This window comes from Wyeomyia smithii, chromosome 3 (genome assembly GCF_029784165.1).
Source record: "Wyeomyia smithii strain HCP4-BCI-WySm-NY-G18 chromosome 3, ASM2978416v1, whole genome shotgun sequence".
Classification (NCBI taxonomy): Eukaryota; Metazoa; Arthropoda; class Insecta; order Diptera; family Culicidae; genus Wyeomyia; species Wyeomyia smithii.
This window is the reverse complement of record NC_073696.1, coordinates 94595583-94717478: the sequence shown is the minus strand read 5'-3', so window position 1 is coordinate 94717478 and position 121896 is coordinate 94595583. Positions and strand designations below refer to the sequence as shown.

General features: G+C 38.2%; 3 protein-coding genes and 1 long non-coding RNA gene across 15 annotated transcripts; 2 read left to right on the top strand and 2 right to left on the bottom strand.

Annotated features, from left to right (window-relative positions):
- The first annotated feature begins 11279 nt into the window (after nucleotides 1-11279).
- Nucleotides 11280-92371, top strand: LOC129730381 (facilitated trehalose transporter Tret1-like). Of its 5 annotated transcripts, none has more exons than XM_055689672.1 (7): nucleotides 11280-11551; nucleotides 18977-19401; nucleotides 78464-78696; nucleotides 78766-78896; nucleotides 78964-79156; nucleotides 91275-91422; nucleotides 91498-92371. In XM_055689672.1, the coding sequence occupies exons 2-7, from the start codon at nucleotides 19356-19358 to the stop codon at nucleotides 92169-92171; spliced, it is 1425 nt and encodes a 474-aa protein (XP_055545647.1). In that variant the 5' UTR covers nucleotides 11280-11551; nucleotides 18977-19355; the 3' UTR covers nucleotides 92172-92371. The 5 variants fall into 5 exon arrangements, with proteins under 5 accessions (XP_055545647.1, XP_055545646.1, XP_055545645.1 ...); XM_055689671.1 differs by having other exon boundaries at nucleotides 18848-19401; XM_055689670.1 differs by having other exon boundaries at nucleotides 18450-19401.
- Nucleotides 29164-32753, bottom strand: LOC129730388 (uncharacterized). The gene is made up of 3 exons (XR_008728848.1): nucleotides 32681-32753; nucleotides 30313-30328; nucleotides 29164-30161 (listed from the first exon to the last, which is right to left on the bottom strand). It is a non-coding gene; the product is annotated as an uncharacterized LOC129730388 (long non-coding RNA).
- Nucleotides 92372-92389: 18 nt separating the features above from the next.
- On the top strand, nucleotides 92390-113804 carry LOC129730382 (facilitated trehalose transporter Tret1-like). 8 transcript variants are annotated; one of them, XR_008728845.1, is made up of 9 exons: nucleotides 92782-93396; nucleotides 93482-93714; nucleotides 93823-93953; nucleotides 102647-102981; nucleotides 103054-103268; nucleotides 103328-103531; nucleotides 103593-103835; nucleotides 103904-104031; nucleotides 113683-113804. XR_008728845.1 is itself a non-coding variant. In XM_055689674.1 (8 exons), the coding sequence occupies exons 1-7, from the start codon at nucleotides 93330-93332 to the stop codon at nucleotides 103830-103832; spliced, it is 1425 nt and encodes a 474-aa protein (XP_055545649.1). In that variant the 5' UTR covers nucleotides 92782-93329; the 3' UTR covers nucleotides 103833-103835; nucleotides 108227-108247. The 8 variants fall into 8 exon arrangements, 5 of the variants coding, with proteins under 5 accessions (XP_055545650.1, XP_055545649.1, XP_055545648.1 ...); XM_055689674.1 differs by lacking the exons at nucleotides 103904-104031; nucleotides 113683-113804 and adding an exon at nucleotides 108227-108247; XR_008728847.1 differs by lacking the exons at nucleotides 103904-104031; nucleotides 113683-113804 and adding an exon at nucleotides 108227-108247 and having other exon boundaries at nucleotides 92784-93396; nucleotides 103601-103835.
- LOC129730385 (facilitated trehalose transporter Tret1-like) lies at nucleotides 113224-118190 on the bottom strand. Its single transcript, XM_055689682.1, has 8 exons — nucleotides 115388-118190; nucleotides 115040-115272; nucleotides 114845-114975; nucleotides 114449-114786; nucleotides 113970-114385; nucleotides 113840-113905; nucleotides 113621-113782; nucleotides 113224-113356 (listed from the first exon to the last, which is right to left on the bottom strand). Exons 1-7 carry the CDS (start codon nucleotides 115446-115448, stop codon nucleotides 113639-113641), a joined length of 1389 nt encoding a protein of 462 aa, XP_055545657.1. The 5' UTR covers nucleotides 115449-118190; the 3' UTR covers nucleotides 113224-113356; nucleotides 113621-113638.
- Nucleotides 118191-121896: the final 3706 nt, after the last annotated feature.

The window sequence follows — 121896 nt, the reverse complement described above, 5'->3', positions numbered from 1 at the left end:
CCTGACGAAGAGGTACAAGGCCGTGACCGAAATTTCCAAGGTCCGACCTAACAAGCTCCGTGTCGTGGTCAGTGATCTGGCACAGGCCAATGCTATCGCTTGCTCTGAGCTCTTCACACGCGAGTATCGCGTTTACATACCCGCACGAGACGTGGAGATCGACGGTGTCATAACCGATTCGAGTCTGTCTGTCGAGTGTATCCTAAAAAGCGCAACCGGTTGCTTCAAAAATACCGAAACACAGGCGAAGATTTTGGATTGTAAGCAATTGCGGTCCATGTCTCTCGTCGGCGGTAAAAAAGTTTACACTCCGTCAGACTCGTTTCGCGTTACGTTTGCCGGATCTGCACTCCCTAGCCACGTCTCGATCGACCGGGTTCGTCTGCCTGTGCGATTGTATGTACCCCGTGTTATGAATTGCACCAATTGCAAACAGTTAGGCCACACAGCCGCCTACTGCTGCAATAAGGCACGATGTTGCAAGTGTGGGGAGACTCATGCGGAAGATTCTTGCAGTGTTAATGCTGAAAAATGTATTCACTGTGGGGAAAACCAGCATGAGCTCTCCACATGCCCGGTGTACATGCAGCGCAGAGATAAAATCAAGCGGTCACTTAAGGAGCGTTCAAAGCGCTCTTACGCTGAGATGCTGAAGAAGACCGTGACCACTTCTACCATAACATCGAACCCCTTTGATCTGTTGCCCTCTGATGAAACTGATTCTGACGATTCATTACCGGGAACATCTTATGCCAATCCTGGGGAGTCTGAGAAGAGGAAAAATGTTTCTTCTCCTAAACTTCCCCGTAAAGGTCCTAAGATTTCCCAAAGTGTAATGAAAAGTACGAACAAACCAAACAGTGCTGCGGAAAAATCGAAGCAAACTCCTCCTGGGCTTGCAAATTTAAAGTCCCAGAAGGAGTTCCCAGCACTGCCAGGAACATCTAAAACCCCAGTTGTTCCTTTTGCACTCCCAGTTGATGAAACAACCTCTGGATTAGTGAAGTTTTCTGACATTGTGGACTGGATTTTTGAAAATTTCAATGTACCCGATCCAATTAAAATTTTTCTTACAGCATTCCTCCCAACAGTTAGATCATTTTTGAAGCAGTTGACTGCCCAATGGCCCCTCCTTGCAGCGATTGTATCCTTCGATGCCTAATTCAACTGCGTATATGAAGGATTCTATCTCTGCCTTACAGTGGAATTGTAGAAGTATTTTACCAAAAATTGATTCGTTTAAAGTTTTGATAAATAAAAACAAATGCGATGCATTTTCCCTTTGTGAAACTTGGCTTACTTCAAATGTTGATCTCAACTTCCATGATTTTAATATTATTCGCCTTGATCGAGACACCCCATATAGAGGAGTACTTTTAGGGATTAAAAAGTGCTATTCTTTCTATCGTATTAACCTCCCCTCGATTCCAGGCATCGAAGTTGTCGCATGTCAAATGACAATACAAGGTAAAGAGCTTTGTATTGCCTCAATATATATTCCTCCCAGAGCACAGGTTGGGCAACGGTTGCTCTTTGATTTAATAGAACTTCTTGCCTCGCCACGTTTGATTTTGGGAGACTTCAACTCTCATGGCGTGGCTTGGGGTTCCCCATACAATGATAACCGCTCCTCTTTAATCTATAAACTTTGCGATGACTTCGACATGACTATTTTAAACAACGGTGAAATGACACGTATCCCGAAACCTCCAGCGCGCCCAAGCGCTTTGGATCTATCCTTATGTTCGACGTCGCTACGGTTGAATTGCACATGGAAGGTAATCCTCGATCCTCACGGTAGCGACCATTTGCCTATTCTTATTTCAATTAATAACGGGTCAAATCGCATGCGACCAGTTGACATTCCGTATGACCTCACACGGAATGTCGATTGGAAGTTATACGAGGAAATGATTTCAAAAGCGGTCGAGTCGATTCAACATCATCCACCACTTGAAGAATACAACCTCCTCGCGGGTTTGATTCTCGACGCCGCATTGCAAGCCCAAACGAAGAAATATCCCGGCGTAACGATCAAAGAACGGCCTCCCACTCCGTGGTGGGACCAAGAGTGCTCCGATGTCTACACGCAAAGATCCGACGCGTTTAAGGCCTACCAGAAGGGAGGTATACCCGACGACCATATACGGTATTCGGAGCTTGATACCAAGCTTAAAAGCCTGACTAAAGCAAAGAAACGCGGATATTGGCGTCGGTTCGTGAACGAGACGTTGAGGGAGACATCGATGAGCACTCTTTGGAACACAGCCCGAAGAATGCGGAATCGCGTAACGGTCAACGAAAGCGAGGAGTCTTCAAGTCGGTGGATATTTGATTTTGCCAGGAAAGTATGTCCGGACTCTGTTCCTGCGCAAAACATTGTTCGCGATGCGTCTCCGGGCCACGACGCGATAGAATCACCTTTTACGATGGCAGAATTTTCAGTTGCCCTCCTGTCCTGTAACAATAACGCGCCTGGGTTAGATAGAATCAAATTCAACTTGTTGAAGAACCTACCCGGCAATGCCAAGAGGCGCTTGTTGAACTTGTTCAATAAGTTCCTGGAGCAAAACATTGTACCGCAGGATTGGAGGCAAGTGAAGGTGATCGCCATCCAAAAACCAGGGAAACCAGCTTCTGATCACAACTCTTATAGGCCGATTGCAATGCTATCCTGTATCCGGAAATTGATAGAAAAAATGATACTCCGTCGTTTAGACCATTGGGTCGAATCAAATGGTCTACTATCAGATACTCAATTTGGCTTCCGCCGTGCCAAAGGGACGAATGATTGTCTTGCGTTGCTTTCAACAGATATTCAGCTGGCGTATGCTCGCAAAGAACAAATGGCGTCTGCGTTCTTGGACATTAAGGGGGCTTTTGATTCCGTTTCTATTGACATTCTTTCGGGTAAACTTCACCGACAAGGATTTTCTCCAATTTTGAACAATTTTTTGCACAATTTGTTGTCCGAAAAGCACATGCATTTTACGCACGGCGATTTGGCAACTTTTCGCATTAGCTACATGGGTCTTCCCCAGGGCTCATGTTTAAGCCCCCTTCTTTACAACTTTTATGTAAATGACATCGACGAATGTCTGGCAAATTCATGCACGATAAGACAACTTGCAGACGACAGTGTAATCTCTGTTACAGGAGCCAAAGCTGCCGATTTGCAAGGACCATTGCAAGATACCTTGGGCAATTTGTCTGCTTGGGCTTTACAGCTAGGTATCGAATTCTCTCCGGAGAAGACTGAGATAGTAGTTTTTTCTAGGAAGCATGAACCTGCTCAGCTTCAAACACAATTAATGGGTAAAACGATTTCTCAGGTTTTGGTACACAAATATCTTGGTGTCTGGTTCAACTCTAAAAGCACCTGGGGTTGTCACGTGAGGTATCTGATGAAAAAATGTCAACAAAGAGTGAATTTTCTTCGTACAATAACCGGACAATGGTGGGGAGCCCACCCAGGAGACCTTATAAGGCTTTACCAAACAACGATACTGTCTGTTATTGAGTACGGGTGTTTCTGCTTCCGCTCCGCAGCAAACACACATTTGATCAAACTGGAGCGAATACAATATCGTTGTTTGCGTATCGCCTTGGGTTGCATGCAATCGACCCATACGATGAGTTTGGAGATCTTAGCTGGAGTACTACCATTGAAAAACCGCTTCTGGAGCCTGTCTTCTCGTATTCTAATCAAATCTGAGGTCTTGAACCGTCCCGTGATTGAAAATTTTGAAAGGTTAATCGAACTTAATTCTCAAACCCGTTTTATGACATTGTATTTCAATCACATGTCCCAAAATATTAAACCCTTCTTCTAATATTCCAAATCGTGTCGACTTATCAAATACTTCTGATTCTACTGTGTTTTTTGATACATCCATGATAGAAGAAACTCGTGGAATCCCGGATCATTTACGCGTGCAGCAGATCCCCAAAATTTTTTCCAATAAATATCGAAACATCAACTGCGACAATATGTTCTACACTGACGGATCACTTATCGATGGGTCCACTGGCTTCGGTATCTTCAATAACAATTTAACCGTCTCCCACAAGCTCGATAATCCTGCTTCTGTTTACGTCGCAGAGTTAGCTGCAATTCAGTACACCCTAGGGATTATCGAAAAAATGCCCACGGACCATTATTTCATCTTTACGGACAGTCTCAGTTCCATAGAGGCTCTCCGATCGATGAAAGATGTAAAGCACTCTCCGTATTTCCTGGGGAAAATACGGGAACATCTGAGTGCTTTATCCGAAAAATCTACTCAGATTACCTTAGCGTGGGTCCCTTCTCACTGCTCGATACCGGGTAATGAGAAAGCGGACTCTTTGGCTAAGGTGGGCGCAACAAATGGTGATATTTATGAAAGACCAATTGCCATTAATGAATTTTTCGCATTTGTACGTCAGAATACGATCATCAGTTGGCAAAATTCTTGGACCAAGGGGGAACTGGGAAGGTGGTTACATTCCATAATCCCCAAGGTATCGACGAACCCGTGGTTCAAGGGGTTGGATGTAGGTCGGGATTTCATTTGCGTGATGTCCCGGCTTATGTCCAATCACTATAGATTTGACGCGCATCTCCGTCGTGTTGGGCTCGGGGAGAGTGGTATCTGTGCCTGTGGTGAAGGTTATCACGACATAGAGCACGTTGTTTGGTCATGCCCTGTACACCGTGACGCCAGGACTAGATTAATAGCTTCCCTGCAGGCCGAAGGTAGGCAGCCGGCTGTTCCTGTTCGTGATGTCTTGGCGAGCCGTGACCTATCCTACATGTCCCTTATATACGTTTTCCTGAAATCCATCCACGCCCCAGTTTAGTCCTATTCCCTTCCGCCTACATCCAACCAAACGACAAGAACACGTTAAGACCCTGGATCCGGAAACAGCAACTAGACCCGCACGATACTCTCAAGGCCCGATGGAAACAACCCAATATGCCAGTCCGTAATATCTTGGCCCAGCAGCGGAACAAATTTAATATGCTGCTTACCTATGGCAATGAAAACCATCAAACAGCAAACCTGTGCTTTTAATGCAAAATATTCTAGCTTTAAGTTAGATTTAGTTTCAGCTCGTAGTCGGCAGCGAGGATAAAAAATTTGCTTTTAGTTATTAAGATACTTTAGAAAGTAAGCTACCAGATATAATTGGCGCCGTTAAACATTGAATTGTATTTGTGCCGTGTCAAATAAACTATAGATGAAGAAAAAAAAAAAATTGTGTCCTTCGAAAAAAAAATATGCCCCACGAAAAAAAAAATGAAAAATTTTTTTTTTTGTTCAAAATATCATAACTTTTTTTTTCTTGATTTCTCCATTGTTTATGTAGTTTTTTGTAGTTTTCATAAAAAAAAATTAAGTTTTAAAATATGAGCTTCTTTAGATAAATAATTTTTAGTTTTTATTTTATCTCCCGGGGCATTTTCCCCCTCTTGCCCCCCCCCCTCCCTCCATTCGGGCCTAATGATCACAATCCGTAAGAGGCGAATGTTGGTTTTTTATACTTGGTTTTCATCGCATTAATTTCTAGTCTAGCTCTCCTAGCTTCCACTTTTAGTTTGGACTAGTACTGGGACTATCCGGATTAAAATATACGGATATCCGACCTCGGATTTCCGACAAATATCCAAAATCCGGATCAACCGGATATCCGGATATTATCCGACAGGATATCCGGATTTTCGGATAGTGGGATATGCGGATATCCGTATATTGTATCCGAACACAGTTTAATGAGAATTATGTAAATAATTACTTACGAGGGGAACTGTGAAAAAAGCCATTTTCCGCGTTACATTTCATTCGAACGGGCCTAGAAGACAGAAAAAAAAAATCGGATATCCGGATAGTATATCCGGATATCCGACAATTCGATTATCCGTATCCGGATATCCGGACATCTGAATAGTATTCGTTTACACATCCGTGATCCGAGCTTCGGATAACCGGATCACGAATATATCCGGTAAAAAGTTCCAGCACTAGCTTGGACTAGATTTCCTCCGCCGTCCCGAAGTTTTCGTAACATGGTACTCGGATTACACCCTCAAGAGCAACGTTAAACAAGGTGCAAGATAGTCAATCTTCTTGTCTCAACCCTCTGTGCGCTTCGAATGGATTCCAGAGTGGCCCCGATATACACATGTAAAACATCACTCGATCCAAGGTAGCTTCGACAAGTCATGTCAGTTCATCCGGAAAACCGTTGTCGTGCATAAATTGCCAAAGCGGGTCTCGATCGACTGTATCATACGCTGCATCGAAGTCCACGAAGGCGTGTTGGGCAGGCACGTTTTGTTCCCGGCATTTCTGAAGGTTCTGCTGGGGAGTGATAATTTGATTCGTAGAAGCGCGTGCAAACCCTTTTGCTAGAGGAGTAAGATGGCGGAGCAGAATCTGGGAGAGGACTTTGTAGTCGGCGTTGATCAACGTTATGCTACTGTAGTTGCTGCATTGTAGCCGATCGCTCTTTTATAGATGGGGTATACTACTTCTTCCATCCAAACCTCCGGTAATCTCTCTTCCTTCCAAACCCTGAAAATTAGACGCTGGAGTGCCGTTGCCGTGTTTGTATAGCTCTTCCGGTAAACTGTCCTTACGTGTGACTCGTTTGTTTTTTTTTTTTTTTCTTGTGGCCTAAATTCCCATTTGATCTTAGAGATATAGAGAACTGAGACACTGTTATCGTTTGGTTAACTTCCCTTTTGCCTCCTTTCGTTGATCCGTTAGTGAGGTGTTCATCGAAAAACAGCTTTCATCTGTTGACCACCTCACGCTCGCTTGTGTTTAGGTCTCCCCCCTCGACCCCACACATATCTGGAATCGATGTTTTGGCCTTACCGTCTCGTAAAACTTGCGAGCGTCATTAGCCCCGAAACGGTTGCTCCAGCTCTCCAGGATCTCAGTCGTCTTGCTGGTGTTTCTTTCTTCTTAAAATCGTGGTCAACTCATTCTGAGCTTGTCGATATTTGGCGACATTCTCTCTTGTGGAGATGGTTAGATAGCTTTTCAAAGCTATTTGTTTCCTCTCCATCACTTGCTAGCGTTTCCTATCAATCCAGTCATTTTGTCGACTCGACGTTACCTCACCTAGTGCCGCGGTTGCGGTCCCTCCGAAAGACAAGCGTAACTTGCTCCATCCATCGTCGAGAATTGAAGGATACAGCTCCTCCGTGGAAGGTAGTGCCTGCAGGTTGGTCGAGAAAGACGGATTTGTTGTGAATGAGATAAACCTCAGATAGTTTTGAGCGCACATGTACTGCTATTAAGTAGTGGTCTAGGTCTAGGAAAACCAGCCATCAAAAAGAGCGTGGTCAGGTGATCTCCAGGCGGATATCTTTGCTTGTAAAAAAAGGAGCTTTCAATCACCAGACCTCGGAAAGCTTTGAAGTTATGCATCGTTAACCGTTGTCGTTCGTGTCAGTGTGTAGGCTGTGAGGCCCTATCACCGGTCAAAATAGCACTTCCCGACCAACCTGGGTGTTCATATCCTCGATAACGATCTTGATGTCCCGTGGCGAGCAGCTGTCGCATGTTACCTTCAACTGCGCGTAGAACAATTCCTTCTCGTCGTCAGGTCTACCTACGTGCGAGCAGTGCACGATGATGATGCTGTAATTGAAGAAACGACCTTTAATTCTCAACAAACACATCCTCTCGTTCCAGTTGATCACGCGATCCTGCATTCTGTTCAACATATAAAAAACCTGTCCCAGCCACCATGGACTCTCCACACCTTTTCACTTTTGCGACAGATCTTCTGCAGAGCTACGATGCCGAACTTGGGGGGTTCTAACTGCTCATGCGACTTATCGTTCCAAGTACCAAGTTTCCAAATTATATTTTATTGATTGTTCGTAATTACGCTACGTTTAGCTAGGTAACTTTACTAGGATCAAACTGTCGAGTCTCGTGATGCGGCTGCCATCTTGGCTATTGCGTTTGCGACAACATGTTTCTTAATTTAGCCACCAGATCAGACGCTGTTGAGAACCGCCCTTAACCTGGAAAACAGTCCAGAAAGGTTGTCTCAGAAGGTTGGGCCTTCCTTCGAGGAGGTCAGTCCCCTCCTTCTTTCCTATCAGCATTCGGCCGAGATCCCACCACGGCTCAATGGTCGGAAAATTGAAATTTCCGGCCAAAATTCATTTTTTGTGCCAAATTGTTGGTTTTCCACTGCAGATGATTATGACATACAAGAAAAGTTTTGTACTGACAAGGGGCTGTCTAAAAACCACGTAAACTGAGGCAAATGTCTTGTATTTTCCAACAAACGTAAATAACTCGTTAGTGGAACGAGATAAACGATTACTGTTCTCAGCAAAGATGCACATAATAGTAAAACGCTTCTTATGACTTTGAGAGTTAGTTCACGATTTATCCGCAGAGATGGCGCACGAATTTAACTTTTGCTAGAAACATCCAAGAGATATGGTTTTTTCAGCAAAGCTATTCAATTCAAACAAAACTACTGAAGACGAAACGATTTAGCAAATCTCGAGTGTAGAGCCACCAAATGTTGATACAGTTTCCTATGGTCTTGTTTGTAAAAAACTGTTTTTAAACGATGCTTGATCAATTCAATGCAATCATTTATAACATTTTCTGGTCTAGGTTGTATGAACAAACTCATTAAATCGATCTCATTACCTTCCTCGTAAGACATTGCTCGCTTCTTCGTAAACACTTGAACAAAACTTCAGAACTGTAAAGCACACATAAAACTTTGATTCTTCCACATACACAAGCAATCAGACAAACTCAAAGGTATGAACCAGAATCAGTAAGCCATAAAAGACATATGAGCCGCATGATTCAAGAGCATAACAATATGTGTGAGATTGCGGGTTTACGCGTGGGAGTAGTTGTGAGATTGACGGTTAATTCAATGGAATTTTGTGTATGAAAAACCTGACTGCAACGTTGGAAAGTTCGACCATGAGAACCTCCATTTGTTTATGCTGTATGCCGACATATCCGGTACACAGCTTCTACTTCGGCTGTAACTGACGAGTAAATGCTCAAATGCAAGCTCGAACCAATTTTTTAACTCTGGCAGTGTTTGGTGAGAGAAGTTTGCGTGTAGTGTTCCATGGCCGTGTTTTCATAAAACAAACAACCAAACACATTCGGTTTAGTATGATTTCATATGCGATGTTGTAATGGGTTAACAAAATAAATTTCAGAACAAAACTTTGGGTTGATAAAAAAAACATCGTTTGAAAATAATAAAGATACACGCGAAAATCAATTTATTGCTAATATTACCCATTTTTTCCAAACAAAATGAAAAAATTATGTACAACTGAATAATCATACTAATTTTAAGTTTTTCCAGTATATTTTTGAACCTGATTGCTATGACATACGTTGATAAGTCTCCATAAACTCCAAAAAATTACATATAAAATTAAAAATTTTAAATTATCTTTTTTTACAAAAACGCAAATTTTACTCAAACTTTTAACATATGTTTTAAGCAACGTATATTATAATAAACAAATTAATCTAATAATTTTACGTTTTTTTAGTGTGTTTTGAACCAAATTGCTATAATATACGAAAAACTTTGTTGATAAATCACCCAAAAATTCAAAAATTGCAAAAAAATGGAATATTTTTAATCATCTTTTTCTACCAAAACGCAAATTTTCCGCAAACTTTTAACACATATTCTTGAAGGGCACAAGTAGGGCTCTCAGACACATTATCAGGTGCTGTGCTTACACGTGCTTACATTTAATGTTTTTGATGGTCAAAATTAGGAAAATTACGCATATTTTCAATGTGGCCTGCGACTGACTCTGTAGGGTTGAAATCCATTACCCTTCCTGTTTTAGGTAACTAATTTAATAAGCTTTCAACCATATGTGAACATACCATGATAGCTTTAGTAGGTTTTTATATATTCCAAAACATTCAGAAAAATTATTTTTCTCCGTTTCTGAAATAGGTGAATAGTTTGAAGGCATTTTTCAACATGAACCGTTTTTTGTATCAAGATTTCATTCAAAAGTTATGAAAATATAAATAAAATACTACAAAATCATGTGCTCAAAACATCCTGAATACGAACTTCGCATTTTGGTAATTTTGGCCACTCTTTTATATAGGGACCGTCTTATGTGCACGGGTTGATTACCATGCTTGCTTTGTAACTCTTATTCCGGTTGGTACCACGAGGAGGTAGATATTTAAGTTGCTAGGTAGAAAACACAAAATGCTACGGACCACAATGAGGTCTATATTATGAAAATGAAGCTGACGAAACGTACAGTTGGAAAATGACAATCAGAATCAAAAAAAGGTCGGATCAGATTAAATGGAAATCATGATAGTTGAACTAAATAAAAAAACAGAAATATTTTCCAATTAGTCCTGAAATCTTTAAAACGCAAATGGTGACACAAAGAAGAGAAAAAAAACTGGAACTATTTTTTGCATGACTTAAAATTGCGAGAAACAAATCTAAAACTTTCCGAAATGATGAAAACAGAATTCTATATTAAAAATCTCTCCAAAAAACAAATTCGAGGGAAGATTGCAGATTAAACTTTAAATCCCTGAAACTGCTTCTCAAAGCCAGGGATGCGCAAATATATCGGATGGGCTCCAAATTTCCGAAAAATGTTTTAAGGAGTCAAAAGAAAACAGATGAAAAAAAAGATTTAGTTCATGACAATATTATATTATTTGTTTACTCCCCACAAACACTGTTGATACCATAAGCGCTTCAAGTGAGAAGCAATGTATTTTCAGTTCCACAGCATCGAGGCTCATCCCCTGTGAATGTATCCCAAATGTTCGCTGACGAATTTAACATCAATGTCACGTTGGCAAGCGAATAACCTTGAACCCTGACACCTTGAACAGATGTAAATAAGCGGGAACGAACGACAAAGTGAATCAATCAAACTTCCTTTCAGGGCTAACACCCTGGGTGGCGGTTACTTTTTGAGCTGCCACTTTTCGCCGCTTCGCCCACACGGTTCGGGTGTGTGTGTACCCGATACTCACAGTATCGACTCCGCGCATGCTCCGTTCAAATTAATATCTGTCATTGAAGGCAACCATCGCACGGGCAGGACGGAACTCGCTATCGCATTCACGCCCGTACTATACTGCCGGGCGTGAAATAGCATGCTGCTAGAGAGGCGTTAGCACTTACGATACAAAGACAGAACAAAAGTATAGTCGCCTCTTTTTCCATAGTATTGATTCTATGATTTGGTGTGCTACTAAAAACTCACAGCACACGGAAGACTGTCAACCACGAGTCATCTGTCAAAATCGGTTTTCGTTGTGCAAAATCCTGCATAAAAAGAAAGAAATTAGAGTAAATAAAGAGACCGCTGGGTGCTTTAATGTCAAAACCAAGTGCAATAGTATACTAGGATGATTTTTAACATATATTTAGGCAATGATTATTGTTACTTAGGCTAGTGAAGTGATTTTGTTGTTGAAATCAGTGAAGTGCCGATTCGTGTTCTTGTTTGCGTATGATGTGAGCCGCCGTCGTGGTACTGAATGTGAGTGCTTAAGTTACAAGGACCAGAGCACGTAAACAACCGTGGAAAAAATGTACAAGGGACGGTTGGGTTAAAAGTTAAAACCTCAAACCAGGTCGAGAAAAAAAAAACACTGTCTATTGCGGGTAATTAGTAGCACGGAAAACCGACCTACCCGAGCTGATATCACACTGCGAAGCTTATCAATGTATATAGGTGTTGTTCTGTGATTGTGTACCGAGTGTTACTTGCTGTCACTTGTTCTGATAAGAGCTTTTTTGGGGTCAGATGGAGAGCGTAGTACACTGTAAATTATTATTTGTGGTTACTGGCTGTAATGGGGTTTGATAGTTTGATAGAAGGTGTTAGTTTGGAGTTACAATTTTTGAACGTAAGTGCTAGAATTTACTATGAAATGCAGGTTGCTAAGCTTCCTGTATAAAATTGGGTGCAATGCAGTATTATGGCTTAAAGTAGACATAATTGTCGATTTTTAAACACTAGAAGCTACTCTTACTAGTAATACTGAAAAAACAGAGTGCAGAAAACTCGTCTGTGACTTAGTGTGATGCTCATTAAATTGACTGAGAGGTGAAAATCAGTTTTTCTATAATGAGATTAAAGTTTGGTAAATTTCCAACACTGAATTAACCGTGCATTTATCCCGAATAAACATGATTTTAATTTTTATTTAAGAGTAAGCCATGTCAACAATATTGCTAAAGCAGATTTGTTTTATTCACTACCCTTGCTTTGCCAATCCACTTTGAGATCCATAGTTTAATACAGAACAATCGTAACAAAATTGCTGTAGATTAATTTTTTGTAAACGAAAGTAAAACATGGATCGAAAAATTGCCACTATATGTGGCAATTTTTCATGTTTTCTACTGGAAACTACGATTCAAAGGTGCACTTTATTACTGATTGAACAGTAATACAATACGTTGGCTTTTATATTTGTTAAAGGAAAAGAATTCGTTGAATTCAGACCGCAAAAAACAGGTTGTAAATTAATGCTCGTATTGAATACACTGGGGTCTTTTCTTACGCGGTGGATTTTACCACGTTTAAAAGATTAGATTAGATTTACCTATACTAAACTTATTTGATACCGCGTCCAAATAATCTTTTAAATCGCTTAAAAATAATCCGCGATATTGTAAAAAATCGCGTTTAAAAACGCATAAATATAACTCGCGTAAAAAAAGACCCCAGTGTACCTCTACTGGGAGGGCCAGACGAATCACATTAAACAAAAAGATGGCTCGTGTGGCTGAAGAAAAATGAAATTGAAAATTGTTGTTACTACTATATAGGTGATAGGATTGGTGCATAAATTTTGTGGTTTTTCAATCCGGAAGTCAAAATTACATCCTGAGTGCTTATCACCAGTGCTCTTGAGAAGGACGCACACGTGTTCGGCAGTGTATTTGGTGATGTGCGTTCACCATTTAGTGTCAACACATATCAGAGAGATGCTTTCAATTCAATAGAGCGCACGAATAAATTATACAAATTAGTTGTTTGACGGGTTTCGCCGGAGAATCGCTAACTTTTTATCATCAATTACGAATGTGACAATCCCAAAACTTGTCGGTGTGTTGGCATCGGAGCTAGAGGCACTGCGTGTTAGCCGTCAGTAGAGTTGACAGCAAACTGCAGACTGGCAGAGAGACTATGTTTAGCACATAAATATTTAAGCACGTACGTTGTTACTGCTATACACTAAGCCAACGACACTGTCACTGCCTGTGATGAACGACCATTGCGTGTCGCATACGTAAAACTTAGTGGTTTCTAATTTCATTTCTAGTTTGTCTGACCGCGCGCTAGTGCAATGCTTTGCATGTACTGTGCCTTTTATTAGAAACGAAGAAATCAATAATTTTGTTTGAACTACTTAAGGGCTTACATACCTTTGTGCTCGATAGAAATGAGAAAAGTTTTAAATTTTTTAGTTTGTACCATTTTTTTTACAACATTGAAGTTATTATTTTTCTAATAGTACAATTTTTCAATAACAAAAAAGCGTTTGCTTTTAAAAAATACCAATTATTAGTGGAGTTATGGCCATTTCCCTAACGCATTTTTTGAAAAGGATTGCGATTTTTACGATAGAGGCTTAGCAGGTCAACTAATACAATCGAACCCATAAAAAGAAATGATTGGAACAATTTTTATATGCGAAATTACTCTACTAACAAAATAAAAAACATAAATCAAACATACAGCAAAAACATCAAGTTCTATTGATGCTATTCAGAACGCTTCATTAAAATTGTTCAAGTATTACTATCAGAAGAAAAGAATTTAAGAAATTATCCATTTTCTAGCTCAATTTTCCCTAACCAATGTCTTGTTTGCAAGCAGTGATAATGGAATCAGGTTTTGAAGGATTGAAGTATTTTTTTGTAAAATGCCGCTATAATATTTAAATTACATGTAGAAACACTTTTGTATAATGATTAGAACAGCATTGAATCATAACAGGAACACCTTACTTCTGAGACTTCAGTGCTTCATTTTGCAATCCCATGGACGTAAATAAAAGAAATTTTTTTGTTTACATGTCATTTCCGATATTGCTGAAACTTTATGCAGTTGCTTTTTTTGGTAGGGAGGTCATTCTATAATACCAATTTTCATAAAATAATAAAAATCTCAGGTACTTTACCTTTCTGAAAAACTCATTTTTTGCGCATTAAAAACAGCAATGTTCACTTCAATCTGTCAGTATTTTGTGATGGTAAAATGAGAAACAAAAATTTTAAGAATTTAAAATAAAAAATATTTTAAATTAAAAAAATTTGCCTTCAGCAAAGTTGAAGATAGCATTTTTGTCGTTCCGTAAGAAATATACAATATGAGAAAAAAATCTTCTCAAGAAAAAGTTAAAGAAATCATTATAAATTGAATACCTAAAATATCTATTTTTTATTGATCCGACATTTTTTTCACAAAAACTACACATTACTGTCTATACTATAAAAATTAAAAAGTGATTACCTATTTTGAAAAAGGTTTTTTTTGCCATGTATACTTTTTTGGAAGGATAAAATTATTATCTACATCTTTGCTGAAAACACTATACCGATCTAACAAACCGCTGAAAACACTATACCGATGCTAAAAATATTTTTTATCAATAATAGACTCTCTGCGCAGGAGATTATCCACAAGTTCGATTTATGTCATCACAAAACCCGGGACATCAAGTTACGCTCATGTTTACCCTGTTCCGATCATGATCAGCTTTTTGCATTTTTATTTCGAATTTATACTCTGTATAATTTTTCAAAATCGCTGGTTGCGAACTTGCGAAACACGTTTTTCTGATCCAAGATGGCGGCGAGATCCAAGATAGCGGCCAATTTTAACTACTTCATATGAAAGCTCCATCATCCCTTTTTAAAACAACGTGCTGTTTGTAGGGGGTTCAGTGACAAATTCGAGAGAAATAAATCAATATAACGATCATGAATTGCTCAAAATTCCTAAAAACCAAGTGGTTAACTTCGTGCCCGAGGGATCCATCAATATGAACTAACCAAAGTGAAATTTGGAAAATCTTCTGTGGTTTTCTCATTTTCACTACTTTCAATCATTAAGATACAAAAATTTTAAAGACCGACGGTTCCAGCGAGAATTGCTCTGTTGAAAAAATTGTAAGTTTTAACTTTTTCAATTCACTGCTAACTAAACTTTTTTTCTGTCACACGTTTTAGCTTAAGTAATTTTTCGCCTTTTTTAATTTTTTATCAGTTCAACTTTCCCCTTTTTTATTGTTTTACCTTTTTGTCATTTAACCTTTCTATTTTTATTTGTCCTTTTCAACCTCATGTTTTTCCAACTTTTTGGCTGGCACCACATTTCTCCTTAAAGCATCACTAGCGTGCAGGAGAATATCTTTCACTGCGAAAACAACTGCTTTCTCACTGGTGAGTAAAGTGACGCACTTGCATGAAGAGAACAGCGAATCGTATGTATCTGAGTATCATGCAAGAAAACACCGCAGTGGAATCTGAAATATCTTTCAAGATAGATATCAAATTGGTGTGAGCTTTTAAAACATTACGCTCAATAAATATACAACAGAGCTCACTGCAGTGTTTTCACAGTGTGTCTTTTAAGCATATGTCAAATGAGAGGAGCATCTAGGTAAGACAGTAGATTGCGTTGTTTGCCTGCATCTCGAAACTAAAAAAATAAAACAAATAAAACCCGTCACGCATGTTTGCTCTTCGAGTGCTATCGAATTAATCTCAGCAGTAGAGATGGATAATCAACTCGCGAAATGATCTAAAGAGCTGGTTCTTCAAAATGAGCGAATGATCTACCGCTCTTTGTCATAGAGTAAAAACTCATTCCTTACTTCTGACAAAAAGCTGGTGGCTGATTTCGCTAATCAGACACCGTATGCTAAAGCTACGTGAAAGCTTTGCACTTTTCTTAACGAGCGCAAAGCTACGCGTGCAATTACCACCCATCCATCGGCGGCTGCGAAAGCAAGCAAAGATTAACCTGCCACAGTTCACCCCCAATCACAAAGGATCTCGAATGGAAAGCAAAAATGGAACGTAAAGAGTATTTTTTGGAAATATAGTCCAATTCCCATATCCTGAACAAATGAAAATATCACCAATCGATTTATTGACCAATTTTACATAAGAAATGCCAAATTGCAGGTTGCCAACCCAGCGACTTCTAATTAGTGGGTATTTGGGTTCATTTTTCCAGTGTGCACCAGTTGGCAAAGTGACTCACTTTCTTGAAGAGAATAGCGAATCGTGTTTATCTGAGGAGCATGCAGTACCGCGGTAGAATCTGAAATCTCTCTCTGGAGATGAACTGGTCTGACACGAAAGGGCATCACGCCCAATAACTACAAAACATAGCACACTGCATTGTTTTTACTGAATGACCTTCAAGTATATATCTATTGAGAGGAACATTTAGGTAGGAAAGTAGATTGCGTTGTTTACTTTGAATCTCGAAACTTAAAAAAATCGCTCGTCACGCACGTTTGCTTTTTGAATGCTGTCGAATTCATTTCAGTAGTAGAAGTGGGCAACCTACTCGCGAATCAATATAATGAGCAGGTTCTACAAAGTGATTGACTGATCTATCGCTCTTTTTAAAAGAGCGGTAACTCACCTCTTACTTCAGTCAATAAGCTGATAGCTAATTTCGTTGATCAGACACCGCAAGAGAGAAGTTTGTGAAAGCTTTACACTTTTCCTCCCGAGCGCAAAGCTATGCATGCAATTGCCATAGAACTCCCAGCAACCAGCTGCCACTGACTGTTTGCTATGCATAACCAGCGAGAGCAAGCAAAAATTAACTTGCCATAGTTCACCCACAAACACAAAGGCCCACGAATTATACATGCAAAAGTGAAACGAAAAGAGCGAAAGAACTAGTCCACAGTTCTTCTGAATTTATGTAGATGCAAGACAATCCGCTCGTCAGCTGATCAGAAAAGTTAGATTTAAAGAACGAAATCTTTTGATCGCTCTCAAAAAAACTAATTCTTCCGGTGAACAAGTTCTTTCGATCAGCTCGCAGGCAATCTGCTTGATGAAAAACGGAAAGAGCGAGTGAGCGGTTAAAAAGAACTAGTTCACCTCAGTGTGCGAAATCGCTCTGATTCGTCACTGCATGGAAGCCGCCACCTCTACTCAGCAGTGCACGCCGCGATGTACCTCTGTGTATTCTAACTAGAGTGATTCACCACTCTTGATTCGCTCAGCTGTGGCGTAAGCAGCAATTGTATTAATTTTTCTGCGAGCAGCAGAGACACAGCTCAAAGCAGAAGGAAAAAGTGTGGTGAAAAAATTGCCACACGCAACACTCATGCTGGACGAGAAGTGAACGGTGAATATTTACTCTGGCATATGGAGGAGAATAACAAGTCTGTGCTTAACTACCGTGAGGCGCCCTAATTCAGTGCAGCTCCTTATTCCGTGCACTTCGTATCAAGATGTGAAAAAATGTGTACAAATTTCAAAAAGAGCGTTTTAAGGTGTTTTTATATACACCGCAAATCATCTTCAAATCTATTTTTTGAAAATCTTCTTAAATTTGATATTTTTTCACATTTTCTGATTTAATCGTTAGGTTCTTCGTCATTTTTTCTTGTTTTTTATTGTTAATAAGTGAATAAATGTGAATCCAGACAAAAATCCACATCCTAGCGAGAAACTGTTTTTGAAAACATCAAAAAATCAACATCAAATTACTACATTATACCTTTTCAATATTTTACTTCGACAAAATTGTTATTCCAAATTTTACTTTTTTATTACTCGACACCAACTCAACCTTTCAACATTCGCATTTCAGCTTACTTTTTCCGTTTTCTTGACGTGGGACACGTGTTAATTTAGTAGCATGCTGTGGAAAGTGTTACAAAAATGTGACATCTTGGAATGCATTACATGCTACCACCCATGAACGGGGTTTTAATGCCAATGTCTTGGAATTATCGAATTCATTATGTCTTGGAAAAACAAGCCGTTTGACAGATAACCATGAAGTAGTAATACTAACACCTGTCCACTAGTTTTCATTGAACTGATTGATTGCAATTATCGCCTTCAATCGGAGACTTCAATGTGCATAAGGTGCAAACCTTCAGAAAGGACTTTGTATGTTATTTTTGTTGTTGTTTGTTTTTGCAAAACAACTTCCCAAACAGTTCCCAGTGATGATTCAAGCATCATATTATTTATACCCGTTTCTTTCTGTTGGCACTGCAACTGCGACTGCATCTGTAAGCATTGATAAGCCGCTAGATCCAAGGATGCTGAACGAAGGCACGTCCACCCCGGTGAACTCGTGAAACGAACAATAAATAAAGTGTGGTGCATCTCTGTCGCCGGGCGTCCTTCTCATTTAGTTTCGTTCGTTCGCACAGATGAACTGGTGCGTGAATCGCAGTCATGCTGTAAATTTACGACCTCGAACAATGGGAGCTTTGCCGTCGTCGCGCCGGGATATTATTTGCCGGTCCTGGTGAATAGAATTTGTTTATGTACGTGCAATATACAGCGCTGCAACTGCATCTGCACCAGTGTATATGCATAGGGTACCTGCTGTGTGTGCATCGGTTGGTGTCCGTTTATTGTTATTATCAGTTGCACACTGCACCAGAGACAAGAATCTGCATTCCCAACACAACACAAATGCGTTGAAGATGATGATGGTGATGACGACAACGACAACGACCACGACGACTACGCCGCGAGATGTTTGGTGGTCTTGATCGCCTCGTGTTCGTTATCGAAAAAATAAACAAAAATAAATCCAAACTAGGAACAACCGCGCCGAGGAACGTACGTAGTGACTGTCGTTTTGTTTAGCAAGTCTGTTGGTGGGAAGTAAGGGAAGAAGGTAGGAAAAAAGGCACTTGGAGTTGATACTATACACTCTTCTACACACAAGGCTCCGGCGAAGAGAAATAGCAGCGCCGCAGCAGTCGTAAGAGCAGAAGGAGGAGAAGGAGGAGTAGGTTTTACGAATCCATCCATAAACTGTCGATGGTCATGCTCCGAGCGCTCTTCACAGTTGTTCAGCGGCTTTGGACGAATACGGACGCGAGTGAAAGTGAAATCGCGAGTTTTGCTCAAATTTTGAAGGGTGGTTTTTTCGTGAGACATTATTACTAAACTGGTTTTGGGGAAAAACCAATTTCGTGTGCCAATCAATCCGAGCTTTAGCCGCTCCGTTTTGCCAGTGTCGTCTCCGGCTGCCGGTTTTTCAGCGTCGAGCACTGCCAAGTGCGTGAATCAATAGTTAAGGAAGCGACGTGCTCAAATTTCAAATGTTATCCAAAGGCATTAGGAATCAGTATTTTGCAACAATCTGTGGTAAGTTTTAAATTTTGCTTACACTTGGGTTTTTGTGTTTAGCTTCGGCATTCTAAGGGGGCCCGTATCTGTTGCGCTCGAGTGATGGTTTTTTTTTTGGGAGCGCACCAAGATCGAATGCTCCACAGGCGGCGAACTGCGAACCGCCGCGTGAAGAGACAGAGAGTGCATGTGGGTTTATTGAGCATATATTCATATATACTTACAATATACAACATTGGACCAAAACACACGCGGTATACCGTGCTATGTTGTGATGTTTTTTTCCTTCTTTTTCTTCTTCTTCTCTCTCTCGCCTATTTTGCGGTGTTGGTTCGCCGCGAACGGCGGCGTGTGACATGATGACCTAAAACAACTACCATTTAAGGCGCATGCTTGTGTTGTTACGCAATCCGCGGCCGACACGCACATATGAAGCACGCGAGAGACTGGGAGGGAAAAAACAGCATCAGGTTGATCATAGTTTTACTCCCGTGAAACATATTCCGACACCATATCGAAACTTGTTACCTGATCTTCACCTCGCGCTCAGCAGCTCGCTTCGGTTGCTCTTGTCCGCGCTGGGATTGCATCCTGCCCTATGGTTCCACGCGAAACCTGGGATTGGAGACTACGCATACACCTGCGCACGGCCCAACCACGGAAAGTGAAACTGATCGTTCGTTCGTTCTTTCCCAGCGCGGTCGGAGATCGGGTCTTTTTTTCGTCGATCGATTTTTTTTTCGTTGGGACCTGAGTAGCTGAACATGCAAATAGTTACTTGTTGTCACCCACTTAGGAAAGCTCGTTGACACCTGATAAGACAAATCTATTTACTTTAGTTATGGAATTCTGTGTCATGAACAACTACGGCTGTTGGGTTGTTGGGAGATAAAAAGCTTGGTGATATAAGTCCGCTGTCGTTGCGCATCGTACATCGTGGTGGCTAATTATTTTTATAGTCAGGGTCTGCCTGTTCCGAATGATTTATCGCGGTCGGAAATTATTAGTTTCGAGTCACAAAGAATTTTTGAAATATATGTTCAGCACGGAAAATGAAATTATTTTTGTCACAAGTCCAATGGACGCAGAAGAAGTTGTTTGATGATACCGGTAAATATTTGAAATAGATTTACATTATACAGTATATTTCCGATCATGGTACATTTTTGGACTGTTCCGATCATGATACAACACCTTAAAATAACAGTTAACATAAAGTATTTGAAAAATTTCAGCAATCACATTTTTTTTAAATAAAGGTCTCAATTTTCTCTATTTCCTGCGCCCAGTTTTGAACAGGCTGTAATTGACATTTAAACTGGGACAAGAAGGTGCGTTCAACCTTTCTAGTAATTCCGTGTGTATAATGTTGATAGGCAGATGATCAAAAAATTACCTTAGAAACCGGTTCCTTATTCAATTGCTGACAAAAGTCACATAACTAGTGCATATTATGAACAAACTAGATTATGATGAACCAATGTTGGATAATATTATTAATGGGCTATATAGTTGATAGTAAGTCAAACCTATTGTCAATGTGGTGGAACATTTTAAATAAATCGTTCAACAAGTGCCAATCCGTCTTTGGTCAAAAAGGTTCCCCAAGAGTACGTGAATTTGCTAAGGAAATGAATCGCTACGTTAGAAACACAGAACATTTTTTTGAAGATAACTTTTCTACATTTCAAGAAAGTTTTTACAACCAAACGAGTGACGCACCCATGGGAAAGCCACCTTCACCTTTTCCATGTGAGCTTCTATGACACATTTGGCAAATGAACTATGAGAAAAAATATGTTTTATCAGATCACTTGATGTGATATGTGGATGATATCTTTGTATGTTAATACAGATTAAGATTACAATTGACGGAAAAAGTTTTTATCACTTTTAATTTCGAATATTCTGGGAAACCTACGAACACCAACACTAGTACTTCTAAACATTCCTTTAAACGTATAATCGCTTCTTTTTAGAATATGATCCATCTTATGAAATTTTTGTTCACAGTGATTCAGCAAAGGACAATGAAATGGAATATATTTATGATATTGTTGTACAGAAAGATTATGATACTGATACTTATCTAGGTTTGAAAACAGAAGACATGAATACTTGAATTGATATGATTATGGGAGCAAGAATCGATTCGATTATGGGAACAAGAGGCTTGTCGGCTTGAAAAAAGAGTTGAGGGAAAAGCGATGGAATAATAGGAAAAATTTTGAGAAGGCTTCCGAAAAACGTTTGAATATTTAAGGATTTGCCAGTAGAATCAGCTTAACCCTCAAGTGCCCAGTGCCGTTTTTAAACGGTCTTCAGTTGAACCGCTAAAAAGCTTCAATAAAAAAATGTTATAAAGCTTCATAGTGATTTTTTTCGAAGTCCGTCTAAAAATTAGTTTGGGAACTAGAGGGTTGAGATTGAATTTAAATTTTTTTACAGTACGATTTGTTGCAAATATATATCTAATCAAAAAAATAGTTTGCGTGTATGATAAACTGTGCAGAATCATTTCAAATCGCCTGGAAATACGCGAAAATTTATTCGATGATTTTTTATTTGAATGAAACTTTCAACACGTATTTGGCTTAGCAAACTGAGCATTTTTCACAGGTGCAGAGATTTTTTACACCCATGAGTTACATGCTAAAAGGGCGTATGCCTTTTGGCATAGGTTTTATTCGAAGCATTGTAGCCCAGAAACCGTGAATGAATTGTATATTTTTGATCAAGCATTCCAATGAACGTAAGGTTTTTGCTGGAGAACCATGGACAAATTAAGAAAAACGTGTATTTTCCAAAATATAATTAATTTATCGAGCTTAAATTTAAAATAACTCGAAAACCAATGCGTTTAGAATGTTTACTACCAAGGGCTTTTTGATTCAAAATGACTCTCTGCACCTTTTAAAATCATCAGATTACAAATATTTTGAAAAATGTTTGAATTAAATTTTTTATAAAAAAATTAATCTACCATAAAAAAAATATTTTTCATTTCCCCATCCTGGACTTTTTTTTAAAAGTTTAAGAAATTTGATGTTTATTTTCAATTTTTTTGGTAAAAAAAATTTTTTTTGTACAGTGTATATTTTTTTTATTTGGCATTTTTAATTCCCTACAACTCATTCTCAGACAGTTTTTCTATACAACCAACGGTTTCTGGGCTACAATGCTTCGAATAAAACCTATGCCAAAAGGCATACGCCCTTTTAGAATGTAATCGCTCCAGCTGTGGAAAATGCTCAGTTTGCTGAGCCAAATACGTGTGCAAAGTTTCATTCAAATCAAAAATGGTCGATATTCGACCATCGGTGATTTGGCGCGATCTTGCTCAACTACCTAATCTATTCATAGTTGTTAGGCCAGTATCATTCTTTGGAATCAGTTGGAATGGCCTGAAATTACTTTCGTAGTAAGCTAATTAACATACGTAACTATCATTTAACGTAAAATCTAAGAAAAATCATCATATTTGAAGCTAACGATGAGGAGATTCCCTTGAAACAATATTTGGGTTCTGTGACAAGTTGAACAGATCTAAAGACCCCAGAAAAATTATTTACCTATTCAGGTTTAAATGAGTGTTTCGCTGTTTGCTTTACTTTTAGCCTAAGCAATGGCTTTGTGTAGATGGCTTTAAACATACTATTATTATTCGACAATTGGATCATAGCTTTGAATATCTTTTACAGGTTCGTTTGGTTCTCAGTACACTAAAATTTCATCCCAAAGCAGATGTACCACAATCTTATACTTCTTGATGGCACGTAGATGTTTATTGAAGATAAGATTTGTAGAGCATCAATTCGCCTAGTAGAACACATTCTCACAAAAACAGCTCTTACTACAGATAACCATTCGGCTGAGTTGGTTATACCAAGAGTAAAAGTTGATAAAGTAGATAGAGGTTGTAACTATTGTTGTTGTATATAATTTTGTGACGGCCATAAGCAGAACAATAAAGAGCAAATCACATTCATGCTAAATTTTACTGTACCTCCGAAGACTTTCGGATAAATAAAAAAAATTAAAAAACTGGACAGAGAAACATATAATAGTTCAGTTAGCAGGAGGGAAGGAAGATCGCATATAAATGATAAGCATTTCGCTAACTAGCAATAATGATATTACCAATAATATGAAGTACGGAGTACATGAAACACATTTAAAAAAAAACCTAAATTAATCCACCTAGCGGTCAGACCCAGCCTTTCTCATTCAAACTTTTATTTGTAAAAATAGATTTACATGAATGCTTAAATCCAATAAATGTATATTCACTTTTTGGGTTTTAAAATATTGATGTTGTAATTGAAGTAAAAAATATGAAATTAGACGTAATGTTAGTGCTTAAGAAATAGCGAAATAAAAGAAATGACTCCTAATTTCGAACAATTTATTCACGAGCGATACCGGAAACGTTCAGATAGTACGATACCACATTTAAATTATATTGAGGCCATATATATTGATCAAAGCAGGTATAGTGTTGAATAGTCTTTGATTTTCCTTTCTTTCCAAAACTTTTGAACAGTATATCAAATTTTTATGTAGTTTGTTATTTGTAAGTTGGAGAGATGACTCGTTTGTATGATACTAGCTATGTTCAAATAAGTCGTGTAATACTTGAGATAATAGACTTTCGTTGTTTTACAAATTAAAACATAACGGTTGCTTAAGTTTGATTAGAATCAAATGAAAAGGTAACATATAGGGCAGCCAATCATAACTCAATCATAATTCATCAGTTAACCCTCAACTAGCCCGTTCAGCTGATATCAATATTGTTCAAATCGGTTTTGTAGTTTCTAAGATAATGAAGTTTCGTGATTTTCACTTCTCGATACATTGCAGACGAAGTTACAGTCCGATTACAGCAAAATTTAATAGGGTATTATGAGGCAGCTAGACCTTTTATTTGATACTGATTCTGTTGAAATCGGGTCAACCATCTCTGAGAAAAGTGAGTGAGTCCAAGTAGTCTTCGGAATATGTTTCTTTGCATAGCTGGATTTCAGATTTTTAAACATAACAGGCAAAGTAATAATCCGTTTGCTAAAAAAAATCATAAAGGTCTTATGGGGCAATAAGACCTTCCATATGACACTGATTTTAATAAAAGCGGTTCTGGAGACAGCCCAATCATTTGAAATCAGTTTTATTGAAATCGGTTGTGTGGTTTCTGAGATATTGATGTTTCGTGATATTTACATTTTGATACATAACCTCTAAACTAAAAATCCGATTACAATGAAATTCAATAGCAACTTATGACGCAACTATACCTTTCATTTGCAATTAATTTTATGAAAATCGGTCCAGCCATCTCTGAGAAAAGTGAGTGAGGAAAAAAAGTTGTACATACACACACACACACACATACACACATACACACATACACACATAAATTAGACTGGGACACGGTTATATGGGAAAAAAGCGATGGAGTTATTTTTTCGCTCCCATGCACCTTTCGTGTTCCTTATGGATCCTATAACAACTGTGTAATTTTTCAAATCGATCGGTGAAACGCCCGATATGCGCCCGATTTTTAAAGTTTCCATACGATTTTATATGGGATAATTCACTTTTTCAAAACTTATTCTCTATAAATTCCCAGTTGGGTCCTAAAAATATATCGATACATGATATTTGTAGGAAATTTTCCTGGGAAAAACTCTTCTGAAGACCGTAAGGCGCTACGATGCTTGTAGAAACAGCTATTCACCCCAAACTGATTGAATGTCTGACGGACGGCTTACCATTGAATTTTACTAGCAATACTGCTGCAGCATGCTGCTGTTGCAAATTCAACCATGTGATGAGAAATGATATCACTTAAATTTATCTTCGAGGCTTCCCCAAAGATACTATGAGCAAAAATCACACTTTGAAAATTAATTCCACGCGAAATTATTTTTTTTCGTCAATTTACTTCTTTGCCATGTGTTGTGACCATGCATTTTGAAGTACTTTTAGTGTAGAATAATATCACAAATTTTTAGAAAAATCCATCAAGTCTAGCAGGAGCTATTGCACTTTTTAAATTTTGGACGTTTTTGGACATCTCATTTTCAAGGGCCGTTTTACCTCACTTAACCTCAATGAAGAAAAAATGAAATTTTGCAAAACTTCCTACCTTGAATAGACAAACAAACGCAGAAAATTTCAGCCCAATCGGAGAGTATCAAACAAGCATCGTAGCGCCTTACGGTCTTCAGAAGAGTTTTTTCCAGGAAAATTTCCTACAAATATAATGTATCGATATATTTTTAGGACCTAACTGCGAATTTCTAGGGAATAAGTTTTGAAAAAGTGAATTTTCCCATATAAAATCGTATAGAAACTTTAAAAATCGGGCGCAAATCGGGCGTTTCACCGATCGATCTGAAAAGTTACACAGTTGTTATGGGACCCATAAGGAACACGAAAGGTGCATGGGAGCTAACATTTATTTTTTGTCCCACCCTAACATACATACATACATACAGAAAATGCTCAGTTCGTCGAAAGGGGTCGAGTGGTATATGACATTCGACCATCGGGACCACTTTTATACCTTTGGGTTTTCCAGTGATTGCTATACCTTTCTAGGAGAAAGGCAAAAATGCTTGTTCCACCTTTTTAAACAAAGCATGGTTATTAGACACTAGTTTAAGAGTATAACAAAATCTACAGCAAAACGTTCGTGTCAGTATCAGCAGTACACAAACAGCGCGTTTCAGCAACAGCCCAAATCCACATTCTCCTTAATTTATTTGCCTATGACTAATATCGTGTGACGGCTGTTATAAAAAGCTGTAGGAAGAATAAACGTAAAGAGTAAAATATAGACTGCTCGGCACCTTATCGGCAGCCTTCGTACTAAAGCCTGGAACGCGCAAAAATTGGTCGACAAAAAAATCGTTTCTTTCAGTCAAAACTCATAATACAAAAAACTTCCTATGTTTATTTTGGTAGTTCAACTCACATTTTTAAAGAAAAAAATGTACGTTTATTATTTTGGTTTGCCAAATCCAAACTGCCGTGTCTTCCGCTCAACCCCTCTCATTAAATTTTGTACAGTGGTCCAATTCTCAATACTGTTCGAAAGGGCGGAAATCTGGGCTGTCAAGAGGGTTGTGGTCGTAGGGAACCACAACCACGTTGATCGATTCGTGCCACTCGATCGCATTTTTCCCAGAGTGGCAGCTTGCCTAGTCCGACCAGAACAGCACAGGCGTGTTATGTTGCTCTAGGAATGGTAGCAGCCGCTTTTCCAGGCTTTCCTGGACGTAGATCTTTTGATTGAAGGTTTCGTAGTGATGGAAATGCCGCTTTTTAGACTACACGTGCATATGGCCTGCCAGACGAAGTGTTTTTTCGGGAATTTCGATAATTTGATGGTTTTGAAAATTCAGGCCACCTTCCCTTTTCCTGATACGGTATAAAATTTCTGTCCTGGAAGCTGCTCGAAATCAACCTTCACATAAGTTCCGTCACCCACGGTCGAACTTTGTTAGCAGATTACAGTTTTCCGGACCACCGCTTTGCCGAGGTGTTTTGATCGTTATCTGGGTTCGCCACCTTCACCGCCTTAAACGTCGACAACCCGGCTCGTTTCTTGGCCCGCTGCACATTAATATGAGAGACAATGAGCTTGCCAGTGACGTACCTGATGGAGAGGTTAGGATTCCGCCTATAATTCGCTTCCACCTTCTTCATCGTAGCTGCTACGTCCTAATTACGATAGCCGCCGCTTCCAGGCTTCCTGATGGTCGACAGACGCTCCCTGAACACTTTTGAAATATATGTTTTGGTCGATTTGGCCAAATCCAGCAATTTTGCCAATCTGGCGTGCGAGAACGTCGGATTCTCTTGCTGCGCGTGCAAAATTTTGACACGCTGTTCCTCTCGCTTGGACGCCGTTTTGAAAACTGGAGAGCAACCGGTGAAAACTCATTTTAGCAACCATTGTATACACACTCAACTCTCAAATGCAACATTTCATGGTTTTTTTAATGCATTTTTAACAGAAATACACCAATTTTAAGTCGACCAATTTTTGCGCGTTCCAGTCTTTAGGAGCGGCTGTGTACCTTAGGATGTGATACCGAATATTATATACAACCATACGTACCATTGTCGACATTGGAACAACGGAACTTTTTTTTTAAATCGTAGTTCTCAGCACTGCCACGCCAGGTTTGGGAAAACTTAGAATATGTTTCAAGGGGAATAGTTGCTCTAAGTTTTGGTGAAAGTGCCACTCCTCTCTTCGTTCTCGTGAGACGCTCTATATTTTTAGAGTAACTTCTTCGTCGGGGTCGAGTCTCGGCTCGGGAGAGACTTCTTCGGCAATGATTGAGAGGATTCAGGTTTTTGGCGTAACCTGAACAGTTCATGAGTTGTGTAGTTCGAAATAAAACGACGATTGCGTCATATTCGTCTAATTTCCATCACTGGTTTTTGGCGTCATATTCGTCTAATTTCCATCACTGGTTTTTTCAAGTCTAGTCTTCTCTACAGCGCTAGATGGACTGATTTCAGATTGTAGTTATGGCTCAGCGGCATTATATTTACATCTTAAAACACCAAATAAGCACAGCTCCAATAAGTTTAGACCTAAACCATTGTCGAAGTGTCTTGCAATAGTTTTATAACCCATAGCAAACGAAACAGAAAACAACACCAAGCACCAAACACTCTGGTAAATTTCCAAAATCAAATTCTCTAATAATTCAAACTGATTTTACCAGACTTTTATGTTTTCCTTATGTTAATTATGTTTCAGAGGTGGAATCAACTATGCTCCTTATTTTTTCTCGAAGAAACTCACCAGATATTATGAAAAAATTAAAGTGAAATGTTTTCCACATGGATTTCAGAATCAGCCAAATTGATGATCTACTAATTATGTCGTTCGTGAAATATAACAATAATTGAATCAGCGTTTAAAACACTTTTTCGCAATCAGACTTTGTAACTCTGATAACATATGGGAACTGCGTAGCCTCAAGGTTACAGAGGCGGCTTTGACAAGCGGACTCTGTAAGCTTGAATCTTGATTTGTATCTATGAATCTTGATCGAATCTTAGTAGCATCAGGCCATTCAATGTTAGGAGAACTGTACGAGCATGAGTTTATTCTCAGACTCTTTCCTAATCCCACTTTGACGTTCCCTTCACGCTGAATTCCAAAGAAAAAAAAAACATAGTGACTCACATAATACCTCTCCAGGAAATTGTAACTGCCTATCCTTGAGGGGAAACGAGACACGGTTAAAAGAAGTTATTCAGTAAGAGTAAGCCAGCGTATAAAAAAGAATTAAATGTATCAAAAATTCATCACCTTACCATGGTGATATAATAACGCAAACCTTTTTGGCTTTCCGTCACAGTCGTGGAGATGCAAAGGTAAACTCCATCTCCGACTGCAACGATTGTTACAATTTCTTCTCTCTTTTCCTTAATCGACTTTATATGCTCAGCTGGTCCCGTTATCGATCTATTTGCAGCAAAAGCTACTGAATTGTTCTCAATTAAAGACGATACATTAAGGGGGGACCCTACTCTGAAAGGTCCCAAATTAATAAATTGATAGTATTTTTCTTTCGGAAGTTTCAAGTATAGTGATGTGTTCGGGTATTTTGGCTATCGATTAGGGTATATTTGTAAATGTATTTTGCATGACCTGGATACAAATACAGGTCGGACTCGATTATTCGGAGACTCGATCATCCGGAATTCGATTATCCGGAATTTTATTTTTTCGGTGTTCGTTTACAATTTTTTATCTGAAATTTTACCTTTACCATCTCTTCTGGCATGTTTGTTATCATTCATGTCAATTCCGTCATGTTTGGGACATGTTCGAAATAAGTGAAAATAGTCAACGTTTAATTTATTTTTTTATGCTTCTCAAGAAATCACCCCTTTTCGCCCCAAAAATAATTTCTTGTTACGCCACTGCATCATACAAACAGATTAAAAGAAGTAAATATTTCTTCTATGTTCGTTAATCGCAAGTTTTATTTTTTTTTTCTGTGATTCGATTATCCGGAAAACTTGATTATCCGGAATGAACTTTTTTTTTGATGTTCCGGATAATCGAGTCCGACCTGTATAGTGAGTGTTAAGCTGTTAACAGCAGTTCTCTCGAAACCATGTTTTTCAACTGGTGATACGTTTTTCTCAGCATCTACTGAACCGATTTGGTGAAAATTCTCTACAGCATGTCGAAATGGCGGCCATTTTATCAAAAAATTTTTTTTTCAAGAAAAATCACTATTTTAAAATTTATGAAACATTGAAAAATTCAGGTTTTGAAAATAACTATGTAACAAGTTAAATAATCCATTTCTACATGCTGGAAAAAATTTCGGTCAAATCGGTTCAGTAGATGCTGAGAAGCACGTACCATCAGTTGAAAAACACGGTTTCGTGAAAAACGCTGTCAACAGCTATAACTATATTCTGTAAAATATTGGTTGAAAAATATTGAAAATTAGAGCGGGGGCCTAGTGTGGTTGGTAACGACTCCGCCAACCACGCTCGACGCCTGGGTTCGAATCCCACCGCCGACATGGGTGTCGATGGTTGGGAGGTGACGTGATCCACTCACAACCAACCCAACTGGTCTAGATTCAATCCTAGCCGACACCGGGAGATTTTCTGAGGCGAAAAATCTCTGGGATCACGCCTTCCATCGCATGAGGAAGTAAAGCCGTTGGCGCCGGTCCGTTAACAAACGGGTCGTGAGTTAGGGACCTGGGTGTGGAGTCGCCTCCCTGGGCGTCGGTAATTGGCCACAACAGTGGCGGAAATAGACCGACGGAAAATAAGCGAGAATAAAAAAAAAAATATATTGAAAATTGACCGAATGGTAGCCATTCTTCGCAGGCGCCTCAGAAAAAATACTTTTTGCGGTGCACGTCATACCTCAGCACTGGATCATCTGAAATGAAATAACCAAAGTTTTTCCTTTAATTTTTATGTCCCTCTAGGTATCTCTGTCGAGTTTTTCCATTTTTTTTTAATTTCTGAACTTTTTACAAGACTTGAAAGTGAAAATACCGATTTTTGGCCTAAATTCATGACTATTGTTGTTAATAATAAAAAAAATAAAATCAAAAACGAAAAAATCTCAACAGGGTTACCTCATAAATTATGTAACGAAATACTGTAAAAAATTTGAAAACGATCCGTTGAATAGATTTTGAGATACAGAGTGCACCGACTCAAAAAACATCGATTTGAGAAAAACACGTTTATAGTTTTTCGTAGCGATTTATTTTTTATTTTACTCACATAGAATCATCAACAGACAACATTCTTGAGTTACTATACTTTCATAATATGCAATAAAAAAGCACTTTTTTTGAACCCTTAAAACCCTACCCCCCCCTTAAATATAGTCCAAGACTAAAAGATACATTTTCAAATATACCTCAATCAATAACCACAATACCCAAACACCTCACTTTACTCTAAACAACCGAAAAAAATCACTAAAATTCATTATTTTTTACCCTTCCAGAGTAGGGTCCCTCCTTAATAGAAATTTCTTTACTAGCTCAGATTCATCGCAGAGGAGCAATTACCGATCGTACATTTCACAGAAATTTTCTAAACTACGTATATAAATTGAATCTTTAAAACGACTATTCAAATCGAAGTCTTTAGAGACTTGAATGAGGCTTTCCTTTAACCAGACGTAGAAGCGACGAACCCGGTGAGAAATTACTATGAGGCTTTTTGATGCATTTCTTTCTCTGCTAGGTGCACCAAAATTCACAGAAATGGCTAAGAAGCTATAATGTTTCATTTTTTCCAGTTTGTGGTTCGAGGCACAACCTGTTTCGAAAAGTGTAACATTTGACGCAAAGATCGTTTTTGAGACATTTTAAATAATAAAGCGCAATACAAATTTGGTTTAGCAAATTCATAGAGGATTAACCCAATTTTGAATTTACCATAGAACTTCGCTACTAACAATGAAATAATAACTAAAGATCTTTATTGAAAGTATAAAAAAATATCAAAATATACAAATACTCTTTTTCTGTAAATTTGGTTACAGAATGCATTGCGAATGTAACACGAAATTATTTGCAAACTCACCAAAGTACTTCCTGTACGATATCAAATATCAAAACTTTATCGCTATTTCTTATGCTGAATGGATTAGAATTTGCACAAAAATCAGGATCAGATGTAAATGGTGAAAAAAATCAAAGCTATGGGTAATAATTTATTTTATAAACAGTTTAATCATTCAATTCGTTCTCACACAAAAACGTTCAGAACAGAAGAAGTAATTTTTACTTAAAGGCAATTTTCGAAACAAAAAAAATATTATCACTTCAGTATACTTGCCGTGAAGAGAAATCCATTTCTACTTATTGGATAAAGAATGTCATGTTACAGTTTTGTGGATACTAAGTAACGAGATGAACCAGCTGAAAGCTTTTTTAATAAAGACATCAACAAATTAATAATAATCGTTTTAAAATTTGCATTGGCTGTTCTTTGTATTGCCTTGTAGAAGATCAACAAAATTTACTTGAAGGTGTTTTAACAACTAAAAAAAAAATTTCTTATTTTCGTAATAAAATCATGAAATTGTCCAGTGAACTCTTCTTTCATTTCAGTTCACTAGCGATTGAAAACCGTTCTCGTAGGGAACCAATGCTTTCTAATTATGTAATATTACTTGTCAAGGTCACGATCAATGAAACCGCAGGTTCTTATCGCATATGACATTTGACTATTACTTGCCAAGTCACGTCTCGTTGCTCCAACAGTATAATTTGATCGGCGATTTACAATCTATTTACATTAGATAACTCAATGTTAAGATGCGTCTTATTGTTTGTCCAAACTAAATTCAAAATATTAACACTCATCTTGTCTGTATCAATATTTTCTGTGAGCTTTAATGACATGATATTTCAAACGTTACAAGTTTCAAATCGAACCGACTTACGGCGAATCGCATACTTTTCTAAAATATTCACCAAATATCATGTTTATACTACTCTTGTACTCTTGCTAATATTCCACTTGTCTATAATAATGTAAATTTTTATTAGAATCCGATTCAAAAATACGACGACGGATTTTTTTTATTTCTATACTGGAAAAAATGCAGAGTTCACGCATTCTAAGTAATTTAAAGCAACTCGGGCCTGCAAAATTAGCAAAAAATCTTAAGTTTGTATTGTTTTAATATTTTTTTACTAAATTTCATACAATCTTAGACCACAATACGCATCTGAGAATGAAACTTTGTTATCATTTCTCTTACCTCTAACACAGGCTGTTCATAATTCTATAAAAAACCGGAGGCCAAATGGCAATGTTTGTTTATGGTTTCAAAGTAAACACAGAACTGGTAAACTGTAAGCAAATATCGCAAGCGAAAAAAAAAGACTTCACTTTGCGGTTTCCATCTGTCTGTTTAGCTAAAAGTTTGAAAAGTGGCTTACCAGCGAATTCGTGTTTCAATGAAACTCGATCAAATGTGGTCAATGAAGTTCCGTGTACAAAAAAAAAAAAATACATGCTACTCATTTGTATTCGCACAGACTGCTCTATAAAACAGCTTCATAATACAGAAGTCGCGTCACAGTGTAAAAAACCAGTTTAAATCCACCTAGTGGCATGGTCTAGCGCCTAGGATGATGTGCTCACAAAGTTAATGTTTCCTTAGTGCTATTGCACCCTAATTATTCAGTGTAATTCATTTTAAAATAACACGTTTATTTGATTGCTTTCATGGTGCTTTTACTAAAAAATGGCTATAATTTCAACAAACCTAACATTTTTTTTATACTAATACTGGGTGAACATGAATTGAAAAAAAAATCTAATATATTAAATTCATCTATTAATTAGAACACCCGGAACGAACCAAAACCTTATTAATAAAAAAGTGGTCTTTTATGTCCCTGACTGTTTTACCTAAAAGCACACGCTTGTTGAATCCGTTGAACCGAAACGCGTGTTATATTACGGTCGGTTTCTAGTTTCCCCAGTAAAACATCCGCCTTTCTGACGTATTCAGTGCTCTACCAATAAAGTGTCTTCGGTCGTAAAAGTGATTTCAAAGCTTTTCCGATCGGAAAAAGTTACTTCGCGAATAATTGTACACCTTGGCCTCTTAATCCTCGGCCTCTATATGCGACATGGTCGCGAGACAGACACTCGTTTTCAGTGAGTGCTACCTCAAAAACGAAACACATAAGAGTGTCGCTTTATATATGGGCCCCTCTGCGCGTAACCCCTTTACCAGCTCCACACGCCTCGCTAAAAGTCATAAACTGCGAGGACGCACCGCCGAATGGGAGGGGGAACCTTACAAAAAGTAAAACTTTAATCGGATATCGCATAAATGCCTTCCTTTGACTTCGTCACCACGCAGCCGTTCATGCCTCTTACCGCGCCGAAGTTTCAACCTGACAGTAGGTATACCGCTGTGAGAGACGCGCTGCGATGGACCTCATTCTTTGGGTGCTTTTCACATTGAAGGGAAACCTGTGCGATGAATTCAAATGTCAAAATTGTTAGTTCTATCGAAAGGAGAAGTTCGCTACTCAAATCCATAAGAATTCCTCTAGTAACATCATCTCAACTGAATAGGGCTCACTGATTTTTCTGGTGTACAGCACTTGTTCCTCTTCAATCATTCTATTACGTAACTATATTACAATCGAGCAAAAAAAAAAACACTTTTCGTTTCTAAAACAATTAAAACATCAAATCATCCATCCTCGCTTGAATTGACTATAATTGAGCATTCCGCCACCATACCCAAAACTGGGCACCACTAATGCATTGCGTCTGCCAGTTTACCTCCCCCTTCCCGCACATACCCCGACCACTCCGTTGATCGAGTGAGTTTGGGTCGGTGGTGCCTGTTTTTTCTTCTTTCGCACCTGGTTTATTATTTTCCCATATATGAAGAACAGGTAGAGTCACTCTTGGCCGGCCGCAGATCTTCCTTCCTCCCAGCCAGCCGATCGGCAAGTGATTTTTTTGCCGGTTGCCTGACTGGCTGGCTGGTTAGCCCGGCGGTGGTGACTTTCCACATGTGTTTTTTTTCGTTTGTTGTTGCTTGTATTTTATTTTCCTGCTTATCAGATTCCTATATAATGTAATACAGACAAGGCAGCAGTCAAAAATTAACACTCGAGCAGCGACGACAGCGCGCGGTGTAGGTTTGTGTGGCACTGTGGGAAAGGAGCCAACCTTGTGAGCTTTTTGGGGACTATATTTTGGTTGTTGTACTTTTTTGTACTGATCAGTTTGTATCTTCAGCTAGATTTATTGAATTATGAAGTGTTGCTGTAGGATAAGTTATTATGTGGTCCTTCCAAATCTAAAAAATGAAACACGATACGAAGAAAAATATAGTTGAAATTTCTTCACAACTAGTCAATTTTCTCAGTTCTAATTCACTTAAAGAAAGTACTACTTACTGTAAATTATCCTTTTTTATTCATTAACATTGCTTATCTCACATCAAAGATTCTCGATCGAAACCCATCTATTTTACGTTTGTTGTTCAATTTGACGGTTATTAGGTTTAAAAAATTATCTGAAAAATAATAGTCGTGGAATAACAAACAAGTAAACATCAAGTAACCAGTATCGACCAAAGAACACTTGTTTAAAATTTTCAAAAACGCCAGATAATGCTGTGAATTGATTTCAGCGATTTCGTGATCTATATTATCGGAACAATAGAGACAGAGTTCATAGTTTGTTTATAGAAGATTTATGAATACGAAGTTTTACTGAATAAATGCAATTTCTATCTTCAATAAGTAAAATTATAAAGTATATTAAATAGGAGTTACTCAAAAATTAGTTTTTTATACTTAACTTTTGTTAGTTGCATTTTAAAAGAAAACGTTGTTCGGAGGAATTGTTGGGATACACAAAACACATGTTTTTGCCAAAGACGTACTTAAAGTTATTAAAAAAAACCCAAATTAATCCACCTAGCGGTGAGACCCAGCCCTTCTTATTCAAACTGATTGTATGTTAAAATAGATTTACACGATTTAAGATCCTTAAATTGTCAAATACAATACAAGGAAGGTATATCCACTCTTTGGGTACTAGAATATTGGTGTTATATATAAAGTAATAATTTAGGTATAGTATGTGATATTTGTGGTCCCCGTGGTTAGCGATGTCGGTCGGCTAGCTCTCCCACACGGTTGTGATATCTGGTTCGATTCCTGATCGTGTCGAGGATCTTTTCGAGCTGGAAATTGTCTCGACTCAGCACTGAGGCACGGTGTATCCTACACATGCAAAATGTATCAAAACAATATTGATAACGAATTCTCTCAACTAATCTAGTTGATCGAGACCGCTATTAGCCCCAAGGCTAAGCGTGCGATATTGTTGTGATATTTGACGTAATACTTGTGTTAAATAAAATGTGAAATAATAGAAATGACTTTTAATTTCAACTTCAATCCCGAGAGAGGCCGTAAACATTGAAATAGTACAATATCCTTTTTTAATGATGTTGAGGCCAAATATTTTGATCGTAGCTATAGTTTTAAACAGCCTCCGGGCTACGTTTCTTTCTATAACTTTCAAACCACATGAAATTTACAATACCACAGTAAGAGCACCCAACAAAAACGAGGAAGATTTTGTTACTCTATTGCAACTTTTATTACTTTTTGTGTACTACGACCCGCATTATACACAAAGTGTTATAAACAAAAAGTAACAAAATTTATCAAAGAAATAGTTATCGGTTTCCGTTATACTCTACTAGAAAATTTTTTGGAAATAAAATATATTTCGAAAATTTTTTGGAAATAAAATTTTTTGGAAATATATATTTCGACTGTGACATACAGTCTTCCTCAGTGCTTATGTGGACTGGTAAAGAGCAAAGCGTAAATCCTGTTGTAGTAGGTAAAAATGAAAATTTAGCACTCTTAATTGGAGTTAGGTAGGGAATTTTGCGGTCGATTGTTTACCGTACCATGTCTGGGGTTTTTGGGAAGCAGATTGAATAGCCATGAGGGGTGATTACCTGCGTTTTTATTGAGAAGCGTTGTTTATAAATTTCTAAACTTCCAGCTACGTCTAATTTCCATAAATAATTAACGGGGGTTCGCCACAGAAGGCAGAATCACGAAAGGCAGAAGCACGAAAGGCAGAATCATGAAAGGCAGAACTCTATGACCGTACACACAAGGCAGAATATTTCAAAAGGCAGAATTTCGAAGGGCACGAAAGGCAGAATCACTGGTAGCAAAACCTGACTCACGATAGCCAAGTGCGTGATGGCAAATTGGTGCGAATCCTGGTCACGGTATCAAAGCTGCTACTTTAAATTTATTATTTAATATTATTTGGTGACCAGACATAATAACTGGTCACAAGCAATGACCAGTTTTAATGGCAGGTGCAAATCAAGCCTAATTATTAGATCCGAAACGCGCAAACTGGTTTGTCTCAAGTTCTAAAGACTCTCACGGCATCGCGGATAGTAGTTTTTCGATGTTAGGTATAACTTACACTAGTCTCAACGGTTTGTTGGTTATAATTAACATAAAACAACTCATGCGGCGAAGATGCATAATCGAGGGCAAGGAACTGAGGCGGCACAAAGCCGCCGTGGTTTCCGCGGTCCGAGACGGCCGCCGACCCGCCGTCGGAAGCGGCGGCCTCTCGCATACAAACAACTGATCTACTGGTTTTCTAGGATTATTCAAACAGGTTTTCTTTCCCTCAGTTAAGTCCGAACGAGCGGTAGCGAGTAAGGACAGCATACACTTGGACAATAGAGTCGGCCAAAGGCCGCGAGTGTGTGTTGTTAGAACGAAAATAGACCATTTTTTGATTCTGCCACTCGTGCTCTTTGTGATTCTGCCATTCGTTTTTCTGCCTTATGAAATATTCTGCCTTTCGTAATTCTGCTTTTCGTGATTCTGCCTTTTGTTATTCTGACTTTTGATTTTCTGCCTTTCGTAGGAGACCCATTAACGGGGCGGAGGAGGTGAATGTTATCTGAAGTTAGAAGTAAATAACAAAATTTATGACGGCTACACGCTTGTATGTGTTTCTGCCGGCGAACATACAATCAAGAACCACAATACATGTGTATCGAGATTTCACTCCCTGCATTTGTATTGATGGATCAGGTTTATTTCTTTCCCTTTCTTCACACATAAGCAGAATCTCAACCGTCAACCTCGAATGTCTAATTAAAAACACTTTTGTTTCGTTTCCCAGCGTTTACTTGAAATGGAAATATCTAATACCATGTGGTCAGAGTTGCCGGGTTTGCGAATGTTTTTCTTGACGAGCACGAGATTTGTATCTTCAAACAGGTCCAAATGAGTTTCCATGAACCAATAAGTGTGTGTTTTAGGTAGCTTGTAAGAAAGCGAATGTTTGTGTTTTTCTCTGACGCAGTTTACAGATCGCGATGTGATTTCAAGACGCATTTGAAGTTTCTGAAATCATCAACGTTTGCATACTGTATGCCGAGGAAGAATGCTGCTTGGCAGCTTATGTCATATTTTTACCTTTCTCCTAGAAAGGTATAGCAATCACTGGAAAAACCAAAGGTAAAAGAATGGTCCCAATGGCCGAATGTCATATACCACTCGACCCCTTTCGACGAACTGAGCATTTTCTGTATGTATGTATGGATGTGTGTATGTGTGTGTATGTGCAACTTTTTTTTTCTCACTCACTTTTCTCAGAGATGGCTGGTCCGATTTTCATAAAATTAATTGCAAATGAATGCTCTAGTTGCGCCATATTGAATTTTATTGTAATCGGATTTTTAGTTTAGAGGTTATGTATCAAAATGTAAAAATCACGAAACATCAATATCTCAGAAACCACATAACCGATTTCAATAAAACTGGTTTCAAATGATCGGGCTGTCTTCAAAACCCTTAACTTTTAAATTTCGTTATGATTGAGCATATGGTTCAAAAGTTATGTAAAGAAAAGTAATCCTGAGGTTGTTTAAACTCACTCATTTTTCTCAGAGATTGCTGAACCGATTTTCACAAAATTAGTGTCAAATGAAAGGTCTAGTTGCCCCATAGGTTGCTATTGAATTTCATTGTAATCGGATTGTAACTTTGTCCGTTGTTTATAAAAATGACAAATCACATAATGAAAGTAAACATATTGACTCTCTCCTAACGATCACTGGCTAATTAAATGGGAGAAAAGTGATCCAAATGGCCAAATGTCATATACTACTCGACTCAGTTCGACGAATCGAGCATTTTCTGCATGTATGCATGTATAGGTGTATATGTTTGTGTGTGGGTGTGTACGTGTGTATGTGCATCTTTTTTTTCGCACTCTCTTTTCTCAGAGATGGTCTGACCGATTCTTTCTATCTTGGTGTCAAATGCAGGATCTATTTGCCGTTTAGGTTGCTATTGAATTTCATTGTAATCAAACTTTTAGTTTTGGCACTGCGTCAAAATGTGAAAATCGATTTGAACAATATTGATATCAGATGAACGGGCTAGTTAAGGGTAAACTGATGAATTATTATTGAACACGTGGTTTCAAAGTTTGGCTGCCTTATACGTTCCCTTTTCATTTGATTCTAATCAAACTTAAGCAACCGTTATGTATCAAATTGTTAAAACAACGGAAGTCTATTATCTCAAGTATTACACGATTTATTTGAACATAACTAGTGTCATACGAACGAGCCATTTCTCAAACTTACAAATAACAAACTTCATAACAATTTGATATGCTGTTCAAAAGTTTTGGAAAGAAAAGAATTTCAATTACTCTTCAACACTATACCTGCTGTGATCAATATATATAGCCTCAACATGATTTAACTGTGGTATCGTACTATTTGAACGTTCCAGGTATCGCTCGTGATTAAATTGTTCGAAATTAAGAGTCATTTCTTTTATTTCGCTATTTCTTAAGCACTAACATTACGTAAAATTTCATATTTTTTACTTCAATTACAACATCAATATTTTAGAACCCAAAGAGTGAATATACATACCTTTATTGGATTTAAGCATTCATGTAAATCTATTTTTAAAAATAATAAATTTGAATGAGAAAGGCTGAGTCTGACCGCTAGGTGGATTAATTTAGGTTTTCTCCGTATGCATACAACGAGCGAACTAATACGCGCACACCGGATGAATTGGAGATAGCAAAAACAAGTGAGGCCTGAAACATGCTAAGCGTCAACGCGAACGTTCGGGCGAGATTCTTGCCGTAGGTTAATGAACAGATCTTCTTACGGCTGTTGATAAACCTACGGCAAGAATCTCGCCCGATCGCTAGTGTTGGCGTTCAGCCTGTTTCAGGCCTAACATGTGCAACACATGCGACGGTGTGTGATTTTTCTTGACTGGAGGTGGAAAGGGAGCATTTTTCGACAAAAAAAAACTTTGCATGTTGTTGAAACGACCATTATTCGATACTCTTACTTCCGTAAAACGTGTAAAATATATGACAGTATGTGTTGTTACTTGACTGGGGAAGAATTTTATTGCCTTTTTAGTAATAGAATTGTTACCCAAAAGGTAATTTTTTCAATTTCAATTTCAATAAACCCTTATAAACCCTAATAAACCCAATAAACCCCACTTTTCAATTTTAATAAACCCTTTGTACACATAATTCGTGCTGGTGCATTATTCTTTCAAAAGGGAGAAGATGTGGAGAATCTTTCCAACCACGGAATCAGTTTTAGAATAGAATAGCTCAACATGTCCTATGAGCACAGTCTCAGATGGAAATGCCTTGCCCAATAGCTCTGCTAATGCAGCTGGTAATAATGTTAATAATAACAATTGTGATTTAGCTTTAATCAAGTGCGGATGTTGATAAGTCGAAAATTATGTTCATCATAGCATTTTTAGTTGTTTGATTCTACTTAGGGGCCATCCACATACCACGTGAACAGCTTGGGAGGGTGGGGGAGGGGGGTTGTGTTATGTTCACGGTCCATACAAAAGAAAAAAGGAAGGAGAATTCACATGAGCAGTTGTCTGCAGGGCAGAGGGGGTTTCCAAATCGTTTAAAATTTGTCCACGTGGTATGTGGATGGCCCCTTATAACAAGACGGCTACTCGAAAATCACCATCCATAAAAACAAAGGTTATAGAATTAGTAGAAAACTTATACCAGAGATATAGCCAAACCAATTTTCAGTTTTTCTCTTCTAAAGTATTGCTGGATACGGGCGGCACCCGGAGGCTACCGAAAGTTTAACCTGGGTCCATCGTGCAGTTATTATCGGCCAAATAACAATCCTAAAGATACTAGGGTGTGTTCGTTTGATTTAGCCCCAGTCAATTTAGATTATGTAAAATTTCTTCTGCTACCAAATACGTATACACTAGCGCCACGAAGTGACAGAGTTTCTTAACAAAAAGATCATCATCCCATAGTACTTAATCACTTGGACAACTCTGCTGAAGACATGAATGTTCTATGTCCTAAGATTAGCGAGCTATAATGCACCCTTTAGCTCAGACTGTACTGGAGTGGTACATGTTTTCCCATTGAAGTTTGTGTAAGTTTCTCAACCAGAACTCGTTATGTTTTCATATCCGTCTTTTGGAACCTGTCCAGCAATGATTTAGTGCAGTTATGTTGGAATAATATGTTAAAAATAATTTACTATTCGAGTGTTTTCGTTTATCGCGTCTCCTGAAAAATTTACTTAATGGCACATGTACCACTTTTACTCTCAACGGCTCAAATTTTGCCGATTCTGCCTTGCAAAATTATGGAAATATTGCTTTACTTTGCGAACAGCTTTGCAGTACTTTTAACCCTGGAATGATAGTCTGCGTCAATTTTACTCCTCGCTTTCAGAAATGTTACCCATTTTGATTCTAACAGCACGCCGTTTTTTTATCGTTTTTCTTGATCAATAAAGAAATCTTAAAACTAACATTCTGGTTTTTGTTATTTATCGATGTGTTAACACCGTTTACTTGAAAATCGGAGTCAATTGGACACATAGTTATCCTTTTACGCACGTCAAAATATGATTATCTTCTCAGGGTTAAACAATGAATTGACATTTACAATGAAGATAATCGTTTTAATCTAATTTCTCAATCTTTAACTACAAATAATTCCTAATTATTTTCCTCGTACGAAGCGAACTTATTTTTGTTCTTTTATTTATATGCAGGTATGTGCAGCTTAAGTTTTCTGCTACAAGTACTTTACATACTCTCTAAGGTAAAAAGTATCCGATGTGTACTGGATTTTTAGTAACCAGTAAAAAAATATCAATAAAGTTAGCTTACACCTCAAATTTGGCCTCCCATTGCCCACTGTTCCACCGGTCGCCACAATAGATCAACACGGGGTCGGGAGGCGACTGCTGCCGCAATATACCTGGTTCCCTCTCTTCCCTCATCCACGGGGCATCACACGCATGCCCCCGTTCTTTCCACATCCCCCGGCCGGAAACGATAACTCTCGATTTTACTTTCTGGGGGACACGTACAGCCGCGAAATACATCGAAAGCTAGCCCCGTCGAGCAGACCTACACCGTTGTCGGTTCGAAATATTTTGGGTGTTTTTTTTTTGCTTATATTTTGATTTCTGATTTTATTGTTTGGTTATAATCATCTTCAGCGTCAAACCGTGTGGGATACTGGAAGGATGAGTAAATAATAAATAATTTCGCTTTTGAGCTCACGTCTTACCGCTGTGTGGTTGTGGTTCGGGGTTGGCTCTGCGTGAGCAACGAGAGAATTTTGATTGCGGCAAGCCATCGACGTCGAGCTGGGCGATAATAAAGTTACACTTCAGGGTATGCGACAGAGACAACGCGCGTTTCCACGATTTATGGACCAAGAAAAAAAGGCTACATCATGAAAGCAAATTTACTTTGGCCTTGTGCTACAACCGGACTGCAGCAGTCTTTCCATTCAAAACGAAGTTAAAAAAATGCAAGGAGCTGCCACATTATTAAGCGGGCAGCAATTTGAAAACCAGATCTGGTGAACGATTCCGTAAGAATATTTAATTTTTGAGTCCAGCTCTTCGTTCGTTCAGTACTCGGGGGGTATCAGATGATGTTATTGGTTAGCTAGCCAGGCGGATAAGTTCGCAATTTATGCATGCCGATATGCATCAATATTTCATCAGTTTATACAAATTCATGAAGTCATCGTCGGAAATGTTCGGTTTTCGTTTCGGATTGGTGAGGTTGGACCGATAGTAGGGTATATTAGAGCATCACACGTGTTGAAAGTTCGAAAAAAAACGAACTGGAGTGAAAAACTTTGCCAGATGAATAAGAATCGTGTGAATTAATCATCATGCATTAGAACCGGGTCTGAATATCCAAAAAAAGGAACTCGAGCTCATGTTTTACATCTCAACCAACCGAGATGTTAACTGAGGCTTCGTTATTTGCACACAAATTTGCATCTGCTTGTGAACTTTCCTTTTTGACAAGCGTTGAAGCATTTGTACCGAATATGATAAAACTTTCGACGGAACCTACAATCATGCAACACCAAACAATAACTTTCGTTATTTGACTAGAAAAAAAGTGCTGTCGTCATTTCAGTTGTTTGCCTCCAGCAAAACTTGCCGCTCGTACAATCAAGATATACATGTGTGCTTGCTGAACGAAATATAAAAAAACTAATTGATTGACACGTTAAATGAAAGTATTTTACGGTGACAAATCGTTTCAATCGTAACCAATGAACGAAATGGTTGAGCGGACACCGAGCACCACTGTGGCCTGAGCAATCTCCTAACGACCGACTGAAATTGGCTTTTACGGCTCTTTAGCTCGTTGATAGGTGCCAAAGCGTACCTGGCTACGCTACATTTTCTCTTTTTAACAATAAACCATGACTTAATTGTTTAAAATCCAGTAGCAACACAATTTTGATTCGCATGATGCCATCGAGAACCGGCTTCAAAATACGCAACATCGCGGTTGACCGGCTTGGTAGACCAATGTGTCACCTTTTGTGACTTTCGCTCGGAGAATCAATCATCCACACAACTGACATTCCCGCGTGACGATGCAACATTCTATCACCTCTTCTTGATATGATTTGATGTGATGTGAGATGTGACAGTCCAGCCATAGCGGGTTAAAGGAGACTTGCATACATCATACAACCATCCATCTGCAACTTTGACTCCGGTGCAAATGAATCAATTTTCTTTCACTTCTTCTAGAACGCTAGGCATCTGCACCGCACATTGTCGCTTAATAAAAGCTAATTTATTGATCTAAACACAGCCGACAGCCGACTGAGGTTCGCTTCTGTAATCGGCGCATTTTCGTTTTTCCCTACTAGCATCCTCCTGCTGGCCCCAACCGGGTGCATGCATAATAATGCAGCCACTGTAGCACAATAGCAGATCTGGCTCCAGTCTGTTTATTCTTATTCAAGCAGAGATTCGCTAGCTAAAATTTATTCAATTGAGTCGGTCACACCAAAAGTCGACACATTCCGGGGCCTGGCTTCTATACTGCAACACACTGCAACAATTGGTGCATAGCCAATGGGTTGCTCCAGACTATGATGGCGGAGATTGCGTTTTTTTTGGTTGTTTATTGGTTTATTATTGCTTAGTTGGCCATCCAGACAGTATCGATTATTGGGACTCGGCAACAGCTTTCGGTGCAACGGGACTTCAATTTATAAATAGCACCGGCAATGGAATCCTGCCGCAGCATCCGACGATGTGGATGCAATCACCTTCTGGATTGATTTTACTGTCGACAAGGCCAGACGGGAAATTTTAGACGGTCCGATTAACAGCACGTTTTATTTCGAATATCATTCAAAGGGGCTGGACTATTTTTCTCTGTGGAAGACAGGACCACTGCGACCAACGATAATAGATTTATCGTAGTATGCTCCGTCTTACAATAAGTCGAAAAAGGGTGAGAAGGGCTGCTGTTTCTATAATGAGAAGGGCTGCTGTTTCTATAATTTTCTATATTTCCATATATTTTTTCCAACCCATCATTTCAAATAATATTTCTATTTTAGTTTTAAACTTACTTATATACCACCTTTTTCGTTGATTAACAATCGATGCGGAGGCGTTCCAGCTGGGTCGAGTAAGTTCAAAAATTCCGTTGAAAAATAGATTGCCTCATCAGCATCTTCAACGGTATCGATTAACTTACAATAAACTCAAATCAGACTGAAATTGCATAATCACCTCTGATAGTTAAAATTATTGCTTGCTATGTCTTCTCGTTCTACTTCTTTGTGTAAACAATATCAATATCATCCTTATAGTTGAACATCAGTCTTCATGAATTAATTAACAATTTGGAGATACGGGAACTATCTCGACATTTTCCTCAAGTTTTGAATAACTTCCAATGCAGAAACACAGCCCTCACTATACCAAACGTTCGAACACAAATTTTCGGTTTTGGGGAGTCAGCTCTGACCTATGAACCTAATATCAGGGAGTATTTGAATATTTTTCTGCTTGAATTTGAAAATAGCTTTGGACACCCGTTGTCATTTTCTGAACATAGTTCTCTTTCTAGAAATATTGACATTATTTAACCATTTTACTCAGTTTAACACAGTTCGACTGAAAGCAGAAATCGCGGAGTTGATTCCAAAATAACGTTTCAATATTACGTCCAAGCCTTCGTCTGTATTCTAGTAGTCTTTCCAGAAAATGTAATCCTCATGTACGATTTAAAAAATTGCGCCCGACATGAATATTTGGATTCTGGACGTCATCTTGATATCGAAAATATACATATTGCAGAGCATATATTCGTTTTTCACAAAATTCTGAAACCGGAAGACGCCATATTGAATTAAAAAAATGTCGTTGGACTTTTATTTCTGGTTTCTAGAGGGCATCCTGGTTCCGGAAATATCAATGTTTGGAGGTTTGTAAACATGTTCTACAATTGTATACAGCTTCCCAGAAACCAAAAGTCGCCATCTCTGTTTTAGAAAAACATCGGACATCATATTCCGGTCCCTAGACATCATCTTCTGGCCATGACCGACCAAGGGCATGAAAGTTATCGAACCTTTTCAAAAAGTTCCCATAGGGCACTAAAAGACCTGACTTTCTTATAAATTAAGACCCCCTCCCTTTTTGATAGCTGCCCCTTTCTCTTTTCGACATCATGTTCCGGTCTCTAGAAATCAATTTTTGATCTCAAGACATGACCAAAGGCCTGAAAACTATCGTATTCATTCAAAAAGTTCCCATAATGCATGAAAATACTTGTTTTTCTGACTAATTAAGATTTCCTCCTCCTTCGGGGGTTGCTCCTTCCTCTTCCCAATATTCCTATGACCACTTCCTCTGTACAAAGAACGCGCATGCCAACTTTTTCAAACATATTTTCTATCCAAAACGCTAGATTTGACTCTCCGTTATCAAATTATGCAAGAAATATGTCAAGTAATCGTTCCAAAAACGGATCAAAGCAGGTTGGTTGTTTTGAAACACTTCTCTAGAAACAGACGTCACTACGTTTCAAAAAAGGCCAATATTTGGAAATATATGATCGATTTTCGCATGACGACGTCATGCCGATTCCGAAAATACCAAGTATTGCCAAGTATATAATTGCATTATTAATTTTCGCAAATTTCCAGAAACCGGAAGTCGGCAACCCAAGTTTCAAAGTATCGTCAGACACCGATAACCGGCTCTTAAGATTCATTTTTGCTCCGAAAATACCAACATTGGGGGGTTTGTGAGCGTTTTCCACAGTTTTAAATGGCTTCCCAGAAACCGGAAGTCGCCATCTCGAATTGAAAATGGCATCGAACATCATGTTTCGGTCCCTAGACGTCAACTTCCGGCCTTCAAATATGACCAAGAACCCGAAAATCATCAAATTTCAATGAAAGCTTTCCATTATGTATGCAAATTTATTACTTTTGACCCCCTCCTTCTTTAAGGGTGACCCCTCCCCCTATCCAATATCTCTATGACCACTTCCTTTGTACAAAAAACACGTATGCCAAGTTTGGTTGAAATCGGTTCAGGCCTTCGAGAGTTATGATGGAACATACATACATACATACATACAAAACTTCTCTTTTATATAAATAGACTCGACATTCGTAGAGTAGGTGTTCCGTGACATTATTCCCAAGTTTGCAAGAGCGACACCTCTTGTCATCAAGTTTGCCTAACTTCTTTGAATGATGCTTGCTAGGACAGCGACCAGAAAAAGTCCTGTTATCGTATTTAGGGCTTTTTCTATTGAGTCTGGAAGCACTGCGGGTTTTTCCGCAGTTTGGTTCTATAGTTTTTTTTCGATTCTCATAAGCCAAATTTTTCTGATTACCCTCCTCTCCCACTGATCAAATTTCGTTATCAAGTGCTTGATAAAACGCAGCTGAAATGTTCAGGTCAATGAAAATTTTCAGAAATTTTTTTTGGGTGCTAACTACCAAAGTGAAAGAATGTTTTTCCAAACTAGTTTAGATTTACAAATAGGTGACATTTATGGTCACCAAAAATTCTTCATGAGTCGGAATATGTTTGAAACCTTCAGGAAATAAATAAACACATATTAGCTATGTTTTTGCAATGTTCGTTTATTCAACTTTCTCTTTTAGGCTTAACGCCTATACTTTTCGGAGCTTGTCCTACAAAATTGCCTAGATTTATTCTATTGAGTAAAGTTTTGTTGAGTTTGGCGAATTTAAGTCCTTAATAAAACGCCACTGAATGGTTCTGGACCACCAGTAAAATTTTCAGCAGATCCTCGTCTTGCTAGTGAATCGGTTTTTTCATTACCTTCATTTCCGCTGTGTTTTGGCTTTCAGTAGAAGAGAATCTTTTTTTTTTGTGATAACCGTTAAAGTAAAACTTCGGGAATAAATAAACACATGTTAGCTATGATTTTGCAAAGTTGGTTTTGGCTAATCGTCCGCACCTTGGACTTGATGACACCCCGTTAAGCATACAGACACGAGGCATACGGACGCGAGGCATAGTACCCTAGGCATAATGGACGGCAGGCATACGGACACGAGGCATATGGACGCGAGGCCGAATGGATGCGAGGCCGAATGGACGCGAGGCCGAATGGACGCGAGGCCGAATGGACGCGAGGCCGAATGGACGCGAGGCCGAATGGACGCGAGGCCGAATGGACGCGAGGCCGAATGGACACGAGGCCGAATGGACGCGAGGCCGAATGGACGCGAGGCCGAATGGATGCGAGGCCGAATGGATACATGGCCGAATGGATACAAGGCCGAATGGACACAAGGCTAAGGGGAAGACATGCGAAATATTTTATTATCGTCATCATCATCACAGACCTCTTTCAATAACATGTATTTCGTTTGAAAGTGACATTTGGAAAGCAATACGCTCGCGGCCTTCGGCCGACTCGCTGTTCGAGCGAATGCTGTCCTTACTCGCTACCGCTCGTTCGGACTTAACTAAGGGAAGAAAACTCTGTTTGAGTAGACCTAGCAAACCAGTAGATCAGTCGTTTGGGTGCGAGAGGCCGCCGCTTCCGACGGCGGGTCGGCGGCCGGCTCGGACTGCGGAAACCACGGCGGCTTAGTGCCGCCTTGTTTCCTTGCCCTCGATTATGCGTCTTCGCCGCATGATTTCAAGAAAAGTATTATACCCAACTTAAACTCTTTAGGAATATATTTACACCTGAACTACATAATTGGATCTCATGCGATCGTACAACATCGCATTCGGCCTCGCGTTCATTCGGCCTTTCGTCCATTCGGCCTCGTGTCCATTCGGCCTCGCGTCCATTCGGCCTCGCGTCCATTCGGCCTCGCGTCCATTCGGCCTCGCGTCCATTCGGCCTCGCGTCCATTCGGCCTTGTGTCCATTCGGCCTCGCGTCCGTTATGCCTTGTGGCAATATGCCTCGTATCCATTATGCCTCACATCCATTATGCCTCGCGTCTGTATGCCTAGCATACTATGCCTAACATCCATATGCCTAGCGTCCATATGCCTCGTGTCCCGTCCCCTTGGACTTTACGCTACTCATCAAATCCTTTGCAGGACTTGGGCCATCTTTCTTACACGCTTCATCCACTCTTTCCTTAAGTTCTGGCCGAATTTGAAGACCTTCATTGCAACAGGTGGTTCTGGATGCATTCTTCTTTACAAATTTGCCCGTTGATGGTGCCGGTCGTTATGTACGGTTTGCTAAATTTGCGCTCCCACAGGTCACCTGTCAAACCAAGTAATTCTTGACAAATCTGTCGATCTTTTTCTACCGGACTTTCTCCGGACGCGATACTTGCCAACGAAAAACTCCAGGCCTCTCCAGGGATCTGCTTGAAGTCTGCTCTAACCCTCTAGTGTCCAATGCCGCCATTTGGTGGGCTTCAGTCAAAGTTCTGAAAAGCTTCAATAAATACTTAAGAGGTGTCTATAATGGTTCATAGTGATTTTACCGAACCCCGTCTAGAAATTAACTTGGGCACTAGAGGATTAATGTACGCCTCGTCGTACAACATGATGCATTTCGGCTGCACCTGGGATTTGAAGACATGGCCCGTTTTATTCTCTGCTGGCCGAACCAGACGAAAGAATTAGCCAGTTCCCGAATCGAAAGTTTCGGATTGCGCTTGAAGTACTCCCTTACCTTCCTTGTTTTCATGAGATCGGTTTTCTTCTCGGTCGTCTGGGTCTTCTCGAACGATTTTACCACACGAGATACGGTTGAATGGCCGATATTCAACTGTTTTGGGATTCACTTGTGGGATTGATTCCGATTGGAATTCTTGTTTGGAAATTATCTCGATAACCACTTAACAGATTGTGACGAAATTATTTTTTGCTATCGAGTACAATCTTTAGCTTCCCGCATTGATTGATGAGAGGCGTTTTCAAAAGCTCCAACGTCATTAGGAAATGAAGCTAACGCAATTTTATTTTTTTGTTTTGATGGTGTTCTCGATTTTGCTTACCAACATTTGTAACGCATCTAGTATAGATTTGTTGTTTTGATGAGCAAATTGAAGATTGCTTAGTTGATAAATTGTCAGCAGGTAAACTGTTGTTATTTGTTTATCTATCAGTTCTTCTATGAGTTTTAACAACATGAATGTAAATTTTTTTTTTAAGATTGTAAGACCACTGCGATCATTATTTTGATCTTTTGTGGTAATGGTAATTTACCCCCTCTAGTGCACAGTGCCTTTAGACGGTCTTCAGTCAAACCTCTAAAAATCTTCAATAAACACTTAAAAAATGTTTATGAAGATTCATAGTGATTTTACGGAAGTCTGACTAAAAATTAACTTGGGTACTAGAGGGTTAATTGGTCAGGCTCCCGGAAGCGTTTTATTGCGCCTTCCAGACTTTGGTAAAGTAAAAATTTGATAAATCAATAGCCTCTCCCTCTCCCTCTCCCTCTCCCTCTCCCTCTCCCTCTCCCTCTCCCTCTCCCTTTCCCTCTCCCTCTCCCCCCCTCTCCCCCCTCTCTCTCTCTTTCTCTGTCTCTTTCTCTCTCGTTCTATCTCTCTCGTTCTATCTCTCTCTTGCTCTCTCTCTTTCTCTCTCTCTTTCTCTCTCTCTTTCTCTCTCTCTTTCTCTCTCTCTTTCTCTCCCTCGTTCTATCTCTCTCGTTCTATCTCTCTTTTTTTCTCTCTCTCTCAATCGATCTTTTCGAGGGTGCTCCAATCACTTCACTGAGTATTAGGGCGGTAATGACTTGCATGAAAAAAAAACGTGAATTTGAATTTCGCTTAGATGTAGTGCGTAAAAGTTTCATCATTTCGAAAAAAAAGCCGCTATGCAAAATTCAAGCTCAACCGGACTTTGGAAACACGTGCCTAAAAGCGGTCAAAGTTTCACTATTCTGATCAATAAAAAAATCCACAGGTAGCAATATTTATTTCCCAGAAAGTCAATTTTTTCGAAAAAAAAATTGTTCGAGATAAAACCAGATTTCGACGTTTCATGCATTTCTAAGACAATTTGCAAAAAAAATTATCTATAATTTTTTTATTGATCAAAAAAATGTTAGGAAGTTAAGTTCTTCCGGTCGACGGACAGTATGATTTGGGATTTTACCACAACTTGGAGCTTTTAGTTGATGCAAATTTCAGTTCGAAATTTGACCGGAATGTGACGCTAGTGTGCATACAGTTTTGAGTTTTTAAATCATAATTTATCTCGTGCGAAGCTGTTCAGAAGAATGGTTTTGATTATTGTGTAGCTTGATATGGATTTCTACCGCTACGAGGCGCTAGCGTCCAAGTAGTTTTGAATACTTTCAACTAAATATGCAATATTCAGCAACTCAGCGAAAAAAAATTTCAGGAATTGTAATTTAAATTATTTTGGGGAAAGATTTTCGGCTATTTAGTATATTAAGAGCAGCTAAACGATGTTTTGCTTCAACTATCCGACGTTTCGATGATTTATTTAATCTTTCTCAAAAACGTCGGATAGTTGAACTAAAACATCGCTTAGCTGCTCTAAATAGACTGAATAGCCGAAAATCTTCCCCCCGAGTTGAACGTCACAGTCGATAAGCATCAACATAAATCAATTATTTGCTGAAGTCCGCAACTTTCTAGGAAGTCGGAACACTAAGATAAGCCAAGGTACAGAGAATAGTTTTTACACTAGCGCCACGTAAAGGCGGAATTCTACACTCAACTGCCTATCAACCAGAACCTCTTCACCTTTTGAACAATTTTTCTGAAGACCGCAGCATTGTAAGAGGTCAGAATCGTGAGAAAAGTAAAGGTAAAAGTACCAAAAATTGTATGTACACTAACGCAGCATAACTTAGGAATTCTGTACTAAACCGGGTTCCATACGGTAGTTTGCTGAAAACCGCAACTTTCTAGGAAGTAGAAATCGTTGGTTTAACCAATAAAAATTGCATAGTAAAATATCATCTTCGAAAATAGTACCGTGGAATGGGGTTCAATTAATCAGAGGGATAATATTGATTACCTAAAAATTCGAAATAAAAAGTACTGATCAGAAGATACTGATACATAACGTTCACGAATATCATATACCTGTCAAAAGTAAATCGTTGAATCCACGGGTCAGATTTACATATTTTCGTAAAATTTCACTTACAAAAAACTCAATTAAATTTAATCGAACAGGTTTCAAAGCGCTAAAATTTCATTAAATTTATTGAAAATAAACTCAATTTATAGTAAATGACGTTAGTTTTAGAGAGCTGAGTTAATTTTGATGAAAGCTCAACAAAAACACCAACAAGTACCATCCAGTGTGATACTATTGATTTATCTGAAAATTAAAATAACTTAAATACCAGAGATAATTGACCTTATGAAACAAACCAAATAAAAATCTGTAGAACAATGAAAAAATAGAAGCAAAATTGGTAATTTTCATCTCGTGAGCTACAATATAGACTGTTCCGGAACCTATAAATACATCTTCTTTCTTGAATAAAACAAAAAATACAGGATTTTTCGGGTCATTCTATTCTGAAATATAGATAGTAAGTGTTTTCTTTCCAGTTTCAATTCAAGTTGGGATTATTTTTCGTAGGATACGCCAGTTCTCTAACTTTTCTCTTAACACTACTCATAAGCTTTTGCACAGTGTGTTCTCCGACTATTTTTACCACTTTAAGCCAATCTTTTTTAAATTTTTCAACATTGTCCGCTGGTTTGACATATTTCCTCAGCTTTGCCTTGGTCAAAGCCCAAAAAGTTTCAATAGGGCGAATTTCAGGGCAGTTTGAAGGATTCATCCCCTTTGGGACACACGTGTCATTATTTGTTTTATACCACCCTAGTTCCTTAGAGTAATGGCAGGAAGCAAGATCGGGCCAAAAGATTGAAGGATTGTTATGCTGCTTAACCATGGGTAACAACCTTTTCTGCAAACACTCTTTCACGTAAATTTTACCATTCATTGTGTGATTCGTAATGAATGGACGAGATATTTTCCCACATTCACAAATGGCCAGCAACCATTACCTTCTTGCCAAACTTTTCGGTGTAAATGGCTTTCACTGGTCCAGGGACATACTTTTCCTTCGGTGATGTATAAAATTGCGGTCCTGGCAGAGTCTTATAGTCCAGTTTTATGTAGGTTTCGTCATCCATGATAACACACCCCATTTTTTTGGTCAGAAGTTTGTCATGAAGCTTCCGAGCTCTCGGTTTCACGATTCTGCTTCCGACGGGTCTGCAGACCCATTCTTCCCTTGGCACGCATAACGTTACTCGCCACATCTCGTACTGATACTGAAGGATGCCGCTTGTAGTATTCCTTAACCTTTTTGTCCATTGTGGGATCAACAGGCACGGGTTTCCTACCACGTCTTGGGGCATCAGTAAATGTGCACTCTTCACAATACTTCCGCAATGCGGTTTGAACTGCTCCGACACGACACCTTCTTCTCTGGCTAATTTTCTTATGGAAAGACCACTCACGGTGCCCCATTTGTGCACAATTCACTTTCTTTGCTCGGGAGAAAGGCCACGCATTTTCAAAATTTCGCACTAAATGTTAAAAAAAATGACAGCATCTGTTTCTTTTGGATGTAAACAACAGGACGCAGCCAACGTTTGGTTGAGTACTGCACGTTATTTGAAATGATGGTTGATCGTAAGTGTATTTATAAATATCGAAACGGTCTATTTATAGATTTTATCTGAAGTAAAGTTGTTTCCGTTTTCAATGGTCTGTGAATGATAGTTGACAGTGAGAAAATTCATCATTTGCCATACCAACTTCAATCCAATTCATCTCATCGGATTCACCTCGGATTTGTTTCATTATCTAAACGATAGAAATTTCATGAGTTCCGTGGGCACCAGTACCCATTTTAAATAAACTTTGTTTCGGAAAAATAAACATTAGCCGTGTGATTTGGAAAATATTTTAAAAAGTTATTAATTTCACTTCATTCCACGGCAAACACATATATAACTGTTCTCGCACGTGTTATATTAGAGAATAAGACGAACAATGTTTGGGATACAGTGTCGTTTCACCTTAAGATTTTTCAGCTAATTGCATCCTCGTAACTTTCTGCTTGGATTTTTCTAACATCATGGTTATAAAATCTTTGCCTGTGATCTGATAGGGATATTTCATCAGACACATGCCAATTTAATGTTTTGTTTAAAAATTTTTTTCCTCGACATGGTTAAGACTAGATCTTCATGTCGTAGAGCGTTTATAAAAGTTATAAAGAAATAGGTAGGGGCCTTACTAGTTTTAAAACTGCCAAATCTTTGAAACAAACTTTTTAGTTGAAACACAGTTGGATTTCAATTTTTATTTATCGCATTAGCGTGGATAAGGTGGAGACGGTCATTGAGATTTTTCGTTTTAAATACAGGCATATTTCTGTGATATTGATTGAGCTGTATCCCAGTGGTTAATGAGCCAAATGATAATTTATGAAACTATCATCATTCAAAAATGAAAATAACGGGTTATTTTTATCTGAAATTTGTTTGAGATCATGTATAAAAAAGCAAAAGTATGCGAAGCGTTACTAAGTGATGTTTTATAATATAAACCCACGAAATATTTTCCAATATTCTTTTAAGTGTATTCAAACCGATAACTTTTTCAATTTGCCTTGCTGTTTCTTCTGGTAAAATGTTGTATAAATGATGCTTAAATCGCCACAAAATGAAAGTGCCACAAATTGGAAGAAGCATATGCCCGATTCTTTTTGAAAATTTTTTTGAAGTAGAATACTTCTCTCAGGAAGTTCGGCTACATAGGGATGTGAAATGAAAATCTAAAACCGAAAAAAGTGAAAAATATGTCCAATTGCAAATGCTAATAAATCGGTTAGTTTTTGATGGATTTCCTTCGTTCTTGCAGTAATAGATTGAAAAATCTTCTAAGATTCTTCCCAAAAGAAGATAATTGTAATTTTATTATTCACTCTATTGTACTATTGAAAATAGTCAAGCCTTGTCAAAATGAAAAATTCGACCTCTGATTGGTCGTTATATGATTGCTTCCCAAGCACGGTCGACAGAATCATATACCTTGCAATTTAAATCATGCTATTTGGCCTATATTAGAGCCTGTTTCAGCCGAAGCCGCTTATAATAGTTCTAGACAGCGACAACAGCAGTCGTCCTCCCTTAGCAGCAGCACTAGCAGTGCAGTGGATACCAGCGATGGCGGAAACCGGCCACAGCTGTGGCGTAGCAATGGATAGCGCACTAGTTGCAACGGATTCCAGCAACGATAGCAGCTGGGTCAGCTGATGCAGGGACAGTGGATACCAATGGCAGCGTATAGCGGCCACAACTGTGGCATGGCTATGGATAGCGCACTAGTTGCAGCGAATTTCTGCATCGATAGCGGCTGATGCAGTGTGGCACTTTAGTGAAATGCAGTCTCTGTGCGATAGTGGGCACTAGTAACCCAAGTAGCAAAATATGTTTCGATTATGAACTTTGTGCATCACAGCAACAAATTCTTATGCGAAACTAAGTTGCAGCTACATCTCAGTTTCTTATACAATGACAAAAAAAGCGCAGGAGGTGGAGCCAATTGCAACATTTTCGTTGTTTCAACACAAGTTTCAAGAATGAAACCGCAATGTGTATGAAGTTATGCATGGAATTTGATAACAATATGGTAAATGCTGCATGATAAAATTTCAGCTACGAAGATGCATCGAACTAGGGTGCAATAGAAACTAAATGACAAATGGTCAGATTAAAAAAAGATTGTCTGTATGCAGATTCAACTTTGATTATTCCCAGAAATTTGATGAGGATTCAACTTCAGTTTCAATTTCTATTCAATTTTCTCGTTTTTACTATTTAAGTCATTTGCTGTAGAAACATTTGCAAGTTTATGGCTTAGTTTCAAATTTCGCTTCTCTTATCATGCCAATGGTCATTATATCAGTTTTTAATTTCGCTTTTTCAATCCATCAGTACCTCAGCGTGATAATGAAATTCAAAGCAATTTATTTCATTTCGTTTTAGAGACCCACACTTTTTGGACGACTTCTAGTCCAAGTACCTACCTAAAAGTTACAACGCAGTAAACGACCTCATCTCAGAAACAAATATAAGGCGAACGATCGAGCGAAAAGTTGTTGTTACATGGCTTCAGAATATGACAGCAACTTTTAGAAGTATTTTTGTGTGTTTGTTTTGTGTATCTCGCAAGCATCACGTTGGCAACCTATATGCTCCACCCACTAGATCTATTCAGTGAAGGTTGGGTTTTCAAATGCCGTTTACACGTTTCAACAACAAATTCAACCACGCGAATGACGTTGTTGGTGTTAGGTTTTTCGAAGCAGCGATGCAACTTCAGTAGTTGCTTGTTTCTTTACAATTTCATCGTAGTAACAAAAAATGTTTTTCAAAACCTTGGAATTTCATCAGTGCAAAAAATGATCTCAATTTATTTTTCTATTATGTTTCAGTTGTTGCTTGGGAAATGCATTCATGAGTGTTAAATCAGCTTATCACTGTTTATTTTATCACAAGGAATATTTTATTCACATGGTCAGTGATAACGCAAAGATGTGATCGGCATCTTATCCGATACTAAAATGAACAACAAATTGTCCTTTTCAGGACGAAATAAACACTTGATTGAAGTGTTAATATTTTTTAATGAGTTAGTTCACATTTTTAAATTTGTAAAAGTTATAAATTTTACTTTTTCTCCGTGTCTCAGAACGTACTGAATTATTTTTTCGTTCAGTCATGAGCACGACATCCAAAAAAATTTCATCTCAAAATTTAAGCCCCAACCATGACAAGCAACTTACTATATTATTGATAATGGTCAATCCTTGTTGAAGGACGAAATTCGATTGATCCGATTAGTCAACGTTTATTTACTAGAAAAAATGACTGACACGCAAGCAGCCGGGTTATCTTTCTTGTAAAAGTATTCTACTTCAACCTTGCAGTCGTGGCTTTGTACACAACTCTCCTGTTTTTTCAAACAGGAATGAAATTGAAATTCGTGTTACCTTTCTGTTTATTCCAGACACCGACCAATATTTTTCAACTTTAGGACATCTTGCCCAGTTGAAAATCAATATTTTATAAATCAATCTACATTGAAATTGTAAATGAAATGAATAGGTATTTTTCATTGAAATGAAACTTTGTGTTTGCTTTCGATTGGAAGACATATGATTATACTAACGATATAATAGTGGTGCTCCACAATTATGTGATTGAAGTAGTTAAGATTTTTCATCATGTGTAACAGACGGGAAACCGCTAATTTCAGCATTCGAAGGACAAGAAAAATTCAACATTGCCTCAAGAATGTTTTGGTGGTCGGTTGTACTATATACTTGTTCTAGTGCTGGATGGCAACAGATAACAGAAATGCAGCACTTACGCTATTTCGTCTTAAAACAAAACGGTTATAGTTCGACATCACAGCAGAATTTCCACCTTCATACTCATGTCTATCGTCGGCAGTATCAAACACGCAACAATCTGCTTCCATGCGACTTTAGTCACACCTTTTTTTCCAGTTATCCCATTCCACAAAGTGCGAAAAATCTATGTCAGAGCGGATATCGCGCGCTATCTGGACCATGAAGCATTTATGCGATAGTTGAATGAAATTTGCAACTGCAGCAACCAGCCTTTTTCAAGGCTACTAAATATATTTGGAAGAGCATAATGAATGGTCATTACTAAACTGCAACTTTGATTGCAGTTTGATGCTGCTGCAATTGTGCAACAGTGTGATGTATATTACGATTCATTGATACTGTGCATCACAAGCGGTATATTCGAAACAAATCGGATTTCAAACAGAAAAGTTCAGCAAGTTCTGCTCACGGTGATGAGTCCGTTTCAGAAAATTCATAACACTTCATTAAAAAGGATGTAACGTCTTGAAGAAGACGGTTATTGCTTGACATCACAGCAGAATTTCCACCTTCATACTAATGTCTACCGTCGGCAGTATCAAACACGCAACAATCTGCTTCCATGCGACACGGGGAAGGAAAACTTTTTTCCTTCCAAGCCGCGCAACACGACACAATACATGTTATTTTGTTGCCTTCATGAGAGTGGTATCGGTCCGGCACGACAGAATGTCCATAAGAAATCATTTTTGTAAATCCGTGCCACGAAACTGAGGAAAAACTTTAAAACTAAAAATAAAGGTGGAGCTTATCAATTGATCGCTCTGAGCCAGAATAAATGAGATGTATTTTTTTCGAACGTTGTAGAATGGTATAACTGGAAATGGTTTAGTCACACCTATTTTTCCAGTTATCCCATTCCATTCCATTAAAGCAAAAATAATATACGAAACATATACGGAAAAATTTATCGCTTCACACCATTAAAATGAATAACCCTAATCGAGTGTATTTCCAAAGCTATTGCAAAAAAATATTGACATAAGACGGGCTGTCGTAATTCTACTTTAACCTTACGGTCGTTTTTATAAACAACCTCTTCCACTATTTCTTCTCTAAAATTACTTCTCAGCGCATATTTGAAAATAAAAAATAAGTTTGACACACGAATAATATGCCGCCGAAGTCCTTCCAATGGCACTTCAAAATATCCGCCATCACCCTCTATCGATACTTCGCTAAAGTAGTGATAAAATGATGTATGTTGTACCTAATTCACCATAAACTAATGTTGAAGCCTAATCAAAATAACCAAACACTTTGAATTTCAAAGGCTAATAGTTTTCCATTAGTTTGCCATTATTCTGTCATTACTCTATCACGTGGTGAAAATTGAGAAGTAGTTTCAAGGTCACATATCCCTATATATTTTCCATACGAATGAGATCATCTCCCTAACGCAAACATCAGTAACGTAGAAGTCATGATTCCAAGAATAAGGTTTTTGGCGTTTGCTAACTGATTGTCATTTGCACTGAAGGAACGTTGCAAAGAGATTAAATTTTCTATTTTAAATTATTTATAGCTAAAACAATTCGTCCATACCATTCTACATCAATCCTGTGTCACAAAATTTCGGATTCAATAGGAAAGTTAGACTTATTCCAATGTCAACAGACATTAAGGAATCATTCCTATGTTTGGGAAACATTCTATATCATCGTCGGTGCATTTTTTTAATAAACTTGTTCCGAAATTCAATTCTGTAGAAGAATGATGAAAATTATCCCGAAATCGGTCTAAAATTTTTTATTCAACCGAGATGTTCTCAATAACACAATTGCAAGCTCCCAACCATTGTTTTCAATTGATGGAAAAACAGGAAAACACATCTCCGAGCGTCAATGCAACACGTTACGGATGATCAGAAAATAAAGTCCTCAGTCGGTGTGTTCAAAATTCTGTTCCTGATTGCCTCTGGCAGTCCACTCGCGTTTTGATGTCGGCAGCGCAGGAATCAACCAACATTGTAACCGAACGAGAGAAGTTGGTCGCTGCCGCGATGCCGAGCCTCATCCTTCAGAACGGTATTACGCAACGGAATGCATGGTTGCGCGGCATTTGCAATTAAAATTGGCTTCGGCAGAGGATGCCTTCCGGATATTGCGGCACAAATTGCAAGAAGAAAATGTTCGACGAATCGTGTCTTAGCAATAAAGTCAAGCAATGTCCTGGCGGTAGCACGACGGCCATGTCCCAGTTGTGATGTGCTACCAATCCAGCCAATGTACAGAACAGAACGAATGAAACAGTAATCAACTTAGGGTCGATGCGAAAAGCAATTTACAAGTGCAACGATCTCAACCAACGCGCGTCGTCGCATTACCCGCCGAAGCATTCAACAACAAGTTGGCTATTATTAGCGGCATACATTAAGTTTCGATGAATTTTCGCTAAACACCAGGTAAAGGTTTTAGGCCCCAAAATTCTACGAAGCACCAACAACATGTTTCGCGATCTCCAGCGGTGCCGTTTGGCGTGGGACAGAACGTTCCGAGGCTCCCGAGCTTTTATCAGCGAAGTATGATAATTGACAACTCACTGCGAAGAGCGAAACCGAGAATGTATAATATTCGCTTATTAAGCATATTTTCTTGACTTTGGAAACGTCCTTCCGAGCCGAACTCTTTTTGCGCCTCAGAAAATCCTCTTTTGTTGTGTGTTGCTCCACTTGCGTCCGGCGCGGTGGTTCGTTCGTTCGTCCATGCTGCGGTCTTGTTTTGTTCGGAAGTTTCGCCACTCTTCTACCGGGCAAATTGGAATAATTATTCTCTTCGTGTCTGCGTTCCGCCGCCCACCGTGGCAAATGTTCTCGCCCGTGGGGACGACGAACTTCTTGTAAATGGCGACGCAGATACCGTCGCCAGGCGCAGCGTTGATCATGGTGTTCTTGCTTCCGCTCTGAAAAGTGACTTATGATACTAAACAACGAGTAGCATTATTTTACTTTTCAACCTTTAAACTTTGATACTTGGATTTTCATTAATATAGCAACTGCCATTTTTTATATTTTGTTGTTGTTTTTATTTGTTACTACCAAACAATTATCCCTTTCTAACTATTGTTCGATTGTTTCATCACAACTCCTACAGACAGTCTTTCTGATTTCATTTTTTCGAACAAAGCCAAATTTTACAAGTCGTTCGACGACCGCATACAGGTTTTTTTTCTCTCCTGCTAGTGCGTTCCACGAAATGCCCGATGATTAATTTCGAGTGGTTTGCAGAAGAATACGTGCGGCATGGCGGCGTCGGCGGTTGCGGTATATGAAAACACACTCAGTATGTATGAAGGCAACAGAGGCAACCAGTAGATATTCATACAGCCAACTGGTAACATATTCTGGCTATACAGCGAGTGTTATTCTTGAATGTACACCTAAATACTTACCGAACAGGTCCCGAGCACCAGTAGTCGCACCCCAGTGGAAGCAAGTTCTTTCCGAAACTAAGCAACCCCCGCTTAGCTGAGAAAATGTTGCCCCCCTACAGTTGGGACTCGATTTTGCAAAATTCTGATTGTGTCATTCGATACTCACTGAGGTGAGAACTGGTTGCCTACCAACCAAGCAACCACCGCCGGATCACGAACCTTAGGAGCCTGTTCGGTGTGTAACCGCATGTGGAACGTGTGCTATCGGGGGACAGGATTATTGTGAAATAGTTTCGATTCGAATGTTTATCAAGACGTGATAAACCGACATGTTTACTCGCCTCTTACGAGCAGGTACCGGAGTTCATCGATCGAGAATGGGTTTTTCTGTGCACGATTTCTTATTCTTCCAGTGAATGTTGGCAACAATTTTGCCAATCAAAAATCATAAAAGCTTCAGTTGGAAAAATTGTGCTCATGTTGATAATGATTTTTATAAGAAAAAAAAAATATTTTATTACTTTTTACACTTTACCAATATTACAATTATCGTAATATTTGTAGCATAATTAATATTCAGCACATCGATAAAAAAAGAAAATATTACTATAATTAAACTAATTTGGTGTCTAATTGAACACTCGTTTATTGGAACGTTTTATAATTGAATTTCTTCTTACTTTTCAATCTTCGACGAACGATTAGCTCGTTTTTTTTTTAATTCTCGTCTCACTCCTTTAGTGTTTTGGTTTTTAATGATTTGCCTTAACTAAAAAATTGTTTTTTTACAAAATATTTTCGTGACGTTTGATGTATGCTTGTTGTTTTACAAATTTTGGAACCAAGAGAGGTCAACTTTAATCGACAATATTTATTTTGATTTTACCAGGAAAATTTGCGACCAAAATTTATTGAATTCTACACCGTTCACGGGCCAATGAACTGTACTTGCTAAAAAACCTCTGCGATTAAAATGACTTATAAGACTAAGTTGTAGCTAATCTACGAAAATGGAAGAAAGTTTTCTTAGTGAAATAATTACTAACTGAAGAAAAATTCAATAACTCTTTAAAAATATTACAATGATAAATGCAATATAAAATATTTATCGTATGGTTTCTCCACTTCGGATCCACCTGACTAAAAAAGGACTAATATAATTTTTCTCTTAATTTGTACCTTTTATTTTGTATAACAAAGTTAGAGACTACACATTATCTTGAAACAAATTTCATTATACAGTATTTTATAAATTTTTTTACGTCACTTTTTTTGGTTCTGAATGTTCTTATGATCATTTTTTGTTAATTTATAAGGTTCATAGGAAAAATAATAAAATAGTTTAAAAGGTCGTGAATGTAGAATTATATCAATGTAATTCTTGCAACAGGTTAGGAAATACACTCGATTGAAAGTATTCAGTGTCATATTGTAAAGAGTTACCTCACTTCATATTTCTCTGATTGTTTTAAGGTCCTTCAGAAAAGTTACTCGAGAATTCTCTTTCAACATTCTCTAATGCTAAAATAACAATAGCGGCAAAAAGAGATTCAAAATGACTTCTAAGCTCGGGGTGATAGGTTCCGGAAATATTCATATTAGACGATTTTTGTCATTTTTTATTATTTTACAGAAATCAGAATCATCTTGAACTTAAAAATGACATCTGAAATTAAGTTCTGGCTTTTGGTTTTTTTAGTTCCGGATGTATTCATATTTAAAAGTAATTGGGCATTTAGGTTCATTTTCTAGAGAGTGGAAATCACTGTCTTCAAAATGGCGTCTGGGATCGATTTTCGGCCTCAAGATATCATGATAATTCCAAAAACACCAATCTTCGATTATATTTGGTCTTGTTTTCAACAATGATTATTCTCTCTACGTTCAAAACAATGCTGAACATTTTTCACTAGTACAATAGTTAGCATCACGAAATCGCAATTTTCAGCATTTTGGTGGAATAATATTCCGGCAAGTCAAAATAGAAATAAATAAGTTCAAACATCGTCAAACCATGATATTCATAATGGTTTACGATATTCATGCGAATATGAACAACAATATTTTAAAATTGATTGCTTTCAGTTTTAACAAATGTGAAACTTCATAATAACCTAACGAAAAGTTTCCGACTATAGATTCCGTTACATGAATGTATAGAGTCTGTACTTGTCATCGTTTTCTTTAAATTTTTAATTTGGTTATAGTCAAAAAAATATGTCATTTGGATCTCCAGCATTACCGGAAGCATTACCACTGGTCTTCCCGATAGCTGTACGAATGATGCACCCAGCGTTGCCAGGTCAATTTTTTCAAAATCTGGAAAAAGCAAAAATAAAATCTGGAAAAAATCTGGCAGCCATTTTGTGAGGCAAAAGGTATTTTTTTCGGATAAAATTCTTGGGGTACCCACCCTCGTTTGAAGTGCCCAACATTTGAAGTTACAAAATTGCAAAATTTTGCGCCAAATTTAAAGTGATGACCATTTTGCGAAACAGAGAAAAACAAATCTGGATAAAATCTGGATAATTGAGCATCAAATCTGTCTACCTGGATTCATGTTCAAAAATCTGGATTATCAGGATAAATCTGGATACCTGGCAATGCTGACTGCACCAGTCATCCTCGAGAGGCGATGTGCCAAACCACTCCGCCGTAGGTAGTACCGCTTGGAGCTGTTGCGCGTATTCCTCCGCAGCCTGGGAGTCCAAAAGCTGCTTGATGATGAGTTGCGGAGCTCGGCGATGTCGCGCGTGATATACGATCGACAGTCTTGAGCGCAAAGATACCGCAATTAGGTAAAGGTCCGAGCCGCGGTAAAGGTAAAGATCCGCACCGCGCTTGGTTCGCCGATGAGAACATGGTCAATTTAGTTTGCCGTACGTTGGTCAGGTGATCTCCAGGTGGTTTTGTGGATGTCCCTCAGGGAAAGAAGGTACTTCGGACTGCCACCGATCTAAGCGTTCATGTCCCCAATGACGATCTTGACGTCTCTACGCGAGCAGCTATCGTAGAGTTTCTTCAGCTGTGCGTAGAACGCTTCTCTATCGGGTTTTCCTTCGTGAGGGCATAGCACACTGAGAATAGTGTAATTGTAGAAACGGCCTTTTATTCTCAACAAACACAACCTGTCGTTGATCGCCTGCCACTTGATCACACGAATCTGCACCCTGCCAAGCCTATGTCTATGCCGTCTTGGGTGTAGCTGGCGAGACACCGCATTTCATAATTCAGCCGTCCACTCCGGATCAGACGCTGTCTGAGCCGCCCCTAACATGCAGAATAGACGGTCAGCCTCCCCTTCTAGGAGAACAGCTTTCCCTTCCTTTTCAGCCAAGTTCTCACTGGTTCACCGATCTTCCCGTGGTAGTTCCGTCGCTTTCAAAACGGTAATTTCGGTGCTGGCGACTGTCCGCATATAGACAAGCCAGAAACCTTCGAGGACGTTGAATTTAGGCAATTTTTCGAACAGGATCCATGCCAAACGGAGAAACAGTTATCTAAGTGCTGAGATTTACCCGCCAAACCCTTTTTGAGCGATTGCATGCTTTTGCAAAGATTTTAGACAAGGAACTTGGGTTCCTAACGATTTTGAACCAAGAGTCATTTTTTCGCCGAACAACTGCTCCAGCGGTTAAGTAGAAAAAGTTTTGTTCATCGCATCATAACGAGTGATGAAGAATGGATTAATTGCAATCTAAGAAAAAAGTCATGGGGATTACCCGGTCATGCGTTCACGTTGTCGGGCTGGCCCATTGTATACGCTACGGAGGATATGGTATGTGTTTGGTTAGACCAGGACGGTGCTCTTTACTATGAGCCGTTGAAACCGAACGAAACCATCAGTGTGGAATGGTATCGACATAAATAATATAATAAACTCAAGCGAATAAACTGAGCACTGCTCAAAAACCGGCCGCAATATGTGTAAAGGCATGAAAAAGTGATTCTACTGCATGACAAACTGGGCCACATACAGGGGTTAGACTAAATGATTGAGACATGCAAAATTTTGTCAATTTTTAAATAGCCAGAACTTCAGGAAAAATGAATCAATTTTGATGAAACCGGTTTCATTTTACTGGGAAACTATCCTGGTTTCATAGTATCACTAGAGAACTTGACGTTACCTATGGACTCCGGAAATGTTCCGGATTTCAGGAGTGTCTATCAAAATGTGCACTTTTGCAACCCGTAGAACTTTTTCTGATATCTTGATTTTTTTAGGTTTATATATTTCCAATAAACTAGAATTCATTCCGAGTTCATTGATAGGTACCAAAAGGTTGAAAATCTGTCGAAGAACCATCGAGATATGAATTAATTAAGTATGGGTGTTGTTTTTGTTAGTGTTTTCTCTTGTTGGGTACAATTCTCCTTGGGTGCCCTAGCAGAACGCAATTAAACTTTGAAAGCCTTATCAAACCAAGCAACTTTGTTAACTTTTTTTTTTTTGGAAATTTATCTGGACTAACGTTATTCTTCTCGTGTTATGATGGAATGGAATTGGTGAAGTGTAACTAACGCGAGCGAAGTCTCTCAGCCAAAGACCACCATGAAAAAGAGGCAATAACCTACTATTGCATCGCGTGGTCATAGAATGTTAAAGATGTAGTGTGCGAATAGTTTTACTGGGCACAATAATTAAAAAAATACTAGCTAGAATATGCGATTAAACTATTTTAGCTATTAAATATAAAACATACAAATTTAGATACACATTTATACAGGTCCTATCTGTGTTTAATAAGTTGTGGTGATTAAATGAAAGTTATCGATCAAAAAATCGTACAAATAGGACCTTTTGGAATGTTTCTCTAGAAATATTCATATGAAACTGAAGAGAGTTTTAGGGTTATTTGCAACAAGCCAAACTAATATTATTCATGAAATGTTTCTATACAGAAATTCTTATATGAAAGTTAATAAATAACCAAGAATGAAAGCAAAGAAAATGAACAAATTCTCACAGGTCATAAAATCATGTCGAAAGAAGAATACATTCCGAAACACTTCATTCGATACAACAAGCAAAAGCGCCAATAATCAATTTAGGTCACTCATGGGTTGTTTTTAATCACGAAAAGCTCTAACAAACACGGTATATCACCTCCCGAGAGGGGAATGGTTCCGTAAACAATAATGTTTCATGCAAATTAAGCTCGCGATAAAACCAAATCAACTTGTTTTTGTGATGAAATCAGATGTAAGCGGACACGTGTTTGTTTTCAATCCTAATTCCTGGAAATGTTATCAGCGACCGCGAGTGGCGAAATAATTTGAATTCAGTTCAACACAACCGATCAGAGTTACCGCTCTGGAGTGATGGAGCAGGCACATCACAATAATTAACAGACAAACAAATCATCGAAAATATATAGAAAGTATGATTTCCCTCCGCGGATGAGACCGACCGGTTTGGGAAATAGAATTATTCGCACCTGTGACTACTAATGAATTCTGATTTCCAGTACAAAGTTCCAGTTCGCACCAGAGCGGCAGTACACATCAGTACGCATCATACTGTGTAGCACGAAAAAGCCGATCGGAGCGTCAACAATTTTATCGCACCCATCATTGTCGCATGAGCTGTCAGCTAGCGATTTTTCTAGCGTGAGTGTATGTGGTCAATCAAATCGGCTCACCGGTGGGGCTTATCGCCGGCACTGGACTGGTAGACTTTGTGTTTGTTTTCGCAATTTGTTCGTTTGAAACGGACAACATCTAACACCTACTTACAGACGCGACATCCACTCGCTCGCCCTTTCTGCTCTGGCCAGGTTCCGTCGTCTGCAGATGGGAGTGATGGCATTGAAAAGTATTGATAAAGGTTACGTTTATCAGCTCGCACTTGAAAGGAGAGCTGCATGATCGATTTGGTCAAACCGCTGCACTTTCCTATCTGGAGGAGATTCCGTGATGCAACAAATTCCGCCTGCTTATCGTGGCCGGGCGACGTAAAGATTAGGGTGCTGTAATGTTTTTGTGGGAGGAAAAGCTCACCTGATAATGGGATCGAAAATTACCCTAACCTGTGCGAAAATTGTAGCACTGTTGAATAATATGATGTGGTTTTTGTATTGTTTTGCCATCGGAAAAGAGCAATACTGAGTTTTTTCTCGGGAAAGTAACCGGTTAGGCTCCGTTAACCAGTAGTGACTGTGAGGTCACGTTAGGTTTCATAATATATTAAAAAATGGTTGAAATAACATGTTCCTTGTTGCCAGCCTTGTGGAACGTTTTTCGAATCAGTTGCAAGCTGAATTTATTGATATTTTATGCCATGGAGTAAAACAAAACAAAAACTTTCAATATCGCTTCAAGACACCAAAACAAATGCTTACGGCAGTCAGGAATAAAAAAAAACCAAGCAGACGCATTTTTGAAAGCGCTCAATTTATTCCGAATACGAAACGACAAAACGCAACCGTCTCGTAGACGCTAACTCATTTCAAATGCAGTCGAAACTGAAACTGATTTTTTTCTCTCTTGTGTGTGTTTCGTTCCGACTGGACTGGTTTGGGTGAAACTGGCAGGAGCAGCAGCAAATGGGTGGCTGAATTGAATTTTAAACTTTTCAAATTTTGGAACCGGAAATTTAACTGGATGCTAATTGATTCCACGTGTGTTCACTCGAGCTAATTGGTAAGTGGAGTTTTGGGTGGCACTCAGGATTCGGTCTGTCTGTTCATCAAGACGAAAATGCAGACTTTAATCAATTATAGTGTTCGTCTAATTCGTGTATGTGTTGGTCTTCACACACAAGTAAATATATCAAGGAATTATATACATATGCGCAAATATAATTTAAATGTTATAAATATAGTCGAACAATTCAAGAAAAATTCATAAGCATTACAGATAAAAGTTGAATGGTGTGAAAATACATCGATAGTGTCCGTAACTAGTGCTTTGAAACCTGGTTAACGAATGTGTTCCATCCTTTGTATGCACGTATGCTTTTGCGAGTTTCGGTCGACAAAAATCACTACGAAAATAAAATGTTGATCAGTGTCTGTATCCTTTCACGCGTTTGAACATTCAATGGTGAAGATAAAAAAAAAATATTGTCAAGTAAGAAGAAAATAAGTAACATTTCTTGGTTGATTTTTATTTTTGTTCCTTAACATCAATAAATACTAACAATGTTAATGTGCGCATGATAAAACATAAAAAAATATAATTGAACAAGTGGCAAAAGTTTTGTTATAGCTAAAACGCATGCATTATCCTTGTTTGAAATCTATTAAAAAACTACTTCAAGATACTTCAAGTAAGTTAAAAATCTCACGCTTATTAGCTGGATTATTAGTGGTTCGTCACTTTTATCGTTTCCGGTCAGTCATTTCATGGGCTACACTTACTACAATTTTAGGTCATACACCGGTGCAAGTACTTTTCGATAGGTACTCTTCATCATTGAGCTGCATAAATCAGTATAATTATCACCAGCTCTAAATGAACTTCGGCAATCGTCGATGCTTGTTTATAACTAGCAACTAACGGCCTGGTTAAGCTCCCTTGCGGCACTTCGACAGTGTATGCAGTCCACTTCTAATTCAGTGGTCACATTGTTGTAGCGCTACGTGGCAGTGACCGTCCGCAAAGGATTTAGAGTGCTAGATTCATAGCCGCGGACGTGATTATAATACATTAAACAATACGAATCGGCGCGTCGCGACTATCGCCATCGCGCTCCTATCATCGCATAAATCGTCCGCACTCTCTGGAGGGTACATCGAACCAGACTCGAACTGCGGCGACACAGAAACACAAACCGGTGCCCCATGGGAAAAACAGCAACTGCGTACAGCTTTGTGCCCTGTGCGGTTTTACTTTTCAAGTAGGGTATCGCGCCCAAAAGCATTACGTGTCAAGAGGTTGAACTAAATCAGCTCTGGTTTTGCATTATCTGTAAACCACAGAGAGGCTCTTCTAAGAAGAATATTATATTATTTTTTAAATGGGGATAACAAATTTCCAGTATATGCCACCTGAATACATTTTTACTACGAAAACCAACAGGTTGGGTTTGAATCATAAAAAATTCAATATAAAAGAATTTTCTCTACGATCCAATGGCTTAGTTAAGTACAAAGAAAGAGTTGCGTAACAAGAAAATTATCCTGCCGGAAGACCCACTAGAAAATCACAACCTATTACACTACTAAGCCCAGCAGCCGGTTTCGCCAAGGGAGCAATCCGACAGCCAGCTGACAGAATAATTAGTTCCCTCCTCTACCAATTAGGCAAGGCCGTGTCCTCAAGCAACCGGCGGGCGCGGCGGCCAATGCAAGGCGATAAACAAGCGTCGTCGTTGTCGGTGGCGCTTTGCACGAACCGACTTTATGCGGGCCGATGTCAATTGAACATGTGTTATCGGCCGGCGGAACAAGCGGTTGTGCGGTGTTACATTTACTTTTTTCTACACACACGCACACATACATGTCGTGAATTTTACTGACGATTAACCGCAACAGTGCAATGCATCGTGCGTTTTGGAGCAGTTGATAAAGTGTACTAAATGCACACTTACATACACAACCCCACACTCTAACGCACACTGATGGTACAGCAAGCGCCAAGCGATTTTAATTTAATCAGCGCACGCGCCATTCAATGAATTAGGCGCAGGGGGGGAATTATTGGATCGGCCGTACGGTTGGGGTGCTTTGGAACCGGTCGAAATGGAGTTAGTTGATGGTACCGTGGAGTGCGAGATCTTGTTTGTAGTATTTAAAAAATTGTTTTCATTTGTATTCTTGTGCATATCCCAATAGCTTTTCAAATACTTGAACGAGTTCGAATAAATATTTCGTTGTTGCTTGTTTTGTTTAGGAAAAGGTTGTACTAAAGTGTCGAAATAGGACATTCTTTGCTTACAATTTTTGTCGTGTAGAATAATTGGATTGAAATAATTTTCACAATATAAATTACTTAGAAACCGAAATTTGGTCCCTTTTTATTTTTTTTTTTTTGATTGAATGTCCAGCATAGGTTCAATCCTTGTTCTTTTGATTTTTCCATTGTTATTGATCATAAGATAATGTTTTTTTTTTTTAATTTTTGATTATTGTTAAATTGTTCTTTCTCCTTAATTTGTTGTCGAGCATTTCTTTTACATTCTACTCATCAAAAAAAACTGAGTCTCTTTCATAGAAGTTTCTAGTCATGTTATTAAGAGGACCCTACTTTGGAAGGTTCGAAAAAGCGATTGTTTCAGAGAAGGGTGAAAAACTGCTTATAAGCTGCTTGTCTACAAAAAAAATCCTTTTTTTTATCATTTTTTAGGAGTCAGGCCCACTAAGATCAAATTTTACAATATCTAATACAAGAGATAGGTACCTTGCACAGTATTCCAAACAACTTTTCGTTCAACGCCAAAAAAAATCCAAGCTATCATTGCAGCTGCAGAGCGTTTAAAAGTAATGTACTTAAAAAAAAATATGTCGAAAACGTCAGTATGCCCAGCTCATAAAAAATTCCAATTTCATGATATTGCGCTCAAATTTTGAAATTTTTGAATTTCATGTTGAAGGAAAATAGATAATTATAATTGCCAGGAGAAACTAACGAGGCTTGGTAAAAAAAAGCGGTAGAGTTATAAAAGCGTAGAGAGAAGGATAATAGTATAAAATCCGTCACTTACTACGGTGACAGTCGTTAGAGATGCAGAAGTAAACTGGATCTTTGGCAACAATGATTGTAACACCTTTCCTCTCCCTTCCCTTTCTCAACCTACGAAACCGTCGCCGTTATCGATCTGTGCAAAATTAATTCCAAATTAACCCTCTTACGGTGGTTCTTTGTACAACTTCCCTGACTCAGACAAGCACAAGCTACATAGTTTGAATAGTTTGGCTTGTAGAGATGAATGTTTGATTTTCAATTAATTTTATTCCTTAATACAATGTTTTTTGCTGAACTTATTCTCCACATCTCTAAATATTTATTACGTGACTATTTCTGGCAAATGTCAAAAAATGAAATAGAATTTAAAATAGAAAATTAAAATATAATCTTAAAAACTTTCAAGATAAAACAGTCTCCATACTTTGACCACAGTTATAAATAGGTTGAAGAACAGATAAGCGACAAATAGAATCAGTAATGACTAAGACAAGAGTAAAATTTGAACCATTTGAGGGAAAATGCAGGGCTAGTTTATTTCATTTATTTTTTATTTATTTATTTGTTCACATACATTGTAATGTAAGGAATAACCTTTTAATTTACTACAATTCGATATTTTATAGTAGAATAACTTATGTTTCTGATGGTAACGAATATTTCTTGACTATTATTTTTTTAACTTATCCCATTATTAAACCATGCTGTACATTCACGACGGAATTTATTTAGGGCTCGTACCTGTCTATATTTTTGAGCTCAGAAGGTAACAGATTCCAAAAAAAAAAACAATGCCTTGCACGAACAAAGTATTTTTATAATGTGATGTTTGAAATATAGGAAGTAAAAAGCTGCTGGTACGACTGTTGTGTAAGGAATGAATCTTTTCTTTTAAGTATGGAGGTGACGATGCGTTTATGATTTTAAATAACGTTTAACATGATCGTAACTTAAAGAAGTCATAAATTATTTCCTGTTGAAGATGAGATACTCTAGAGACAATCCAAAAGCAAAACGTAACACAACAATTTAGTGCAATACACAACCTTTCAACACTGAAACTGAAGCATTTATTAGAAAAACATCTCCAGGCAAAATAAGAGCTTTAAATAGCTTCAGTTTTATTTTACGAGTTGACAGAGTACTTGAAGACAGTTTGAGAACGCTAACAGTCTTTCAAAATATCGACCAAATCATTGATAAACATAAAAAAAGCAGTGGCCCAAGGATTGATCCCTGCGGCACACCTGACATTCGATTTGGTTTGAGAAACAACCATCCGTAGTAATTACCTGAGATCGTGATGTCAAATATGATTGTGTAAGCTGCACAGCGGCTCTATTGAACATGAACTGGGTTTGACAATTTTTTGAGAGGCTCAACGTGAGAAACCCTGCCAAAAGCCTTTGAGAAATCTATAAGCAGCAGAAATGCTACAGCTTTTTTGTCAATAGCAGCATGAATATAATCATTTACTTTAGGAAAGGCGGTTGTAGTACGGTTCTAAAAAAACGGAATTGCTCAAGACACATCAACGTTAAGTCATGTACGAAATCATTAATTTGAAGCTTTTCTTTTTTCTGAGACTTTGGAAAGCGCACACAGTATGCTTATTGGTCGTAAGTTGTTAACTGCATTACTTTTGGCATTTTTTACGAATGGGAATAACTTTGGTTAACTTCCAGGCTCGAGGGATTTTGGGGTGGATATGATCATATTAAAAATCTTAGTTATTCTTGGCAAGATTTGGGGCAAAATCAGGCGTATGAATTTATTCGGAACATCATCGAGACCAATAGCATGAGATTTGATTGAAGAAATAGCCAATGCCACATCGTTTTCGTCAACAGAAGAAAACTTTAAACGATTTTCGTTCAATGTAAGCACCAGAAGAACACTCCCATCACGTGTGAAATTTCTACGCAAAGTATTCATTGATTTCGTCATTCATAGTTTGGTTCTAATTTTTTTCAAAAATGTATTTTATTTTGATTTGATTCCCGTGACCCTGGAATATTGGAAAATATGCTAGAAAAGAAAAAAAGCTGCGCTATATTTAATTCTAATTTTTTTGTCTTATAGAAGAGAAGAATGAAAATATGATTCGATCCTAACTCATAAAACAGAGAAAAATTTGATTAGTTTTCGAAAATAAACTGAGAATCACTTTCTGTTCAAAAAGTGGGAACGATGCCGGATAGTAATTCACGAACAGGAGCATTAGGGTGTTCATGATAATCTACCATCCTGATTTCGTTCAGCAGTAGGGCTTAGAAGTTACGTCTTCTCGAAAAATTTTTTCATAATATGAAGAAAAGCGTAATATAATAATTTATAATAGTTTATTTTTCGAAATCGATTTTTTGTGCAAAATATCTTGGAGCTACATGAAAAGTCAAGCTGTTGTGTTACCTTAAAAAAAATTTTTTTGAAAAACCACCTGGAGCTTCGGACTGGAAGACTCTTTCAGTTCGAAAATTTTGTTTGGTTATATACAGCCAAGTAAAAAACAATTTCGAGAGAATACTGTATCTCAACGTTTCATGTATTTCCATGACGTTTGGCATCAAAAAACAAACTTCGGGAAACTCTGAGCGCTTCCGAAAATCCGATGGAGTCAAAGGTCTGAATATTCCCATACATTCCATTAGCACTCTAAGGATCATATCCATAGACAAAAAGTGAAAAAGATGATCCATACTGTTCAGGGCCAAGCTCACGAATGGTTATACAATCTTGCTCAACATTGGCCAGAAGTGTTCACAATTTCGAAAGAGTCTAAAATTTTATCTCGATTTTATTAGGTTTGATTAAAAATTTGTATATTCTTGCAAAAATATTAGAGGCAGTCAATTTTTTCGTCAATCATACTGCAAGGTTATGTTTGTGTTTGTGTGGTATGGAGCCTACCGAAATACCAATAATTTCCGGAAATATACTATACACGCAAAAGTTGGATCTTGCGAAACCAGTGCAAAGTTGTGCGTTTTAGCGCAATTGTTGATGTAGTTTGGAACTAGTAAAATGATTGCGTATTGGGGCTAACGCAAATCATGCTCTAGCGATTTTTCAATGTATTTGGCAGTTCCACACTACTACACTTAAAAAGTTTCCGCTGGTGTCATGCGATTCGCTCGTTGTGTTTGTCTCTCCATACGCCGGCCGGCGGGAAAGAAAGGATAGCAAACAGAAAAACATAATGTCGCCTGAGCAGCAGCAGAGGTGTGGTGCGGTTAGAGGGAAAGTGTGGTGGAAAGGACTACTTCGGCAGCGGTTGAGTTGCGTATGAGTAAGGCCTGAAACATAGTGAACGCCAACGCGAGCGATCGGGCGAGATTCTTGCCGTAGGTTAATGAACAGCTCTACTTACGTTTCGTGGATGTGATGAAAGTAGTTTTAAAAGCTTATTTTTCAATCCCATTTCTCTTGGAACTGCGAAGTTCGAGCTGTGCCAGTGCTGCACGAAACCTACAATATATAAGGAATGTTAGAATGAATGCTTTGCTAAAGACCGAGTCTACCTCCGCAATGCATCCCTACAAAGACCACCACGAGTCTGCATCCCTACAAAGACTACGGAAGGAAGTTTTTGTTAGTGTGGTGGGTTTTTAATCAGGATTTACTTTGATAAGTGGTATGATCATGATTTGTTTGGATCAATGTAACAATATAGATAAGATCATGTACATATAATGTGAGATTAATTAAAATGAATTATAAAATACATTAAGAAGTAATAAGGCATGTGAAGAAGATCTTGAGTGACTGCCTTATATTGCTGAAATTTTCAAATTTTTATCGTAGAAAAAAATTCAAATAGATTCGAAAAACATATAGACTGGCCGATATATTGTGTTCCCAGAAAAAATGAGACTAATTCATGACATATGACATATCAATAGTTGTTGTTGTGCTCCTTTCTGCGGCTGGACACATGAGTTGAAATAACAGACGTGTCACTCCTTTCTACAACCATTCACCACATAAAGTCATCCAAACAGATCATCTACACGTTCACGCATCTACCCGACCACAGACGTTATCGATAAAAAGTGGAAAAATCGGAGCACCGAGATATGACGATTCGAAGCAGAAACTACCCTACCTATAGCCGTGTACGAGACGTTCCAAAACTTAACTCATGAATAAAATTTCAACAGCAAACATGTTATTGCTGGCATAATGCACGTAAAAGCAACATAAGTATCAGAATATACCGTGTATCCTACCGCACCAGTTCGCAAAATGGTCTATACACGTTTACCAGTGTATATACGAGAAATGTATCTTATTATCATAAATAAACGCTTGGCGAATGTATAATGAAGATCTAAAAAAAATCTTGTCCTGCCCTTTCAGTGCGGCGCAAGGTAGGGCGTCGAATATTTTTATGGGGGAGGGGTATGGGTATGAGCTCGAATATCCACACATAACAAAATCGAAACAATAATTCATATTTATCTTACTGAATCCGTTGAAATTGTTGCATATTCGAGTGCCTATACAGCCTGCAGTAACCACTCACACCAAATACATTAGTTTCAGCAGGAAAAACTGATGAAAAACATTTGAAATGTAAACTTTTACTAAGCAGACAAATCACACGTGCCAATAGCCGTACTGCCCTCTTCTCTCCTGGAAAAATATTAAATATTATAGCTTTCAAACTATTTCCGTGAATTCTTGTGGTTGGAAGTGCTTCCAAAGGCCACAGAGTAATTGCTCGTCGGGTTCGTCGCGTGTACAGTTGCTTACAAGAAAATTTCATTGAAGTCTCTACGGGTTTTACACATTTACACATGCCAAATCAGTTTCTGTTAATACGGAAAAATTATACTGAAAATGTTAAATTATTCCGACATAATTGACATAAATCGACAGCACTGCAGTGGTTACCTAGGATACCAATTTTACACGTTAACAACTACAGCGGATATCTAGGTAACCTTCTACGACGGGCTGCGGCTACGTTCATTTATGATAATGTGATTTATGATTTATGATGATTAACAGTGTGATGAATATGGGGGCGTCGTGAGATGAAAAACTGAGCTGTGATTCAAGTTTTAAGATGGATATGGAAGCATTGTGAAAAATGGTTTGTTCCACAAAATTCAGGGTAAATCCAGCTAAGTTTAATAAATATACAATACTGGACGACTCTATAAGAGCACGTAAGCGTATTTTGTTAATTTGTTCAATGATTTCGTGAAACTTTGGTGTTTAATCCGCACATTCTCCGTGATATCGGCTGAATGAAATGAATAATGGAGCAGTTCCCCTATTACCTCTTTTTTCCTCGCAGTCTAAGCTTTTTGTCGACCAGTATCATTTATTTGTTATTTGCGTTTGTTAAAGGCTTCTTATGAATAAAAAAAAAAATGAACAACGATTCTCACTGGTTTATTTACAGTAGACTCATTCGCTTGTTATGTGATGTGGGCGAAAAAGATTCCAGTATGATTGTAAACAATGAAGATATAAATGTTTCGAATTATGTTTCAAGTTCTATTCAAAGAATTTGACAATTTTTGAACAAAATTCTTAATATTTTTGCATTCCTGAAACTCTATATAGTACTTTTTTTGCAATTGTTTCAGTTTTATGATATGCTTAGGATTTTTCATTACGTTGTTCTTTTTTGTGTCGAATTCAGAGAATTTCTTACGTTACTTGTGAAATTTACACTATAAGTTTGTTTCAGTTGCATAAAAATGTTACTCAAAAAATTTATCACATGATTTTAATTGATCAATAACTACGTCAGATACAGTTTATTCGTTCAAAATGGACTAAAAAATTGTACATTCAAGTAAGAAGATAAATTTCGAAGTGTTTGTATGTACAAATGTAGAAGATTTAAAAGAATGTGGTAAATGCATGTAAATATTGCAATCTATACTTTAAATGTAAATCTTATTTATCGGCAATTAAACGATGTAGCTATAGTCACTATAACTACCCCGCAATTCCCTAAATAATAAGTTGACTGTTTAAAACTAGCATGTGGTTTGTATTGTTTTGAAATACAAACAGCAGCCGTGCTGCTGAACAGGTTTTCATTCATCGACGATATTTTTAGATTTGCTGCAGTTTTCAGGTATTCTGCTGTTTGAGGTCGATACTTTGTGTGACCTTGAATTTTCAAGATAAGATAAATTCTCCCTTGAATTATTAGGCATTGATGAATAACCGGTTTGCGCTGGACAAGCTGAAAACATAATCGATGGGAAATACACTGCGGTCGCTTTTTACGCGGTTGGTTGTACCGCATATAAAAGACTAGATTAGATATACCTATACTAAACTTATTTGATACTGCGTACAAATAACCTTCCGAATCGAGTAAAAATAATCCGCGTTATTGTAAAAATATCCCGTTTAAAAAAACACATAAAATAACCTGCGTAAAAAGCGACCCCAGTGTAGTCCAAATATTAATTAAATTATTTTTCAAATCGAAACACCGAAAAAAAAATTGGTTTTTGGAAATTACTGGACAATCAAAAAATATGTCAAAAGAGTGTTTACAGTTGCTCCGCTCGACGGTTGCTCAGGAGACCAAATGCCGCCAGCTCTCGTTGCTGCTGTAACACAGAGAGACGAGACGACAATGCGTATGAAAGTGAAAACGGCGTTTACATTTGACAAACGAAAGAAAAAGCCGGCAAGGAGAGGGAAAAAAGAGGTCAACTCTTGGGCGAGAGCGATAGTATAAATGGCATAAGCGAGTGAAATAGCAAATACACGAAGGTGCGGCGGCAGCTCGCGGCAACACACCAAAACGCCGTAGATAGATAGATGACGATGACGGAACGAACGAACGAAACGGAAAGTACATAGTAGTAATCGAAGTCAAAGGGGGAACAGCCAAGCGGGTTTTAGTAGGATGGCATGGGTTGTGTTCTAAGCGAAGCGAACAGCATCCGATAGTGCGGTGCAGCGGGCGCGGTTTTACCTACTACTCTACTGCCGCTTTGGGGAAAGGAGAAAATCGGAACATAGTTCAACGTACCGCACAGCGTTGGCGTGTGTGTGGTCTTGGGTTTTTGATGAAAATGGTTCCAAAACGACGACGACGGCAACGACGTGTACTAGTAACTGAAAATAAATGGGAAAATGGGGTCAGTGTTCCAATTATTATTATGCCAAGCGATGATTTGATAGTTGATGTGAGCTCCGGTAAATCAATTTTTGATAGTAAATGTATCGAATTCGTTTGGAAGAGGTTTGCTAGGGTAGATGTTTAATTTAAGCTACAATTTTCTGATGATAGAATAAAATTACCACACAAATAATGCAGCTTAACCAACGCATACAATCGAAACGTTAATGGGTTGCAGCAAGTATTTTATAGCCTTATCACACGAGATTGCAAATTACACGTACAGCATGACGAACTCACGTGAACTGAATGCAGTCAGCAGCTTTAAAAAAATACACAAACTGAGGCAAAGGTTATCTTCACGAATATTAGAGTTTGCTCAATTGCGACTGAGACTTCAGTTTGGCGCAATTGGAACTGTCTCCACGCTGGGTTCGTATTGCGAATTGCGATTCGATTTATGGTTCAATTAGTTTTACGCGAGGATGTAGCAATACTACTGTAAAAGTAGTACAAGAATGGTAGCATCTTAGATAACGTAGAATAACGTAAAAATAAGTGAATATGATAATTATGAAGGTATACTCTTCTCTTCTTTTTATTAAAAACGGGTTTCAGACATTGATATTGTAATGTAGAATTATGCTCATTGGATTATCGGAACCATTCTCGACGTTATTTGAAAATGACAAACGCCGTTCGATTATTCAGTGTTTGGAAAAGTAACGGCGCTATGCCACTCGTAAACAAACTAACTGATTAAACACCTCGTTAACATGATGAGAGACAGCTCCTCAAATAAACGATTCATTCTTTATCCATGCAGTGTGTGTACTAATAATAAAAATAATTATCGAAGGAGCGCTTTGGTTTGAAAAATTAACGGTCTTTGCTTTCCAAAAACTTATCCGAGATCTTATTTAAGTGGAAAATTTTGAATTATAATTTATAAAATAAAATTTGTGTTCTTAGTTCACTGCACTAGTATTTGATCTTAAATAAAACTCTTTCATTCAATTCCGAATCTCGATTTATTGTTTTATACTAATTTAAGAAAAATACTCAGCAAATTTTCACCAGCACCGACTATAAAAAGCCGCACTGCAGACAAGCGAGCACCGTCTGTCAGTGCAAACAACGATGATCGTCGCTTTGCTCCTGATAACGGATTACCTTTCAGTTTTCAGGTCGCCGCGACACGAGCGACGGTCAATAAGGGTCGTTAGACTGGGCTAATATTTGCATGTCAGTTAGCACGTAATGGCAACGACCTTGTTGCCGCCATCGGATTCAAAATACAGCACAGCCGTGGCATTCATTCCGTTGCCTGCCTGCCAGTTATATAGTGTGCCTTTATGCACCAGACACTATAAAGCTATAATCTTGGTACGCAAATTAGAAACTATTTGCATAGGAAAATAATTGAACCATCAAAACCAGACATTTTAATACCTGCTAGTGGCAGCTATCGGCAGTATCTGCTATTCAAATTTGGTCGGTTGCAATGCGTCCAACCCATTCTAACATTGCGCAATTCCCTCCTAATCTTGTTCTATTCTTTCTTCTCTCTCTCTGAACCTCCACAGCAAATCTCGCCACACTCATATTCGGTCTATCCATCGGCTGGCTGTCGCCGAATTTGGAGCTGCTGCTATCGGATGCGACACCCCTCACCTCCGGCCCCATCAGCAGCTCCGAAGCAGGCTGGATCGGTTCCATCGGTACGGTAGGATGCGTACTGGCAGTGCTGATATGCGGCTGGGTGTCGGAAATTGCCGGCCGAAAGTCCGCACTGATGCTCATTGGGGTGGCGCAGCTGGTAAGTTCACAACACTGTTTCGCCCGTCGAAACCGTAGCTGAAATCGTTTACTTGCTTCCTTCTAACAGGTTAGCTGGGTTGTGGTCGTCTTCGCAAAGGACTTGACCATGATCTACACCTTCCGGATTCTCGGTGGTTTCGCCGGCGGAGGCACATTATCCGTGATACCATTATTTGTGTCTGAAATCTCGGAGGATAGGTACGTTATTGAGCGCGTATTTGGGTTGAAATCACTTTCTTAACAAAACTTTTTTCGCCTCTTACAGAATCCGTGGAACTTTGGGGGCCATTTTATCCATCACTTGCAATCTTGGTATACTGTTAGGTTTTATCTTATGTTACTATTTAGATTACTTTACCGTTACTTACATCGCACTGGCGTTCTGCATTTTATACTCGGTTGGGTGTATGTTCCTACCAGAATCTCCGCAATATCTGTTCACCAAGGAAAAGAAAGATGTGAGTATTACTAGCGCAGATAAGAGTTGGCAAAATTACATGGTTGTTCGAAAATTGTATTATTTTATACGCTTCTATATTCAGCTCACCTATATTCATATCATCGCTCTTATTTGTCCAATTTGCCGTCAAATTTTAATATGTTTCCTGAGCAAAACCTTCAACCATTCGACTAAATCGAAAGGTGAAAATAGTAAGAGTAAGTTAACGTCAAAATGAATGAATGAGATGAATATAGCAGTGATTACCCTAACAGATTTTTCTCTTGTACATTTTGTTCAAAACTTTTTTATTTCCCTAATGTTCTTGAGTAGGCTGCTGAAAAATCCGTTCCTATACACAATAAAATCATTTCCTGCCGAAAAAGTGACAGTGTATATTAACCTACTGAAAAAGTTTGCTGATAAAATTCCTAGTAACAATAACGTGGTGTTCCTTAAAATTGAAAAATAATTATGGTAGGTGAGTTAATTATGGCAGGTGGATCAGTTACGGCTGTATCGCATAAGCACAATGGTACAAGGGTTGGTACTACTTCATTTCCATAACTGGTTCAAGCTCTAACTGCTGTGTTTTTTAGATATTATGCAGATATGATTTACTCATAACTCTGGAATTTTTGTGAATTTTGAAATGGGGGTTCGTGAGAGCAAAATTCACGGTTCCTATTTGGAATTGTTTGCCATCAAAAACAAAAAAATACAAAATTTTGAGTTGTACCAGTGTTACACGAAACCGACGATATGCTCATCGTATAATTTGATGGTGAAGGGTCCAATTTAGCCTTCTGAACAAAAAACACAATCAGGAAGGTTGCTAAAGCTGAACCATTGACAAAATAGAAGGTCGATTAAGAATCGAAATTTCGAAATCGAAATCGAAAATTTTGAAATCATAAAGTTAATTTAAAAATTATTATATGATGAAGCATGCAAATAATTGCGGGGATTTTCATCAGAAATATTGACTCAGTTTAAATATGAAAATTAAATTATGAGCTATGGAAAATTCACGCTTCTTTTCAGGTAGTTTGTGAACACGGGTAAGTTACACAGTATAAGGCGTTCCCATCAAGCCGGCTGAATGGAAGCGCCCTATACTGCGTGCTATACGAATAGTCGTATGGTGTCACTTCTTCAGAAAGAAATCATTTTATTGCGTGGGAACGGCTTCTGCAGTCAGAGGTTATACCTACAGCAAGCTATTTCATCATACATATACCGTTTTGACTCAAACTTCGAGGACTCCAGAATAAAAATTACATCATTATACCTAGCTAGAGTAATCAGAAGTATGATTACTAAAAACCATTTCGTTCCTCGGAATGTCCATTACCCAGTAATGTATAGCTCTTTACTGTAGGACCACTTCCAGGGAACCAGCAGGTGTTGAAAAAAATGACAGTCAGTGTTGAGACGGTTTGCCTATCTATCTCTCAGTGATTACATTGAAGTGTTCGGTATTTAAATCAAAGCCGAGTTCTAAATTCTCGGTAATTTCATAAACAAAACATGTCTATATAAATAGCACTTGATTGCAACAAAAATAAAATAACCAACATGTTAAACATTTAAGATAAACGAGAATATTCATTTTTCGTTGATTTTTTAGTGCAAGAAGTTACATCATACCTCAAGTGTTCGAAATTTGATGCAGCACGGTCCTAGCAAGACAAAATACTCAGTAATATTCGAATCTTGGTAGAGATAAAGGCTAATTAGTAGACTTATGTAAATGCGCATTATGGCAACTGATGGAAGGACATCTTTAAAACTAAGCAAGGCATTTAAACTTTGATTTACTTCACCTGCTTATCGAGAAGTTAAATCACCTTCAACTCGTTCGTTGTTTGTGTAGTTAAACTCTCTATAAACTTTTCTCTTAAGGTTCAAAGCTGCGACCAACCAGAAAGTGGATTTCGTAATCTTCTGGATCCTTTTGTCAATGCTGGATCAATTAAGTTGGTCGACAAAAAAGAAAAAATATGCGGCACTAAAACTAAAAATAGTTCCTCAAGAAAGATCTTAGTTTTTTAACCATTCCTGTGAATTTTGGAGCCTCTAGTCTATGCAGATGCGCGTCAAAACGCGTCTGAGAGTCGCAAAGCAATTGCTCGCCGGGTTCGTCGCTTTTACGTTATGTTTACAAGAAAATTCATTGAAGTCTCTGAAAAAGTTATTCGTTCTATGGGTTTCAAAATTCACAGGAATTGTTTTTTTTATTTTCAAGGCGACAGACCGATTATCGATCCAGTGCCGAATCCAGAATATGTCGCCATCTCCCTCGGTCTTGGACTGCTATCCTCCAATCGCCCCTAACACCTATTTCGCGTGCACTCGTCGACAGCACACATCCAACGAGTGCGAGGTCTACCCCGAAGTCGACGACCTCTATCGGGATTCCTGCTAAATATAGCCTTCGCTTGACGCTCATCCGGCATTCTCGCTACATGCCCAGCCCACTGAAGCCTGCCGTGTTTTATCCGCTTGACTATATCCGCCGATTTGTATACCTGGTACACTTCATGGTTCATGCGTCTGCGCCAAACACCATTTTCTAGTTTGCCGCCAAGGATTGAACGCAAGATCCTTCGCTCAAAAACACCAAGAGCTCGCCGATCAGCCTCTTTCAGCGTCCATGATTCATGGCCGTAGAGAGCCACCGGAAGAATCAGTGTTTTATAGAGTGCAAGTTCAGTACGGATTTGCAGACTGCGGGACCTTAGCTGGCTACGTAGTCCGTAAAAGGCAGTGTTTGCGGCTGCTATCCGCCTCTTTATCTCACGGCTAACCTCGTTGTCACATGTCACTAATGTTCCCAGGTAAATTAATTAGTCGACTACTTCAAATGTTTCCCCATCTAGCACCACCGCAGCACCAACCTCCGACGGACTACCACGCACTCTGCCAGCCACCATGTATTTCGTTTTGGCAGAGTTTATGACAAGCCCTAATCTCGCAGCTTCCCTCCTGAGAGGTCCGAAGGCCTCTTCCACAGCTCTACGGTTGATACCAATGATGTCGATATCGTCCGCAAAACCGAGAAGCATGTGCGACTTCGTAATGATGGTGCCGCTTCTCTGCACAACAGCCCTCCGTATAGCACCTTCCAATGCGATGTTGAACAATAAGTTCGACAGCCCGTCACCCTGCTTCAAACCATCTAACGTCACGAACGAGTCCGATATCTCACCGGCTATCCTGACGCTTGATGTAGAACCTTCAAGGGTGGCACGTTTCAGCCCAATCAACTTTGTTGGGAAGCCATGTTCAATCATAATCTGCCATAACTCATTTCTCTTGACTTAATCGTACGCTGCCCTAAAGTCTATGAACAGATGGTGCGTCTGCAAGTTGTATTCTCGAAATTTATCGAGGATTTGTCGCAAGGTAAACATTTGGTCCGTCGTGGAGCGTCCCCCTCGAAAACCGCATTGGTACTCGCCAACAAAGGTCTCCTGCAACGGCTTCAGTCTGTGGAACAGGATGCGGGCGAGAATTTTGTACACGGTATTGAGAAGAGTTATGCCCCGATAATTGCTACAGTCCAGGCGATGACCTTTTTTGTAGATCGGGCATATGAGACCCTCCAACCAGTCCGAGGGCAATTCTTCATCAGACCACACTCTCAGCATGATCCGATGGATGGCACGATACAGCTGTTCGCTCCCGACTTTGAAGAGTTCGGCGGGAATGCCGTCCATCCCGGCTGCCTTACAGTTTCTCAGCTCTTTCACTGCGTTCTTCACCTCGTCCATGGATGGTGGATCCACAGCTTGACCATCATTCTCAATAGTCATCCTGCTCCTTTCGACTCCACTGTTTCCCTCACCGTTCAACAGCACACTGAAGTGTTCCTTCCAACGCCTGGTCACCTCTGTTTTATCGGTTATCTGGTTCCCCTCCCTATCGTTGCACATGACAGGGGCTGACACGTTTCGATTCCTGATTCCGTTGACCTTCTTGAAGAAGCTCCTCGCATGCCCGGAGAAGCAACCTTCCGCCTCCGCAAGAATACGCTCCCAATGCTGTCGTTTCTTCCGGCGATAAAGTCTCTTTTCAGCGGCTCTTGCATCTCGATATCTACCCATGCTCTGACGAGTCACAGCCGTGGCCAACATGTGACCCCTGGCGCGGTTCTTCTTTTCCATCACTCGCTGGCACTCAGCGTCAAACCACTCATTGGGCGCAGCTGCCGCAGTTGTACCCAACACTTCTCGCGCTGTAGTGCTGATCGAACTGTGGATGTGCCTCCACTGTTCAATCAGGTTCCCTTCAACTCTTTCCTCAATCCGTTCATCAACTTTCTGCGAGTACTCTGCAGCCACTCCTTCAGTTGATAGCCGCTGGATGTTCAACTGCATCCCCCTCGTTGCCTTGGGTTTCAGCACGTTGGTCAGCCGGGCGCGGATTTTGGCTACTACGAGATAGTGATCCGAGTCAACGTTCGATCCTCTGAACGACCTCACGTCTGTAGCGTCTGAAAAGTGCCGTCCATCAATCAGAACGTGGTCAATTTGAGAGCAAAGCTCTCCATTCGGGTGCATCCAGGTGTGCTTACGTATGTTCCGGCGTGCAAAATAAGTGCTACATATAGCCATCCCCCTAGCTGCAGCGAAATTAACAAGCCTCAGACCATTGTCGTTCGTAGTAGAGCGGAAGCTTTCCCTACTAGTTACGGGGCGGAAGAAGTCTTCCTGCCCGACCTGTGCATTTGCATCTCCGATGACAATCTTTATATCGTGTCCTGGGCACTCATTGTATGTCTTTTCCAGGAGATCATAGAACTCCTCCTTTTCGTCATCGGGTTTCTCGTTGGTCGGTGCATACACATTTATTAGGCTGTAATTGAAGAATTTGCCCTTAATTCTCAACACGCATATACGGTCACTGATCGGCCTCCATCTAATGACACGCTTCATCTGTTTTCCAATTAGCACGAAACCAACTCCTCTTTCTGCTTTCACGCTGCCACTATAGTAGATGTGGTACTTAAATGAAGTGTCCGCAATAGGATCTACTGCTCGGAATTCGCGTTCTCCCGATTTCGGCCACCGCACCTCTTGGATAGCTGCAACCTCCACATTCACCTTCCGCAGCTCTCTAGCCAGGATACTTGCGCGTGCCGGTTCGAGTAGAGTCCTTACATTCCAAGTACCGAGTTTCTAATAATCGTTGTCCTTTTTCGTTCGCCTAGGTCCATGCCGATTATTCCGTTCCGTATTTATATCTGGATTGTTCGTAGTATTTAATATTCAGTATGCTGCCTTACTAGGGCTGCGATACCTAGTCTCACGACGGGGCTGCCGTCTTTGATATAGCTGGCGAGACACCGCGTTTCATGATTCAGCCACCCGCTCCGGATCAGACGCTGTTGTACGCCGCCCCTAACATGGGGAAACAGCCGCGTACGTTCCCCCTTCCCAGTCAGCATACGGAGGTTGGGATAGGAGTTGCTGGACAGAGGTGAATGACCACAATAGGATCTCAAGTGACACGTGTCCAACCATTCGCCAACCACAGGAATTGTTAAAAAGCTATAATCTTTCATTTTATTTCAGTTTGAGCACCCCCTCTGGCAGCTTTGAGTATAATCCAGCATCGCTATCACTAAAGTGGACAAAGCCGCAAGTTACAGAAAGATGTCGTTAGCATTTCAAACGAGTAGAGTGGGAAATCTTACACGCGATCTCTGGAGTTTTTTGTTCTAGCTTGGATGTCTGTTATTTTTGCTACTATGAATCTACAGTGTTAGCTGTTTACAGACAGTGAATTGAAAAAATAACGTAAAAGCCGTCTCAAAACGTTTGAACTTTAACTGAATTATAGATAAACAAAATTCTGTGGCTTATAATTTATAAGAGATAGAAACATGACAATTCCGGCAATTTACAACACTTTGCTAATTTGTTCCAAAGGAATTATTGCCCTACTCACAGCTGTTATATAAGCATTATCTCTATTGAAACCGTTTTTTAATTGTTAGTATAAAGGTGCAGATACCTCAATGTTCTCATATGCCAAAATAGCTATAAGTAGAAGAACTGCTCCATTATTCATTCCAGCCCATATAATCAGGGTGACCAGCGAACCGAGAAAACCTGGAAAACCGGGAAACAGCCGGGAATTCGAAAATGAACCGGGAAAACCGGGAAGAAGCCGAGAATTTCAATACTAAACCGGAAAATTCATTATGTTTATTTCAAACATTATTTTTCATTTACTATATGCTTGGGATCTGTTGTATTAGTATACATTTTCTGCCATCTTACAAACACTGGAAGACTCAATGAACCATTTAGTTGGTCTCGGGGTAAGCTGCTGGAGTAACAAGCCAGTCGTCATATGTTAGAATCTCGGCTAAGAGAGACGACCGTTAGAGTCAATAGGATCCTAGCGCCTAGCCCTGCAATTGTTCTGTACACTAACATTTGGCTGCGATTGTTTTTTCCTAATTTGTCTTCTTTCTTATTCGCACTGATTAGGACACCAAAACAATCACCACTTTACAAGATCAACGTCTGATGTCATTTATGTCTAAGTATGTTTCAAAGTTATGTACCCATTTATTCATAATTGATGTAAAAATATTCTTTAAAATAAAACAAGATTCGAATCTTCGGTTACAAATCGCCAACAAAAACTTACAAAACCCAGGGAAGGTTAAAATTGAAAATTACTTAAAAGATATTTTTTGAATTTTTTCATTTTATTTTTAAATAAGCACTTCGAATAGGCCAAAATCCGTAATAAAGCTTAAAAACAATGATGAAGCTTCTCAAGGCTTGAAATGATAGAAAATGATTTCAAAGATTTGTCGTTTCCGAAAAAAATTCTGAAATATGACGCACACATTGATTCTAAATTATATCTTGAGTAGAGCTGAGGGAAATAAGGAAAATTTTGAGAGAATGATATTTTCTGCACGTTACACGTTTCGAAAAGCCCCAAGTGTGCTCTTTGTCTAGACACAATATATTACCACATAATTACTCGTTTAGGATTTACACCATGGATCGAGTTGCATTCCTCAGCCATGAAAAGTCTAAAAACCAACAGCAAAGTGGTGTTGGCCAAAGTTGTTAGCTCTTTTTCAAGTTTTGAAATCAAATAATGATATCAAAATCAAAATTCTTTTACAAATTTATTTTGTCAACGAATAAACGTGGTTGAACTCATATATTTATGCGTTTCAAAACCGGGAAAACATCGATTTGTAACCGGGAAAACCGGGAAAAACCGGGAATTTGAACTTGGAAATCGGCTGGCCACCCTGCATAATTATCTCATACAACATGAAAACACAATTGTAGAAAACAGGAAAAAACACATATTTTCTAACAAAACCAATCTGCTAATCCATGGAATGGATTCTTCTTAGTTCACTTTAGATTTATCATAAAGTAGAATCCTCGAAAACTCACTTAAAAGCTCTTAATTTGATATTATAGTCGGGCATCTGGACTCGAAAACTCATTTAACCCGTAAAGACCCGGGACGGAACTTGTTTTTTGAAAATGCTCGTTCTCAGCAATGGAACGGCCGATTTGGGAAAATTTGGAATTTTATTTAAGGGAATATTAGATCTAAGTTTTGGTAAAGGTGCCACCCCTCTGGACCCCTCCCCGTTTTTGTGAGACGCAAATCTGTCTGTGTTTTTTTCTGATTTTCAAACAGATTGAGCAAACACTGGTAATTTTCATACGTATCAATTGCTCCATGTATCAAATCATTTCAGGTAGATGAAATATGGTATGTAAGAGTGAAATTTGGTGTTTCCAAATTTTCTCAGTACAAAATCACAAACTACGTATTTTTATTTTTGAGAAAAACCAGTTTTAATTCACCAAAGTTCGTATTTTCATGGAAACCTGATTTTCCAGTCTCCCACGGTAGGTTTAAACTTAGCTCTTCAATTTTCAAGCTCTATATTTTTAGAGTAGCGTCTTCTGAATCCAAAGATGGTGAAAGATTTTTTCTAGCAAGCACAGATTTGGAGAAAATCAAGTTTTAATAAGAACTCGTACTTTAGTGAATTTAAACTCGTTTTTCTCAAAATATTTGCATGCTAAAAAAAATACTTCATCGCGTATTGATTCAGGAGACCTTACCGCAAAAATGTAGAGTCTAAAATTTTAAGAACGATTTTGTTGTTTGAATTTTTATAAAATTACGTAGTTTTGTGATTTTGTACTGAGATAATTTGGAAACACCAAATTTCACTCTTACATACCATATTTCATCTACCTGACATGATTTGATACATGGAGCAATTGATACGTATGAAAATTTCCAGTGTTTGCTCAATCTGAATGAAAAATTAAAAAAAAAGTTGAAGGGTATGTGCTCGAGTGCACAAACGTAGGCTTGCCGTGGGACTATGGTGGGTGTAAGGATTTAATTCTGCCAAAGCCATAGTATATAACACACACCAAACGTACAAATACCATACACAATAATCCATGAACATTTCACAAAAAACCACATACACCTGTCATAAACCACAGCATACAAATACTAATACCCACATGAACTGCCCACAAATGCATAACAGACCCATGTAATTTCTCATCACTTTTTGCTTAAACCTCAAAAACTTCTTCACATACCCCGTGTTCTCAAAAAATCGCAAGTAAAAGCTTTTTGTTGCTAAATTGATTAGAAAAATATGAATTTTGGTCAGTCCCAAACAATATCGCACGCTTAGCCTTGGGGCTAATAGCGGTCTCGATCAACTAGATAAGTTGAGAGAATTCGTTATCGATATTGTATTTGGCACATTTTGCATGTGTAGGATAAGTACAACGATACTCCGTGCCCCAGTTCTGAGTCGAGAAAATTTCCAGCTCGAAAAGATCCTCGACTCGATCGGGAATCGGACCCGATATCACAACCGTATGGGAGAGCTAGCCGACCGTCATCGCTAACCACAGAACCACGGGGACCACATAAATTTACATTTACATTTACCTTAATAAACATTGGTCAGTCCCATGTTACAAATAAACGCAAAACAAGCTCAGTGCTGAAAATAACTAGCATAAAATTATGGTCACTATCATAGAAATACCAATTGAAGTACTAATAGGAAAAATAATTAACTTGTTGCCTATACAAGTGTTCTGTCATAAATATATTTACCTCGGATAAACGCATTTTTGCACACACATGTTATACACACACACTACTCACACACACACATACACACACACTACTCACACACACACACACAGACACTACTCACACACACACAGTACTCACACACACACACTACTCACGCACACACACTACTCACACACACACACACACACACTACTCTCACACATACTACTCGCACACACTACTCACACACACACACACACTACTCATACTAGGGTGGGGAATCGTTATATGGAAAAAACGAAACTTGATAGCAGAACGCCAGAACCAAGTTTTCTTGTTTTTTTTGGGGGCCCTAACAATCCTAAATTTATCGGAAGTCGATTGGTTTTGTCTCCGCTTGGCGCATTGCATTCCAAATTTATATGAAGATTTGTATGGAAAAACCAACTTTTTTGCATTTTCCATTCTAAAGAGCTCAAAATGGTTTAAACCAAAGGGTTTATGACTTCAAATGGTAGGTTTTTTGATGCCTAACAACTTGGCCGAAGACCCTAAAGAGCTAGGGTGTCCCAAAAAATACTAGAGCTGTTCAAAGTTGAGTATGTCGAAATTTATGTTACCAATCATTTTTTCTGCCAACACTGCCAGTGTACCGGCGTTAGTCACATACACATACACACAGACACACATACACACAGACACATACACACACGTTACTTACACATACACACTCACGTTACTTACACATACACTCACACATACACGCACACGCCACTCACACATACACACACGCTATTCACACATACACACACACGCTATTCAGACACACACTATACCTAATCTATGGGCTGCACCCAAACGGCTTCCAAGTCTTTCAAAGGTCCCCTTCAACGGCTTCCAATGGTCCCCAGTGCCGTTCACGTCCAATTTCGGGCTGTATTCCAACAACGATATCTGAATTAGATTACCACTGGTGGGGTCCAACTCAGATCGAAGAGAAGCCGAACTGTTCGCCTTGACGGTCGACCAGGAAATGATCTTCTCTCAACACGGAAGGTCCTTTTATAGCGTCACTCAGTGTGGGGAACTTGGGTGATTAGGGGAAGAACCAATCACGTGGAAGCATCTCCGCTTTTTTTCTTCGTCGCTTACGTTGGGTGATGAATGCGATGCCAATTGGCTGGCATTGCTAGCCAATAACTGAATTCGTGAAATCATATCGTCTATGTTTTTGAAGTCTGCGTTAGGGAAATATACCAATCGTATGAAAAATGTATGTGGATATTCGACCTTCGAACTTTTCCGCAATTTTCATGGAGTAATAAGAAAATGGTAACTAAAATTATCATGTTATACAAATCTTGCATATTTTAGCTTTCCAACGGTATATTAACTATTGAAATCGGAATAGTTGTTTGAGCGCTATTAGCATCTAAAATCTTCCATTCCGCCAACCAAAAACGTTACATGTTCAATCCAGTTTTCACAATGTACCTTAGTATAGTGAAGAAAGACGTAGTCCCACGTCAAAAAACACAGACATATTTGCGTCTCACGAAAACGGGGAGGGGTCCAGACGGGTGGCATCTTCACCAAAACTTAGAGCAACTATTCCCCTTGAATAAAATTCCAAGTTTTCCCTAATCGGCCGTTCCAGTGCTGCGAACGAACATTTTCAAAAAACAAGTTCCGTCCCGGGTCTTTACGGGTTAAAGAAACACTCCCATTGGGTGGTATTTGGTTATTTTCAGCTGTTTTTCAGAAACCGGAAGTCGCCGGAATTCAAAATGGTATCTGTGGTCGATTGCTGCGAGCGAGCTCCTGTGTATCATTCTAGATCCGAACATTATTATATTGGGTGGAAATCGGCCATTTTTTTGCTGTTTTCCAGAAACCGGATGTTGCCATCTTACAATCTAAAATGTTGCCTGAGGTCGATTATGATACATATTTGTTACCACTAAAAACATTCACCTGCCAAATTTGGTTCCATTTTGTTGGTTAGTTCTCGAGATGTGCAGGAATTTGTGTTTAATTTGTATGGCACCCCTCTTTTCCAAAAGAAGGAGAAATGTCAAAACATTATGGACATATTTTCTACCACTAAGAACATTTGCCTGCCAAATTTGGTTCCATTTAGTTGCTTAGCTCTCGAGATTTGCAGAAATTTGTGTTTCATTTGCATGAGACACCTCCCTTTCGGGAGAGGGAGAGGTCTCAAACTATCATAGGAACCTTTATCGGCCAAAAACCCCTACATACAAACTTTAGACCGATCGGTTCGGTAGTTTTCGAGCCTATATGAATCAGACAGACAGACCGGACTGCATTTTTATATGCATAGATTACAACATCATTTTTTTAGAACCTAAATTTTTTTTTAAACTCATTAGAAAAATGACTTTTATTTATATTTCGAATCCTATTTGAAAAATTTATGACATGTTTTATTTGCTATCAAAAGCTTGTTGTCTTTTCTCGTAGGTATTTCAGGCCATTCAAGCATTTTTAGATGCTCCGTCGTACATTTTTAATTATTTCAAATCCAAAAATTTGAAAATTACGTCATTTGAGTAAAAAATCACGGCATATCGATTTACGTTATAAAGAGGTTACGTTGTAAGGCAGGTTACGCTAAAATGAAGAATATCTGTAACTCAGTAACTTTGAACAAGTATTTTTAAAACGAATAATAATCTCGTGCTTTTTACCTTCAGAATTCTTTCCATTGTTCTAAATACATTTCAAACCTACCATAACTACCTGGGAAAAATGTATCATGTTTTGATTTTTTTTGTTAGATTCAGAAAGATAATTGATGCTTGACAAAGTACCTCAATTTTTAGTTTTGTTTTGCTAAAAATAATTGATGAGAAAAAAGATATCGTTTCCTCCAATTATCTACTTAGAACCGAATGTCAATGTCAAACTAAAAGAGTAAACGGAAGTTTTTTATTGCCTGTACTTGTTGTTACATATTTGTTAATTACTTTATTTTCTCTTCCTTTTTTTGACAGAGAGCGATAAGATCATTGCGCTTCTACCGTGGCGAAGCCAAGAATGAGTCATCGAAATTTATTTCGGAAGTTGCCAGATATAAGGAGGCACATGGCAACACAACCAAAGACTCAAAGCGACGAGTGCAATTACACATTAAGGATTTATGTGAGTAGGGCTGGCGAAAGAAAACAGACCTAATATATATACTAATCGTTCTCTTTCCTTAATTCTTCATTCCAGTAAGCAAACCAACCTTGAAGGGCATTTTAATTTGTGTTATAGTGATGATGTTCCATCCGATGTCCGGATCGGTACCATTAATCACCTTTACCGATCGCATTTTCCGGGACTCCGGTTCGGATCTGCCGCCGTCGACCTGCGCCATGATTGTCGCCGCCATCAACCTGATCGGTGCGTACGTGTCCTCGGTTACTGTGGACAAAGCGGGTCGAAAGGTCCTGCTAATAACCTCGGCACTGGGTTGTGCAATCTGCTCCGCCATCATGGGAACCTATACATTCCTGAATGGGCTCGGGGTAAACCTAGACTTCTTCAAGTGGATCCCGGTAACGACGCTGTCCGGTTTGGTGTTCATCAGTGCCATCGGTGTCGCCATCGTACCGTTTATCATCATGCCGGAAATCCTGGAGCCAAGAGTTCGCGGATTTGTCATAACCTGGTGTCTGCTCGAATTCCACTCCGTTGCATTTTTAGTGGTTAAGTTCTTCCCGACCGTCGTCGAAAGGCTCGGCCTCTACTGGGTAATGTGGTTCTTCTCGTGCTGTAGCGTGGCAGCGGCCACTTTTGTGATATTCTACGTGCCAGAGACGAAAGGTAAAAGCTTCGAAGAGATTACCGAATCGTTGGAACCAGAGAAGAAAACCGTACCAAAGCAAACCTCTATTGATGTTTAGCAGTGCTAAACCATTCGAGTCAATACCACAATAAAACACGAAACGAAAATCAAAAAAACTAAATCAAAACCTGTATCATATACAACCAACAATGAAAACTACGCGCATGACAAGTTCAAATGATAGGAGATAAGTTGTTCGTAAGCTTTAATTTTATGTGTATAAACTTTATTACGTTAATAAATGTAAGTCATTTTATAGCTGCTTTTAATCATCTTGGCAGCATCCGGTGCTGTTTTATCACATCCCCCGTTATCAGCTGAAGGCTTCACCAGCAGCAGCAGCAACAGCCAGACTCCTTACAGGTTGCTTCAGAGTATAATCGAACCAGTCTGCGATTGTCAGAACAGGGGGCGAAAGTAGTGTGGTTGTGTGGCAGGGTTTTTTTTATCATGATAGTATTATAATCTGTGGTGAAAGATTTTTGCGAGTCCAAAATGGTGGTGGAGTTTTTGTGTCGACGCTACTGGAAGCAGTTCATCGCTGTTAATGTTGGCAAGTATTTGTTTTACGTGCGGGGAAAAAAATCACACTAAAAGGAAAAATGCTCTGGAAGGGCAAACGATGTAGTAAAATTTAACCTCGTTTTATGTGAATATACCATCTCTAGTGTGTGCTTTTAGCATAAGTTTTTCTAATAATTGCTCTATATATGCATTTTGTTTCATAGCTGATGATAAAACTAATAACAATGTATCCCTGGCATTCAATTCTTGGTATACATTCGGGATTTGTGCGAGTACAATTTTACAGCTCTCTAGTTCCCAATTTTTAGCACGCTGACAAGCAAAATTTAAACAAAATAATTTATTTCCGCCAACGTAAATCAGGACCATTTGGAAAGATGAAAACATTCACTGATTTGTTTTTTCTACATCATGTTTCATTATTTTTTCGGGTACTGGAGTTGTTTACAGGTGCTCCCGAAATAACATGAGTTTCGTTTTTGCATGCAAACTTGAATGCATCGAAATGCACCATGCGCAGCTCGCTCTGCTGTTGATGTAACGTTTTGGCGTTTGAGTTGTTATATAACGGTTTGCGAACGAACGAAAGTTGTTATTACAGTTTGTCGTATTATTGTAGCGCAGTACAATTAAGTTGAGTTTCAAAGTAAAGTGCAATCAAAATACGGAATAACAAATCTCGTTCGGTGCCATGTCGGACGGCGGAACCAGCATTTTCGACCTACAGTATCGAAAGCAGCTCAAGGCAATGCTAGCGAGTAAAGGATATAAATACACGGGAAACAAGCTGCAAAGCTAACAAAACTCAATTAATCACTGCATCCCGTGCCCTTCCCCCCACAGTTCACCTAATATCAATCGGGTACGGCGTCACGGTCGGATGGACGGCACCAATTATTCCGCTGCTGCGATCATCCGCAACGCCGTTACCGGCGGGACCAATCTCGGTGGAGCAGGCATCCTGGGTCGGATCCTGTCTGTGCATCGGTGGAATGACGGGAACAATCCTGTTCGCCCTGATTCACACGTATTTCGGCAAGAAAGTGGGTCTGCTGCTGCTCGCGGTGCCACACCTTGTACGTGCCGTAAACAACCCTTAGTTAAACAAGTCAGACCGATCGAAGCTGTCAACAAAGATTTACACTCCCTTTCCGCCTTCGTTTCCTTTTTCCTTTTCGTAATAGATCCTGTGGACTTTGCTGTGGGTAGGCGACAACGTTTACTACATCTATGTTGCGCGGGTCATGTCCGGACTCACCGGGGGCGGAATATGCAGCATCTTGCCGCTGTTTGTAGCCGACATTGCGGACAAGAAGTAAGTTACGCTTAGGGTGACCGCTAGCTTTAATCAGTCTTTTCAGGTATTCGAGTGCATTTGTTAATAGGGTGGTGTAGCACGTGATTAGTCCATCGTTTCATGACACATTTACTGATATCATTAAACAACTTGTTCTGATGATACTCAAATAGTTTTTTGGAGATTATTCAAGCAACATTAGCGTTTTAGCAGGTACCTAAGTTACAAAAAATATCGATTTTCGAACTAAATTCGCTGTTAAAATTGTTATTAGGGTTCGTTTTGCTTTTCGCAAACTACTTCTTCAACAATTTCATTTACGTAGGACATGAAGTTTACAAAAAGAGACTATGTGTGCAATATTCGCTGTTGGAATTAATTTATTCATTCTACAACAAGTCGTCTCACCAAAAAAAATATTCAACGCGACTAATCGTTTGAAGCTTATTGTTAAACACAGTTGACTGGAATTCTTACTAATCGGTAATCGGTATCCTATATTTGCGCAGATTATTACAAGGTTAATTTTATTGCTAGTCAATATAAACGGAAATTACTTGTAAATGCTAATTCAACGTAAGCTTAGCTTATCATTTTAATTGATTTCAGCAGAACAAAGAGAGCAAAATCCCGTACACAAAAAAAAAACACAAAAATGTAATTTATTTTAGTGAATTTGACAAAGTACCTACATCTCATGGAATGAATGTGAAATTTGATATCGTTATTCCATGGAGACGCATGGTCATTATTGGATATAAAAAGTTCCTGTTGGAAAAAGATTTTCTTCAATAATGCAAATAATGAAATGTTGAGCGAAGTTTTAGGTAAATAAGTTATTCATATAAAAAACATGAGTTTGAAAAGACTTGACATGGACGTTTTTTTGTAAAATCAATTTATATTCTTGAACCTATTTTTTCTCAAAATATGTTTATATTTTTTTTACAGCTTTCTTTTAACTTATGGCGTCAACAGTTGAGACGTTTCTCATACCATTTGTTCACATTTACGCGTTTTAGAACAAATAAGGCTTATTCGTGATAGTTCCGAAGGATTTTGTTTTGATTCTGCGGAACCCAGGAAAAAATTGAAAGGTGTATAAAGAATCGAGTGTTTCGGTTTTAACAGGAACTCTTTTGGAAAAAAATCGAGACTAAGGATTTAATATTAACCCTTTCTCGTTCGTGGTAACTCTAGAGCACCAAGACCTAATAATCATATCTAAACAGAAAATCGTCATTTCAGACCCCTTGCTGGTGGACAACCGTGAAAATTGCCCAAACCGCTTCCCTTCCCTCTTTGTACTAATGTTCTTAGCGGAAATGAAACCTCATCATACTGAGCGATTTTTTAATCGGTAGCTTAAATTTTGTCTAAAGTACGTTTTGACGACATTTGATTTTATACTTTTCGAGCATTATCAGAGCCAATCAGGAGGGGTTTTCTCTCTCTCTCTCTTCGTCACTTCCTACTTTCCTCGCTCTCTTCTTTCTCATACCCTCTCTCTTTCTCTCTCTCTCTCTCTCTCTCTCTCTCTCTATATATATATATATATATATATATATATATATATATATATATATATATATATATATATATATATATATATATATATATATATATATATATATATATATATATATATATATATATATATATATATATATATATATATATATATATATATATATATATATATATATATATATATATATATATATATATATATATATATATATATATATATATATATATATATATATATATATATATATATTATATATATATATATATATATTTATATATATATATATATATATATATATATATATATATATATATATATATATATATATATATATATATATATATATATATATATATATATATATATCTCCCTCTCTTTCTAACGCTCTCTCTTTTTCTCTCTCTTTCTCTCTCTCTTTCTCTCTCTCTCTTTCTCTCCCTCTCTTCCACTCTGTCGCTATTTTTCTTTCTCTTACCCTCTCTTTTTTTTGTCTGCCTATCAGAGCCTGACAAAGTCATTTTCAATTGACAATTATCAGGTTATAGTGACGCTTCGACCCGTCGCTTTCAACTGAAAAGCTTTGTATCATTTTCGAGCACTTCGTGAGTCACATGACACCCAGTCGTAAGCTCTTACTGAAGGGCTTGAAATTTAAACAAACGCTTTTCAATTGAAAGCGGAGATTATCACCATCACTCTCACATGACGTTTCTCAATTGAAAATGACAATGAGCGCTGACGGAGACAGAAGGCTTCCATAGAGTACTTCAAGCATATATATGGAGGAAATATTGATCGGAACTTGCGTAACGTATTTATTGGATGCCATTGCCGTTCTAATTACGGCTTGCGGTATAAGAAAACTACCATCAAACGACGCGATGCGGTGCTAATTTCAATTGAGACGCTGGAGGAAAGGAAAGAGTCTCTCTCTCCGTCACTCTGTCCGTCGATTGAAATATTCATTAGTTTTATTTAAAACGATCCGATGAACAACAGACGGGAAAGTAAGAAAGAAGTGATTTGTTGACCGTAGCCGAAAGGAATCAAGTGAAAATGAAACTGTTCGAATCGAAATGACAGCGCGAGTAGATCAGTTTCATTGTTTTGTTTCGAAAATGCAGAGCCCTGCTGCTTATTTCACTGAATCATTCGCTTTCTTCATCTCTGTTTCTTTCTCTTACTGTTTCTTTCTATTTTTTCTGTTTATTGTTTTTCTTTTTTTCTACTTTACCTTAATTGAGTATATCAATTTGGTGCTGTTTACTGTTATTTACATTCTGAAGAGACTGATTCTGATTACGATGTATTTTGTTTCTGAGAAATAGTCACTGCATTCAGTAGTTCCTAATTAATTTTAAATTATGATGAGTGTATTACGAATTTATTGGCATGTTGAAATAAAAGTCAAGCATAATTTTGCGATCCTCTTTGCTAAGTACAAAAAATTCCAAATACAAGTTTCACAATACGAAGCTATGTTTGTTGGTCACATATCGTTTAGAAGAACTACTTTGTTTAATGTCTTGGTCTTGATTTCCGAACGAGTAGAAAATCTACTCTTACAGAGGTAGGTATGTAGAAAGGAATGTTCGTCACCTGTCCAAATTTACCAAGGTCTTTGCTGCTCACTGTGGTTCAGAGAGGCAAGAAACTGGTCGAAAGTCATTTTCTCGTGAACCTTATATTTTAGAGCAATGTTGTCTTCAGTGAAGTTTTTGAGTAATAAAAGACACTGAATAGAGTAAAAAAGACACTTAAAAGGCTTAATAGATTATGATGAATTACTCTACAAGGGAGATAACAAAAAGTATTTTCTTGAAAAATCAATATTTTTGACCACCGTCTCGGGCAAAGTTTTCCAAAATAACATAAAACAAAGCTTTGCTGATGGCACTAGGTATCTATTTTTCAATCTTACTGAGCTATCTGATTATGTTATGTTATAATAATTTATTTATTTAGAGTAGTGAGGGGCAAAAGTATGCATCGGCCTTTTCGAAGCATACGAGCAAAATAAACTGGCATTAATGTATGAATTTGCAGTATTATAACGTTAGTTAATCGCACATGCAAGCACATGGAAACATTTTGATGTTTGTCATAAAACTCCAACCAGTTGGATAACTCATTGTGGGGCAAAAGTACGCATAAACCGCGGGACAAAAGAACGCAATAAGTGCCATTAACTGTAATGAAAAAATGTGTTTAATAACGATGATTTTGTACAGAAGTTACTCATAAATAACTAGTAATATGCGGATGTGCTCCGAAACTGCGGAATATTATGGTTTCATGATTTTTTAAATGGAATCTTACAACCATTTTAATGGTTATCAACAAAACCTGCTTTCAAAATGGTCCTTCTGGAATAGATAGGGGCTTCTAGAAGCCAAAGAAACAATGAAAAATACAAGGCCAAATACCATCCAATATATATTTTCGCCACTGGGATGATGTCCACAGATCAGAAAATGGCCCAGATGCCATTTTCAATTTCAAGATAGCGACTTCCGATTTCCAGAAAGCAACCTAAGATGGTCGAATACCCTCCAATATTTGTAATTTCGCAATCGATATGATGTCCAGAGACTCGTTAACGACCCCAGACACTATTTTTGATTCCAAAAGACGACTTCCGGTTTCTGGAAAACAACAAAATGTGATCAAATACTAGGTAATATGAGTATTTTCGGAATCGGGATGATGCTCTGAGACCATTAAATGACCCCATTTTGGATCCCAAGGTGTCGACTTCCGGTTTCTAGGAAACAACCCAGAATGGTCAAGTACCCCCCAATATGTGTATATCTTAAAATCAAATGACGCCCCGATACCGGAAATCGACTTCAGACGCCATTTTCAAATTCTAGGTGGTGACTTCATACTCATATGCTATGGTATTTTATCAATTTTGGATGTTTCACAGAAACCGGAAGTCACCAACTTGAATTTAAAAATCGCGTTTGGAGTTTATTTCGGGTGTCTGCGCATCATCCCGATCACTGATATACTTATATTGGTATTCGACCATTTTGGGTTGTTGGATCTAGGAGTTCAAGATGGCGTCTGAAATCGTTTTAAGGTCTCTTGGCATCATTTCGATTCCGAAATAACTCATATGAGGTGGTTTTTGGTCAGTTTGCCGCAGACCGGAAGTCTCCATCATTAATTCAAAAATAACGTCTGAAATTCAATTCATCAATTCGATTCCGAAATATATGAGTATTGGGTTGTATTCAACCATTTTTGGTTTTTTTCGGAAACTGGAAGTCGCTTTTTTGGGATTTAATATGGCATCTGGAGTCGTGTTCGGGTCTCTGTGTATCACCCCGGTTCCGAAAATAAATTTAATCAATTTGTTTTTATGGCCTCTAGAAGCCAGTGGCTAGTGGAATCTCTTCTGGAAGGTCAATTTTTGTGATATATGACCAAAACACCCAAACATATTTCCAGCAAACCGAATTTCTGGAAGTAAGAATTTTATTTCGGGGCACCGTTCTAACGCAGCTAAAAAGAATCAGTGCAAAACTAGCGAAAAACAATTAACTTTTTTAAGCATAGTGTAACAAATACACTGTTCTTACAGTGCGAACTTTTGCCTCGTAAACTGCGTACTCTTGCCCCGCATGCTGGGTAAAAGTTCGAATCTTAGTATTTTTTCTAAAAAGTGAAATTCTCATGCTACAAACAAAATTCAAAAAACTCTGGTAATACATTTTGAAGGCGAAAGTTTCATGTTCCGCTTGGAAACAAAACCGAATTTTATGATAATTGTTTGAAATAGTTCTGTTGCAAAAACAATAAATTGCGTACTTTTGCCCCTCACTACTCTATTGTTTATTTGTTTCATAAAAATTAGTTCGAATTCGCACCATTTTTTAAAAGGAAAATAAATTTCGTAGACATTTCTAAGCCTCCCAAACAGAATACCGTGACTTCCTAGCTCCCTCTTACTTTTTCTCTCATTTTTGCCTTTGCCTCCTCTCTCTTTCCATTGATACCCTTTTCTTCCACACTCTTTCTATTTTTCTCTCGCTCTTCTCTTTCTACCTCTGTTCTTGCTCTATTACTTTTTTCTCTCTCCTTTTTCTAGTAGTTTATGAAATGCATAAAATGCCGAGTGGTGTTATCTGAAAAAAAAAAACTTTTTTTTTTTAAATCGACTGTGTGGGATGCAATTTTGATCTGGAACCAATCGGATGTATGGAAAAAAATTAACTTCCGAATTTTGTTTAACGGTAGGACTCAAAATTATCGTCTTCTCGAAAAATAACAAGAGGGTTGTGTGCAAAGCCATGACCGCAAGGTTGAAGTAGAATACTTTTACAAGAAAGATAACTCGGCTGCTTGCGTGTCAGTCATTTTTTCTAGTAAACAAACGTTGGCTAATCAGATCAATCGAATTTTGCGCTTCAACAAGGATTGACCATTTTCAATAATATAGTAAGTTACTTGTCATGGCTTGACAATTTTTAAATTTTGAGATGAAATGTTTTTCGGATGTCGTGCTCATGACTGAAGGAAAAGATAATTCAGTACGTTCTGAGACACGGAAATAAAGTAAAATTTATAACTTTTATAAATTTAAAAATGCAAATTAACTCAAGAGAAAACATTAACGCTTTAATCATCAGGTTTTTATTTCATCCTGAAAAGGACAATTTGTTGTTCAATTTAGTATCGGATAAGATGCCGATTACATCTTTGCGTTATCACTGACAGTGCGAATAAAATATTCGTTGTGATAAAGTAAACTGTGAAATGCTGATATAACACTCTAATCTAGACGGCTCACGTGTTGTCAAAATGAGTCAACTTTCCATTGAATGCATTCAATAGTGCCCACTATCGCACAGAGACTGCATTTCACTAAAGTGCCTCACTGCATCAGCCGCTATCGATGTCGAGATCCGCTGCAACTAGTGCGCTATCCATTGCTACGCGGCTGAAACAAGCTCTTATATAGGCCAAATAGCATGTTTAAAATTGCAAGGTATATGATTCTGTCGACCGTACTTGGGAAGCAATCATATAACGACCAATCAGAGGTCGAATTTTTCATTTTGACAAGGCTTTACTATTTTTAATAGTCCAATAGTGTGAATAATAAAATTACAATTATCTTCTTTTAGGAAGAATCTTAGAAGATTTTACAATCTATTGCTGCAAGAACGAAGGAAATCCATCGAATACAAACCGATTTATTAGCATTTGAAATTGGACATATTTTTCACTTTTTTAGGTTTTAGATTTTCATTTCACATCCCTATGTAGCCGAACTTCCTGAGAGAAGTATTCTACTTCAAAATGTCCTCATAGAAAATTTCAGTCCAATCCAACTAAGGAAAGTAGTAGTTCAAAGCAGTCGAAGTATCACTTTTTCGACTTTCTGGGACGTAGAAATTTTTGAGTTGGGAAACTCCCTCATTTCACTTCTCTGTCAATCTCACTTAACGGAACTAATTTTGTTACCTTGCTTTAGATGAAATCAGGAATAGGTCTCAAAAAACGAAGTGAGCTTTCGAGCGAAATATATTTAACCATGAAGAGACTCCTGTAAAAGAAGGGCGAAACCTGTGCTTACCAGTGAAATCTTCTTAAAAAGAGCCGTGGTCAAAAAAAACTACTGAAAGAATAAAATGACAAAATGAAATCTGCAGCACATAGGAACAATTGTGCAAAGTTTCAACCAGATTAAAAATGGTCATTTCAAATTGTTGACATTTTTTTTATAGAATCGCACTGTTAACTTGGTTTTACTTACATTCTAACAGTTGAATACGGAATTTTATGTAAGTGCGAGGTAAGAACGAAATCTTTTTCAATTGGCGCACCGCGAAATTTTGATGCTTCTGAGTGTTTGTTTTTTGGAAAACCTGGTAGTACTCGGCAACAAAATGATGAAACGTTAAAAATCTGCTGATGATTATTGTGAGTTGGGAAAGTTAGAAAATGAAGGTATAATACGCATTGGGTCCAAGCACCTAAATATACCTATATTTAATAATGTGCCTATCTATATAATAAAAATGCAACGTTATTCGTATGTCAGGAGCAAATTCAAGATCGGAATTCGGCGTAAGAATTGGTATGTAGCGATTTTTTGGGCCGTGGAAGGTTATTATCCTGGTTTAAGACCCCTGCCCTCTCTGGAAGGGAGGAGTATCATACATTTGAAACACGAATTTGTGTATTACACAAGAAATAATCAAGCAACTCGAAGGAAATATCGCAAATAGAAGTTTTTGGAGTTTAAGGATTTTAGGGAACATGAAATGTTTTACGCTGATTTGACATTCCTCTTTTCTTTTAAAAGCGGGGAGGGTCCAACACAAATGAAACACATGTTTCACCATTTCTTCCCGGAAAATAGCTTGAAATGATCGAGATGACACCCAGAGGCTAGAAATTATCTCCATGTCATTTTGAAAAACAAGATGGCGATTGCCGAATACCACCAAATGTGGAAATTCCCGTCTTCAAGAAGATGCGCGGTAGCCGCAAATCGATCCAAAATGCCTTTTTGAATCTTTTCAAGGCCAACTTATTATTTTCAGAGTTTTTTTTAATGTTAGATAAAAGTTATTAACATAAACATATTGATACTAAATAGTCTATAGTAATATTGAGGTCTATAATTCACAGAATTATTGAAAAGGAGAAGTTTATTTCGAACTTATCATTTAAGATCACTCTCGAAAGTTCTAATGCATTTATTGTACCGAACAGCCCTATGAAATTTAACATGAAACTTGCGGTCATGGCTTTGCACATACACCTCTATGAACATAGAAAATCTTTTTTCAACCATCTTTTTATTTGGCATTCATCTTAAAAAAAACTCAATCGTAAAAGATATGTGATTATTTAAGCTATTCGATTTCAATGTTCAGAACCAGAACCAAAAAGAATATTTTTTAATTCACAAACATCAAATATGTCATAAATTTTTTTTTCTGTAAATTAGAAAGAGACTGGCTCGATAAAATCAAATTTTACAGGGTGACATCAATAGTTAAAATTCAATTCAAATGGGACGACTCATAATACATCACCTTAGTTTTTAACTTTAAACTGTTTGCAAGCCACTCTATTAGCCCATTCCTTCCGTCAATTTATCGTCCTACGTTAACTGCCTGTTTACCTCTGGTGACACGTGTGTCGCATTTTTCCGCAGGATCCGGGGAACGCTCGGTTCGTTAACGATTCTGCACATAAACTTCGGTATACTAGCATCGTACACACTCGGGAATTACCTGTCCTACTACACCATACCAAAAGTTATGCTATCCTTTCCGGTGGCCTTCCTCGTGCTAGTTTCCTTACTCCCTGAGACCCCCTATTGTCTTCTGCGGAAGGGTAAAATTGCCGAAGCAGAACAGTCGCTGATGTTCTACCGGAACGTCCCGGATGCCGATCACAAAACGCTAGCCTTTGAGTACGAGTTCGAGAGCTTGAAAGCGTTTACGGCAGCCGAAAGCAGCAAGGAAGGGCTGACGTTAGCTGATTTCAGTAAGTGCACCCAGCCGACCGGAAAACACACAGACCAAAGTTAACCGAAATTTGCTTCGATGTCTTCACCAGAAACACCGGCTGCTATCCGGGGACTATCCATCGGCATTTTCGTTATGGCCCTGAATCAGTTTAGTGGAATATTTGCCATACTGACCTATGCAGGAACCATCCTGCTGTACTCCGGCACGTCCGTTGAGCCCAAGTACGTACTAATTATGCTGGCTTTAATCAACATCGGCGGGAATCTAACATCGTTCGCAATCATCGACATAGCTGGCCGCAAGGTATGTACATATTTAATTGGCAATTTATCAGAAATTTACACCTTTTGAAACAATTTCAGATCTTTCTGTTGATTTCAACTGTTGGCGTTGGGGTGAGCCTGGGCATCCTTGGTCTACATTCGTTCTTCTCCGATCCGAACGATGTTATCATGGCAGAATACTCCTGGGTGCCAGCTCTTTGCCTGTGCCTAACTATTTATACAGCCGCACTCGGCATCACCAATGTGCCGTTTTTTCTGCTGCCCGAAATTTTACCTCCCAAGGTAGGAAAGTGCAACGTTCTGGCACCGAGATGAACTATTTTTTCATTGAATTCCTATACAACTTCGCAGTATTGGCAGTACCATCAGTATGGTATTGTTGTGCTTCTTTGCATTCATCATGGTGAAGGCCTTTCCGATTCTGCTGGAAAACGTACAAATTCACGGCACGGTGTGGATTTCCAGCGGCGTTTGTGCTTTTGCCGCGCTGATAATTGTGCTTCTGGTGCCCGAGACTAAGGGGAAAAATTTGATTGTCGACGAGGACAAGACTGCCGGCAAAGCTAGAACGAACGTTTACTGAAGGGTATAAAACGATGTTTAAAAATATATCTGTTATATATATATATTTAAATATTTGAAACATATTTGTAGATAAATCGTTTGTGATTTAGTGCAAAGGAAATGAGATTCCATCATTATAATTTTGGATGTTTTTTTTCGTGTAATAAAACGAATAAAAATTTATATCAGTGTTACCTCTTCTGTATGTAGACCTGAAGGTAAAATAGTTTTGCTTTTTTAAATCACTCTATCATTGTTGTATTTTATAAAAAATATATGTCAACTTTGATTTTAGGATGAACGGTTTAAGTAAGAGTTATGAAATTGTAAAGTGCAATCGAAAAAAAAAAACATTGTACCATGGAACGGGGTGAAATTGATCAATTTTTATAACAATTTCCAATTAACTAGCTTCATGTACATTTTTCCCGAAATAGTATAATTTTAAAACAAGTACTGGTATGTGCTCCAGTAAACCTCTATAGCTATTGGTGAAATTTATTTCTTCTACTTCATGAAATAAATTCGATTATTATATAAGGTACCATGAGGTGAATTGGGGTGAAATTGATCACCATTGAAATCCATACATTTTTTTGGCAGTGTGCTTTTTTTTCGATATACTAAAGATAAATGATGATTTCTGTGCTGAATAACATCATTTACAGCTAGTTTGGGAACGAAAATAACGATAGTTCAGGTTAAAATTTGTTTATTTTGGTTCACCAGCTGCTTGTTGCTAGATTTGCTCTTATTCGATCGTCGTTAGACCGATTTCAATTCGGTTTATTGCAAAAGCTCAAAAACTGGCTCTGTAATTAAAATCTTTGTGGTTTCCTGCGAATTCATCAGTATTTCTTTAATGGTATGGAATGATCATTGTTGAAAATTACATTTTCTGAGCTTTTATCAAACTTTTCTCACTTCTCCAAATTTAACGTAATTAACCCTTAATTAAGATTACTTTATAGAAATTCAATACTTTTTTTGTTATTTGGAAACTTGTTTGATCAAATTTGATTAAGTTTTGACTGAGTTAGAAGAATTTTTCGAAAATATTAAAAATTGCACCGGGAATGCAAGGATTAACTTTGACAGGTATGTGAATCATGAAAAAGTTACACGTTAACATTGCCTAGTGTTGTAAGAGCAATATCTTTTAATTAGTATTTTTTATCACGAATTTTCAGGTGATCAATTTCAGCCCACTGATCAATTTCACCCCATTCCACGGTATTTTAATTGCTTTTCGTTCAAAGGACGATAAATTCTAATTGCAGGAGTTAAAATTACAAAACTCACAATAATTATATTTTATTTAATGACTGTTATCTAAACATATAAAAATGCAGTCCTGTCTGTTTAATTCATATAGGCTCTGAAACTACTGCACCAATCGGCGTGAAATTTTGTACATAGAGGTTTTGGAGGCCGGCAAAGGTTACTAAGAGACTCCTCCTTCTTCTGGAAGGGAGGGGTCCCATACAAATGAAATACAAATTTCTGCACATCTCGAAAACTAACCAAGTAAATGGAACCAAATTAGGCAGGGGAATGTTTTTAGGGGTAACAAATATATGTCCATGGTAGTTTTACACCCCTCCCTCTTTTGGAAGGGAGGGGTTTTGAAGCATAAATTTCTGTACATCTCGAAAAAAAAATAACATAACAAAATGGTACCAAATTTTATATGTTGAGGTTTTTGGGAGCACGAAAAATTTTCATGGTGGTTAGACACCCCTCCCTCTTCTAAATGGGAGGGCTCTTACACAAATCAAACGCAAATTTCTATGGTGGTTTGACACTATGGCAATTTCCGGTTACTGGAAAACAGCCAATTTCCACCAATATGATTATATTCGGAATGATACATCGGAGCTTAAATCGACCACAGACACCGGTTTTAATTCTGAGATGGCGGCATCCGGTTTGTGGAAAACAGCCGAAAATGACCAAATAACACCAAATGACCAAATTGTCTCCAAATGCTATTTCTAAATCCAAGATGGCGACCTTATGTTTCTGAAAACAGCCTAAAGTGCCCAATATGAGTTTCTCTGGAGCCAGAATGATGCAAGAAGCTAAACATTGACCTCAGACACCATTCAGACACCAACAGCCGAAAATGACCGAATACTACTCAATATGGATATTTCCGTGATCGAAATGATGCATAGAAGCAAAGAATTTACCCTGGACACCATTTGAATCCAAAGATGACCACTTTCAGTTTTTGGAAAACAACCAAAATAACTGAATACCACCCAATAAGGACATCTTCGGAATCAGATTGATGCCAGAAAAACAGCTGAAAATGACCGAATACCACTTAATGTGGAGGGGCTAGAAAACAGTCGAAAGTGAACAAAATCAAACCTCAGATACTGGTGCTTATTACGAGAGTCACTTCACGGTGAAATATATTTCACTTTCACGCTCACTTCACTTTTTTAGACCTATTCCCGTTTCCACCTCAAGTGAGGTGACAAAAATCACCTCCGTGGAGTGAGATTGACAGTGAAGTGAAATTTAGAAAAGAACAAGTGAAATGAGATTGTTTCCCAGCTCAAAAATCTCTAAGTCGCAGAAAGTCGTTTTTTCCGTTTTTTTAGATAACACCAGATCTTGACGTGTTCTGCATTTCTAAGACATTCGGCATAAAAAAAAATGTTTTTTTCGGCAACGAAAATTTCCTGAACTAGTTTGCATTTTTTCCGTCGGGCACAAAAATGAAAATTTTACCGCTTAAAGGCACGGATCAAATTCTGATTCGTTTCGTTACTGAAGAATAAATCCAATATTTACCATTAGATCACAAATCAATCAACTTTAAGACTTATGGCATCTTCGTGGAATCATTTCACCGTTCAAAATGGTCGTGAAATAATTCCACGCGAAACGTCGCTTTTTCCGTTCTCACTTCACTGAATTGACACTCATAATAACCCAGATTCCGCGGCAGATCTCACTTTGCGACGTTTTTCTCACTTACGTGAGACCGGTAATAGGATTTTGTTCACTTCACTCTGATTTCACCGTGAAGTGACTCCCGTAATAAGCACCACTATTTTGAATTCTAAGATGGCGACTTCCGGTTTCTGGATATGAATATTTCCGGTATCAGACTGATGATCAGAGGCCAGAAATTGCTTCACGCGCCATTTTGAAACCCAAGCTGACGATTTCCTTTCCTGGAGCTGAAAATGTTCGAATGTCATCCAATATGGGTATTTTTAGAATCGGGGAGATGTACGAAAGCTGAAAGGCAAGAATATGTTCAATCCTATAAAACCAATCATTTCATGCGATTTTTATTTGAAGTTTGAACGCCTCCAATGTCCGATTCGTTATGCATTTGAAGACAATAAAATCGTCGGAAGCTAATTCTTTGGATGTAGTTAAAATCAATTTACAGCATTTGAAATCATTTAAATAAAAAATAGGCGGAACGAAGTTTGCCGGGACAGCTAGTTTAGAATTATACTAAACTTCCACAGTGAAGAAACATTCAAAAAGAATTTAAAAGCAGAATCATGGAAAACGAAAAGAAAACTAGTCATTCATGCACTCATTTGTAGTTTTCAGGATTTTTAAATTGACTTTTGTTCTCGAGATTTTATTTTTGCAAATTCCCAAAGTGAGAGTAAATTGTATGAGAAACTCGGGAACAACTGCCATGGTATTGAAAATCTTTTGAATATGTTCAAATAATCCGACAGACCCCATCCCATTGTAGCATGGTAACCTTTATTCGCATAGAAAAACTGGCCCAAAATGAGTAGTGAGAAACTAATAACTCTAATAAGCAAATTTAAACTAAACTCCAAATTTTGAACCTTAATAATACCCTTCTAAACTTTTGCTTCCGTAATCATTCTTGAAAGAAGTTCTAAGACGGGAAATCGTGAGCCAAATTTTTTCTTGAAGGTTAAGTGGTAGAAAATATTCTTTAATTCGAAAATAATCGTGTTCTAGCAATATAATATGATATTAATGATCTTTTTAAATCACAAAGCTCATGATGATCAGAAATCCGTTCTCTATATATTTCAAATGTACACGGAAGTCGCTTTTTATGCGGGGGATACGTGTCGCGTAAAGAAAAACCGCGTAAAGTCCGGAATCTGCGTAAAAAACGCGTAAAATCCGGAATCCGCGTAAAAAAACTGCGTAAATTCTGCAATTCGAGTGAAAAGAAACCGAAATCCGCGCAGGAAAAAAATACCGCGTCAATTCCGGAATCCGCGTAAAAAAAACGTATAAATGCCGGAATCCGCGTAAAACAAGCCGCGTAAAAAACCGCGTAAAAAGCGACCTTAGTGTATATGTTTTGAATAATCTACAGACTCTACCCTTATATTGAAGGATGTAACTACTACCTATAAAATTACAAACAACTCCATATCATTACAGAAACAAATGAAACCTAATTACCAATAAATCCGAGGTGGCCAGGCGTCGTTACTGAATGGTGAGAAGGACTGTGGCGTCGAAAGGAGCAGGATTACTGGTAATTTTATTTCGTCAAGCAAATGTAGACTACAGTTATAATAATACAATGCTTTCTTATATTCTATACATTATTTCCAGTAGTTAGTCGTTTTTTTATTTGATTTCTGCCCATGGTGATGTCGATATTTTCGCAGTGCTGGTTATAGTGACGCATCATGCGATTTATTGGGCCATTTTTTGAGTAGTTTGTTCTGTGAGAATTTTCCGAAAATATTTTACGATTTCTTAATTGACGACTGGGTGCATAAAAATTTAGTTGTGATAATAATTGAGTAGATTGCACGCGTTGAGAAATAATGTCATTGATAAAATAAAGCATTGAAAGATCGCGGCGTTCTTTAAGTGCTTGTATGTCTATAAGCATGCAGCGTGCTTCATATGATGGCAAGGGAAATGATGTCCAATTTAGCTTACGAAGCGCGTACAAAAGAAATTGTTTTTGGACAGATTCAATGCGTTCTTCATGTGTGGCAATATAGGGATTCCATACAATGCTACAATATTCCAGAATTGGTCGGACGTATGTAATATATAATAGTTTGATTGTATATGGGTCTTGAAAATTGTGGCCGAAGCGTTTTATAAAGCCCAGCATACTATTTGCTTTGTTGATAATTGTATTATAATGTTCTATGAATGTGAGTTTGGAGTCTAAGATTACGCCTAGGTCCCTAACGATTTTGCATTTTTCTACTGGTTGGTTTCCTAAGAAAATGTTTGTTGGTGGTGTTACTGTTTTTCTGCTAAAGGCTATTGAATTACATTTTTTAATGTTGAGTTGTAATAGGCTTTTGTTGCACCAAGTGTAGAATACATTAATTTCGTTCTGGAATATTTCGAAGTCTTCTGCATTGGTTATTTCTATAAAGAGCTTCATGTCATCAGCATATACAAGCACATGTATTGACTTAAGAAGAAAGGAAATGTCATTTACGTATAATATAAAAAGAAGAGGGCCCAGGTGGGAACCTTGAGGAACCCCAGAAGTTACTTCTATTGGGTTTGAAAAGGAATTTTGAAAGCGGACTATTTGTGTTCGTTTTGTTAAGTATGACTGCAGCCATTCCAAAAATTTTGTTTCAGTTCCGTATTTTTCGAGCTTGAAGAGTAATAATGGTATGTCGATTCTGTCAAATGCCTTGCTAAAGTCCGTATAAAGAGCTTCTACGTGGTTACCGTTGTCCATTACAGTCAGAGTGAGAGTTATGAATTCCAAAAGATTTGTGGTAGTTGATCGGCCTTTGTAAAAGCCGTGCTGTTGAGTTGTAATTTGGTGTTTTACTTGTTGAAAGATTTTTTCATTAATTATTGATTCAAATAATTTTGGAATGCATGAAATAATGGCAATTCCACGATAATTACGAATGTCAGATTTAGCGCCAGATTTGAAAATTGGCACTAAATATGAGGTTTTCCAGAGTTCTGGGAAAATTCCATTCTTCAGGGACATGTTAAAAAGGTGTTGTAATGGTGTAGATAGTTCTTCTGCCAAATTTTTGAGAAAAATTGGAGCTATTCTGTCAGGTCCAGGACCTTTCGTAGCGTCTAAATTTTTAAGTGCGTTTTGAATTTCGAATTCAGATATTTGATTGACAGATAAAGAATTCGAAAATTCAGGAAAATACGAGAAGTATTCGCGGTCGCGATCTGTTTCTTCATATTTGGTGTAAATTTCTTGAAAAAAAGTGGCAAAAAGACTACATATTTCATTACTAGTTTGTCCTACATTACTGTCAAGATGCATTCGTGATGGAAAGTTGTTACTTTTTAATTTGGTTTTTACGTAATTAAAGAAGTTCTTAGGGCAAGACTTGATTTGATATTCGATTTTACGATTATGTTCTTCATGTGCAATTTTAATGGCTGCGTCAAGTTGACAGCAAATTTCTTGGTAATTTTGAAGATTTTCGCTATTGCTGTCTTTTTTGTATATTTTATGTGCTTTTTGTTTTCTATTTTTTAGGTTCTTCAATTGTGGATTAAACCACACTGGATATTTGTTGGTGTTCGTTCGTCTTCTTTTCTTTAGAGGTACATTTTCTGATATAATTTGATTAATTATTTCATAAAATTTTGATACTTCTACGTTGACATTTCCTTCTTTACAAATTATACTACGCCAATTTATTATGCGAAGTCTACGTTTGACTTGTTCGAAGTCAGTTTTGTGGTATTCCGGTACATCCTCGTACTCGCAGTCGCTGGGGTACGAAGTGTTATTCATTACTATTGAATATTCAATTGCTGTGTGGAATGCTTCATTTTTCCAGATGGGAGTCAATGATGCATCTACACAGAAGTCTTCAGTGCAGTTTGTGAATAATAGGTCTAAATAAGCATTTTGTTTGTTTTTGACATGATTGATTTGATATAGACCGAGTTCTGAGGATTTGCCAAAAAGATACTGCAGTGTTTCGTTTTCGCCTACGACTGGGAGTAAGATAGATTCATTTTCAATGTCTACAATAAAGTCTGCATTACGTTGGTTGAAGTCGCCATAGACATGCAGTTTTACTTCTGGTTTCATGTTAGACATAATAGATTCTAGAGTTTTGAAAAATAATTCATACGAATGTTTATGAGCATGTTCCGGTGGAAAGTACACAGAACAGAAGATATGTTCTTCGCCAGCAATAAATGCTTTGGCCCATACGTGTTCAAATTCTTTATATTTGTCGGATATTATTTCTTCAGAAGTAAAGTCTACATTAATGGCAATGAGGACTCCACCGCCTGATTTTTTTTGACTGGTAGACAAATTCCGATCGTGCCGGAATACATTGTAATTGTTTCCAAATACTTCTTCGCTTCTTACGCTTTCGTCCCAGCTACTTTCAGTTCCTAAAATTATTTTAAAAGATGACGACAATAGATTTTGTTGAATTTCTTTGTGATATTGATATTGATGGACAAGCTGTGGATCTACCATCCAAGGACGGAGTAAAAAAGCAGCTGGGAAAGACGGCATTCCCTTCAATCTTTTCAAAGTCGGGAGCGAATAGCTGCCATCCATCGTATCATGCTTAGAGTGTCGTCTGATGAAAACGATCAACGGACCGGTTGGAGGGTATCATTTTCCCGATCCACCAAAAAGGTCACCGCTTGAATTGCATTAGCTATCGGGGCATAATTTGTTTTCAATAACGTGTATAATATTCTATCCTGTATCCTGTTTCACAGATTGAGGCCCTTGCAGAAAACCTTTGTTAGCCCGGTGGTGTTTCCGATGGTGACGCTCCACTTCAGACTAAATGTACACCTCGCGACAAATTTCAACTTGCAGACTCATTATCTGTTCACAGACTTTAGGGCAGCGTACGATTCAGTTAAGAAAAATGAGTTATAGCAAATTATGTACGAACATAGTTTTCCAACCAAACTTAGTAGACTGATTCCTGTCACCCTCGATGGCTCCACATCAAGCGTCAGGGTAGTCGGTGGCGTTAGATTTGAAGCAGGGTGACGGGCTGTCTGTCTAACTTATTGTTCAACATCACATTGGAAGGTGCTATACGGTGGGCTGGCGTGTAGAGATGTGGACTATCATGAAGTACATGGTGGCTAGTAGAGAGCGTGCTAGCTCATCGGATGTTGGTGCTGCGGTGGTGATAGATGGGAAATCATTTAAACTAGTCGACGAGTTTATTTACCTGGATACATTATTGAAGTGCGACGATGGGGTTAAGCAGACATTAGACGAGGCAAATATTTGCAATATTTGGTATGTAATTTATTTGCGCAAAATTTTTCTCCGGGTAAATATATTTGTAACGCTATTACACTATAACAATTATTTGTTCAGAACTCTGTTTGCTTGAATGACATCAAAGTCTCTTCGCTCATTTTTTTGCAAATATATTTGCTGTGCTATTACACGATGCAAATTATTTCCAGAAAATAAACATCGTAGAAAATATAACTAATCTAGTTTCTATTGCCCAACAACATATCATCTGCCACTAGATAATATGATTTCTTAGTTTTGGTTCACAAAGGCTACCGTTGCAATATAATATATTTTGTTCCGAGTGACAATTGCCCATCGCAAATAAAAGTAAGTGTTTTTGTCATGCTTTCCAATTTGCTATGGAAAATGACGAAAATCAGAAGGCTGTTTGAATGCGTGCGTGCGAGATTGGGTCAAACTTTCTGTATGAAACGAAAATGCTACGGTTAACTGATAAAGTACCACTATTAAATCAAAACTTCTCGCATATGAACAGTTAATTTCCACACCGTTTGGAGTTTGTAACTTCATTGATTAAAACGCAGCATTTTGTATGGGGATTTCAGCTATTGAACATGAAGGTTTCTCCATTATTCGACGATTCTCATCGGAGAACTATATAATTGCGCGTGCCATAATCCGTATTGTTGCTGGGGAAGAAAGAAACCTTTCACTTCGAGTTTAATTAAAATATTTATGTCAAGTCGCATTTTAGAAAAGAAGAAATTAAATAATTATTAAATAAACTTGTAAATTCGGTTTATTTTTTAACGATTCGTGAAACCTTTATTTGAGTAAAATTATATCAGTTTCACCTGTACTGATAACTACAAGGACTACTCTCACCAAATAGAATCAAAACAATCTAGGTGAAGTGACACATTCAAATCCATTTGCTGTAGTTTGCTCATACCAAATTTCAGTATAAACGAAGAAAAAATACAAGCAAATGTTCGCTCTGTTGTGATCTCACTAGCAAAGAACGACATTAGACGAATCAAATATTTGCTCAATTTTTTGTTCAACAAATACGATGGCAAATATTTTTCAACAAATAATTTAGGCAAATACTTTGATATTACACGGACAAACAAATATTGACCGTCATTTTGGGCAAATATTTGCTTCGTGTAATGTCCGCTTTAGCCGTGAAATAAAGAGGCGGATAGCGGCTGCATACAGGACTTTCTACGGATTGCGTAACCTGCTAAGGCCTCGTAGTAATTGGTGTTAGAGGCGACTGGAGGATAGCAGCCCAATACCGAGTGACATGGTGATGTATTCTGGATTTCGTCTGTCTGGATCTGTTGCCGCAAGAAGAAAAGCAGAAAAAGAAGTTTATCGTTTTGTCGGTGCAGTGGTTTCAAATTTGAATACGATTCAAACAATCTGTAAGCCCATAAAAATGTAAATATGAATGTTATGTGTATATTAAAAAAACATGAATTGTACAAAAATATAGTTTATTTCAATAAATTAGGAAAAAGTGTAAAACCTAGCCAGATGTACCCTGTATCAATACGAAATTAAATTGATTTTGCTTATAAAAGAGTTCAGCATTTACTCACAGCTTTCCTTGCCAAATTTCAAACTGTTTCAGGTACGATGAGATTCTTTCCTTTTGTTTCAGGTATGAAGAGGGCAATGACGATAAGGCCCAGAAAGCATGTACTGGCAAATATTGCAACAGCCCCATACAGAGAGATAACTTCAATCAAAATCGGTAGAATCTAGAATAAAATGAATAAATTGTTGTTCAAAACCATTTCTGAAATTAGCTCCCAAACCTTCAACGTTATGAATGCAAAAATTGTGATTGATATCATGCTGATGGTATTCCCCGCGTTGCAAATCTTTAAATTTAGAGAAATTTTTCGTTATTTGTGTAATTTCATTCTCCAAAACACAAAAACTTACTTTAGCAGGCAAAATCTCCGGTAGCACGAAAAACGGTATATTACACAGACCAATACAAAACAGAAAAACAGTCACCGAAAGACTGCCGATCGGGATCCAATTGAAGCCTTCCATGTCCACCCCTTGGGACCTCAACCACGAGTATGTACCCAGACAGGACAGACCGAGTCCGGTGCCGAATGTGGAAACCATCAACAGTATCTTTCTTCCGGCTACATCCACCAGTATGAATGAGGCAACGGTGCCAATAATTTGGATGGCGCCCATAATTATAGCAGATGCTCCTGGATTGATCGTTGATCCGGACTCGGCAAAAATTGACACGGCATACGTTAGGATAGCGAACACACCGCAAAACTGATTCAGGAACATAAGAAAGATACCGATAAAAATTCCATTTCGTGCCGCTACCGTTGCTGTGGATGGTACATATAATAAATCCATTCAAAGTTTCGAATTGAAATCTAATTCGATCTTACTAAAGTCCGAAAAGGTCAACTTGTTCGCTTTAACTTTACTCTCCAGTATAAAATGTTGCAGTTGTTCGAACTCCCGGGTAAACTCCGCTGATAGCTTTTCACTTGGTCGAACTCCTCGGTAGAACATTAGAGAGCGTTCTGCTCCCCGTAAATTTCTGCGTTTTAACAGCGATTGCGGAGTTTCCGGAATGAAGCTCATCAGTATTATGAACGAAACTGGGATGCACATCATAACGAGCGGTACCGTGCGATACGAGAGCAAATCTCCAACAATATACATCAGGAGGATGCCAGAATTTCCAGACATCGCCAGTAAGGATCCTAGCGCTCCGCGGATTCTGCCATTGAACGGCTTAGTGTTATTTTGTGATTCGACGTCGGGTAGAAAATACGTACTTGCTATCAGAAATGTCGGCTATGTATAATGGGAAGGTAACTATAATTCCTCCTCCAGTGACACCTGCCACAAGTCGAGCCGCGTATAACTGATAGACGGAAGTCGCGAAGTACACCGTGATCCAGAAGCACTGCAGACATTCAAATAATTTAAAACATGCTCTTCGTGTATATAAGAGATTTTATATTGCTCACAATGTTGGGAGCTGCCAGGAATAGAATGCTTTTCTTCACACCAATCTTTTCCGCCAGGTACCCATAAATAAGAGCTCCGAAAAATCCACCCAGGCACAGAATCGATCCAATCCAGGAGCCTTCGGCAACCGTCACGGGACCCGTCTCAAGTGGTGATTCATCCGACTGTAGCAGTGGGAGAAATGGTGAAACCCAACCGAGAGCCGCACCATGGCCGAAATTGACGAGGTTGACTGTAGCAGGAAGATTTCTTTGATTAGAACTTGTTTGTATAAGTTTCACTTCACATTTTTAACAACCATCAATTAGTTATAAACTCAGAACTACCCAAACACAAAGTCTACTTACTAACGCACGCGGATAGCACCTGACTTAGCGAACTTCTCGTGAAGCCCTGATTCGAACACATTTCAACTAACGTTGGTACAAGCGGTCGCGGTCAGTTTCTCCTAACAACGTGTAGAACTTCACAACATTCTTGCGGTGTTAAGAAAGAAAAATCGTCTGCTTTGTCGTCGGATTTTGTTGTAAATTCGCCAGACGGAGGTGTTAGCGCCCACTTTTTGTGAGGTGTGTAAATCAATCCAGACGCAAACCCAAACTCATCATACTCGGGGGTAGATTTCCGCAAACAATAGCGCACACTTGCACAGATTAAATCCAGCTGATCGTGACTCGCGAAAAATGTTTCTTCTATCATTTGATAATGGGAACATTCTAACCAACAGTAGCATCCGCTAGCGACCATTAAGCTAGATGGACCTATTTACTCACTGGGATAGGTTATTGATTTACAACCGCTGAGATGCAATCTGAGTTAAGTACTATAATTATTTTTGGATTATGTAAACAAGAAGGCGCTTTTTCAGGTATACAACGTCGGCAGAGTAATCGTGTATGTGCTGGCAATTCTGTTGTCATGTCTTACTCGACCTTACGTCATGCACTCTGCGTGATTTCGAGGGGGACGAAGAAATTGCAACACACTGCTCTCAACGATCCTCGTGCTGAGGTGCTCTTTTGTGTTGTAAAACTTGTTTTTCAGGAACAACTCTTGTTAAATCTATTAGTGGCTAAAACTTATCTAGTTGATTATTTGACTCACCAGACATACCGTCACCATCAGTAAGAAGGTTTCCCCAGTAGTCTTTATAACATTATTTTCAATGATATTGATGCTTTGAAGTTTTTTTCGAGTTGCACGAAAAAATTCTGGTGGAGAGAGAAATCTAATATTCTGATGCCGTACTTCAAAAATTGGACTCTCAACTAGACTCTGGATTATAAAACCTAAGCATATGCGTGATTTTGTTAATTAAAAGTTACAAAATATTGTTATCCATCTATTCTACAGTTTAGCAAAATATTTATAACTTTTTTGGAGATCGATATTTATATTTCGCAAACTAATAAATTTCGAGAAATTACAGTTAAAATACCAATAGTAGTAGCATCGAACTGTTCGGGCAACACTGTCACTTTTGGTTGCGGCCCCATTCTCCTTTCGGCCTTGAGGACCGTTGATCGCTTAATGGGTGTAAGGATAAAGATGTGCTAGCTATTTCAGCGACATTTCTTGACCCTTTCTCGGCTGAGACCATTGGATGTACGTACATACGCGCGAAGAGGGTAGGTCTTTGCACACAAATAATAAAAAAAAATGTTCAGGGTGGGCCAAATCTTACAAAAAAAATAGGTCTCTCCTCTAGCCTACCTCAGTAGAGTGGCATGCCAAAAAATCGAAAATTGAGTGAACGGATATTGGTCATTGATATCTTGTTGGATAGAGAGATAATTACTTTAGTTTATGAAATCACTTTTGAAACGGTTTTCCATAGTAAAGCGGTTAAAATTTATAGCCAATTTAATTATTATTCAACCAATCCATCCGCAATGCTGCGAACCAAGCACCGATGACACATGCTGATGAAATGTTATGTTAATGTTATGAAAACGCAATTTTTCCTCAAAGTTTCCTGTGTTGGCATAAGGTAACATTAACTACTTCAAATAAATGATTTCGGGGTGCTAAGAAGCGCCATTGGTGATGTCACTATAGTGGCAACCCGTAAGTCTGTTAATTGTAAACTGTCATTTGCATATGATGCGGCATGGTTTTTCGTTTTATTGTTCTTTACAATCTGGCGGTTTACTCTAAACTAAATGACTCAACCACAACAAAAAAAACAAATTTTAATGTACACACCTAGCTCATACTAGCTCGATATAATAGCATATAATAGCATTCAGGGAAAAATATTTTAGTTTGAGAAATTTTTAACGCCAGTTTTGTTTTACTTGGAGTAATTTTCAAAGTAAGAAAATTCAGCTTCATGAACTTTTTCAGTGTCCCTTAGAAGGGCTGACTGTAATATTCACTTGGCAGGAGAAATGAAGCAATGTACTTCGAGCTAGTATATTTCGTGCTTGACTAGTTTTCCAGGTAACAGCTAACGAACGGAAATCTGCAATTCGCTGGAGAAGATGAGGCTTCTTCTTTTTCGTTTTGACCTCTTTGGTAATGTTCCTTTGTACTTTCAATGATATTCTTGTGGAAAAACTAATGTACAGCCAGTTTTTTTACGCGGGGATACGTTCCAAAGTTGTATAAAACTGCGAAAAAAACTAGATTGAGTAAAGAAAATAACGTAGAAAACCCAAAACGTTTGAACTTTAATTGAATATGATAGTGCTCATTCTAAAGACTAAAATACAGGGTGCGCTATAATTATTGCAACAAAATGCAAAATCAGTTTGCGGATCGATATTTGTTGGGCCCAGAAAACGAATTACAATCAAAACCGGAGCATTACACAGTGCAACAAAAATTGACTATTTTTTCTGCCTTGGCTTCTATATATAATTTTTTTGTGTATTTTTATGCAAAACTAAATCTCCCCGAGTTTGAACATATTTCAACTTAAGGGGCAACAATGGCGCCATTTTGAATTTTTGAGAAACCGGTAATTTTTGATGTTTTTTCGACGCCGTTTTGTTTTAAGACCAAATATCAAAATTCTAAGAGTTTGTTCACATATTAGCATCTTTTTACCCATGAAAACCTTCTTTTTACCCAAAAAAACAGATCTCAAATCGGACAAAAACTGAGCTCAAAACGGTGATTTTACGAAACCGGGTTCGGCATAGTTTTAGTATATTTCACAAAGCAAAATAATATCGATTATTTCTGAGCATTAATGGTAGCTCGCTCATATCTTAAAGTGGTAGTCAAGTTATATCTTATTTTGAGTAAAAAAGTCTCAGAAATCGAATGGTAGGTGTCTGATCTACGTAAAATGTCAGCAGATAAACCTATTTTTGTATTGTAGGGAAATTGGGGCAAAATCGACATTTAAGACCCTATTGAATTTCATTGTAATCGGATTTTTAGTTTAGAGGTTATGGTTCAAAATGTAAAAATCATGAAACATCATTATCTCGAAAACTACACAACCTATTTGAACAAAATTGATTTAGAATGAACGGGATACCTGAAATACCCTTACCTTTGGAATTTCATAAAGATTGAACTTGTGGTTCAAAAGTTATAACAAGAAACGTGTTCTGAAGCCTGTTTAATCTCACTCATGTTTCTCAGAGATGGCTGAACTGATTTTCATAAAATCAATGTCAAATGGAAGGTCTAGTTGCCCCATAAGACCCCATTGATTTGTTTTACAATCAGACGATTACTTTTCCTGTTATGTTTAAAAATGTGAAATCCAGCTATGAAAAGGAAAATATTCCGAAGACTACTTGAACTCACTCACTTTTCTCAGTGATGGCTGACCCGATTTCTACAAAATTAGTGTCAACTAATAAGTCAAGCAGCCTCGTAACACCCTATTGAATTTTACTGTACCGGACTGTAACTTCGTCTGTAAAGTACCGAGATGTGAAAATCACGAAACTTCATTATTTCAGAAACTACACAACCGATTTGATCAATATTGATATCAGATGAGCGGGCTAGTTAAGGGTTAACTGATTAATTATGATTGAACACGTGGTTCCAAAGTTTGGCTGCCCTATACGTTCCCGTTTCATTTGATTATGATTCAACTTAAGCAACCGTTATGTATTAAATTGTTAATAAAACAACGAAAGTCTATTATTTCAAAGATTACATGACTTATTTGAACATAACTAGTGTCATACGAACTAGTCATCTCTCAAACTTACAAATAACAAACTTGATCAAAGTCAAATAACAAATCGTTTGAAATGATTGGTTTTATCGAAATGACAACATCCTCGTCTTTTGGCTTCTGTACATCGCCTTAATTCTGAATATATTCATATTGGGTGGTATTCTGTCATTATCAGCAGACTTTCTGGCATCAATCTGACACCGGAAATACCCATATGGGGAGGTATTTTTGGTTGTTTTCCAGAAACTAAAAGTGGTCGTCTTCAAATTCAAACTATTGTCCAGGGTCAATGTTTGGTTTCTATGCATCATCACGTTTACGGAAATATCCATATTGAGTATTATTCAGTCATTTGCGACTGTTGCCTATAAGTTGCCATTTAGCAATTCAAAATGGTGCCTGAGGTCAATTGTTAGCTCCTTGCATCATTCTGGTTCCAGAGATACTCATATTGGATAGCATTTGTTTATTTTAGGCTGTTTTTCACAAACCGGTAGTCGCCATCTTGGATTTCAAAATGGTATTTAGGATACTTATTAAAGAAAAACCCATATTGGATGATATTTGGTTACTTTGGACTGTTTTTCGGAAGCCGAAAGTCGTCATTTTGGACTTAAAAATTGCCTGTGAAATCAATTTCTGTCATCTGGGCGTAATTCTGGTTCCGAAAACATTCATATTGAATGGTATTTGGTCATTTCCGGCTGTTTTCCAGACACCAGAAGTTTCCATCTTACAATTCAAAATGTTGTCTAAAGTCGATTTGTGGCTCCAGTGCATCATTATGGTCCCGGAAATACCCATATTGGGTGGTATTTGGTCATTTGCCGCTGTTTTTCCGACACCGGAAGTTACCATTTTGGATTTCATAATGGCATTTGGAGACAATTTCTGGATTTTGAACGGCATACTGGTTAAAGAAAAACTCATATTGGGTGGTATTTGGTAATTTTCTGCTGTTTTCAAAAACCGGAAGTCGCCATCTTAGAATTTAAAATGCTATCTGTGGTCGATTTTAGCTCCTGTGTATTATTCTAGATCTGGCTATTATTATATTGGGTGGAAATTGGCCATTTTCGGCTGTTTTCCAGAAACCGGAAGTTGCCATTTTACAATCTAAAATGTTGTCTGAGGTCGATTATGGAACATATTTGTTACCACTAAAAACATTCACCTGCCAATATGGTTCCAATTCGTTGATTAGTTCGCGAGATGTGCAGAAATTTGTGAAGAAACATGTACTTCCCGAATTATTATGGACATATTTGTTACCTCTAAAAACATTCACATACCAAATTTGGTTGTATTTTCTTGATTGGTTCTTGAGCTGTGCGAAATTTGTGTTTCATTTTCATGGGATCCCTCCCTTATAGAAGAGGGAGTCGGGTGTCAAACCATTATGTACATATTTGTTACCACTAAAAACATTTACCTGCCAAATTTTGTTGCATTTGGTTGATTAGTTCTCGAGATGTGCACAAATTTGTGTTTCATCCAACTATTATGGACATATTAGTTACCCCTTAAAACATCCACATGCCAAATTCGGTTTCATTTGCTTGGTTTGTTCTTGAGTTGTGCAGAAATTTATGTTTCATTTGTATGGGACCCCTCCCTTCCAGAAGAGGGAGGGGTCTCAAACTATCATAGGAACCTTTATCGGCACCAAAAACCCCTACATACAAATTTTCACGTCGATCGGTTCGGTAGTATGGATATATGGATCAGAAAGACAGACAGACTTGACTGCATTTTTATATGTAAAGATTACAATATCAATATTTTAGAACCTAAAGAGTGAATATACATTTATTGGATTGAAGCGTTTATGTAAACCTATTTTACAAATAAAAAATTGAATGAGGAAGGCTGGGTCTGACCGCTAGGTGGATTAATTTAGGTTTTTTCACTTGTTTTTACTAAATAAATTATTTTTATTTCAAAAGTTTTCTCTAACTTGCCGAAAACATGGTTAACGGTCCTAGGTTTCTTGTTGCAACAATTATGGCGTACCCTGTACAATGTTATAAATTTTCAATATTTACATCAAAAATTGGGATTTTTTTAAAGTCTGATATATGATTACATGAGTCCTAAAAAGGGAAAACGTGATTGGAAGGCTGTCGATATCAGCAACTTTTAAAAGTAGATATTGTTTTGCGTATCTCGCAAGCATTACTTTGGCAACTTATATACTCCACCTACTAGATTCGTCCAGTGAAGGTTAAGTTTTCAAATGCCGTTTACACGTTTCAACAATTACGTTGCTGGTGTAAACTTTTTAGAAGAAACCATGCTACTTTAGTTGTTTTTTTTTTCTCTGTGTGGACTCATCACTGCGTCCAGAGGCATTTGATCTTTTGTGATATACTTTAGTTGTTACTTGTATTTTTACAATTTCATCGGAGTAACAAAAGATGTTCCTTGAAACCTGCAGATTTCGTTATGCGTAATGCTCACAATTTATTATTTTTCATTATGTTTTCGGAAGAGATATGCCCAGAGGTCTCCCCCCCCCCCCAACACGCATTCAGGACACATGAAGGGCCCTGCATGCTCGAACCTGTGTAGTTACTGCGTCAAACAACCCAGGGACGACAGAATCTGGGTCTGGTGGATGCGGGGCCATATTGAGGTGCTGGGGGGCCCGGGACAGATATTTTCGTGGAGGCCACTTTGCTCAAAATGTTAGGTTTAGTTTTGAAA

Coding starts and splice junctions, on each gene's coding strand:
- LOC129730381 (XM_055689672.1), top strand. CDS start 19,356: ATGTTATCCAAAGGCATTAGGAATCAGTATTTTGCAACAATCTGTG. Junction 19,402..78,463: donor GTATTTTGCAACAATCTGTG/GTAAGTTTTAAA, acceptor GAACCTCCACAG/CAAATCTCGCCACACTCATA. Junction 91,423..91,497: donor ATTACACATTAAGGATTTAT/GTGAGTAGGGCT, acceptor TCTTCATTCCAG/TAAGCAAACCAACCTTGAAG.
- LOC129730382 (XM_055689674.1), top strand. CDS start 93,330: ATGTCGGACGGCGGAACCAGCATTTTCGACCTACAGTATCGAAAGCAG. Junction 93,715..93,822: donor TGCTCGCGGTGCCACACCTT/GTACGTGCCGTA, acceptor TTTTCGTAATAG/ATCCTGTGGACTTTGCTGTG. Junction 103,532..103,592: donor CCGAAATTTTACCTCCCAAG/GTAGGAAAGTGC, acceptor ATTCCTATACAA/CTTCGCAGTATTGGCAGTAC.
- LOC129730385 (XM_055689682.1), bottom strand. CDS start 115,448: ATGTGTTCGAATCAGGGCTTCACGAGAAGTTCGCTAAGTCAGGTGCTA. Junction 115,273..115,387: donor GGTGCTATCCGCGTGCGTTA/GTAAGTAGACTT, acceptor TTCCTGCTACAG/TCAACCTCGTCAATTTCGGC. Junction 113,783..113,839: donor TTGCATTCATAACGTTGAAG/GTTTGGGAGCTA, acceptor ATTTTATTCTAG/ATTCTACCGATTTTGATTGA.